Source organism: Copadichromis virginalis, linkage group LG5, assembly GCF_057382275.1.
Source record: "Copadichromis virginalis isolate Kocher_CV1m ecotype Utaka linkage group LG5, C_Virginalis_male_GT1.1, whole genome shotgun sequence".
Classification (NCBI taxonomy): domain Eukaryota; kingdom Metazoa; phylum Chordata; class Actinopteri; order Cichliformes; family Cichlidae; genus Copadichromis; species Copadichromis virginalis.
This window is the reverse complement of record NC_140622.1, coordinates 9,430,137-9,574,315: the sequence shown is the minus strand read 5'-3', so window position 1 is coordinate 9,574,315 and position 144,179 is coordinate 9,430,137. Positions and strand designations below refer to the sequence as shown.

The 144,179-nt window shown below is 40.6% G+C and overlaps 1 protein-coding gene across 1 annotated transcript; it reads right to left on the bottom strand.

The window, feature by feature from the left end:
- Positions 1-60,245: 60,245 nt before the first annotated feature.
- On the bottom strand, positions 60,246-114,215 carry cntn3b (contactin 3b). Its single transcript, XM_085455772.1, has 23 exons — positions 113,832-114,215; positions 105,096-105,231; positions 102,843-102,978; positions 91,410-91,585; positions 87,144-87,242; positions 84,449-84,652; positions 83,243-83,345; positions 82,749-82,933; positions 82,179-82,315; positions 81,459-81,588; positions 80,682-80,832; positions 79,015-79,142; positions 77,179-77,354; positions 74,517-74,634; positions 73,527-73,685; positions 73,249-73,398; positions 69,221-69,291; positions 68,602-68,833; positions 68,062-68,171; positions 66,707-66,893; positions 65,097-65,209; positions 64,831-64,996; positions 60,246-64,316 (listed from the first exon to the last, which is right to left on the bottom strand). Exons 2-23 carry the CDS (start codon positions 105,148-105,150, stop codon positions 64,072-64,074), a joined length of 3,231 nt encoding a protein of 1,076 aa, XP_085311898.1. The 5' UTR covers positions 105,151-105,231; positions 113,832-114,215; the 3' UTR covers positions 60,246-64,071.
- Positions 114,216-144,179: the final 29,964 nt, after the last annotated feature.

Here is a 144,179-nt window from a genome sequence, read left to right as displayed (position 1 = left end):
TTGACTGCAAGATATTATTTGAAATTGGGAAAATTAATATCCCTCTTGGTATAAAATACACATCAGAGATAGCCTGGTGAAATCTTCACAAGTTTAGCAGCCACACGCTGCCTGTCAGCTATGCAACCACGACGAACTGATGAAAATAATGAAACATTTTTGGCAGTTGCCTCCACGGAAACCCAAAAGCGTTTTGTTCTCCCAAGGCAGAGATGCCTCAGGAGCAAGTGTGCACAGCAAGATAGTGACTGCAGTTCCTCCAAGGCCCCGTAGCTATATTTTTAAGAGGAGCTTTCTATTTTAAGCAAACCACCACTGTGCTAGGCTGCAAGCAAGTCGGGGCTGGATGTCAGAAAATGCTCAGGTATAGCTTTACTGTGGGCTTTACCGCCACACTTTGCTGCTGACAAGAAAATATTTTGTAGTATTTAGAGAAGCAAACAGGTTGATCATTTAACAGATTGGGGTAAAAAAAAAAGATTCACACTATTGCTCAGTGATGAAAGTACTGCAGTGTGCTGTCTTATAAACTTCTGATTAATTCCTAGAAAAAAAACTAATACTAAATAAACCACGTCCTAATGCTGCAACAATTAAACCACTTATTCATTGATAAAACTTTTCAATTCAATGCAGTTTTATTTATATAGCACCAAATCACAACAACAGTTGCCTCAAGGCGCTTTGTTGAACATGTTGTGACTTTTATTATGAAGTAATCACGGCTAATGTGAGTCTCGTTTTTACCAATATTGTTTCTCAAAAATGTGGCGCAATGGAACAAGAATTAGAATCCCCCTGAGCTGCTAGATGAAGAGCTGTGTGGCATGCAGCACACCTCCAAACTTCATTTTCACTTCTGTTCACAGACTCACACACTTGGCAGCTTGGCAGGTACTCACAGAATGATGGAAAATGGACAAGTACTGTCTGATTCTTAAAAAAATTATAACAATGATGGATTGTTTTGTGGCCCACATAACACTGTAAACTGTAGCTTTAAACCCCATTTGTTGTCGATACCTAAAGGTGTCATATGTTCCAGTCAACTTTAGAAAAACATTATTTGGCAATTACTGACATCAAAACTGATTAAGAAGCACTTGGTAGTTCATTGCAATTACATCAGTAGAAGACAGCTACTACACTATCAAAGCTAGTGAGCCAGAATCAGAACAACAGTGAGCAGGAATGATTTAATGAACCCACCTGGGTAGAAGGGAGCAGTGTAACTGAAATTAGTTACACTGCTCTTTTTGTGATGCCCATCCACCTGCTATGACAGATGACTGTGACCAGACTCAAGGTAGACATCCAGCTGAGAGCATGACTCCTTCTCTCACTCACAAAATCCCATTAGAGGAGAGGCTTACAGATGTGAACACAAGTGCACACCATCTCCACTACCAGTACCACTAGAACCAGCGAGCTCACATGAGCCACTCTGACAGTAACCCTAGAAGCAATGGGCATAAAGTCAAGGATGCACAGTCTTCTTTCCCCCCATGGACAAAAAGACAGGAAGCCAAAATCAGAAAAACCAAGTTGGTTAGCTGAGGTTTAATAGGATGTCAAGACAGACAGGTTTTGGATGTACAAGAAGTATGACAAGATGTGCATAACTGAGAGTCAAGAACCGAGGGTCAAGCCAAATGAAGACTCACAGCTCTAGCCACTGAAGAGATATACCAGAGAAGCAGAGGCCAGGAGAATAAGTGTCCTGTTCTCCAAAGACCCATCAGTGGTATATTCTCAACTACAAGAGAACAATAATACAAGGGAGGACCAACTAAGAGCTAAAACTGAGCAATACTGGAAGAAGATTTGAGAGAAAGAGACATCACACAAGAAGGTAATGACATGCTATGGATGCCTGGAACCACAAATAAGAAGGCTGCTAACAGCAGGCACTCATCCAGACTGGCTAACACAAGGCAGAACAATCCTGATCATTAATGTGACCCACAATGGGACCATACCATCAAACCATCACCCGATTACATGCCTCTTCAAAGAAATTCCTCTCTCAGGCACATGAGCCACAGCTCAGCAACGCACAAGCTCCTGGTTGATAAAGAAATACACCAGGACTTTAAGACCTGGCAGACCAACATAAGCACTGGATGGACTGCAAGAAAATCTTTGACACAGTACCGCACACATGGATACTGCAGTGACTGGCACTGCTCAAGACAAATAGTGTGCCAGTAACATTAATCAGGAACTTAATGGGATTATGGAAGAAAACACTAGAATCCAACTCCGAGGAAATCACACAAGTTCAAGTCAATCAAGTGTGGAATATACCAAGAGCAAGCATCAGAGCATAGAGTAGGAGTCTACCAGAGCTTACAGGAACCAAGTTGTATACTGTGCAAAGAAACTATCCAACACATAGCAGCATTGTATAAGATGCAAGCTAGGACAACATGCACTGAGGAGCACAAGTGTCAATGGAAAACAATGAATAGAGGGCTAAGGTCCTGTAGGACTGTGAGTTCCATTTAGACAGAAAGCTGCTGGCCAACAAACCAGACATAGTTGTGGCTAGAGCATTAAAATGCAGTCGTTATTGATGCGGCAATCCCAGCAGATGGCAAAATCTTAAAGAGCAAGCACAAGAAATACCAGGGGATGAAGGACAGCTGAAGCAGATGTGGAAGTTAAAGTCCGAAGTCATCCCAGTGGTAACAGGAACTTCAGGATTCCGGGCACAACATCAGAAGTATCTGTCCACAAGAGCGCAGTCCTAGGAACAGCTAAGATACTGCACAAAGCCCTCTAACTCCTAGGTCTCCAGACTTTGAGGATCACACATACTGCCCCCCAGGAGCTGAGAGGGAGGTTTTAATATACACAATTTTTTCTGTTTGTTTTTCGGGGGAATGAAATGAAGCCAACTGCTTTAGGGCGCCTGCTGAAACAACTGATGCTGCTGTTCTTGAAATACTTTGTGGCTGCCATTTCACTCAATAATTAATGACTTATTTACACAACACCAATGTGCTGCCATGCACAAGTGTTGCTATGGTCACCAATTGAGCTTGCATGATCAAGTTGCTTGTGAGATTGCTGTCTTCGCATTTCACAATTCAGATGAATAAATAATGGCTTCTGAAATTCAGTGCTTTGTTTTGCTTTCCCAGCACCCATTAGTCACACCAGAATTAACTTAGCGTCCGCATGTTTTCATGTTTAGGAATTCTGAAATGACATGTTTTCACACGATAAAAAAGGAGACAAGCAAGAGCACCAGAGTTAATTTACAGTGAAGCACACCAAAGAAGTTAAGTGTGAAAGTACCCTTTGGCTTTTTGCCTGCACTAATTGACAGTGGCACAACTGTGAAAACATACATGCTCATGGGGTGCAATATGTGACTTTCATTATTGGAAGAACACAACATGGCAGAAAAAAACGGATAAAATAGTAAAAAAAACAACAACAAGAAAAAAAACAAAACCTTGACATACTTCAGAATATTCCAGTTTTTTCCCCTTTGAATGCTGAAGAGGTTAAACTGAAAATTTCTTTAACTAAACAATCTGAAAAGGAAACATCCTTGAATGATTTTCAGCTCAAACAAAAGTGACAAGAGGTCATAATTAAACTGTAAAAATATCACATGCTGCAAAGTGGATGCAGTATTTTGAAAAAAACCCTCAGCGTGCACATTTCAAGCGGCAAAATTTGAGAGTTTCTTAGCTAGCAAACTTTAAAATACCTTTATATAGCACACAGCTTGGAGTCATACTCTGTCTTATGAAGGAAAAATCGGAGACAGCGATAGCAGACTGTATCAGAACTAGGACAGCTTCGATGTTTTCAGCCAACTTGGATAACGCAGCCAACCTTTGAGCCCTCTGCCAGCCTTTTATACTCCTTTTAACTCTACCCGTTTATGGCAGCGCCTAAGAAAGCAATGTTTTGGCCACCCTTTAGAAAAAAATACCCCCCCACCATTAAAGAATATTGAATGTCTTTTTAAATTTTAACCAGATAACTAATCGTTTGTATTAAGATCCAGTTGGGATTTTTAAGCTTCCTCCTTTTAGATCATTAACACAGCAACCCATGTTTCTTCTTTTTTATTCAAAGCTCTGGTCACACTACTGAGATATATCCCAGCTACATATGATAAGATTATCCAAATTAAGAAACCATCTGGTGTGCTGTGCTGTGTTGCTGAGAGTTATTTTTAAACCATTTAACAATACAAATGAAAAAAAAAAACATCAGGAAGAGAAGTTCAATTTGCATCCTACTTACAAAAAATATATACTATTAGCTGTGAAAAGATTGAATGTTTTCTACCTAAAGTCTAGCCAGTGCATTATGTGTTTGACATTAAAGTGGTGCTTAGGGAGCCCAAACCCAATCAATTTCACTGAGGCTGTAACAGAGAAGCCAATTGCTTAAGTGTTCAGATATTCTGATTGGAGTCCCAGGTGACCGGTGCTGTCAGTAATGAGATATAATAAGTGCAGCCCTGGGAGACTTCTGTTCACATAATGCCTGGGGAGCCAAGAGTTGCGATGGCATTTGAAATCTAATTGGAAATACTTTTGTAGTGAATAAAGGGGGACACAAGGCGCTCTTTCCTTGCATGGCATAATGAAGTGTAACAAAACTATTTAAAACAGCAGCGGCGTGGCAGGTATAAGTCATCAGCGAGGCTGCTTTTTAAAACCTCGCTGTTTAAAAAACGAGTTTGGACATTTTTCGACACTCTCGGGCGTCGTGATTAATTTTAATTCCAATTTACACGAGGAGTTAATTGGGGTTAAGGAATGACATTTACCTTATTTCTGTCATGAACAGTATGCAATGAGAAAGCAATCAGCGCTGACCTCTGACAGGCATCCACGTATCGACATTAATGTGAGCAATGAACATGAAGCTGTGGGATTTTTGGGAGCAAAGCCAGATCCTTTTGTTGTTGTTGTTTTTTTTTGTTTTTTTTTTTATACTGAGCCAAGCAGAGGGACTGATCGTCTCTCTCAGAAGCAGGAAACTTTCCAAAATCTTCAGTGATTTCTTTTCACATAATAAAGGGTTCTGTTCCAGGAAGACAGCTTATGTCTTTTTAAGTGATTAAGTATTTATTTGTACCTTTAGACCTCTATCCACAGCACATACACAAATGCAGCTGGTCGGTGCTTCTTATCCATAGCCTATAAGCAGATCCCATCACCCCAAAATGGGTTATTGCAGGTTGCGGCCCCTCCCTGTGACTGGTTTTGTAAAAGAGACTTTTTGTTCCTCACCACTGCCAAGTGCTTGCTCGTGTGATCATTAAGCTTCTTTCTCTAAAGAAGCACCTTGAGGACTGCTGTAAACCGGTGCTATATATAAACAGCACTGAATTAGACTAAATGTTATATAAACACTTAATATGCAGATGCATTTGTGCATCTTTGCAGATTAATGCTGAATAACTCAAGCTTCAGATGTGCTACTAGCAGGCTAAAATAGGCTGCACATACAGACCGACGTGGATCAAGTAGCATGATTGCAAAACTACACAAAAACCCATTGTTTGACAGCGAGAGTTTAATTATTTCATTGTATTTCTTTTATTATTTGTATACTGCTTCTCATTTCTGTTAGTTCTTCGTCTGCTTTTCTGCCAGACCTGCGTCCAATCAGCTAATTACCAGAGGTGTGGACTCGAGTCACATGACTTGGTCCCACCTCTGCTAATTACCCACCCAGCATTTTGTTCTTGTGCTATTTTGTCTCTAATGTATGATCCGTGACTACGGTCATTGTGTACGAGCACTGCTTTTGCCTGTTCTGTGGATTGATTGGATTTAATATTTTGGAGATTATGTGCTTTGTGACTGCCTACCTGTGTATGACCCCTGCTTCTGCCATTAAAACAAGCAATTTGGGGCTTTTGTCCCACGTCCAGCACGATTCCCGCTTCTGAGACTCCCCTTGATTAAAGCCCATTACCGTTATATTATGAAAGTATAACATTTCATTATCGGTCAACATTTTCAGTGAACTTTGCAGTGGACATTTTACAGTGCACTGTCAAAGAGCTGGCCTTACCTACCACTGCAAGCTGTTTACTATTTCAGATACTTGTGGTTCTGTTGAAAGTGACAGGCCATTGCCACTTTGATTCTTTTTTTATTGTTCTATAAGGAGGCAATCCAAAGCACTGCTGAATGGTTCCTCTCTTGAGTTTCTGTGTTACTGTGTGGAGAACCTCTTTTCTCTAATGCCCACAGCACTTTACTCTGCATCTCCACCTGCCTATAAACACTGTGGCACGTTGCACCGTGGGAGTTCACTTCCAATCAATTTATATTTATCAGCCTCTGTTGAGCTACGAGCATTTCTCAGATGCTACAGCTCCGGCAGCATTTCTAAAGCCCGCCCTTCTCCGTTGCATCTCATTCTATCTATGGCTCGTTTCTTTTTCATCCACTCCTCAGCAGCCTCGCTCTCTGCGTTTATATTCATAGCATGCATATAGGCATAACTGTCACACACCTGATTTAAATGCATCTCAGTGGGGAAAAAAAAGAGCCCGGAAAGTACTTTAGGTCTGCTCTGTGGGGATGGACCTGAGCGCATGTTTGTGGCTCGCGGTGCTGGGGGGGAGGCAGAGCTGCTTAGCATGATGAGACTGGAGGTGGTGACACACGAGGCGAGGCCATGTCAGTGTACAGGCGGCACATTTTTAGATCCAGAGTCATGCTCCAGATGAAGCATTAGCCTGAAAGAACATAAATCTTTCGTCCAAAGGCCTCGACATCCAATTAACTCACAGACAAAGAGACAAGTGCCGAGACTCTGGACACCAAAACTATAGCTTCTTTCCCCTTCTTCCTTTCTTTTTCCGCTAGATTTTAAGGTCATGCTGGTTCATAGCAACCCTGTCATTTTTACAACATGTCATCCTCTGGTCTTAAAAAAGCCACCTCCTGCGAGAGCAAATTTATGCTTAATATTCTGCTGTCATACAACACGCATTAACCAAACCTAGCATTTAAATGACCTTGAAAAGTGTTGTTTTTTCCATGATTTGCATAGCACACAATTTTAAGATTACAGCACAGCCCTAGAAAGAATGAAGATCATTAACCATGAATTTTCATATCCCTAATGCTCCGATTTATACTGGTGAGGCATGTTTGTATGAACACTTATGAGAGGATAATTGATAAAATCCCAGGCACTCTAAGTAGACAGCACACTAGATAAATTGATGGTCAAGTAAAACTTTATTTTAAATGGACTGAGGTCAGAGCAGGATTTTTTTTTTTTTTTAACCTTGAGCCAGAAGATCTTCCTCTTTTTTTTTTTTTTTCCTGAGAAGTGCACTTTGCACGAGGGTGAATTGATACAATAACAGATGTGTGGCGAATGCAAATGTTTGCGTAAGAGGAGGTACGTCGATCCTTGAGAGCAGCGTTTTGGCAGGCTTTCATATCTCAAAGGCATCTCTGGTTGGAAATACCATCCAGAAGTCTCCACTGATCACACCATATGACATCTACAAAATGAGATGCTTTATCTGAGATCCCCGTGAAAGCCATTATTCCTGACAAATCCGCACTTTAAGATCAGATTTTTCTTCCTGCTCAGTGCCACAGAACAGATAGCACTGTCTTTGGTTATCACATCATATTTTTTCCTCCATATTTCACAAACGGTTGAATGCCACATCACATCATTTTTGACAGCCGCACTCAAGCGTTTATTAACTTATCCATATACTGCTAACGACATACACAGCTCTCTGCTACCCCTGTATTTGCTATACTACTATGGCCTGTTGCCCCTGTAGCCATGTTCAACCCCATGCTCCTATTTAGCCGTTGTTATTTCCATGGCTTACAGAAGATCCTTTTGGACACTGAATTGCCTCAACAGCAAGGGCTAGAAATGACAATGATGCCACTGTTGACTGGACAAGAAGAGCTGCTGGTCTGGGAAGCACTCTTGGTGCGGTGTAATCTGATTTGACAACGGGACATTCACATCGGTGTACAAGAACACATGCGTGCCTTTGCAAGATTACAACAGACTAAGGGTGTACTCACACCAGGCAAGGTTGCCTCGTACTGTGTCCGAGCGTGATTATCCTCCCCCCCTCCCTATGCCCCTGCTGGCCTGCACTTAACGATACACATCAGTTTGCCTCAGCATCTCCACTCCTTTCTTATGCTCTATCTCACTCCCTTTTACAGATGTGCTGTACAAAAACATGTACAAGCACAATGAGGTTCATGATTTTCTGCATTCTGCAGCCTTATTAGGATTTCTTGACGCCATATAGATTTGTTATTAACACAGCAAAGCCCACAGAGGCCACCATAATTGAGGACACGTTGGAGTGACATGCGTGGGCATTATTGGCAGTCACACTACATGCGTGCTCAATTTAATTCAGTTCAATTTCATTTTAGTTATTTAGCACCAAATCACAACAATGTCAAGGCACTTTAAATTTTAAGGTAACGACTACAATAATAGTCCTGAGTACTGAGCCACGCCCAGGCCAGCCTCTTCAGGCAGTCCATGGCAGACAGCACTAGTACTTGAAATGATTTCTACTTTGGGACCCAAATGTTCACAGGCATGGTGAGGCATATTTGCATGCTAACATGCTTATACTTATGATAACACATTGCTACGCAGCAAGATATGTTGGCAAACAATTGTATTAGCAGGCTAATTGGCAAATAATTAGCCTGCTAATAGTTTCTAATTGAATATAAAAACAATGAATACAGCAGAGGCGTATGTGTTTCGTTAGCTTTTTTTGGTTCTGCTTCACAGTAATGGGCAAAATCTGACCTGGAAAAATAAACACGGTTTAGCTTAAAAAGCTTTCTAACCCAACTTGTAGATCAGCGGTCTCCAACCCCCGGGCCGTTTGGTAAAGTTGAGGCTCGGGTGTGAAATTTATGGTTTTCAGGGTTTTTATCGTTTTTTATTGTTGTTGTTTTTTTATCGTTAACTCGGTTTCCCTGGGTCTTTTCCCGTGTGTTATGAATATATCTTCTTTTTTTGGTACCGATACTGATTTTATTTTGTTGTATTTATCCGCAACACCTTGAAGGCCGGTCTATGAAAATATTGTGGGACATAAACTGGTCCGTGGTGCAAAAAAGGTTTGGGACCGCTGTTGTAGATCTTATTTTACTAGATGAGTGAAAACTGTGACAAGTAAGACATAAAATACTGGTTAACATGCATATGTGTAAGAGTTAATGGTATACTATTCAACAGCTACTGAAAAAAAGGCAAAAAACCCACCCAAAACAAAATCACTGTCCAAATCACTGCAGTAATGAAAATCTTTTGAGATTGCGCTTACAACCAAAGCTTTGTGTCAAACGAAGGTTTTATGTCATTGTCTGGACATCTGCCGGCCAATCAGTCCTAATGAGCATGGATGGCTTACCTGGACTTTTGAGCAAAGGCTTGGTCACTATACATTTATCATTTAAAAGAAAACAAGTCAGATGAATCAGATTCTAGCAGTAATTAAACACTAGTGATCCAATAATGTGGGTCAGTCTGACATTTCACTAGCATGCCAACATTGTCATCCAAATGACAAAGTTAAAGGACTGATTAGAGCAAAGTCTTTGAGCAGAAACACTGTAACTGCAGCATGGAAATAAAGTGCCAACTATTGAGTTTTTCTGGGAGCAACATGCTAAAAATACTGGGCATTAGAGTGACTCTTGTAGAAATGTCAGCCAGAATGAGTCTAAAGAAACAAGAACATGCAATGATGTAGAATATGCATATGGAGAGAAAGTTCAAACAGTGCTAAAGGCCATTGCAAGGAGCTGTAAGGAGTCCAATGGGATGATATCTGACAGTATGCTAAATATACAGCTTCTGCAGCTGATGCCACAACTCTAATGGCCTGTTCTAGCACAGCTTACAATGGAACCGCTGTAATTTAGGGGTTTAACATATGCTCTTTAAACCTCAGCGCTCTCTTCTTGTCATGAATATAGGAAAGTTTTTTAGTTGATTGCTTTTAGTTACGTCAAAAGATTTGGACATGTAATATATAATCTTTGTAACAACCTCATTAATAGTAGTGACTTTTTTAAACGTGAAAATGATTATTGTGTTACAGATCTCCACACACACTCCAGAAACATAACACATGCAAAACAACAAATGCATAAAACTGGTGGCAAAAAATGGGTTTCATTAGAGTTTAATTAGATCATGAAACTGCAAATTATTCACCAAGTTAAAGTCTTGTAACGTACTGTAACATCATTTATGCTTTTCTTTGCTCGTAATGAACAGAAATGCTAAACGATGACTAAAATATTAATTGTTCGTCGTGTTTGTTTTCAGCACACTCTTGTTTATTCTTTATTAAATTAAAAAAACAACAACTACTAAGCCCAGCTGACACTTAGGGTTTTAATTAGAAAACAAGGTGCTGCACCATAACTTGGGGAGAGGGTGAGCTATTGTTTGAAGTAATGGACTGATTTTGGCCGAGGAGATCAAGATAAGATCAGCATGGCAGTCACCCATCTCTCCCACAGGAACACAGTGAAAAACACAAAGTGTCTTCTAATTTTCTTGCTTGCTGATGCCTCAGGGGTAGAACAACATTTGCGAAGCCTACCCTGGAAGTGTGACCTTGGGCCCCGGCCTAGTACTTAGACGGGAAAGGCTAAACAGGTTTTGCATACCAAGAGAGGTGGCTCCTTGTTTTCAGTCCAGCAGGGAGCCACATAATAGCAGGCTGGAGCAGGTCGAATGAACCCTCCCACCAACTTCCCCTCTGTTTACTTTGTCCTGAACACCTGCTGTCTCTCAGCCTGTAAATTAGAGGGTGAAACACAGGAGTAGTGTACTGTATATGTGGGAGTGCGGCACACAAGGATTAATTGCCAGCCCAGCGATAAGAGCCCTCCTTTGCTCCGTTTCTCTCTATAGTCTCTCATCAGACTCTAGAACTCCTGCTTCCAAAGCCCTGCGAGCTCTGCATCCGTGCTGCCAAAATAGATCCCCGTGCATGAATGAGGATACATCTGCCATGACAGAACCAAAGCACAGCCTTCACACCTCCCTTTCATTTATATATTTATCTATCAGACATCTGCTAGTGAATTTCAGTTGACTAAGAAGAAGGCAGGCTGCAGGTAGTTGGAAAATTAGGAGAATTCTGTCATTTCTCTCACATATGGACCTTGGTGCCTGTTTTAAGGAACGCAAGCCCTAAATGTGTTTTACATTTTTCAGCAAGTGGCTACATTTGTAAATAGAAGTGTAACACCCTGGGTTACATTGTTTTCATTCAGCACTCCATTCAGTCTTGTACTAGCTTGTTCCTTACAAGACTAATTAGGGGCTTTTACTTGTAAATGCCCATTATAACACTTCACCACTGATTTGTTCACATACAAAACATTTAGAATCTTGAACTTACATATTTTCATTGTACTTTATTCAGGGAGACTTAATCTAAGTGGTGTTTTACTCTAATTTTAATCCAGTTAAATCAATACCAGTACCACTGGTGTGAAAAAAGTAATCAGTAACTAATTACTGATTACTTCCCCCCCAAAAGTAATCCCGTTACTTTACTGATTACTTATTTTCAAAAGTAATTAATTATTAGTTACTTTTTAAAAACATGATTTAGAACCTGAATAGGTAATAAAGCGATAGATCTTTCAGCCCAATTCTACTTTTTCTGCATAATCCATCATACAAAATGTAATCAAATGGAATAGTGTCTTTTTAAAACGTTTTTTTTAGTTTTAATCTTAACTTTATGCATCAAGCAAAAACAAATAATAATTATATGCAACATTCTCTGACTGGAAGAAATTTGTTTAATATTTAAACCTATTTTCTGCACATTCCAGCACATAAAATATTTTTTTTGTGTGTGTTTACACTCACTCTTTCAAATAGATGCAAGTAAAACACAGCAGAAAATAAATAAAGTCAAAGACTAGCGGTCCTGTTGCTCTATTTTCACCTGCAAAGCAGGAGTAGGGTAGGCGGAGGTTTGCCCTGGTGCAGGTGTGCCGCAGCGGTCAGTTGAAGAATCTGCCAGCTTCTCTGTGAATTTCCCATTACGTCGTAGCGCACTCGGTGCTTGGTTGGAAAAAGAAGTTTTCTTCCCACGCACGACGGACACTAATGTTTTCGTCACTTTTTACGGAATCAAACTCAAAGTAAGGTCAGTACTTCCACGCTTTAAACGCTGCACGCTCATACTCTCTCCCGCACTGGATATATGATCCATTGTTGATCTGCACACAGCTGTTGTCACGACCGGCGCACTCGCTTACATCACAGTCGTGAGACATTCTCACAAAAAAAAAAAAAAAATCACGGTTTTAGTAACGCAGTAACGCAGCGTTCCTAAGGGAAAGTAACGGTAATCTAATTACCGTTTTTGCAATAGTAATCCCTTACTTTACTCGTTACTTACAAGTGACGCATTACTGCCCATCTCTGCTGGTGCCACAGTGGGAGAAATGTTTCATCACTCATCCAAGTGGCTTCTTCAGTGTCATTTGACTGCAGGTTTCCCCAACCTTGTTAACAGTACCACTACGTAACAATGAATCATGACCTCGGTGTCGTGGTTGTTAAGATGCCAATTGTGATGACCATTAGTCAACGGCCATGAGTACTCTTCACTCAGAGTTTGGGAATGCCTGCAATCAGAGCACTGTAAGATGGTTAAAGGTGTACTCTTAGGCCCTCTCCTCTTTTCAGTGATGGTCAGTTGACCTCCTTGACTCCAAACTCCAATCCTTACTGTCCAGAATGTGCACATCCTGAATTGAAAAAGTGTCCATTAGCCTCTAGGTGTAAATAGATGACAGAGTCCTGGTCTGATGAGGAAGCTCTTTTGTGTTGTGCCATCCACTTATTCAGGCTGTTTGGTACATACATTCCCAATGTATGATTCAGTGCAATCCTCTGAATCTTAACTGTGTACAGTGTATTGCTGTCTTGTCCTGGGTACCAGATCCTTGGGACGGACCAAGTTTTGTCATAGTCGAAAGGTTGGAGAAATCTGCTGAGAAACATTTCTCCCAAAGAAAACTTTGTGTCCAGATGAACAGAATCAACTTCCTGGGATTTCCTTACTTGGATTGTTGAGCATGCATCAAGATGAAGGATTTACTAGTTTTTCCAGTCCAGTGAAAAACTTTCTTCACATGAGTATACATGCCACATTGGCTACAGCTATGTGGCAAAGAACCTAGCATATTGGTAAGGAAGTCTGGACTTCCTGATGCATATGTATCAAGTTTCCTGTTTGGTCCATGTAAAATGTCAGATATGTATCACTGATATTTAGAATATTACTTTAATAACCACACGATACATTGTATTTCTGATAATTACATTAACTCAGCATGGTGCTGTCTATAGCTAAAGAGGGATCTTTTGATGCATTGTATAAAATTCTGCATATTTAGAACCTTCTCATCTTAGTTTTCTCAGTTTCTTTGTTTTGGCACGTCTTTGTTTAGACACCCAGAGGCAGCACAAAAGTCTGGCACGAATCTTCAAGCAACAGCATGTCACAAGCCATGACTGAGGTATCTACAAGCAGTGTACAGGTAACACTAAATTTTTTAAAGATTTTCTGAAAATGACCAAAATTATAATATAATATTTAATCTGACTTGTCTATGATCGTCCGTTGCACTTTGAACAGCTCATTGTAACGTTTATTACAAACTTTATTACTTGAATAAACCAGAACGAGTGCAGTTTTAATATAATTTAATTCAACCCTTCTATACTCATTGCAAGTGAAATATTTCAACTCTTTTTTGGGTTTAATTTTAATTGCTTTGATAGTGGCTTTCTGTTTGTCTTCTGATTTCCAAATTTGTTTAGAAGGGTCAGCAAACCATTTGATAGTAGGCATGTTGAAAACGACAACTAGTTCTTGTCAGCAGACTGATGCATGAAGTGCTCTGAAATCTTCTGCAGGATGGCTGCGTTGACTTTGGACTTGATAAAACACAGTGGACTAATACAAAGTACCTCAAATCATCCTCACTGAACAGTCCATGCAGTCCAGTTCTTTTTCTCCTTAGCCCAGGCACTTTTGTCTCATCATGGCTTCCTGAGTTATTAGTGCATCCACATCCCCACACAAGCATGTGTTCAGCCAAGGATCTGCGACTGTCGCATTACTGACACCGTCAGGTCCCCGTAAAGCTCTCTGTTGTAAATGTCTCCCTTCTTGAATTGGCTTTTCAATTCCTGTCAAGGCTGCGGTCATCCCTGTTGCATGTGCATCCTTTCCTCCCACACATTATCCTTCCAGTCAACTGTCCGTAATATTCTTCATTACTGCACTCTGTGAACAGCTAGCCTTTTCAGCAATGACCTTCTGTGGCTTGCCCTTCTTGTGGAGGGTATCAGTAACAGTGGTCAGTAACATGTTGCCAGCCCGATGATGTATGTGTGTGTGAGTGTAGCAGACAGAGATATCCAGCATTTATGCACCTCGAATGGTAATTACCTCAAATTTGGCATGAAAAATTCTAATAATTTGAAAAACTGTAGCAATTGCAAAGGGAATATCTCTCACAGTACTGAAGCTCAGGTGGTGATTTTTTTTTTAACTGTCACAAAGCCAACTCTAGTCTTACATCCAATTACAAGTTAGAATCAGAGGAATGCATATGTCTAATTTTCTGGAAGACCCACGTGCTAAATAATTATTTCTAAACCTCAAAGGGTGCAAAAACAAACCTCAGCAGACGTTAGTTGCATTTTTGTAAGTTGGTTATACTTCTTTCAACATGACTCACAGCGCAGGCTTTTATATCCTATCATCTACTTAACTGCATTCACCTGGGGTCCCAGGTGCACAATAGTTGCTGATTAGAGGTTTCCAATTAAAATCTGCAAGGCTTGAGTGCAGAGGATCACAGTTGAACAGTTGGTCTACTTATAATTATAGTTTTTTTTTACAATTGAAATGATGATGCAAATCCGTGAAATCTCAGTTTACTGCTAAGTACTGAGCAAGCTACTGTGTTTCTGTTTATAAATGGGTGAAGGAGGATGGAAGCACAGCTATTTACCTATTTGCCCTAAGATACTGTGATGTCTCACAGCAGGGGAAGCAAAAATAATGAAGTGAGCATTCTGTGTGTGCTACAGCTTTGTGGAATAGACAATCTTAGCTGAATTTTTGGTAGTCTGTATAAGATATAATATATATGATTGTGTGTATGTGTCTCATAGATGTATTATATATAATACTACTAATTAAGTTGGTTTTAGCAGTTTGCTGTTCAGGGGCATGCAGGTGTGTGTTACCAATGCCAAGAAGGGAAGACATGAGTAATGATGGTGGAAAAAAGAGGATTGTTATTGCCCATTAACCTGAGAAGGTCCATCATTCAACAGTCAGAAAGATTTTTGTTGTTGTTAAACTCACATTGTTTTATTTTTAGACTGGTTAAAGAATACATTTTTATCTTGTAACAACTTCCAACCAACCAATCAATGTTTTCATTCTGAAAAAAGCTGGTCTGCTGGTTTAATTCATATTCTGGTTAAAGTTGAGAAGCACTGAGTTTTTCTACATTTGCCTTTCTGTCTAATGGCTGCTTTGTTGTCGCTTTACAGTTTAATCATCTTGTCACATCCATGTGTTGGTTTTGCTTTTACTACTTTCATTATTGGTTTTTTTCATTGCCTTTTCTTTGTATTTGAAGTTGTTTTGTCTTCTTTTGTGCCTCAAAAAATAAAATAATAAAAATAAATAAACCCTACGGTACTTCACAATTTGCAGCTGTGCTTAATTTCCTCTGCTCCCTGTTTAAAAAAATAAATGCAGCCATTATTATTATCATTACTACTTGTATTATTGTCATCACTTGGAACTCGAGTTGTCATAGTTATAAAATTGCACATCCTTAAGAATGGAACTATCAGAAGTCATTTTCATGCTGATACACTTACTTTGGCAATTTTGAATTGCGGGTTGAAAGAAATTCAATTTAAATTATCTAACACAGTTTGTTTATTGTTGATAATAAGGAGATTATTAAACAGTGTGGCTTCTCCTCCGATGCTCTAAGCAGAAAAGATGGAGCTGCATCACTCCTTCTATTTGATTAAGGGATCGTTTAGAGTAGGCTGCAGCATTACAACTTCTCCCAGACTTGATTTGACAGCCTTAAGCCTGTCTGTTTCTGCAGCTCGCACATCCCATCTGTTTGTCACCTCTTAATATGAACAGAGTCACTCAAGCTGAAAATGTGTTGCGAGACTAATATTTACGGAATACCAGTTATCCTAATGCATGCTAGAGCTAGCAGCGTAAAGCCTAAACATTGGGCTCATGCTGCAGCCTGCATGACAAATATGTGCGGGTGTTGGTAATGGGAATGATTAGAAAAAGCAATCCCTGGAGAATTATGCAGTCTTAATAGAGATGCAGCATTTGGGATGAAACGAGGGGAAAAAAAGATTGACCATGTTTGACAGTTATCATTTAAAGCAGCAGTGATGAATATTACTTTAACATTGACAGTCATTTCCACTGACTAACATCATTAGTAGGTCACAGCCGCATAACAGCTGCACTCTGCCCTGTTAACCCCTTCTTTGCTCAGCATTTGATCCCACCAGCCATCATTCTGTTGATTCATCCTTTAACGAGGGTAAATGTTCACACGATGCTTAAACAGTATGAATCGACATTTGCATACAATTTTAAAAAAAAAGTGCACATTACTTGGTTCACTGCAGCTGAAAATGGTTAGTAGTTAATCATCTGAAGATTGATTTTTGCTGTTTTTATCTAGCTTTAAAATCTCAGTGAGCATTTTAATGGGATGGGAAATGTGTCATACTGCACTGGGCCAAGCCGAGTCTTTCAGTGGGCCAAGGGGAGCGCGAGACCTGGCAGAGGCAAGCTTCAAACCCAGAAGCTTATCTCACATTAAATTATTTACAAGCAAAAAGAAATGTAGTTTTCAACGGTAATGGAGAATCTCTTTTTCTGCCCTCTGAAGTACAGCCCCGTCTTGTGTTTTTGGCACGCTGTCAGAACCTTTTCAAAATCACATAAATATAAATCAGTACCAATTTAAAAAAAAAAAAAAATGGAGCTCATGTGCAGAGATCAGGGACAAAATGGTAGCACTCTGATTTTCTCTGTCAAAGTCAAATTCTTCTCTTTTACCATGACTTCATGGTATCATAACATAATGATGTAACATCATATTTAAATGTATTCTGCTTGGATTTGGTATTTGATTTTCTTTTCTTGGGTGGTTAAAAAAAAGGCTTCTTCAGTTCTAAAACAATGGAGATTGTTGGAGGATGATGGAGAGTCTCATGTATTTAACCCCTAGTGGTAGTTAAATTAATGGGACACAAATGGTGTGAGGAAATGGGTGGCTCATTTGCATCTCTGGAAGAAATTGCCTCACCCCACCATCATTTGAGCTATTGGGGTTACCTGAGGCAGGGGTGTGAGTCCTGAGAATGGACCTGAGGGAATGTACAAAGATGTGGAAAAAACTCAAGGGGTAAATATGGGAAAAACTGACCACAACAAAGGAAAAAAAGTCACAGCATTTTATTTGCTCCCATTATGGCTGGGACTGCATTTAAAACACTGGGACACGACAGAAATTAATACATAATGCGTGCCAGAACTCTTAATGCTGGCAACGACATCGACTCTAAGTAAGGCACATTGTAGGCTCAATTCTAGACTCAGTGCAGAAGACGAAATCAACTGAACATCATCATCATCATCAAATTTTATTCGCCACATGCAGTAAACTGCAGTGCAATGAACCCGCCCCCCGACCTTACACACACAACACAGACATCACATGGGGATACAAGTCAGAGAACGGTTGCATTACAGAAAAACCACTGAAATGTACACTACAATGGGAAAAGTACAAGATTGCTTTTCCCATGTATGTGTGTGCGTGTCCATAGTTCAGCTGAGACAGTGTCCTTCACCCTATCAGGCTAAGTAAACAGTCTGCTAGCCAACCCAGGTGGCCTTGCATGGGATGGGAAGAATAGTCATCACACAGTCCTTATCAGGGAGCTTTTGTTCGGCTCCAGCCTTGGGCCCGTGCAGCTGGCGCCGTGGTGTCCGCATGTTGATGTTGTTGATTTTTCTTTTATGTGAGCAGCTCAGGAGAATTTCAAAGCTGTTCTTTAACACTCCGACACTGGTCTCTCAATTTCCCATTGGAGAACCGCGAGCCTCCCCATGATGGTATCAAACTTCTGGTCCGTGGTGTTGTCATTCTTGTGATTCTGAGACCCCACAACTGCAGTGAGCCGTTCTGCGATGTGATCCAACTTTCGCTCAAGGGTCTCATTTTGAGCAGGCCTCTCTTTGATGTATCCCAATATACGCTCAATGGTGTTATTTTGAGTCTTCATGGCAGCTGTAAGCGCTTCAATTCCAGCGGGCAGCCTTGGGGGGGTTTGAACAGCCGGTTCCGCTCTCTTAATTCTCCGATAAGCCAGGGCCAAGCCAACTCCGATCAGCAAGAACCCTGTTATCATGGTTCCGAATAGGTAGATATCTTCAGCGTCCTCGATCGATAGTCCCGCCAGGCACATGATCCTCCAGTTCTGCCACCCGTCCATCGTGTATCCGGCAGGGAAAGTCCCTCCAGGGCACTCGGGCTCTCCCGAACCCAGACTTCTCGTTGAAAAAAGGGTGTCAATAGCATTCAGAGACCAGTTGATCAAATCCATAATTCTCTTTCAGGTTTTAGAGAACGACAGTGAGAGACTGGTGTTAGCTGGTGTAAGCCATAATTCTAGATGCACCCCTCCATACTCCTCTCAAACCCAATGTTCAAATGTTCTTACAATGTGTTGTGTCATGCGTTTGTTGTGTGGTTTGGTTTTTCCCAGTTTGGGGTCATCACCCTCCTCACTGACCCGCACAGCATATACTGTGTTGTTAAGCTTGTATTAGGGTGTTTTATCCTTCAGATAAACCATATTTTTCCGAGGGTATCGCTCGGTCTGAAGTACAGTGGGATATTATGCTTGCTCTTGGAGTTTCCCTAAAAATCTTGAAGATAACTTTAGAGCTTCTGGGCTTTTTCTTATTATGTCTTCAAGGTCAGTTTTAGTTCTTTTTACTTTTGCATTTTGTCTTTTTTAGTTGTTGATTCCTTGAGTTTCACTTTATCCGTGTGTTCCCTGAGTTTCCTGTTAAGTCTTCTCTCCGTGGTAGTTACTTCCTGTTTTATTTTGATAGTCTCTTATCTTGTGTGCCTTGTACTGAGTTTAATTTCCTTTGTTTCATTATCCCTGATTTATTCCCGCTGAGATTTTCAGCTGTTTTCCCAGTCTGATTCCTCCCTTTGCCCTTTGTTGTGTCCATCAATGCTGTGTGTTTCACTCTTTTCTGTAGTCACTGGTACAATGCTCCATCACACGCGTCCAAGTACTCCACAGCGTGGCTGGCAAGAAAGGGTATAAAAGAAGAAAAACTAATGACATGGCCTCCTTGTTCACCTGATCTGAACCCCATTGAGAACCTGTGGTCCATCATCAAATGTGAGATTTACAAGGAGGGAAAACAGTACACCTCTCTGAACAGTGTCTGGGAGGCTGTGGTTGCTGCTGCACGCAATGTTGATGGTGAACAGATCAAAACACTGACAGTGTCACGGTTTGCCGGGGCAAGCCGTGTGGAATATGAAATAGGACCCAAAATGCAGACTGCTTAAGTGGAGGATGAGCTTTATTTACAACCGGATAAGGACAACAAAAGGGGTGGCGAGAAACAGAACGGTAATAACTCTAAACTGGGAAAACTAAACTAAACACGAAACCAGAACACTAACGAGGGTACCTTGCAGGGAGAATGACCAGGAAGCTGGAGGAATAAACACAGAATGGCGGCGAGGAAAATAACGCAGACGAACCAGCAACTACCATGACAGAAGACACAACTTAAATACACCCAGAGAACACAGGGAGATTACACGCAGGTGGGGAACACAGCTGGGAGTGACGAGACTAGGGAGGCAAACTGAAAACACTCACATAAGACGCAGACCTTCACAATAAAACAGGAAACACATACACGCAATGACATAACACACCAACTTAACACAGACTGGGGGACACAGAACATAGGAACATGAACAGAAGAATACAAACACCCAAGGTAACCAAAACCACAGAATACTAATAGACTAAACATAAACACGGAGTCACAGACTCCGGACCATGACAGGCAGAATCCATGGATGGCAGGCTTTTGAGTGTCCTTGCAAAGAAAGGTGGCTATATTGGTTGCTGATTTGTTTTTGTTTTGTTTTTGAATGTCAGAAATGTATATTTGTGAATGTGGAGATGTTATATTGGTTTCACTGGTAAAAATAAATAATTGAAATGGGTATATATTTGTTTTTTGTTAAGTTGCCTAATAATTATGCACAGTAATAGTCACCTGCACACACAGATATCCCCCTAAAATAGCTCAAACTAAAAACTACTTCCAAAAACATTCAGCTTTGATATTAATGAGTTTTTTGGGTTCATTGAGAACATGGTTGTTGTTCAATAATAAAATTATTCCTCAAAAATACAACTTGCCTAATAATTCTGCACTCCCTGTATGCAGGGTGTATCATCTCCAGGGTACAGGCTCACTGACTGAGGATTTATTACTGAGTAGCATTTTCATATGAGAGGATGACAGGCAAGCATACAAATGTTAATGAGTTATTCAAGTATTTTTGGACCTGATTTCAGAATATTTGTATCACTCTTTTGAATTGTTGTACACGGTTACAAGGATATCGCTGTGTATTATCTCAAGCTCTCGACTTCCCTGATCTGGAGGCCTGAGAACCTATACAGCCATTATTACAGGGCCTTCAAATACCTTTAACATACATAGATGTGAGAATATCATCCAACAGCCACAACAGTGAATGAATAGAATCAGGATATTTTAATAGTAAAGAGCATCATTTTATCCTTGGCGTTGGACATTTTTATTGGGCTAAAACCAGTGTTCTGTTTTAGTTATGAATGTCTCAAGGAAGTGTTGATCTAATTTATCATTTTAGAGGCTGCAGTTTATATTGCAGTACCTAGAGAGATGTATTTTCTTGAACATGAATATAAATAGAGTGGGCTAAATAACAAACTGCATTCAGTATAACACTGTGGGACCCTCCTGCGACCACAAAATAAATAAAAAGAAGGAAATGGATGAATTTTGGAATTATTTATTATTCTGTTTTTCTGTCTTCTTGTTCCTCTCATCCCCCAACCAGTCGTGGAATATAACTGCCGTTACCTCAGTCTGGTTGTGTCAGAGATCTTTCTGTGGAAAAGGAGTTTTTCCTCCCCACTGTCACCAAGTTCACGGGAGCATCTGGGTTCACTGGGGTTTTCTCTGGGACTGTGTTGTTACTGTTATTTAATAATGCACATGAGCTTTTTTTGCACAAGAGCTGAAAACATCATCAAAGTAATGGTGTACTTCTTGACACTGTTAATTTCTCAAATGGAAAAATGACGTCAACATATCCCATTTTCTACAGATTCTTTTCAGTGTCTTGTGGATAGACAGGTGCTCTTTGAATGACTCATCACACTCATTGTTTTCCTCTTCAGCGACACCAGTATGGACTGATGGTCCCACCAGCTGTTTATAGAGTTGTGCAACTGTTCATTAATTTCATTTACGGGGTAACGCTTAACAAGGTAAGTCATTAAAGTACTCAGGTTACTGTTTTGTTGTCATGGATAACACAATGTATTAAATTTGCTGCTCAATAATATTTAGTTACCTTTTCAAATAGTCATCATCAACATTTAGATTTTTTTAATGCAAGGTTACTCCAGGTTAATGCTGTAGTACTTTGAAATACTCTTAAATGGCATGATGGCTACCTGCAACATGTTATATAAAATGTTAATTTTGATGGTCATCATCAGACACTCAGTTTGGTTAAAATTTGTGTCCTATTTGGACTGAAGTGTGAGTTATGTAGGTCAGAATTTCAATGTAAAGCTCAGGGGGTCAGCTCGGTGACTGAGGATTAATAATGGAGTAGTATTTTTTGCAGTATCTCTTCATCTTTTTTCATATGAGGGGAAGGCAAGCAGTTACAGCACTTTTCTGGTGAGCATTCATAAACATTTTAATTTTTACATTTAAGGAAAAGTCTATTGGGCCCATGGTTCTGTAATACTAACTGTGTTCTCACAGTCCAGCACAGTTCCTGGGAGTTTGGCAACAACATGCAAGTCAAGTGACACAGGCACAGCATGGCATCCTTGGGATATTTTTGGTGACCTTGCTAATTGTACTAACAATATTCACACTACCAAGAATAACCGCCCAGCTGTGATTGTCACATCACATTTAGATTTTTCTCCCAGCTACATTTGCATTTGCACATGAATTCCATTCCATTTATCATCTGCACATATAGCACGGATCACATGCTGTTACCGGGTGCGGCCAGGGTCATTACATGAGGCAGATTTCATGGCTAGATTGCTGCGTTAAGCAGTCTAGCCATGAAGATGCAGTTTAGCATTAAACTTTAATTATAACCCTGTTTCAGCTGGTTCTTAACATGACTTATTTTACTTGTCAAGATCAAATATGATCTTCAGTCTAAGACACTGCAACTCGTCTGAATAAACGTTATCACTTTTGGGACAAGCAGAAAATTTTTCACTTTTGCCTCTGAATTATAAATGGAGGAACGTGCTGCAGATTTTATCTACATGTGAGGCATCCAAGTGTTAATTAATTAAACAGCCCTGTCTCTTTACTCGGCTCCTTAATTACAAGTGAATTAAACAATGCCCAATGTGAATTATGTCTAATCAGAGGAATAGATTTCACCAATTAAAGTGCCCTCCAGACTCGAGGTGAGAGTAAAAATATGTCGCAGACTTGCTCATAAATCCAAGTATTGATTTGAGTCAGAGTGATGCAATTATTATACAGCGGCCCTCCATCTCCATTGCAATGTCAATTTCCATACACAGAAAAAGACAATGATTGGGAATCGTTAAGCTGACCCTTATATAAATTGCTTTACAAGTCAAAGGATCTACTGTGTTTTGTGTGTGTGTCCTAGAGAGCCAGATTTGTGATGGGAGTCCTTGGAAAGCGTCCATACGTTTTGATTTCTTGCACAGGCTACACTGTGATATTGTTTTATTAGGAAAACTGTTTTTTTTTTCCAGAATACAATCCTCCTTTTTTTCCATTGTCTTTGGTCAGAAATTCAGCCAAAGTCAGAACAGTAATGAACCATGGAGGTAATTTATCACTCTCATTTCTTGTTTAATGATGTGGAAATACTGAAAACCTGTTGAGACTATCTTTGTAATTAAAGGTTACAAGGGAAAAGAATATTATCTTTAAATTGTGTTTCAGCGCACTCTGTTTAAATAACCTTCAGTATGTGCAGAATTTACATGTGACTTCATTGTAAGTCATTTTTACAGTGATTTCATCTTTCTTAAACAGGCATACAGTGGGGGACATAATAATTTGATCCCCTGCCAAATTTGCAGGTTTGCTCACTTCCAAAGAAATTAAGTCTCTAATTGTAATGAACAGATATCAACACAAAAAACACATAAAATGTATAAATTGATTTGCATTTATTGAGTGAAATCCCCTCTGTGAATTGCTACCTTATTGTGATGGAGAGGTTTGTATATATTGGGTGGGGGGGTTGCCCCTGGTATTGTCTCCCATGGTCCTGGGTGAGGGACCAGACAGAGAGCAATTCAAAAACCCATATGAGTACAGTTCACCTTGCCCGGGATAGGGCTGCCAAGGCCCCCCCTCTTCCAAGAGATTCTGTCCAAGGTCAGGGACGAGTATCTTCCTCAAGTGGAAGAGTATTTCGGGGTGTTGTTCGCGAGTGAGGGTGGAAGGGAGCGACAGGTCGCCAGACGGATTTGCGCTACGGCTGCAGTGATGCGGACGCTGTACTGGTCTGTCATGGTGAAGAAAGAGCTGAGCGTAAAAGCGAAGCTCTCGATTAACCAGTTGATCTATGTCACTATGCTTATCTATGGTCATGAGCTTTGGGTAGGTGTTCCGGGCATGCCCCACCAGGTGGAGGCCTCGGGGCAGATCCAGGACATGCTGGAGAGATTATATCTCTCAGCTGACAGCATACAATCAATCATTCACTCTGTCGATCACAGATACTCCTGATCTCACCTCATCATGTCCACAGAATCAGTTTCTTTCATTCCAACCTCTTCACTATCATCAGCAAGACCAAAGAGCTGTCAAAGGACGTCAGGAACAAGACTGTATACCTGTTGAGTCTAGAATGGGCTACAAGACAGTCAGAAAGAAGCTTGGTGCTGTTGGTGCGATTATTTGGAAATGAGAGAAGGATAAATCACTCTCAGTCAGGAGCACCATAAAAAATCTTGCCTCAGGGGGTGAGAATTATCAATGGAAAGGTGATGGATCAGCTTAAAAATGAAAGGAGGAGCTTGTAATTGATCTGATGGCAGTCGGAAGTATCGTTACCAAGAACAGCATTGACACTGAGATTGGAATTCTGCCTGGTCTTCTTTGTCATATTTTGTATTTCATCAAATTCAGATGTTTTCGGTTGGAGAAAGGTCTGGACTGCAAAAAGACCAGTTCAGCACTTCTACCATAAAGCTATGCATATGTAACTGATGCAGGCATTTGGATGTGAGCGTATGTTGCTGTATAACCTATATATTCCTATCACCACAGTCTTTTCAGATGTGCAAGCTTCCAACTCCATAGGCATCAGAGCCGCAGATGTTTAAACTGAGCCCGATAACAAGCAGAATGGTCTCTCCCCTCTTTGGTCTGGAGAACACAGTAACCATGTTTTCCAGAAAGAATTAAAGTTATAAATTGGTCTGGGCCCAGAACAGTTTCTAACTTTGCCTCAGTCCATTTCAAATGAGCTTTAGCCCATGGAAAATGGCATTTCTGGATCCTGTTCACACTTAGCTGCTTCTTTTTTCATGACAGAGCTTTAACCTGCATTTGAGGAAGGACATGGTGAGCGGTGTCCACAAACAGTACGTCCCTTTGTTCCTGAGAACATGCAACGATTTCCACGACAGAGCCATGTCTATTTTTGCATAGTGCTACATTAGGACCAAACCTAGATGATGAGATATTCAAAGTCTTCAGAATTTTACATGAGAAATCTGAATTTGCAATGATTCTGAATTTCACAAGTCAGTGACAGACTCTGCCTCTCGAAGATGCTCTTTTTATACCCAGTGACTTATTGTCTATTAAGCTAATTAGCTCTAAAATTAGCTCTCTTTTTAGTACCACTTACTTTTCCAGCCTTTTGTTAAACCTGTCCCAATTTTTTGAGATCTGTTGATGTCATCAAATTCAATCAATTAATTGTCTAAATTTACACCTTTGTGCCTTCTACTGTGAACATATAAAATATGTGTTTATAAGATTTCCAATATGGACAAATTTTTAAGTATTGACATACACGATCCAGCAAGATGCGGTTGAGCCGTACATTTCAGTTATCACAGTTATCCTGTGATAAGGTTTTAACTAAATACTTTATTTTATAAATTTATATTTCATATCTCTTTCAACAAAAGATTGACAGCATTTTGATTCAATGCTAATACAGATGCTTGCAAATAGCCACAGCTATGCATAATAGGAGTTTATAATGAGATCTGAAATAAGCCACATCAACACCTAAGTGAAAAACTGGAATGATGCACAAGTCTCATTCCCACAATGATTGAGATTTATAAAAATGCAGCCAAACATACCCATATCGTTATCTTTCTAAAGCTCATAAAAGAAAAGTGCCTGTGCTTATTTATCTCTTTGTGTAAACACAAATGTATTATGCATCTGCCTCCAGCAGTGTGCTGTCTGAGAATATCATTGCCAAAAGTAGGTAAAATCATTGAGATATGGCGAGCTGCCAGTCAAATGTACAATGCATTTTAATACTTCAAAGTCCAGTCAAAGTGCAGTGAAGTAAGATTAAAATGGGGCTTCTCTTATCTTTGTGTGTATTTGTAGATGTTTAGCGAGGTAAAATGGTCAAGATGGACTACAGTCTAATTATTCAGGGAGTCCATAACAATGAAATCATTCTCTCTCAAAACAGCCTTTATACACACAAACAAAACCACTGTAATTAAAACAGTCTCTCTCTCTTTCTTCTCTCTCTCACTAGAAATGAGCACACAAGTCTCTTGGAGCAATGAATGCCTCTAATACAAAGCGCTGGAAACCATTTTTCTCCCATATTCACTGTTGCCGAAAGGGAGTTTTCAAAGCTAGGCTATCCTGTGATGTTATGATTATAAGCTCTGGACTAAACTAAAGACATCTTAGAAACGTGGACAGCAAAGGCTGAAAAATGACGACATGCCGATGCCTTCAAGAGGCAAGTGATGACCATCCAACCTTTTCATATCACTCACAGGGGTGAGTCTGAGAGCTGTCCCGTGTAATGAATCGAACGGCACTTTAAAGGTAACAAAAGCAGCATAAGTACAGATATCGTCTTAATGGTCTGTGGACAGTCTGGGAGATTGAACAATGATTTCTTTTCTGTTTTCAAAGGGAGTAAGTACTTTTTCTATGTAAGACATCTAGCATGAAGTTTGTCAGTCCAGGTCTGAAGCATTTTAATGCTGAACTATACTGGTTACTTTTCCATTGTAGTCCAGGACTCAAAATGGGAACATCAATGATGTAAAACGCACATCTTTTCTTCATATCTAGTCTTGGCTGAAAAATATTTCCAAAAAAAAAGTTGCACTGATTTTGGATGCATAACTTCAACATCTGTTGCCTGGATGTCCTTGTTGGACTTGGAACATACCATCATTGTTTTAGATTGAAATGAAATAAAGAAAACAGAATCATGATGAGTAAGAAAGGGAAGAAAAAAATCGATTTTTGATTTCTCAATCTGTATGCCATTTCTTATTTTACTGATCCATACACCGATTCAACTGCATCATTTGGTACCAAGAGGTTGTGTTTTTGGCGTGCGTGCATGTCATCATTCTGTTTGCAATCACAGAATGATGCAACCATGCATCATGCAACCAATTATACGGATTTTATGCACGGTCGTTGTTTAAATAAAAACATGTATTGTATGTGATAGTCGGATTGGACCACTGTCTGTACATCTACAGCGCGATTGCAATATCCCAACCAGTTTTAAGTGGTTTGAGCCATGTCTAAATGATACAAGGATGCCTTCAGCCATCTCCCTTGTTACACCAGGAAATTACAACTCTTTAAATTAATAATTTTGTTTGCTGGCCAAGGTAGGCAGCAACTCAATTAGCAATAGTTACACATCCTTATAACAAACCCACAAATTCACATTTTCAAGAAAACAAAAAGACAACATGTTTGTTTGAGTGGAGAGCGGTGTCAGTACACACTGCTTCTTCTTTCATACCATGTGACCTAAAGTAAGTGTGGAGTATATATCGGGAAAATAGCTGACCCAAGAATGGACCCATGGAGGAAACCACAGAGCTGACCTGAACTCTTCAACTGCATCAGATAAAGTTCTGTGCGGCAGATGGAAAGCAGCCTAAAGCAGTGGCACTGATGCACTGGCCCAGAGAGTAGGAGTGAATGATCGTCTGTGTCAAAACCTGCACCAAGATCTAGGGGAACTAAAACAGGATTTTCCACCTTAGTTACTAAAAGCAAGTCATTCATCACCTTGAGCGGAACTGCCTCGCTGCTATGAGGTACGAGGAAGGCAGATTGAAATTCCTATAGAGACTATTATTGCCAAAAGGGTAACTAATCAGTTGCTTTTCCCCCCAAGAACCTTGTTCAGAAATGGAGTAGGGAGCAGTCATGAATACTTAATTGGAGTGGGTGGATTCTAAAAATAAATGTAAAAATGTGTAGATTAAGTTTCAAGATTTATTTATTTTTGGGTGGGGCAGTTTGAGTTCTGCTTGTTAGGGCGGTCGACATATATTAAGCCATATATAGTTTATTAGTTAAACTATTGCACATCTAAGCAGTGTAGCTGGAGCTTCTTGTACCTCAAAGAGCCAAATGCACCCATACACAGCACTACGCAGTATTTTAGGTTCTAACTTTGAAATATAAGGGATTATATAAGCTACACTACTCTAATTTAGTGCCAAGCGGTAGATAAAAGGTAAAAAAGATTTGCTTTTCTTCTCTCTGCTCTTTTACAGGGTTGTCAAGCTCCATTACAGCAGGAGACAACCTTCCAGCCTCACCTCTCGGAGCACTCGTGCTGCTCTACAGCACACCAGTCACCAGCCATGCTTTTGCTATCTAATGCATAATTTGGTGCCTAATTTGACAGTCTTCACTTCAGCCTGTTTTGCCTGTAGCTCCTCAGTCAGCAGAACAAGCGCCGGCTGTACCGCGTGCTATTTTTATCTGAGTGCACATCTCTTGTTGATAGGTAATTGTTGAAAACCCTTGTCTCATCAGAGTCTGGGAGCCTGGCATTGTGCGGTAAAATAAAACAAGGTCACAGCAATGGGCTTTATTTACTGTATTATGAGTTTGACTGTGGTAGGGAATGGTGTTTCAAGACATGGAGAAAATTGAAACAGAAGCGAGGCCGCACATCAAACCGTTACTCCCCATACTGGATTTCTGCACGTTATTTGGGAAGCCAGTCCAATTACTACACCCGAGGCCTTCACCAGCAACTCTTGCAGAAGTCATCCGATTATCCTTTTATAGTTATGAACCCAAATCCCCACCTCCAACCCCCCCTCCCTAAAATCCTATTTGTTGATAACCCTGGCTGTGCCGGCTTAAGAAATCTGAAATGAAACCTGGGGAATACTATCCAGTGAAGTTGCCGTTCTCTCAAGTAAACACAATGCCATTATATCTGCCTGTAATGAAATCGACCAGCACAGGCCACTCGGTCTCATCTGCAGTCATTGCTGGCACTCTGGAGATGGACTCCCTGTACGCATTCACTGTGTTGAGTGTTTTATCAGCAAACAATGATTCAATGCTTTGTGGTCTACCACAAGCTGTGCTTCTCACACATCAAGTGGAGTGCTATTAGGGAATACTTGGGGTGAGGTGCGGTGGGGGCTGGTGTCTAAGGACGAGGTCTCTTTGCACTGCAGGAATAATGCTGACTGAGCCATTCTGATAGACAGGCCACATCTGTATTCAGAGCTCAGTGAGGTTCGGGAGTCCTGTGCGACAATAGCAGTATTTGCCAAAAGGGGGGAAAGCCATGACAAAATAAATGCTGATTGACTTTTGGGGAAAAGTCTGTTTCGGTTCAGTTTGCCAAAGTCCTCAGCTCGGTCTCAAAAAAACTGTAGATATGCTTTTTGGAAATGTATTGTTGTAAAGTAAACCTTATTTGGAATGTCTGCAGGCACAATTATTGACTTTTGACACTCCTAACATATAGGAGAAAACTAAGTGGTACCAAATCACTCAGACGGCAGTACAATATAGTTTGGAACAATCTTTTGTGTCTATTTTGCTTGACCTTTGAATTTCTTCAGTGAAAAAGGCAATTGATCGGCGAGTGTAAGAACACAAACTGTACCGCAGCTCAGTTCCCAATACTGACCTGCTGATGAACTGTTTACTTTCTCAGCAAGACGCTTCCACATTATGTTGTACTTTTTTAATAGTTACAAAAAAAATTGCATATGCCAGGAAGCAAGTTTCACACAGTGTTGTGCATGCTCTCTGTGGGGGTTTTATCAACTAACAGTTCAAAGAGAAAGGTAAGACTCTCATCCAGCATGAATATTATACAATACAAGTTTCTGCAACGTTTTCATGCTGAGATATTCAGAGTTCCTGTTGCATTGAGCAAAGAAATGTGGCGATGATACTGCTGATTTTACCAGCACTTACTATGCAGATAAAAATCTGTTTGGCTTACACACTTTGAGAAGAAAAAATGCATTGGGGTTTTAGAATATTTTGGATAGCATTCAGATGCATACAGTACAGTGCAAATGTCTTGAGTCACCCCTCATTTCTTAATATTTTGCTGGGAAAATGGGAAATGGATGAATCGATTTCTAGAAATGTTGAAATATACGTGGAAATACAGTGTATAGATTAAAAGCAGAGCTTAACAGTCAATATGTGGTTTGACCCCCTTTATTCCTCAGCACCGCTTAAAGAAATTACAAGTTCAGAGTTGAATTCAGGCTTCTTCAGGATTATTTCGCAAGGCTTCTTAAAGGATATTCCAAAGCTCTTCTTTGGATGTTGGCTGCCCTTTGTTCTGTTCTCTGCCAACATGATCCCACACTGCTTCAATAATGTTGATGTCTGAGCTCTGGGGAGGCCGATCCATGACTGATAGTGTTCCACTGTGCGTTTTTCTATCCATGTGATCTTTTTCTGCAAAGCAGTACATTTGGGATCATTGCCACTCTGAAACATGAATCCAGTGCCAATTAGATGCTTCCCAGATGGTATTGCACTGTGGAAAAAATGGGTATGCAACTTTCTTTGTTCATAACTCCATCAGTTTTGACAAAATCCTCAACACAGCTGCCTGAAATGCAGCCCCAAACCATTACAGAGCCTCAGACACTTTTTTTTTTTTGCAGATTGTCATTGCTTGTGCTGATCATATTTATGACAATTTTAACTAAAAGTTTCATATTTGCATTCATTTCATCAGGTCTGATGTCACTGATTTTCAGTCCAGTTCACATGTTAACAAATCGCAGCCTTTTCTCCTCCCTGATGAGGCTTCAATGAACAGTAGTTGGATGAGCTGAAGGGCCACATGCATCTCTTTTTGCCATTTCTTAAGGATATGACTGTCACCTACACTTCATCTCCTATGGATTAGTTTTAAAGCCTGCTGCTTCTTCTTCTGTTCACCTCTTGTTGAGTGTCCTCATTTTTTAGGACACATTACACACTAAGTTTTTGGCGTGTAATGCGTTGCAGTTTTATGTCTGTCAAATTGTGTTATCTTTAGCTTTTTACATAGAGCCAGCTAAAGAAATTGGAACAAGTTATGTGTTTTTGTGTCAGGCTGCTAATACACTGATGACCGTAATCCTGGCTCACAGTCTACGGACTAAATCATCCCAAAGGCGTGCAAGCAGGTTGAGGTCAGGACTCTGTGCAGGCCAGTCAAGTTCTTCCTCAGTAAACTCACCCATCCATGTCTTTATGGACCTTGCTTTGTGAACTGGTGCACAGTCATGTTGTAACAGGAAGGAGCCATCTCCAAACTGTTCCCACAAAGTTGGGAGGACGAAATTGTTCAAAGGCTTGGATGCAGCTGCTCACCCATGAAACCCATTCCCTGAAGATCTCTACGCACTGTTCTTAAATTAATCTGAAGGCCACAAGAGGTTTGGAAGCCTTCAACGACTGACTGCAGAAAGTTGGAAACCTCTGCACACTATGTGACTCATCATCTGCTGATCCCGCTCTGTGATTTTACATGGCCTAGCACTAACAGCCGACTGTGAAATACTTAGTAGTGAGGAAATTTCACGTCTGGTCACACAGGTGGCATCCTATCACGGTACCACTGAGCTCCTGAGGGCGACCCATTCTTTCACAAATGTTTGTAGAAGCAGTCTGCATGCCTAGGTGCAAGAAAGCTCCTTGGAAGCAAATATAAAGAAATGAGGGATGCTGCAAGACTTTTGCACAGTACTGTACACTGGTTTTAGGTGTTTACACTGCAAGCTTTGCATCATCATGGCATGTACTAGTAATGCTGTTTGATCGTATTTGCCTTCTAGGTGAAAATGTGCTTGGAAAAAATACTCAGCGGGACAGAATGTGAGTAAGTAAAAGTTTTATTCTCTTGGGTTCATCATCAAACATATTCTGGCAATTCCTTTTTCTTTTTTTTTACTTACTGTACCAAAGCACACCAAAGCACTCACTGTTAAGCATCTTCTTTTTTTTTAAGGGTGAGCTTGGTTGAAAATTCAGCGAGTTATGTTGTGAACAGACCTCCTGCCTCCTTAAATATGCATTCCAAGACACGGCCACCCCGTAACAATATGGCAGCTGCACTGAAGCACAAGATTCAGCAGCGAGGTAATGGAGCTAACAAAATGCAGTCTGGTTACAATCGTAAATATGTTTTGTTCTTTTGTGTGGTTGAAGTAAAGAACAATGTATCGCACATTATTTGTTTTAAGTTTGCAAAGTAAAAAAGTTGGGATGGTAGAAAGTGAGGCAAAAAGAAATATGGTTTAGCGTCTGTAATTTGCATGTAAGCTTCTGGTGGATGTTGAGATTTGTCATTTTATGGCTATATTTGCAATGATGCGTTGAGGAGGACAACACTTTTTTGTCTCTGGAAAAAAAAGGCGATATCTGGACCTCTTTGTCTTTGGTCTTCACTTGATTACACAGCTTCCATTTGGGGCACCAGAGAGAGGCAACTGCACTGCATTTGGCCCTCACTTGAATTAATTTGGGCACAACATTTAAATGTGTCAGCATTAACATTCACACACCTTGCCATGTTTTCAGTGTGGAATCGTGACATTGAGGAGTGAGGAGTGCTGTCTTTCACACTAGGAAAGTTACTTGCTACCTAAATGCTAATCAAGTCCCTAAGAACGGAGCTAGAATATGAAATGATTTTAGTGTAGTGGCTGTTGGGTGCTTTGGAACTTCCTTGCTCATCATGTGACTCACAGTGGACCATGCCAGAGCTGCCTGATTAAATTATTTTATCCCATTCATGGCCATGCAAAAGCCAGCAGGAGGTCAGCCAGCTAAAAGCCAGCTGGAGTGTGATTAATGATCTGCGTGCCCCAAAATGCAAAAGTGTGAGGAAGATTTTTGAGCATCCAACGAGCAACTTTCATCTCAGTGAATAGAAAGCAGTTTTCGGGCGCATTATCCAATTTTTCTGATACATTCATTGGCTGCTAAACACAACTTGAGACCCAGTCTGCTGATGTAGCTACAGCTGCCTTTCTCCATAAAATTATCTTGCATCCATACTGAATGAAAACATATAAACTGCAAAGCTTTTTAACACTTTTACACACTTCCTTCTTCCTGCCTTTCCTTTAGTTGGTGGAAATCTCAGCTTAAGTAATATAATTTATGATGACTAATTTTCAGTCTCAATCAGTCACCAGTGAATATTTTCGTGTCATATTTTGCTGCTTTTTGATGGTAATAAATGAACTTAAACAGCTTTTATGTTCTCCTTAGAGTTTCTTGCATATTCCCTAATAAAGACTGAAGTTTGGAAACACCTGCATCACAATTTTCTTACTACCACGAGTACCGTTCAAGTTGGTCATTAAGAATGCTGGTTATAAAGTATAAATATGTGTACAAGTTTAGCTAAAACCGTACTCAGCATGCCTAGGAGATGTAGAGCTAGTCTACATTTAGCTCATGGTTCTAAAGTTTGCATATGCAGCTTTGACTGCATGAAGATAAAAATCCCTATAAGATCTATGCTTTATCATGGTAGTATTGTTAAATATATGTTTTATTGCATTGCATAATTAAGTCAGTATTTGTACCAGTGAGTCTCTATGGCACAAAACCCCCACAGAGGTTTAAAGTGTTCTGCACACTCAGCTTCATTCATTCTCTTTCTACTGTTGGATCTGTGTGATCTCAGTGATGGGATCTTCCTAAAATGTATAAGGGATCTTCCTGAGATGGTAGTCCCATGCACACAGATCTTTTTGTAAGCTCTCCTCCTCAACCACCAGAGCTGATCACACGCATTTAAGGAAATGCTGGCAATTCCAACAAATCCATTACAGCCCTTTTAGAAGTGCACCTGAAGAAGCTCTCTGCCCCATGTCACTTAATACAGCATCAGTCCTGTTTCCTATAGAAGCCGTCAAGCTCCGCATGGCTGGTAAGAAAGGCAGGAAGTCAAACATCAGAGTGAATCAGTCTACAGGGAGTGTAGACCCTCTGCAGACTACTCCCTCTGCCTCTGAACTGCTCCTGGTTTTGGTTTAACTTGAAGATATGAGAAGGATGGAACAAAACAACATCATAGGGTCACTCACCTGCTGTTTAAACCTGCTTACACTGAGCAGCCAATCAGAAGAAAGTTGGCTTAAGGGAAAGAGGTCATAAAATGGAGGGAGCTAATTTGATGTAAAGTACATGAACCAATGGGCTGCACAAATCCCAGTGTGAGAATGACAAATCAGCAAAGCCCATATGTAAAAGCATGGAGCTGGAAAGGATTATACTGGGTTGGGTTTTCTTGTGCACCACAGAAAGTATTAAATGCATGTTTCAAATTGTCTTTTATTTGCCCTATTCTGTGGGTGCGAAATAAGCCATTTATATGTAGTTTACACACAGTTTTTAAATTCAAATTCAAATTTTATTTGTCACGTACACAGTCATACACAGTACGATATGTAGTGAAATGCTTGGACAACTGCTCGTGACCTAAAGAGAACAAAAAAGGAAAAGGCTATGAATAAGATAGGAAATAAATATGAAAAATTAAAAAGGGTAAATTTAACTAGGAAGGAATAAAATATAAATTAAGGTTAAAAATGAAATAACTGTACAACACAAATTAGAATGAAGGGTAAATTTAACTGGGAAAGAATAAGATAAAGATAAATATATAAATTAAAGTTGAAAATAAAATAACTGTACAACAAAATACACAATATAGAACTATATAAGAATGTATGAAGAAATCTAAATATAAATAAATATATACACAATAACAGCAGCTGTACAAGTATTAACCGGAAATGAAGAATATAGTGACCAGTGTTGTGCAAAACCAAAGTCCAGAAAGTCCAGTGTGTGTGTAAGAACCATATGTGTGGGTCAGTACTGTGTGGTGGTGTGATTGAGAGACCGTATCGCCTGCGGGAAGAAGCTCCTCCTCAGTCTCTCTGTGTTGGTCTTCAGGGAGCGGAATCGCTTTCCTGACCTCAGCAGAGAGAACAGTCTGTTGTTGGGATGGCTGAGGTCCTTCACGATCTTCCTGGCCTTGGTCCAGCACCGCCTGCTGTAGATTGAGTGCAGGTCAGGGAGCTCAGAGCGGATGGTGCGCTCAGCTGACCGCACAACCCTCTGTAGAGCTCGTCTGTCCTGCATGGTGCTGTTCCCGAACCAGGTTAAGATGTTTCCCGCCAGGATGCTCTCTATGGTGCACGAGTAAAAGTTCCTGAGCACCTTGGAGGGCAGTTGGAAGTCTCTCAAGCGTCTGAGGTGGTAGAGACGCTGTCGGGCCTTTTTCACCACGGTGTTGATGTGACAGGACCATGACAGGTCCTGCGTGATGTGAACTCCGAGGTATTTGAAGCTGTCCACTCTCTCCACTGGGCACTCGTTGATGACGGGGGTCTGGTAGTTCCTCTCCTGCTTAGTGCTGAAGTCCACTATCAGCTCCTTTGTCTTACTGACGTTTAGAAGGAGGTTGTTCCTCTGGCACCAGTTCTCCAGATTCCTAATCTCCTTCAGGTAGGCCGTCTCGTTGTTATCAGAGATCAGGCCCACCACGACGGTGTCGTCAGCAAACTTGATGATGGTGGTGGAGCTGGTAGTGGCCACACAGTCATATGTGTACAAAGAGTACAGCAGGGGGCTCAGAACACACCCCTGGGGGGCTCCAGTGCTGAGAGTGGTGGAGGCTGAGACATGTCCGCCCATCCTTACTGCCTGTGGTCTGCCAGTTAGGAAGTTGGAGATCCACTGACACATAAATGAGCTGAGTCCCAGATGCTCCAGCTTGGTGGTGAGTGTGGAGGGAATTATGGTGTTAAATGCAGAGCTGTAGTCTATGAAGAGCATTTTAACATAATTCCCCCTTCTAGTGTCCAAGTGAGTGAGTGATGTGTGGAGGAGATGAGAGATGGCATCGTCTGTGGAACGATTTGGACGGTAAGCGAACTGTAGTGGGTCCAGTGTGTCTGGTAGTGAAGAAATGATGAAGTCTCTGACCAGGCGTTCAAAGCACTTCATCACTACTGAGGTGAGGGCTACAGGGCGATAGTCATTGAGAGAAGCAGGGTGGGGTTTCTTCGGGACAGGAACAATGATGGACTCTTTGAAGCATGTGGGGATCACCGACTGAGATAAAGAGATGTTGAATATCTCAGTGAACACAGGAGCTAGCTGGTATGCGCAGTCTCTTAGGATACGACCTGGGATGCCGTCTGGTCCTGCTGCTTTCCTGGTGTTCACTCTCTTGAAGGCTCTCCTTACTTCATGCTCGGAGATGACGAGCACGTTTCCGGTGCTGGCAGTATCTTCCTGTCTGCAGCCGTTAGCGCCGCTAACACTAGCATTGTTGGAGACCTTAGCTGCAGCCTCGAAGCGAGCATAGAAAGTGTTCAGCTCGTCTGCCAGAGTCACGGCCGCGTTCGTCATACCGGTTGTTGGTGCTTTATAGTCCGTTATTGTCCTTAGTCCCCGCCACAGGCTCCTAGAGTCACTCTGTTGGAGTTGTGACTCTAGTTTCCTCCCGTAGCGCTGCTTCGCCTCTTTCACCGCCCTCCGCACGTTATATGACGCGGCTTTGTACTGGTCCATGTCCCCCGTCATGAGTCCCGTGTTGTAGGCAGCGGTGCGGGATCTCAGAGCGTCGCGGATGGTTTTATCCACCCACGGCTTCTGGTTGGGAAACGTTGTGATAGTCTTTGTCTCCACGGTATCATCCGCTAGTTTCCCGATGAATCCCACAACCGCTTCCGTAAACACGTTGACGTCATCGTCGGAGCTGTTTCTGAACATGCCCCAGTCTGCGTCATCGAGTGCGTCCTGTAACGCGGCCACCGATTGATCCGTCCAGCGCGCGACCTTCCTCTGAACCGGAACTTCCTGTTTCAGCCTTTGTTTGTATTTTGGCATGAGGAAGATGGCGGCGTGATCAGATTTGCCAAACGGGGGGCGGGATTGTGCCTTGTAGCCGTCCTTGACCGTAGTGTAGCAGTGGTCCAGTGTCCTTTCACCTCTGGTGGGGCAGGTGATGTGTTGATAAAAGTTCGGCGCTGCGCGTTTGAGGTTGGCGCTATTAAAGTCCCCCGTCACAATAAGCGCAGCGTCCCGGTGTTGTGTCTGGTGCTGTGTGAGTGCCTCATGCAGCTCGCATAAGGCGGTGACCGTGTCCGCTTGTGGTGGAATATAAACGGCACTTACAATGACCGATGCAAATTCCCGAGGTAGATAAAAAGGACGACACATGATGGACAGTAGTTCCAGATTTGGTGTGCAGGAGCGTGTGAGAGGAACAACGTTCGCACTGTTGCACCAGTTGTTGTTCACCATTAAACACACGCCGCCTCCCCTTGACTTCCCCGAGTCCCGTGTCCTGTCCATGCGGTGAACCGAGAAGAACTCGGCCGGCTGGATGGCGTGGTCCGGCACCGCTGGGTTCAGCCATGTCTCGGTGAAGCAGAGGAGATTGCAGTCCCGAATGTCTCTCTGGAACTTTATCCTGGCCCTGAGGTCGTCAAGCTTGTTCTCCAGTGACTGGACGTTGGCGAGCAGGATGCTAGGCAGAGGTGTGCGGTGTGCACGAGCTCTCAGCCTGTTCCTGACGCCGGCTCGCTTCCCTCTAGGCCGCCGCCGCTTCCCTTTGTTCTCCCTCGAGATCTCACTCGGCCAGCTCGGATCCGGAGTTAAAAACTTCGAATTGTGAGTACATTGTATACCAATAGAAACAAGAGTGTCACTGTCATACCTAATGTACCCAATGGTGATGATTTTGCCGATTTAGAAACGCTGAAAACTAACTTAAAAAACAAAGACAAAGAAAAAGTGGTCGGAGCAGTCGTGACGGCAGCCGACCTCACTGGCGCCATCTTCACACTTTAAATGCCAGGGCTCAAGGGACACCTGTGTTGTTGCTCCTCTGTCAAACCAAACTAGCTCACTAGCCAGACCTGTTGTGACAGCACATTGCTTGTATCCCCCCTCTGCTTTTGCTAAAGTCTTAATAATTCATCCGAGTTACATGTTTAAGGCTGGTGGGTGGCATCTGTGAGACTACTGCACAGATCACCCCGGAGCAAGAGAATCCCGTGTCGGTGTATCGGGAGCCGCAGCAATCACACTCTTCCTCGCTCACAGGGAAATCCACCTGAGATTCTGAGCACTCCCTCTGAATCGTGTGACCCTGTGCTGTAGTGGCAGTATATTTATAAGGCAGCGGACGGACTGACAGCAATTGAATACTCGGCAGTATTTATGAGTCGGGTGGAGGACCTCCAAGTAGTGGTGGATAATGAAAAATGATGCTGATGTTGTGTGAAAACACTGAGTGGAAGATATGTGAGTGATATTAAAGTAATGAAATTTTGTTGGAATCAAATGCATATAATGGTGTATAAAAGTAGGAAGTTTGGCTGGAAGTGATGCAGAGCTGTCAATTCAATAACGTGTCCATCCTGGTGCAGAAACTTATTCGATTGAGCAGAGGTTAAACCCGATGATATGACTACACAATTCTCCTGCAGGAAATTTATTGTGCCCGACACTAAGCAAATACTGCCTCGGAACAACACACAACAAAACAATGAGAGGATGAGAGGAAAAAAGGAGATATGCATATTTGTAATGTTTGGGGGGGTTAAAAAGCTTCACTCCAACTTTTAAACTAACATGTAGCCAGTGTGAAAGCCAGCGTAAGAAAATCCACAGACTTTACAAATTCCAGTCAGCTTGCAATTGTTCACACAAAATTGTTGTTGCTCTGATTAGTGCAACAATATCCATTTTAATGCTGGAACATCCTGATCTGACATCTTGGAAAACACAGCATGCCCGGAATATAAAATCAATGGCAGCCTTCATTAGAGTCGAGCAAAGATCGCTATCGACACGTACAAATGTACTGAAAGTGAAATGGATATATTCAACAGTAACACATTCTGTGTGTGCTCCGAGGAGGAGGAGGAGGAGGATGAAGAAGAGGAGGGAGGGGGTAACCTTAGACAACATGCCAACAGTGGAGACTGCTCTTTCTAAGTAATAAGATTAGCCGCCAGCATGTGTGCAACAGGATAGTCTCAGTTGCAGCGCTGGTCAGATTTACTGTTGCAAGCTGCTTAAGGGTTCCCAGTATTGTAATACAGCATCCATTAACTTTCACATTATCTTTCAATTAACTTTCATTTCAATATATACAATGGATCTATTTTATATCCGATAAGAGCAAACATCATCTTGGCCACAATTACTCACCGCCTCACTCAGCAGTTCCCGAGTGCAAGATGCTTCCTATAAGTTTTGTTTGTTTTCTATATGTTCTTACCAATACCTCCCAGCATCGAAATCTATCATATAACAGTTATTTGCAATGGTGGGTGGGTTGTGAGGGCCGGGGGCGGGGGAAGGGATGCAGTTGGCAACAGAGAGTGTGTGTGTGTGTGTGTGTGTGTGTGTGTGTGTGTGTGTGTGTGTGTGTGTGTGGGTATGTGAACTTGGCAGAGACATGAGATGAGAAAACACACTCACCAGTTCCATTGTCTCCTGGAGATTGTACATCACGGTTCAGCCTGGGTGGTGTTTTTCTAAGCTCTATGGTGCATTTACAGTCCAAAGGGAGGATTAGCACTGAACACGCAACAGGATTTGAGCTTTTCTCTCAAATGGCTCAATTTTCATATCTCCTTCAACAGAGGCTCAATTTAGGGTTCTGGGAATGGACAGAACCACGAGACTGCTGCTTTAATGGATTTTGAAATAAACTGAAACACATGATGTACACTGTTAAATAAGACTAGGCTACAGATACTGTACCATCAATTTCTGTGGTGAGTTTGTGAGATTGATGTTAAAATCTGGTGGAAGGAGCTGGGCTTCTCAACATCCACCATGTCACCAGTGAAACATCTAAGAGTGGCATTAGTGTGGAGTTAGTATCCACCCCAACAGCCAAATAGAAAAGCTGTTAAAACAAAATGCCAGGAAGAGTGTGTAGGCCTTCATTTGAAAGGCAATATGTTTTAGTTTCTGACAGTTTTCCATTTCAGCATGTGTCTTAAAGAAAACGCTGATGTGAGAGTTTGAGAGTTGCTCCAAGTATCAATAAGCTTCAAGTATGAAGACTTTACACTTAGACCCCCGGAGAGCAGTCATTTTGGTTTTCTACCTTAGACCCCCGCGGAGTCATCATTTTGCGTTTCTACCTTTAAAAGCCGGAGAGCAGTCAGTCAAATGCTGGAGTCATTCATATGTATATTAGGTCGTTACCTAGGAATTCTGGAGGGAGGGGAGTGGGGGTGAGTGATTGAGGGGGTTTGGGAGTGGAGTGTTTCAGTTTGCCATCTTAGGGAGAAATCAACACATGTCCTTTGTATGTCCTTTGTTGCTGACATTTATTGATGAAAACAGTACAAAAAACCAACCATTTGTACACATATTTACAAATAATGATAAAAAGTGAGTGAGTACATTTCAACATTTTCAGCAATCACTCACAATCCTGGCACTGCCACGGTATCTGTCGTCTGCATTTACCACATGTGTACCTGTAGCAGTGAACACATCGCACAGTGGCCTGATTTTTCTTGCATTTGTGTTTGACCTGACACGTGGCTCTTTTTCCAGGGCTCGGTGTGGAGGGTTCTGCCCGAAGCAACTGATCTTTTCTTGCCTTCTTCGCAGCTACATGAGAGTGAGCCAACTCTGTTGCAAGCGCCACCAGGAAGTCCACCCGTCTTTCCTTCGTCCCGGTGCATGCTTGATACAGCACATGTGCATTCAGTGCTGCCATGTCAATCATGTTATAAAACACGGCGACTGGCCAGCGCCGTGTTCCTTTGCGGACAGTGTACTCCCGAACCATCTGGTCCATCACATCCACGCCACACTTTGTTTTGTTGTAAAGGGTGACAGTGTTTGGCTTCCTTTTGGTGGTGTTATCAGTCTGAACCACGCTGTGCATGCTGCTAAGAATATAGACTGTCTTCTTCCGTTTGGCTGCATACGCCGTCAGCGTGGCAGCAGAGGTTGAAAACACCTAAGAAATAAGATAAATTGTTATTTTCATAGCCCTTTTACACACAATGAAACACATAAACAGAACCACAAAAGACCTGCAACATACCTGAGTGGTGAATACATTGCGATCTGTCTGTCTAGTGGATTGAGGAATTTCCCTGTGAATCCTGTTGACTGTGCCGAGGATGGTGGTTTTCCGTCTAAGAAGTTTTTGTGCCAGTGAAAGCGATGTGAAAAAATTGTCCGTGGTAACATTTCTGCCCTTGTCTAGGAATGGTTCCATCAGCCTCATTACTACATTTTCAGAAAGTCTCTCCCCAGTGGGACGACTGGGGTCCTTGCCAAGATATGGGAAGACATTGCAAATGTACTTGGATTTTAGGTCGCAAGCCACCCAAAACTTGATCCCAAACTTGTCCGGTTTACTTGCAATATACTGCAGGAAACAGCAACGAGTCTTTGATGGGAAAAGCTGTTCATCAACGGTGATATGTAGACCAGGGTTGTAGCACGTGATGCAGTTGGTGACAAATGATCCCCACACACTGGAAATTGCAGCGAACTTATCAGTCTTTGCTCGATCACAGCGGGTGGACTTGTCATCAAAGCGTAGGTGTTGCATGATGTTTTGGAAGCGGTTTCGTGCCCTAGTTCCAATTATCTGTGGGTTTCCCAGGTTTGCTGACCAGCAGTCATTTAGAGATGGAACCCTGTTAACCCCCCGCAAGATGACAATTGCAATAAATGCCATTAGTTCAGGGAGGTCCATGAACCAATGAACATGCTCCATGCACCACTCAGCAGGCCATTTGTAAATATGTGTACAAATGGTTGGTTTTTTGTACTGTTTTTATCAATAAATCTCAGCAACAAAGGACATACACCCATGTGTGTTGATTTCTCCCTAAGATGGCAAACTGAAACACTCCAAGTTGGTGACTTTTGGAGATTTATTTCCCTGGATGATTGAGAATGCATCAAGATGAAACACAAAAGGAAGTTCACAGCTTTTAGCAGCTCCCCCACCCCCTCAATCACTCACCCCCACTCCCCTCCCTCCAGAATTCCTAGGTAACGACCTAATATACATATGAATGACTAGCCAATTTAGCTTCCACTTCCACCATTTGACTGCTCTCGGGTTTTATAGGTAGAAAGGTAGAAGCCTGGGGATGCTAGTTTAAGAAAAGTCACTGGGTTTAATTCCACTGTAAAAGAAAAGCTAACTCAAAATATGAGTTCGACCCACTTCTTAAATCCACGAACATGTGTAGATTGATTCATGTTTCCTCATTTTTTTCGATCTCGTCATTTGTGTTGAGTGCCCGGAAGCGTAACATGCTGACGATTTGTCACCTAGCGCAGCGGTCCCCAACCCCCGGGCCTCGGACCGGTACGGGTCCGTGAGTCGTTTGGTACCGGGCCGCGAGAGTTGAGGCTCAGGTGTGAAATGTATAGTTTTCAGGGTTTTTATCGGTTTTCAGCGTTATTTTGTTATCGTTTTTATCGTTAACTCGGTTTTCCTGGGTCTTTTCACGTGTGTTATGAATAAATCTTCTTTTTTTCGGTACCGGTACTGGTTTTATTTTGTTGTATTTATCCGCGACACCTTAAAGGCCGGTCCGTGAAAATATTGTCGGGCATAAACCGGTCCGTGGCGCAACAAAGGTTGGGGATGGCTGACCTAGCGTACGCCTCGAGAGTGAGAACGTGTTGCGTTACAGTACTTGAGTCGCTCCTTATTTCTTTATGTTTTGCTAAGAAAATGGGAAAAAGGAGCAGATTTATTGAAACATGAAACAAGCAAAAACACAATTGTAATGAGCATTGAGGCAACTGTTGTTGTGATTTAGTGTTATATAAATTAAGCTGAATATGAGCAACTTGAATTGCCTTAACTGAAGCTCAATTATGACTATGATTGGGATACTAGTCATCTGCTGTACTGGTTTTTAGGCCTGCCACATATTTTATGCTCCACTTGTTCAGTTTCCTCAGATTTTTTAAGGACACACTGCACACCATGCTAACATTTGCTGTGATTTCAGCCTGTAGCTCTTTGGGAATTAGCTGATTGGTTAAAAAAAAAAAAGCTAATTTTTGCTAGGCAAACTGTGTTATGTTGGCTTTTTTCATACATCCAATTAATTTATAAAAACAAATAAAATAATGAATAATAATAATAAATATGTGTTATACCTGATGAAGTTCAGTTAGAGAAAACACGGTGACTGAGTAAAATAGGATTAAGCAAGAAGTTACAAAGTGTGTGGAGACTTCACATTTTCTTCTTCTTTCTCATATGTACCTGTCATTCATTCAGGTGTGCAGAGATTTTGAACCAATGGATACAACTAATAAAATTATGCAAGTTTTGCAACAGGCTGCAAAAGTAACTAAATATGCAGTTTGAAACAGCTTCTTTGTCAATTTATATGTTTGATTTTTGAGTCAGGTGAAGTTATGAAATGTTATGAAACATTCGTGTACGTAGCTAAAAAACAACATTTTTCTGAAAATGCTCAGGTGCAAGGACAGAAGTGAAAATGAGTGAAAAAGCAGCAACGACCAAAGAAGAACTTTGAAAGGTTTTCAGAAAACCTGGATAATTGTTGCTCTAGACCACTTTAAAATTGTAAACATTTTTGGCTCCTTGGAAGCAAAACATCTAGAAGTACATGGTGGCTCAAGACTTCTGCACAGTACTCTTTATAGATTCCTGTTAGAAAATGGCCCTCAGCTCTGCTGGGTTGTGACCTGAGCAAACCATTCATGGTCTTAGTCAATAGTTTCAGTCTTACTGAATACAATATGATGGTAATTCTGGTAAGTCTAGTCTCATGATTCAGTCAGAAAGACCCATTTATATACTTACGTTGACAGGACAGTAGCATACAGTATGAGCTACTGTGCCACTGATTTTCTCAGTCAGGTCTGCCTTGTCACATCCAGCTTCAAAACTACAAGACGCCGATGGTGAAAACGTTCAGTTCGAGGCTTCAGTAGCACTTCACTAACGAGTGGATTACATCTTTTATATGTAGTCCATGATTGCCTGCTTACATATTTCTATTGCAAATAAGACATAAATAAACATAAATAAAAACATAGAATCTATTAAAAAATGCATAGGAGGTGGTGTTGGCGGGGGGGATTTAAAATGCACTCGTACCTATTGTGTATGTGTGTGTGCGATATTTCTGGGGTCTCTGCAGCGAAACCTTTGGGAGAAGGATTAATAGGAGTGGGGGTCTGCTGATGCATGCTCTTGCTCCTTTGGGTCTCCATAATTCACATTGTCAGCTGAAGAGCCGGTGCAAAGCACCAACCGGAGCTGTCTCTCATCATCACACACAGTCAAGAGCCTGTCAGAACAGATGAAGCCACCGGCTCAGCACTGTCGAGGAACATTGAGCCGTAATTCACATTCTCCTGCCCCGACAGGCCTCACTAAATCCAGGTCCTGCCACGAAGCACTCGCATCTGATCAAGGAAGCCCCGCAGAGGAGCCCCCTTGTGATGAACTAGATTAGCTATGATCGACTCACCCTTGCCTCCCCGTCGCATGATATCGGCACCAATAATTGGTATGTTGCTTTCCACAGCGGCTCAGTATGTGCCTGCGCATGAATTCTCACACTGTGCAAAAGAAAATTAAGACATATCTTTTCAGTTCATGCTTTATTTAGATAAGATAAGATAAGATAGAACTTTATTAATCCCTCGGGTGGGTTCCTCTGGGAAATTCGACTTCCAAAAAAAGCACAGCAACGACCAAAGTTACAGTTACAGAACTGTTATATATATATATACACACACACACACACACACACACACACACACACACACATATATAAATACAGAGACAAATATAAATAAAATATACAAAGGGGATAAATAGAATAAATAGGAATAAAAAATAAAAATACAAGTGAATTGCACATTTCAAGTATTGAGTCTATTGCACTGTTGACTATTTACAAAAAGTATTGCACAAGGTATTGTACAGTGAGGTAAAGAGGCACTACAGCTTAGTTGTTCCCCCCTCCTTTGTCCTCCTGTTTCCCCTCCCTCTCCCCTCCAGAGAGGAGTTAAACAGTTTGATGGCGTGTGGGACAAAGGAGTTTTTAAGTCTGTTAGTTCTTGTCTTGGGGAGAAGCAACCTGTCACTGAACAGACTCTTCTGGTTGTTTATGGCCGTGTGCAGAGGATGCCCAGCATTGTCCATAATGTCCATCAGTTTCTTTAATGTCCTTTTCTCTGCCACTGTCACCAGAGTGTCCAGCTTCATGCCGACCACAGAGCTAGCCCTCCTGATCAGTTTCTCCAGCCTGGATGAGTCCCTCTTTGCTGTGCTGCTCCCCCAGCACACCACAGCATAGAAAAGTACTCCAGCAACCACCGACTGGTAAAACATCCTCAGGAGCTTCCTGCAGATGTTAAAAGACCTCAGCCTCCTGAGGAAGTACAGTCGGCTTTGGGCTTTTAGGATGCATTAGATGTGTGGGACACATATAATAACCTCTTTTCTTCTTCTTCTTTTTTTTTTTTTTTGCACAAATTATATTTCAGCTGGGGATTAGATTAGTGTAATGATACGCAACATCACACTGCGGCGTCCTTTTGCCACAACCTAGAGACGTGAGAGAACATCAGACCCGGTGTAGCTGAATCTCACAATTATCAGCTGCAGCAGCCTTCTATTTGTTCTGATATACACGTTTTGGCAGATGCATACAAAAGGGACAAAGCCACCGTGTCCCTCTTACAGCGAAATAATTCCTCTGAGTATATTTAACAGAGCATTTTCACAGCATCAGCCCACAGAGCCCACATCTGTGTTTGAGTGTCTTAATTAAGCTGTAATGAAGAAGTGTGTATGAGCTACACGGAGCTCAGGCATTTTTGGTGCCCAGTGTCAGACCTCATTTATACCATCAGGCTCTGTGATTGACATCCCGCTCTTTAGCAAACCAGAGGGCAGTATGAACGCCGGAAACACACTGAAGATATTATCTGCAACACCACTCCAAGTTATAGACAAAATCATGAGACACTGGAGACTGAGATCCAGTGACCTAAAACAAGACTATTGCACTAAGACGTGGGAGTTTCCCTGGAAGATATTTATTATCATGATCATTCAAGAGTATCTAAATGAAGCTGATTCAACATAACACTAGTTTAGGAATGGTAATCCCCACACCATCCATTGCTTTAGCGTTCCGCAGATACAAATGTATAATTCAAATAATTCAAATACATATTTAATTTGCTCCGGGCTTGTGTGCAAGAGAACAAATGACAAAGCAGAAAAACAACTGACATATTAACATATGTCATCTGCCAAATTCTGCTTTTATGCTAGCTGCTCAATTAAATGCCTTTTCACATTTTCCGTGCGCATTTCTGAGAGCTGACATCCACATACGTTATACAGTAACAGGCTGTGCAAAGGGCTTCCTATGATGCATGCAGCATCATAGCGCCACACTGTATGTGCTGCATAAATTCATGAACACGCATGAACACGTGTTGCGCTGACTCATAATTCATATTCCCGCATATTTGCCGAGCTGATCCATCAGCAGTGAATATGAGTCATTAGTGACAGGAGAGCATTCTGAACTATTTTTCTTCAACATGTTTTATTATTATTATCATTATTATTTTTCAATGAGGACATCACTCACTTCATCACAGAGAGCAATGCTCTAATGTCAGACATCACTTCTCGGTGATGTTGCGGTCTTGCTGTTCCAATGCCTGAATCCAGATACAGTGATAGTGAAGTGTGTCTGTTTGGCTTATTGTCACAGTGACATGATGGAGATGCAGGTTTATTTGTTTATTTATTTCGATTTTACGAGGGTTTGGATGATAAGTGATCTGCAAATACAGAAGTTACCGATGTTGAGGATCAGTTATTTTAAAGCACACCCGGAGCACTGAAAATTCAGTCAGTGCATCAGAATATGTATAAATATAAATAAACAAGTCACATTTCTTATTAATGAATCAACGTTCTTGTTTTTGTCTTGTGTACATTGTGAGGCATTTAATAGTGCCGCAAACTAGCATGTACTCACTGTAATCTGCTGTTTTACTGCAGCTCCTCAAGAATGTAATAGCATGTGAAGACTGCTCTCTACAACGTTAGCAGTGATAACAGACAGTGACAGAAGAAGAAAGGCATTGTTAATCTAATCATGTACACATGATCACTTCAGCTGTCAGTTATTGCCATTCGCTCACAGTTCCACAGCGTGTACGAATATTACAGCTGTAACCACTGTGTAAATGTTTGACTCTCATGATCTACATCAGATCTATGTAGATACAGGTCACATTTCAGTGTCTTTTAGCTTCTTGGTTTTTGTTTAGCTTCTTTACTTTCCTTCGCTTTTACATAATTGATGATTCTCATTGCTTTTCTTTGATTTTTGATTTCTTTAAATGTAGCTGAGGCTGTAAATGTGGCCACAGGCGCCAAATGTTATATCCTTCTGGAGTTATTAATTGGACAAATTGTGCAGCCAAATTTTGACCATTTCAGTTATTATTATTATTATTTTCTAGTTTGACCACCATCTTTATCTTTTTATTAAAAAATTTAAATCCCAGGATACGTTTAAGAGGTTTTACTTTAGTCTTAAATACTTTTGGTCATTCATTTATAACAAAAAACCTCAAAACAACTGCATCGAAACATAGTGTGTGTTTCATGTGCACCAAAGGCCTGATGACAATTCCAGCTGAATAGTGGTTGAGAGACTATCCTTTTACAGCACTATGATACATATACCAAGGTTCAAACATGTAACATTCATGCACAGTCATATTTCTTCCAGTTCAATTAAATTAATTTCAGGTGCTTGGTGTATTTAATGAATTTGATGCAATGATTACTCTCTCAGATTCACCACTCTGTTATTTGTTAAACTTGTTAACTGAGTTTGTAAAGTTAGTTAGCGTTCTCTGTGTTCCGCCCTCTCTCAGTTCAGTGCAATGAGAAACAGACTCTAATTTACATAGCACCTCTTTTATTCTTGCCTAGCACTGATAGTACTTCTTATCCGGCAAGCTGCATCCACAGATATATTTTTAAAAATGTATGCACATTTGCAAATTCCAGATGGGAGCATCAGGGGTATTTGTGGTTCAGTATCTTGCTAAGAAGACTTCAGCATAGGAACGCAAGTGCTGGGGATGAAACCACTTCTGAATAATAGGCATGCTATTCTAAGATTGTATTGTTGTATTATATATATATATAAAAAGATTCTTCATTCTCAGTAAGCACAAAGCAATAATTTTGAATAAAATGCAGCTGAAATATATGAGATTGCCAAAAGTATTCACTCATCCATCCAAATCATTGATTTCAGGTGTTCCAGTCACTTCCACACTCGCAGATGTATAAAATCAAACAGCTGGGCATGTAGACTTCTACAAACATTTGTGAAAGAATGGATCGCTCTCAGGAGGTCGGTGAATTTCAGCCTAGTATGGTGGTAAGATGCCACCTGTGCAACAAGTCCAGGTGTTAAATTTACTCACTACTAAATATTCCACTGTTAGCTGTTAGTGGTATTATAACAATTGAAAGTGATTCTACAAAAAAATGTCCATCACGCCACTCTTGTGTTAATCTATGCACGGTCTGAAGCATGTGTGTGGGAATGTATGTGAATGTTTTACTGTTATATCTTATTAGTATTTTAAGTATTCTATCTATTTTATTTATTGAATTTTATTGTTTTATTTATATTTTGATATTGCTAGGGATGATGCAATGATCGGGGACCATTCTTAATTTCGTTGTTCTCATGACAATGACAATAAAGTTTCTGATTCTGATTCTGATTCTGATTCTGGACAACAGAAACTCAGATGTGGCCTTCAGATTACAGAGCTTCATAGAATTGGTTTCCATGGCCAACCAGCTGCATCGAAGCCTTATATCACCAAGTGCAACGCAAAGTGTCAACGCTGTAAAGCACACTACCTCTCGACTCTAGAGCAGTGGAGATGTGCTCTCTGGCAACCCGATGGATGAGTCTGGTTTGATGGTTGCCAGGAGAACAGCACTTTTCTAACTGCAGTTTGCAAAGTTTAAAGTTTGGTGGAGAGGGGCTTATGTATGGGGTTGTTTTTGAGGAGTTCAACCCCTTAGTTCCAGTGCGAGAAACTATTAATGCTTCAGCATTTTGCGGGAACAGTTTGGGAATGTCCTCTCCTGTTCTAACATGACTACACACCAGTGCAAAACAAAGTCGATAAAGACATGGTTGAGCGAGTTTGATGTGAAAGAACTTACACTACCCTGCACAGAATTGTGACCTCAACCTTAGAACACCTTTGGGATTTCATGGGTTTTTTGAGTGTAAGGAATCCATAGAAGAGACGTGACTAAAGCAAAATGTAGATATTTTTTAAATGACATGTTTTCCTGCACCCCACAACCCCCCTTTGCAAATTATTAAACAAAATGAAAAAAAAAAAAGTACTTTCAGACTGAACGTGTATTATTTAACACTAAGATCATTCAGCATGGTAACTACTACTTCATCTTTACTCTATGTGAAGAAACTCTATTTTGTTGCCTTTGTCTACAGCCATGTGAAAATGGCTACCACCTTGAGTTTTCAAATGACTAATGGGCTTCATCAGAAAAGTCATTATAGAAAGGTATTTGTGCCAATTTTATACTTGTATCCACCTGTAAATGAGATATAACAGTTACAGTACATTTCCAACAGTAAGCAGATTGAAAGCTCAAAAGCAGATCAAAGCTTTTAGACTAATTATACATTTCCAAGCACTAAGCAGCAGACAAGGACTGTCACCTGCCACCTTACCTAATTTATAATTCTAGATGAGGTGTTACTGTTATTATCACTTGCAAAAGAAAAAAGGAAGCTAAACCTAGAGGATGTGGCTTTGCAAGTTTTCTTCAAATAAAACACCAGTAATCCCTTTAGGACAGACATGACGAAAGTGAAAAGTTGCTTATAACGTTTTCTGCTGAAGATTGTGCAGAGGAGCTGCTATTCCAACATATTCTAATACATCACAATACATCAATTTAAAAATGATTGTGAAAAGTACTTTCTTTGTAAAAGGGTAGGGCAGTAATGTAGGATGGATGTTATATTCAAGTGGAAAAGAGAAATTTGTATACATTTGTCCTGCTTTCGTGTAATAAACTTACATGTTTGCTTTGGAAATTCCACTTAAATATACAGAAAAAAGCATAACGTGTCTTCTGTATGTCAAGTCTATTTGTAATTTAGTTTCAGGATCCAGAGGAAGATCTCTAATTAAGGTTTATTATTTGAACTTTGACATAGTCCTTTCTTTAAAAGCTGTTTTAGCAGGAAATAATTCACGCTACCGGAAAAAAACTTATAAAGCATGAAAAAAAAATCATCTATCACTGTCTTGATCACCAAGGTGTGCGCACTGGTAATAATTTGTTGCCATGCAGTGCGCTGCAATAAAGCCGGCAGTGGAAACAATAATGAAAAAAGATTTACCAAGATGTCATTAAACAAGTTCAGAAATAAAAGCCGTGGGTATATATTTAATAAATATCCAATACTTTAGTTCAAACCTTTCCTTTTTTCAGATGCACACATTTACTTCTACACTGATATTATGTTCAAAAGACTGAAGTTTCCCACAGAAGAGCAAAAAGTGTTCTCCCACTAACCTATAACATATAATCTGAGAGAATCCAGGCATATGGCTGCTTGTTACATATTAAATATCATGTTTAATTAAGCTGTTTGAACAGTCATTAATGACAGCTGCCTCTGTTCATCCACTGCAGGCTAATGATGAATCCAGGCTCAACACATACGGCAGCTATGGCTGATTACTTATAAGTTTCCTCAGGTAGCTACTGATTGGAAATACTTGGAAACAATGAACTCTGATGAAACACATTAAATTACAGACAGGCCCAGTGTATATCCTGGATATTATTTGTGATATTTATTTCACAGATAGTGTTTGGTTTTCACGTTATATCCCAAATTGCAGATTTACCTCTTAAGCGCCAATGCAAAAGACGGCGTCCCCATCCATGGATGCCCAGTCACAGGAAACACCTTTAAACAGCAAAAGATAAAAAGGAGCAAGAGAAGGCTGGTCTATGTACAGACAGAGACAAATGACACAAAGGAGAACCAATGTAATAAACTAAGAAATAATGCATATTAACAACATGAAACAGATATGTCTTAGTTACACACACGCTTCCTCAAAGCAAACCTGAAAATCCAACAGACTGCAAATGAAAGGAAAGACTTGACACCATCGCAGCGAGAAAGGACAAGGATGCCTTTCAAACAGACGCAGAGGAGACAAGAGATGAAGAGATGTTCGCTCAGGATGAAGCAGGTAATTGCAGACAAGTCGTGATGTGAGAACAGTTTCGAACAAAGGCAGGACAAGGACTGTTTACATTTCCTGACAAGGATCTCTTGTGGGTGTGCAAGTAGCGTGAAGCTGTTATAGACTGCAAAAGCTCTGAAAGAAGAGGCTGGAGAGTGATTAGGTTGAATTCTTGGGCCTTAAAGACCACAGTTTGCATCATGTCTCACACTGTGCAAAACTCTTCTAATTTAAATCTTTCTATATTTCTGAGTCAAGTTCAAAAAAAGAAAAAGGTTTGTGAACCCTTTAGAATTACCAGAATATCTCATACACTGTTGCTGAGCTTCATCTTAGTCATTACAAACACAATCTGACTAAGAAAACAGAACCGTTGTACTTGACTACGCATGAGCAAGCTGAGCAATCAGACTACAAAAAGCCCACCATGTTAACTCTTCCCCAGAAGTTAAAATTAGGGAAATGAGACTGCAAGTGTGGTTTGTAGAGGTGCCCTCTGTAAGTAAAGGCATACAAAGTGTGTGGTTAGTGTTAAAGTTTGCTTTTCTCCCAAAGACTGATTGGGGGTGAACCCATACCTCACAACAACTTTCGTAGGACCTTGAGGAGAAGGACTTTAGAGATGCATGAAGCTGGTAATGGCAACAGAAGCATTTCCAAAGGTATTTATTGATTCTCTCATTTGTTTTGTTGACAGAATGTCCACAAGCTGATCAAACTCAGAACTACTGCTGCTTGCCCTAGGAGTGGGTGTCCTGCAGAAATCGCACAAAAAAGCACACCTCAGTCGGAAAGAGAAAGAAGAACCCAAGGGTAACTCCCTGGACTTTGATTATATCTGTCCACACTACTAGCAGAAAACTGATGGTGTTAATGGAACAAAACAACAAATTACACCATTGCTCTCCTAAAAAAGAGAATGAACACCTGGATGTTCTGCAGAAAAAAATTTATTAATTAGAAAAACAAACAAACCTCCACAAGTAATGCAAAACTCTATCCAAACCTCAGGAGGTGAGTTATTATCCACTCCATAATCTGAACTGGATAAAGTCTGGCTAAACCAAACTGATGTAAACTGAAAGGCACATCTTAAAAATGTAAAGATTGTGTTGGGTCGACACATAACAGATAGAAAATGTATGTTTGGGTGCTTTCCAGCTAGGAGCCTGCCACAAATACACATCATTGCTCCCATTTCTTTGGCTGAATCTACTAAAGACACGTGAACAAATTTCTCTAGCTAAAAGATAACAGTTTGATAAAATAGTATTTTATATCAATAAGGTAATTCCCAAACAACTAAACTGCATATCCCTGCATGGTGTACAGCATGTCTTTGAAACTTTTGAGGAAACTGGACAAGTGCAGTGAGATGAAACAATGGCCTTTCTGCATCTGGCAGAAAAGGTTTCAATAGAAGGTCTTCTATCAAACTGTTCTTATAGGAGCACACCAAGAAGAAAAGGCCGAGGTGTGCTAAATTATAGATGTTTTTTAAATGGACTGAAAATCAGTGGCAACAGGTCTGATCAGGTGATGTTTTCAAATTTAAAATGTAATCCAACAATTTAAAATGTTTGTTTCAAATTGTTGTCAGTATGTATAGAGGAGGTAAGAAAAGAGGTACAACAGTCACAGGTCGGCCTTCCCAGAGTCTGGACCTCAACATTAATGAAACAGTCTAAGATCTTGACTGCACAGAACAAAAGACAGTGAAAGTCTAACTGTTAGACTAATTAAACAAAATGACAAGAAAGCTTTCCCAGGACAGCACAGGCTGTGTTAAAGAACAAAGGTGGCCATACCAGACACTGACTGTCCAGCTCCTTAGAACTGTACAAACTCTGATTTGGCCTTATATGCTCTTTCCTTTTATATTTGCACATTTCAGTAAGTTGCTGCACCTTTCCCCCCCATTTTCCTTTTTGCACCAAATTGCCCAACATTTCTCCCCATTGCAATTCAATTCAATTCTATTCAAGTCTTATTTATACAGCGCATTATCACAACAGCAGTCGCCTCAAGGCGCTTTATATTGTAAGGTAGACCCTACAATAATACATACACGAATGATCTTCACTAATACAAGAAGAAAGTGCTAGAAACTTCTTTGAATCAAATCGTTTCCACTTTGCACTGCAAGTGGTTATTGAATGAGACATGCAATTTTTTAAAGGTTGAAGTTTTTCACTTTACAAAACGAGTCAGGACATGTTGCACTACTTTATTATCTTTGCATGAAAATATGTTTTTTTAAGACCCACAAGTCCCAATGATTTAAAATGTACAATCGGCACATTTCATTTTGATAAAGCTGTTGGACAACTTCACTTGAAGTAAACTGTTCACAACTGTATGGTTAGATTGCCATTGTTGACTACTATTTCCAGCTCAAGTATCAGCTTTTCTCTCACAAGACCTGCTTCACAAAAAGTTGAATTATGCTCTAAAATGAAAGTAGAGGTTAAATGTCAGATTCTCTATCTGATTTTGAATTCTCTTGATATTGCTATTCCTTTTTTTTTTCATCCTTTGAAAGTCCAAGTCCTTGCTCAGTCCCATTTTGAGCTTATAAAAACCCATCTAGGGTGATCTAGGTCACCCTTTGAAAACAGAACGTGGTTAGCATTCAGAGGCATCTGCTAACCTTGTTTTCTAATTTGTTGTACCTTATCTATGGAGAGAGGCTACATGCCCACTCATTCGACAGCTTTCACAGCTGGGAGCAGCCCGGCATAGTCACAGTCCTCTGCTGTTGGCCACAGGGCTGCATCACAGGGACAAACTGGGGTTAAGTGTCTATGTAAAGGCCAGTTTGAGGGTAGTCACTGGGGGAGGGAGGAAAAACATCCACTTTCCCTGCTAAGATTGTTCCTGTTGGTCAGGGGTTTGGAATGGAAGCCTTCCAGCTAGAAATCTGCTTGTCCAATCTGACCTTGAAAAATCAGAAATACCAGTGTTGGCCCGTTCCACAGCTCAACTATAAAATATAAAAATGTTTTTTAAAAAAAGATTTGTCACAGTTTTTGCTACACAGCCCTAAGATTAGTGCTGTAAAACCTTCGTGCTAACATAATAACCAGTGACCTATTTGGCCCTGTGAGCATCATGCAGGACTTGCCAGTGCTGATGACTGTATCCACAGACACCTCCAACACACAACCACTGTCTCCTGGTTTTGCTGGCTGCTTCCTGGAAGGAGGCTTGACTTTATCCTCTGAGTAAAATCTGGGAGCTGGTCAAGGCGGTTTGGCTGAAGCCCACTCTGAGTCATCGTTCCCATGTTGGGTTCGCTTGACCTCACTGGAAGGGGACTGTGTTCCACTTTTTCCTTTTCCCCCCTATTTGGAACATTTTCCATTACTAGTAATCTGCAGCTAAGCTGCTTTTAAGAACTTAAATACAATCCAAAACTTTAAATTTGCATTTATACCATCTTTCTTCCCTAATGGCTTTATTTTTTTTAAAGTGGTCACACTGGTTTTAGTGCTGTCACCGTCCTTCTATCCTTTCTGAATTGTGGAATTACACACTGAGCTAATTCAGTGGCTTTTAAATCCCAGGAGGATAATCAAACTTACCAAAATGCTGATGTTGACCAATAATAATTAGAGTGGGAATTTACAGTTGGCACACATGCCTGACTGGGATGAATTTAAGTGTAATTCTAAATCATCGTGCATCACCTATAAAAATCCACAACAACTGGGACTTATGTTTAAGTCACATTATACTGCAGTGTGCAGAAAAACCATGTATCGTGAAGGATACTCATAGAATGCTTTCTTGCTCTAACTGAGTACTCAAAACACTCTACAAGCATCATTCACCCATTCACACACGTATAAGCACTCTTTCTATACCTTCGTGTAAGGTTTGCTTGTACTCTGATGGATGCATCAAAGGCAACTCAGGGTTCAGTATCAACGGCCCAAGGATATTTTGAAATGCTGACTGGAGAAGCTTGGGAACAAATCACTGACATGCTGATTTGTAGACAGCCCACTCTACCTCTTGAGCAACAGTCCCCCTGACAGTAGCAAAATTTCTATTGCCCATCCCTTCAATTGTTTCTTTCTCTAAATTGCAGTAATTTACACAACCTTCTCTTAGAAAAACACCTGAAAATAAAGTGCAGTGCTATTGGAAAGAGCTACAAACAATGAAATAGAAGTGAGATCTGTGCACGCACCTTTAGCTGAAACTTTTTACCTTGTTAAACAAAAGCAGGCGGAACAGATCCATATAGCAAAACAAATGTCAGGCACCTTCATCATTTTCCAGTATGTTTATAAATTCAACAGATAACTGAATAATAACCCTGCTGAAAACCTTCCATTGGGTGTTCCTGTCATGGTCCTGGGCCATGTGGGCCCAGTATTCTTAGTTTTCATGTATTTTTGTATTTTGTTCTTTATTTAGGCCATGCTTCCTGGGTTGATCTGTTACGTTGTTCCTTATGTGTTTTCCCTTCGTGACTCTGACCCCCTGTGTGCCCCTCTGTGTATTTATGAGCCCTCGTGTCTCTTTGTGTTTTATTCTATGTTTTCCCCAGCCCGTTATGTCTGCGTTCTCCCCGTGCTCTCTCTCCTCCTGTTTGAACCTCTGTGTACTTCCTGTTTTACTTTGCCCATCTCCCATCAGTGTTACGTTCACTCCTGCCGTGTCTTGTTATGATTATCAGTGTCACCTGTGTTCCCCGTGTGCATCCACTTCCCCTGATCATCCCTCATGTGTATTTAGTCTCTGTGTTTCATACAGTCTGTGTCGCGTCGTCTGTGTTCCCACCCCCTGTGTTCCGTATTTCCAGCCATAGCCTTTCCTTAGTTTGTCCAGTTTAGGTTTCTGTTGAGCTACTACTCATATGCTGCCTTCACTCTGTTTTGTTCCTTTCATCAGCCATAATAAAAGGCTCGCTTTTGTTTAAATCCACTCCTGCATCCTCGCTTGTGTTCGCACCTGGGTCCACCATACACATTCCCGCACGGTCTGCCTCCGCAGACCGTGACAGTTCCTGGTCGATCGGTGAATCTCTCCTTAATTTGCTAGTCGAAGTAAAGCAGCGCCATCAAATTTGTAGGAAGCGGTGATGAAAAGCCGGAGCTTTCAAACAGAAACAATAGCAAATGTTAATATTGGATCAGGTCCAGCTAATATGCTATTTCAGTTAATGATTTTCCTTTCTTCACTTGTGCCCGCATTAAAGATTGCCTCTGAAAGCCTCTGAAAGCTTTACTCTGCTGGTGGCTTCCACGCACTTCCCAGAGTGATGGATGGAGCTAGCCTCTGATCGCTCCTTTTCATATTGTTCTTGGGCCACACAGGGCCGATACCCCCTCATTAATAAACCTCAATGATTAATTTCCAAACCTCCCTCTTGTGTCCCTTCCCTTGTCGTCTGTAAAGAAAGGCGCCCTCCTAATTAGTGAACACTGATGGAGCGTCTATAATGACCAGGGACAAAGCAGTGCTGGTGCTAAAAAGAAATCCATAAATACTCACTGTGGCTGAAGTCTTTATCTGCAAATGCATGGGATCATTTTAGAATCTTTTATGCTAATAGCCATTTAGCCTTAACAATGTCCGCTGTGTTAATTGCCATAAGAAAAACATATATATGATTAGCACTTCCCTCAAAAACCTGTTTGATGAATATGTGATCAAGTTGACATTTCGCTTTGTTTAATTAATAAGATACCCATTGGCACTCACAGCCTTGAATACGTGGCAGGTATGGATGGATAGATCTGTCTGTCTCTCTATGAAACGAATCTCATTTAGCAACTTTTGTCTCCTGTCAAAAAAAGGACGCCTGAGACTCTTTGCAGCTTGCGTCAAAGCGCAGTTGTTTTATTTTTATTTTTAACCAATCAGTCGCTCTGATTCTTTGAAATAAAGCAGAGGTCACGTGGGAGGAAGGTCGGACTCTTTTAATTTTCAGAAACATGAAGCATTTTTGGGGAAGAGAAGAGATAACATACCACTGAAAATTGCTGTCTTTCTGTCACTTGAAAGCACACTTATATTGAATTTTGTAATCATTTGCCATGAATAACACATGAGTGATTCTGTGTGAAAGACCAGAGCACTTTAATTATAAAATCCCGATGCACACACACTGAATCGGGGATAGATTTGAAAGTATGAAGTGACCTTAAGTTATTCATAAACATCTCAGCTCGAATAAATGCGTTCTGCCAAAACTAACAATGCTTATAGTGCAATGGTGTTACTGCTGGGGCTAATTTAGGAAAAAAGTTAAGCGAACTTTAATTTTGTTTTAAAAACCCTTTGCTTTAATAATATTTTTTATGAATCTGAAACAGCCCTCTGGTTGATGCTGTGTCACGTGTACAAAAAACAGAAAGAAAGAAATTTGGAGGAAATAGTAAAGGGAGCCATGAGAGCGCGAGCGGTGTTGCTCTAAAGAAGCATTCATATATATCTCATTACAACTGGATTTTCAGTGGCGATCATTTATATGCATAATAATTTGCAGTTCCTCATAAATAGTGTAAAACTCAAACATGGAGGTCAACAAAGGGTGAAAGCAAATGAGGCACCTTTTCTGAAGAAAAAGCACGAGTTCAAATCCCACAGCTTGTCTATTACTTAGAGACAACCCCAGGTCAAAAATAAAGGAACTTCTATTCTTCACAGATACTGTGCCTGTGCCGGGCTAATGATGGGGAAAATGCACAGCGGAGAAGGCAGTGCAAAGCTGGGCTTTGATGAATCGGGTGATTATGTTCTGAAACACTCCTTTGCTCTACAAACTGCTGTAGCACAAAGTAATCCTGTTTAGATCTCACTGACTAAAAAGACCTGCTTGCCAGCGATGTGTGAATCCCAAAAGTAGAAGCTCTCTCCTCGTCTTGCTTTGGATTATGTAAGGAGTTTTTTTTAGTTTAATCAAGCACTACTATGATGTTGCCATTTATGTAAAGTTAAAACGCCTTATTACTCATTACATTGTGCTTGATATTTGCAAAGTCCCTCTGTGAATTATCAACAGCAGCATCTATATGTTTTTTTGTGCTACAAATGTAGGGCCTGGGATTAAAACTGGGTCATAAAATTTTATTTTATTTTATGACTAGAAAGATTCCTAATGTGTAACTCTCTTTAATTTCCTTGCATTTAATAACATATCTTTAGTTTTAGAGTAAATTTAGTTGGAGTTCTTGTGTTTTAGAAAGTGAACCATTTTTTCATTGTATTTCCAAATGTCTGTTTTGCATGGCACTAAATCATTAGCCTTTTAGCTGAAATGCTGTTATCAAGGATTCATTTGCCATATTGTGATAAGTATTGATTAGGGCCGACCCCTGTAAGTCAAAGTCTTGACGCCTCAATCGAACGCCTCGGAGTCTTCATGGCGAGCTTGTCGCTTTGTCTCGACAAGTCTTCAACTAAGTGATCATATTAGCCATTCAGTCTGAACTGACCCATGGAAGAGTTCCTGAAACAACTTATACGAGTCTGACGCCAGAGATGCACTCCATCACACGACAGTGAGAAGTCGATTAACTTCAGAATGTGACTGTAGCTCATAATAACAGCTTTGACCTATGGGAGAGTGCAGGCTTGTTTATGGATATCACAACTGATGATTGAAGAGTAAAGCTCAAATGTGGTTTGTTCTGACAGCCTGTTCTTGTTATCAGCTGACCCTTTCCCCCTAAGGAACCTGCGTGATGTAGGTCCAGTGTTGTAGCAACCTGAGCATATAAGAACATTACAAGCAGCTGAAGGCAATGTGAAGTGCACGGTGATAGCAATGATCAAGCTACTTTAATCAGCTATAAAGCATCTGGACACAATTTAGTTTCAGTGTAACAGGTGTCCAAACGTGTACGGTTTGCTGGAAGGAAAAAAAAGAAAAACTTTACCACACACCACTTATCAGTACGCACTTGGGCTGAACAGTAAAACTTACCATCGGCAAAATAAATGCTTTAGCAACCAAAAAGAAATATAACTACAAACTGTCAGCACAAACTACAGAATGTTTTACAAACAGCAAATATCGCTATAACATTAGAAACTGCCAAGTCTCGCTCAGATGAGGTGCGAGTTATTTCATAACTGCTGTAAATTTAATCTTTTTCTTTAATATGCACACACTGTTTAAAGTGAAGCTAAATGAGTTTGATTTGAACAGCCAACGGCAACACACGTGCTCCCTGGCTCATTAATCCAACAAAGCTTTACGGCAGCCTGACATTATATGTGGCCTCCTTCAATTCTACTGACAAAATCCCAATTCTGTGGGGAGGCCTATTTTTGATATAGAAAAATATCCCTTTTTCCACAGTTAAAAGGATTTCTTACATATCATTTAACCTAGCTGGATTAACCTGGTAGGATGCTTGGGGCAAATATTTGCACAGTGGTCCCCGTTGACCCCCTTCTGCGCTTCCTTTTTTTGCAGTGTTTACAGCACCCTGTTGTGCAAAATTCCACATTGCACATAGTGACAACTGCAACTGCATAATTTGCCCTGAGATTCAGAAACTAAGCAATATCCCAGCTGGAATAAACACATCCCGGCTCCATGCAGGTTTTATTGGTGTTAGTCAGTTTGTGGTAATTCTGTTAAAACTTAATTTAGCTGAGAACAATTTAAACAACAATAATAACACTCAGGAATAGCTCAGCTAATAACATAGACCTTTTAGTTGTTATTGTACTTTGTTGTAGCAAATTCTCATACAAATATGCAATCAATCAAATTACCAAACATTCACTAGCACTTTAGGGCTCGGGGGCCCCCTGGGGTCCTTGTTTTGGATTCCAAATTAAAGAAAGCTCCTTGTATGTTAGTAACTGGCTAAAAGCAAGAGAAAACACCAGCAGCTGGAATAAACATTTTTATTAACTTATAGTTTTAGAAAAAAACTCAACACAAATTCACAAACAATGATTAACATGCACAATTTTAGTATACAAGACAGTACAGTTACTTTTCAATATGAAAATGCCATTCTACATGTCAGTATCTCACAGAGATCAATGATTAATACACCAGTATTAAGGTCAGAGAACACACTATAGAAAAGCAGTAAGGTTGTCTTTGATGGCCATATTTAAAAAAGAAATATATGCAAGCTATATACACTGGACCTGGTGCACTTCTAGCAACAACCACAAAAAACCAAACTGACTGAAATGACTGAATGGATATAAATAGATACGTTGTTGCTCTGTGTTCAATACATTTCAGCCACTCCAATAATCCCTTTATTTCTTCAGATTGTACTTTGTAGTATTTTTTATAGCACAAGGTCAGAAACAATACTTTAATTTTCTTATGTGAACATGAGCAGACGTTACACATTAGGCTCAACTACGTCTATGTAAATAAAAGGCAGTTTGAGAAACTGCCACATAATTACGTACTGTAAATTAATAACCTTTTAGCCTGCAATCTGGCAATGAGGTTACCTTATTTGGATATTAATGGAAATATTAACACCACTCAGAAACACGCAAGCTGCTTTGAGGCCCGGTCACACCAGAAAACTGCACACCAAATTCATAAAACAGGCATCACAGCTTGACTGGCCAGTTTGTGAATTACTTGATATACTGTGGAGTTAGGACCACGCTCGAGCTAGGGCTCTTAAATCCTTCTGCTTTCTGTCTACTGGGTTATTTATTCCACGCTGTTATCTTGTTCCGAGGATTCACTCAGTGAAGACTTACCAAATGGTAGAAAAGGTTTGGCACTAGATTGGCTCCAGAGGGAGACATATATGATTAAAGACTTGCCTGACAATCAAAGCAGACTAGTGAAGAGCTATGAAAAAAAAGGTCAGCACCTCAAAAGTAAAAATCATGTGATATACATGTAAAGTTTATGCAGCAAAATGCATAATATGCAAAAACACGAAATGTGCAAAGGAAAATGCCACGACTCTCACTTTCTTCTTGTACGTGAACTATAATTTCAGATACTTTGGTCCAACTCATTTTCATAGGAGAATATTTTAAATTTTACTTTAGTACATAGCTGCAAACTGTCCATCATATTTAAGTATTGGAATACAGATAGATGTATCTGTATACTGTACAGCACTTATAGATTAAACAGTATAGATTAAACAGGCATGTGCACCCACCTTGCCTTGGTGGGTGCACATGCCTGCTGAATCCATTTATGCTTTAAATCAGATAAAATCACAAACGTATTTAGCTGGCTCATCCAATTTAGCTCCAACCCGGGGAAAAAAATAGCTAGCTAGATTGCAAACTGCCAGGTCATTAGTACTGTCATAATGGGACATTAAGGACACACAGTTTATGCAAGAGAGAGGATTCGCACCACTGAAGCTCACAGAAACAGATCTTTTGTTGAGCAGGATACACTTAAACATACTGCAGTTAAATAAAAGTTGATAGTGCAGCAGAGTAAATTAGCCAGGCTAGCTCCCCCTATTTGGATTCTTATGCTGTAAGCAATGTCAGCGCCACCAAAAATTCACCCGTGTTTAACTCAAGGCAAGAAAAGTGACTGCACTGATCAAAGCAAGCCTGAACTGCTCTGGAACTGAAATTTCACCGTTTTAAATGCTGGTGTGACCGGGCCTTTCTGCTCTTGGAAAGAAAGATACGGTAGTACTGCTGCTGGAGCACGACAGGGTTTGTTTTGATGTGCAACTCAAAAGAATAAACCAGCTAATCAATTTCAGGTCACTGCTCCAATTCAAAGTCACAATCTACAAGTACACTACAAGCGGAGCAAATACAGTGATTTCTAGTCAAAGCAAAAACACAACAACAACAGAAAATAAAAAGAATGTCTTTGAAGTCTTCCGATAGGGAGAAAAGTAGTGGAGGACATCTGAAACATCACTGACTGTAACACAACAAGTGCAATAAGAACACGGCCATCAGTCAATCAAGCAGCTGAATTGTGACAGCTGTAATAATGGGGCAGGAAAATCAATATCCCATTGACTGGTCTGCAGCAGTCTAATCAACAAGCGCGGCGCTTTATGAAACCAGTCAAGGAGCGGATAGGACAGCCTGATTATGTCGGACTTTTTTTACGAGGCCGCTGGGGTCCGCACACCTGCTCAGACATTTAAGTGAGGACATCCAGTCACCTTGCATCAATTCCTTGTGCTTTCATTCGACTTTGAGGTGGGGACTTTAGGGAGGGAGGGGGAGTAAAGAGTGCAAAATGCAGACGATGACAGTCTCTAGCTAATAACCGTACGCAGCCCCGTGTTCGGCAAAGGCACAGTAATGTGTAGCAGTTGGGTTGACTGTATCCTTCCACGTGAACATTGTCAGGACCCCAGCAATCACACCTCTGCTTTTACTTGGGTGGCTTTTGACACACTCATCCACATGATAAAAAGGCGTGAAAAGTAGCTCCCTCAGCAGAGCAGCAATGTTCCTTTGTTAATGTTCAGCTTGGTATGTGTCCAACCGACAGCGATGAGGTGGGGGTAAAATGACAGCCATGCCTTTTGCTCCATTTCCAGTCAGGGCTCTTTCACCACGGTATTCGCATCAATTATTCTGATACCTTAATAGCCCATAAATTATGCTACGGATGGAGTCATACATTTATTATACCACAGACCATAAATACTGAGACCAGAATTTCCGTCATATATCTCAATCCATTGCGGCTTTCCTAAAGCTTCCAATCCCCTTTTGTCGTAGGTGCTCCGGTGTGTCAATGAAAATTTAATCAACATACCATTTCCGATAATGGGTTCTTCTACATGCCGAGGTTCCTATCCTTTCTAACTAATTTCTGCAGAAAAGAAAAGCAAACAATACCTCTGCTGCAACACGAATCTCTCTTCTAAGCTCTCTGAAGAGGAAAGAAAGAGGAAAAAAAAATTAATATACCTCTACCGAAGGCACTGTTATCCCAAAGTCCACTGTGCACCGGGCCAGCTGGTCATCTGGGGTGTAGATGGTACATGTTCTCGATACGATGAACTGATCTAGTATACAGGTCGTCTAAATGTAGAGGAGGAACAGTACACATGGGATCTGCTCGACATTGAAATACCAAACGTTTCTATTCTCTGGAATCTGGGCTTTTTTTTTCTGCTAGGCTGAAAATGTGGATAGGTATTTATTATTTAGAGGAGCATGAAACACAGCAAAATGCCACGATCTATCAGAGTACTGGGAGGGGGAACTTAGCTCAGGAGCCTATGGCTCTTGAACAGTCTTAAGTTTATTTGAGTGCACAGGTTAAGTGGGATTTGGACACAGTTGATCAGTTGGCTATTCATCTTTCACACATTTGACAAAACCTTGTAGAACTTTAAGCCTGCAATGGATGTTTTTGTTCGAAAAGGCTGCACAAATACTGGATAAGTGTGGTTTTAATGACTTGTGAGATGATCAAGTATGGATGCAATCTATCGTTATATTATATCAATTTGCTGAGACAATAACTTATTTTTTTCTTATAGGGTAAAACAAGCAGCCTCTGTTACCTACTTTGGTATGGACTATATATGTAAAGTCGGTTTTAAGGCATTAGTATCTCCAAAGATACTAAGATAAGTCATGTAGACATCAGAACTTCTAAAATGAAACCTAAAGCACGGTGGCACTTATGACACTGGAAAAAATACCAAAAGATTTCATGCACGCAAATCATCACATCTCTATCTGATGGTCCTTTAAGAAGAAGTGGCACGGTCTCTTTAAGAGTTTGGCGCAGTCCGGTCTTTTCCAGCCTTCCCCAGTCCAGCCGCTGAAACCTGGGCCTTGTGCCAGTCCAGTGGAGGGTTAACATAGGACAGGCTGACTGAAGGGATGGAGGGGGAGAGAGGGAGAGCACTCCATCGGCTGTGATTAAAGATCACCAGATGGAGCAGAGCAACGATGAGGACTGCAGAGTGACACAGCGGGCTGAGGTGACTCGCGCCCGAGCCCCGCGCTCCCATACCTGCAACCGAAAACCCACAGAGCAGCTCGTTAAGAACCAGAACTACCTCTCAACTCAAAGGAAGAAAACCCGCACTCTGCTGTGCTATCCTCTAAATTTCTGACAAGTCATCGTAAATCAAAAACCGAGCGTGACACTTTCCTATATCTACATTATTAGTGCCTTTCAACAGGAGAGGCTATCTAAGTATCCCGAGAAGATAAAATTGGTATCATATCAAAAGAGGAGAGCGCCAAATTGAGCTGCCTCACAATTTTGCACAGCAGCGGGATGGGAGCACAGAACTGCTTTATATGCTGCTGCGCTGAGCAGCCAGTCAACAAGGAATAATAACCCAATGGCAGAGATGGATGACACCGTGCACGCATTTCTAAAAAGGTCGCTTTTCTCGCACTGTCTATTACACCTGGTTGGAAAAGGATGCAATGAAGAAAAATTGAATGCTCTCTCTAAATTATGAATTCACCTGTAAGATTTATCAGTGGTTAAAAAAATGAAAAAACAAGAAACTCACTTAATTTATGGATGTGGATAGGCTCACTTCCCACACCTTCGCCGCCCTCGCTCACGGCTTTGATCTGGATGAGATAGTTGTCGTTGGCTGAGAGGCTGAGCTCAGCAGTGGTTCGGTTGGTCAACACAGTAAGGATGTCATTGTAGCGATGTCTCTTCAGCATCACCTGAGGCAAGGGGGAGTGACTCCGGAAAATGAGCTAATGCAAACACCAACATTATTGTTTCTGGAGATAAATCACAGCTTTGCAAAATAGTGGGACTTACCAAATACCCAGTGACCTTTGACTCTGTCTCCATGGCTACTACAGGGTTCCAGTGCAGCGTAAGTGTGGAGCCAATCATGTTCCATTGTATGTTGAGCGGAGGCCGATCTGGAGCTACAAAAGAAATCAGAAGTAAGTATACAGAGGATATGCTGGTTGCCTTTTTTTTAAAAGCATCTTTCTGGAGAAACATTCAAATTCTTGGTTTTTGTTGAATTTCCAACAAAGTCAATAAACTGCACTGTAGACAACACTTAGTGATAATATGAGAAAACTGTTGGTGTCCCAAAACTAATGCTAGTGGAAGGCCAGACTGTACCTATCTCAGAGGCAGTGAGTCATTTAGCTGGAGTCAGGTTAGCCCTAACAAAGGAGAAAATGTTGTTGGAAACTCCTACTGGCAAGCTCTACCTCATCCTGACTGTTCATCCCGTTTTATTTTATCTTTTTCTTTTTTTTTTTTTTTTCTCAGACACTCTGGGGATTCCTCACATGAGACACAAGGACCGTGTCACAAACTTAACAGAGATTTCGCTGGGTTTAAGTTTAATGCCATTATTTCTAATATTTCTTGGTGCTCGACAGCTTAGCTAGCTGGCTAATAACCCGAGCCATGCAGTAGCAGGACCCTGAGAGAAGTGAGCGTTGTCATAATGTGATATGGCACAGTCGTATCAGGGGCCCAAAGATAAAGTAAAAAGAATATTGGACACACTGCACTTCTTTTACTGACATAAATGTTCCTTATATATTACATTTATCTTTATATTTGAACTGACTTTTCAATTGACTATGAATCGCTGACTCGGGATCCAAGTTTGAATACCACGAGTTAGTTTCATATCCATGGTAGTGGCTAACAATCCTCTCGACTTGCTTGAGGGTAAAAAGAATAAAACAAAATTGCCCAACCCATCAGAAAGTGATTCTTAAAGGAAATCTGCTTGATTTTTCAAATTTGATGTCCTAATGCAAACTGGAAAACTACTCTTTTGTATACTGCTCATCTGATGAGGAGAATACAAATTTCTTTTCTGTTATTTTTATCCCCATGTTATCGATATTTGTGTACTGAATAGAGTTTTTCCTGCTCTTTCCATTCTGAGATTTCCAAAATACATTCACATATTTTTATATATTGTTATAATGCCAGTTCATCTCAGAGGAGCTTATTTATAATAGAAGAGAACCCCAAAGATCAGACAAAGATCTCCTATAAGCAAGCTCTTGGCGAGAGTGGGGACTCCCTACTGTCCACAAGCAGAGACCACCAGCAGAGCCAAGCTCAGAGGGGGACAGCTTTTGGCTATGACCAGTTTCAGAGGTGTAAGGAAAAAACATAAGAGCATACAAAGATAGGAAAAAATAAGCACAAATGTGGTCTAAACCTGCAGGGGCTGTTTAAACAGATTTGCCAAACTAAAGACGACTTCCTGGATTTGTTGCAGGCGTGACGCAGTTAGGGCTACTTCTGTTTGGAAAAAGGAACAGTCTGAGCACTAACAGTAAAGCTGAACAAATGCAACACCCAGCATGGTGAGGACAGTCCAATGCCAAACTGAAGGTTACCATGTAAAGATACTTTCAATGTGCGTCTGGGGATGGACTCACGTGGTTTCTTTGTGGTGCTGTTGATGGGCACGGACTGTGGCCCAGGGCCAGCCGTATTGAAAGCAGCCACAGACAGGTAGTACGCCGTATTTGCTTTCAGCCCTGTGATATTAACCAGCGTGTAGTTTCCAGATAAGCGCACTTTGCCAATAGTGTCAGGCTTGGTGTCATCTTCCCAGTACATGACCTGGTAGGAGAAGAAGGGTAAAAAAAATGTCAGGCTCCCAGGTGCAAAGATTCAAGTGGTGCATTTCATTGCATTATTAAAATTCATAATCCATCGTGAAATCTGAAATGCTGTTTGTATTACAGAAAGGGAGGGGGAGGAGGTGGTGAATAATACATTTTTCACTAGTTGAGTCTCAGCCGCCCTACTTATATACAGAGGGCACTAGAGAGCCATATGATCACTGACCCAGGATCAAAAATTCTGCCTTAAGTCTTTCTAAGTCTAAGGAAAGTGGATCTTAAAGAAAAGAGGTTATGGATAAATCTTGAGAATATTGTTTTTAAAAGAATACTTTAGTTTAGCAAAGCATCAGGTCTGTAAAACTAGATGCTGAGCTAACTTTCCCTCAGGCTTTTAGCCAACACTTAGAGGTGCAGGTGACGCGATATTTGATAAAGCAAACTTGCCGCTTGCTGTGGGTCATCTTTAATGACCCTCATTTAATTGAAATGTGAAGCCTGTCCTACGGGATACCCCTGTTTTTCAATTGCCCATAAATTGTTGTATTTCCAATTTGTTTAATAAAGATCAGAAATCAAATCTTTTCAGCAGGATTATTAAATCTGAACGTCGACTGAATTTACAAGCCCAACAACATCTCCTTAAAAGCTGAGTGCCTCACACGTGTAGTCCTTGCTTTCCATACTGTTGGTGGCCTATTGAGATTCAGCAGCCCAAATCCACTTCAGAACCACATTTGGAGAATTGAGCTCTGTTCTGAAAGCACAATGTGGCCAGCACTATGGCAACTGCAGAGCTTTGTGCAAGGGGCCAGAGGTGACAGATACTGAAAGAGCACAGGAGGAGGGAGACTAAAAACAGCAAAGCCTTCTTTGCATTCTTGAAGCGATGAGGGATTTTTATTTTCCTCTCATGGGTTCAGTGTTGGGGTGCCAAAGTATTGCGATCACTTTGTGATGGTAACGCATTAAACAAAATCTCTTCTGAGATATATGCAAAGATACCGGAGAATATCATAAGCTAAAGAGAGAGACTCATTTAAAAAAAACAAACAAATAATGGATAAGACGGATAAACAAGGCACCGGGAAAGACCCACTTATCATGTTATTTGAAAGGGAAATAAAAAAAGAGAGAAAAGAATATGATTTTGTAGCAGTTCGTACCTCATATCCAAGCACTCTTTCAGGGATGGTGGGAAGAGCTTCCCAGCTCACTTCAATTTGTGCTGCAGACACACTTCTAGCCCTAACCCTCTTAGGAGCCACACTGGGGACTGCAGAAATAGAGCAGAAATGTGGTAAGAATCCCACAGACTCATCCAACACCATCACACACACTAATAGCAATAAGAGGTAAGGCACAAAATAGACCTGTAGTTTCACTGAAAAGCTATTTCCCCCGCTCTCTTTTAATGGGATCTGTGACTGACATAAGGGAAGACTATCTGCCCGGCAAATTCAATTAACAGGATACCTCCCTGACAGTGCGGTGTGGTAAGAGTCTGCTAGGATTTCCTGTAATCTACCAGCACGATAACTAATATCAAGTTGGCATTCCCAGCTTGAGAGTGGAAGGAAATAACAGCACTGGAAAAAAAGCAGCTCATTTCATGATTACTATTCAAGGTCATGGTTATAAGGAGGGAGATTATAGCTTATTTAAGCGTCACTCTCTGCCGCCAGGCTGAGAAGTCTGTACCCTACCTTCCTCTGCCGAGTACACGACGGCGATCGAGCTGAAGGGCCCCTCGCCTCGGTTGTTGTATGCCCCCACTTTGACGTCAAAAGGCGAGAAGGGTGGGATGGTGTCATTTCGGAAGACGTAACGCGCCGCGGGTGTGGAGATAACCGCTCGCGTCCACGTGACCGTGCCCACAGGCCTGAAGGCGATGATGTAGCCGAAGCCCTCTCCGTTCTGCAGTTCCTCGGGCACAGGCTGGGAGCAAAACACAAAACTATAGTGATATTAAAACGCATACAGACAAAAAAACAGACAGGCCCGTCTCTGCACTGTGCCTCGACTAAGGGATATTGTGAACAGACACAGCCCCTTTCTCAGCTGCCACCACCTAGAAGCCTCCACAAATGCCTTTTACCTTATCTTTTCTTTTCATATGTGATTGTGGCTAAAGAGCACAGTTCTTTCTAAAGAAAGTGTCCCCATCCCTGCTTTTGGAGGAATAAATGGCACTTGGGGGCTGAGCCAGATGAATGGTGTCTCCTTCTAATGGGGGTCATAAAATTGCTCCTTTCAATTCTGCACAATTAAGCAAAACCATTACCCGGCAATGGAGAGAACAGTAAAATGTGACAGATGACTTACCTCCCATGTTATCACTAATTCAGACTTTGTGCCGCCTCCACCTCCAACATCAGTGGGAGCTGTATCGGGAACTGAGAGGTAAAGCCCAAAGGGGAGCAATTAGAACACAGTTTACAAAGCTCAACGACAAGCCTCGACTTGTAACCTTATGACGAGTATGCCAGCTGCAGATACTTCGCCTTCCATTTTACACCCCACAAATCCCCCACTTTGTGCAAACACAAGCATTGCAGAGAATAGTGACTTACAGACTTTGCCCAAATGTCAGCGTGCATACACCACAAGCCAAGATTTGTAATATTTTGCAAATGACATTTGACTCAACCCACTCCTTTTCAATTCCCACTAGGCTGTTTGTGCACTGCAGCGTGCTGGAAAAAACGACAGTGTAGGTGGAGGAGCACTCAAGCACGTCCTCATAGTATCCTTTCGTAAGTGGAGCCCTGATTTAGTAAGCAGCGTTTGTGTTTGAAGCCCAGGAGTGGTTGAATGCTTGGAATTGAGATTCCTTTTTTTTCCTACCCAGACTTGATATCCTTCTTTTTTTTGCCATACCTACAACTTTAACTACAATAAAACAATCATTATATGTAAACAAAGTTATATGAAAAATATAACTGAAAAATATAAAATGTTATGATTTAGAAAATATTTGAGAGTTTCTGTAACACTTTAAGGCTTTGCATGCTGCTCTACTGAAGCAGAAGATGCATGTTTTAAGCTACGTACGCCAGGTCTGCAAAGGGGCTAAAAAGGGGCTATTTTCAAGAGACGGGGCAACATAGGATAGAGTAAAATGACAGGCTCATCAAAGAAGCCTTAAAATTGTTAAAGCGTACCCGTTATGCTTATTTGATGCTCTATATTCTTTGACTCTACTAGAGTAGCTTTCCATGATTCCCAGTTCAGACTAGTCCTCCGTTCTTGGTGCCTCAGTTCATCCTCTGTCTGAAATAAGCTGTTTTAGTTCCTTCTACAAAGTGAACTTCTAAAGCGAGTGATTTAGCCTATAAATGCTTCATTTTTAGTAAAGTGACAGAGCAAGAGTGTGAAGGATCCGTTTCCAGTTGACACAAAATCTAAGGTCCATAGCCAGATAGTTCTTCTCTATTCTGACCAGGGGCAAACACACAGGACAAGGTCAGACTTTACTCCAATCAGTAGCAAAAATGCAAAATAATATTTAGAAAAAGTATAAACCTTACAGTTTACCCCATAATAACAAAGTGATAATGTGCTTGAAATTCTTGCAATTTTTTTTTAAATAAAAGCCCAAACTATAACATGTACATAAGTATTCACAGCCTTTAACACATAAAACTGAGCTCAAGAATTGTCTGCAGACCTCCAAGACAGGACTGCACTGAGGCACAGAAACAGTTCTGCAGCACTTTAGGTCCCAATGAGCACAGTGGTCTCCATCATCTGTAAACAGAAAAAGTTTTGAACTAACAGGAGTCTTCCCTGAGTTATCAGGGAGAATGGCCTCAGTCAGGGAGGTGACCAAGAACCTGATAAAGTTCCAGCGTTGTACTGTGGAGAGAAGAGAAGCTTCCAGAAGGCCACCTATTTCTGCAGCATTCCACCGATCAGGCCTGTATGGTAGAGTTGCCAGATAGAAGCAACTCCTCGGCAAAGGGCACATCACAGCCTGCCTGGAGTTTGCCAAAAAGCACCTGAAGGACAAAATCCTCTGGTCTGATGAAATGAAGATTGAACTGCTGGTCTGAATGTCAAGCCTCCATGTCTGGGGAAACCAGGGACTGCTCATCACCAGGCCAATGCCAACCCTACAGTGAAGCATGGTGGTGGCAGCATTACTGTGGTCATGTTTTTTTATTATGGGGTATTTTGTGTGGATTTAACCAGTGTTGGAATAAGGCGATAACACAACAAAATGTGGAACCACTATAAATACTTGTAAATCGCAAACCTTATGTTCATTTTTACTTGTGTATCTCTCTAAATTTCAAAACATTTCAAATGGAAACACCATGGAGTTTCTTGGTTTTTCAAGCTACTTCATTATTTACACCCTGCTAGTACTGGTTTGGAACCCTTTCTGCCTTCAGAACTGCCTTAAGTCTTTGCCTTAATTCATTTGTCAGAGATTTTGGTTCATGTTGACACGATAGCATCACATAGTTGCTCCGGATTTGCTGGCAGCACATTCATGAATGTGAATCTCCTGTTTCACCACATCCCAAAGTATTGGATTGAGATCTGATGACATTTGAGTACTGTGAACTTCCTGTCATGTTCAAGAAATCAGTTTGAGGTAAACAAGGACATGGTCAACAAAAAAACTGATGCTGAAACGATGCTCAGTTGTTACTAATGAGATCAGGATCTGCCAGAACAACTGTCCCACACCCTATTTTACCAACATCGCCTACACCATTGATGCAAGGAGGGCTGGCTGTTATTTACACCAAACTGACCATACCACTGGAATGCTGCAGCTGAAACTCGGACTCCTCAGACCAGGTAACGCGTTTCCAAACTCCTGTCCAGTTTGGTGGGCCGACAAATTTACAGACGAGCGAATACTATTGGTAGTATTACCTATTTGCTTATCTGTTGGTATCATCATTCGCAATAAATTCCCACAAATGAAAATGTAAAAAGTAAAGAAGAGGGGGGTTGAAACACAGTTCATTCTTACTACATACTTTGTCCACTAGAGGGCATTCTGCAACGTCCCTGTTGGCAACACAGCTTTGAAGTGCCACAAAAACATTAACCAGCTGATCCGAGCACTGCAGGGTAATGAGTAAATAAATGACTAACCATAACCAATTAGAGCAGGGCGATATGACCAAAAATATTTATCACGATATACATTTGAAAATTTGCGATAACGATATAACTGACAATATAATTGATACTAGACAAAATACTTTAAAACTCCACAACTTTATTAGTGCAAAAAAAAAACAAACATCAATGTATTTTCACTTAAACAAGCAGCTGTTTTTTATGTGCATTAAAGTTATATAAAAATGTAACAGTGCAAATGCAAATTCCTTGCTGACAGTTTAACCAAAGGTGTTTAAGTGTGCCGTATTTTCCAAAAAACACGGTAATAACAACGGCCCGCTAGCATGCTCTACCAAAAATAGTGCTTTGTTGTGTATCTGACGGACGAAAGCTAAACCAGTTCCACACCACTGAAGTTGCAGCATTTTTACAAACCAATTCTGGCACATCCGTTTCATTCAACGATCCGCTTTCACCCTTCTCATTCTCCGTCACCGACATGCTTTTTCCGCCATGTCTGTATGAAAACAAAGGCACTGCGCATATTCTATCGCGATATTTCATTTTCTTATCGTTGCCCAACCTTAACGGTATGATATGACCCAGCCCTATAACCAATGCTGGTGAAATCTGTTATATATCGAATATATTGGAATATCAGATTTTTTAAATGACCAAATATCGGTATTGATATCCTAAAAAAAAACAACAACCCTATATTGGTTGGGATCTACTACAGATGGATGTGTGGGGAAACCCAGCAGATCAGCAGTTTCACCTTTCTTCTCCATCCTGATACTTGGGTTAATCTTCAGCAGGTAATCTTTCCCATATCTAAAATGCTATAATGCACTGAGTTGCTACTATGTGATTGGGTGATTTGAAGTTTAATTATCAAGCAATTTATCGTTTCTACCTAATGAAGTATGTGGTATTCATTCCTGTGAAATCATCTGTAGCATAGCAGTCACTTTCTTGGACATATTAACTTTAGCTCACTATCACACCATTGCAAGTGTTTTTGTAAAAAAAAAAAGCACTCCGCCGTCAAGCAAACTGGCAATAACATCAAAAACCGCCAACACAAATAAAATAAGCGTCACTTTTAGAATTGATTTTCCACAGTTCTGTGGTTGTGCTATAATCTCAACTCATTTTTTGCCAAGGAAGACATAGAGTCCCAGAAAGTGAACATTTTAAAGTAAAGCTGATCCATCGGTGCTTATATCTGTTAATGTGTGTAGCTTTAATTTTTTTGATGTACATACTTGCATCCTCCGTCCTGGTCTTGGCTGAGGCTGGGCTAGGCTCGCCAAGCCCTACAGCATTGCGTGCCACCACCCTGAACTCGTGCTCCACCCACGCATTCAGACCCACCACCGTGGCTGTCAGCATGTTACCATTGACCACCTCTGGCACTGCAAAGTGGAAATTCAGTTCTTTAATAGAAAAATAATTGAACGCTAAACAACTGGACTCCAACTGAATGATGAGCAAATAAATATCCAGGCAAAATAAATACTACAGAAGCCTCTTTTCAGCGTACCTGTGTCTACAGCCTGCCAGCCCACGGTAAAAGGAGTTCGAGCCTGGATGATGTAGCCGGTGATGGGGCTGCCGTTGTCCCTTCCGGGAGTCCAGGATAACTGTGCTGTACTGTCTGTGATTTCCTCCACTGATACCTTGTCCGGAGGACCTGGGGGACCTGCATCAATCAGGCAGTGACGAGGGTGAACCCAAGGTGAGCACCCATTTAAAAAAGCCTCCTCTCATCAAGCTCATAAAGACTTGTACACATTGTTACATATCAAGGCCATCACACTCGCTTTAATTAAGGGCTGCGCCCTTGGTGTGTACACGCTTTATGTGTGTGTATGTGTGCGAGTGTGGGATTCTTAAGTGATGAGTTCACCGGCTGTGGAAAGATAAAGTGAATGGGATCGTTTATTAGAAAAGGAAATAGGTGCTTCATGAGGAGGAGACATCAGTAAGTAGAAAAAGGAAAGAATAGAAAAGCGAGTGTTTGCGACTACAACATGCTCAGTCTTTACCATGTTATAGCCGTTTGCTTTGCTGCTCCATTATTCAAATGCTTTCCATGATATTTTGCTGGTGTGTAAATGAGCCAATTACGGTCATTTTCTGTGATAAACATTGCCTTCTCAAAGCACCTGGGACAGCTATTAGAGTTTGTTTAGGGCAGGAATACCAATGTAAATCACCAGAGATACGCTTGTACACGGAGCCAGATACACCAGGCACATATCAACAAAGCTACTTCAGCTACCTCAGAGCGAGCGTGTACACCATTACTGCATTTCAGTAACAAGTGCAGTATATATTGTAAACAGGAGCTGACGTTACAGACTGAGACAGACATTTTTGCTTCCCCATCGTGTATCTTTAGCGAGAGCCTCGGGGATGTTTCGCACCCTTCTGTCAAACTTTTTTTGCTTTGAATACTTTTACACACGCTCTGTGGTAGCCGTGCTACGGCGCTCACACAAAAGCAACCGAAATCTGGCCCTTCTCTTACCTTTGACGACCAAAATGGCAGAGGTGGACAGGTTTTCCACATCAGTGTCAATAACACAGACATATTTCCCACCGTGGTTCAGCTGGATGTTACGAATCATCAGATCCCCTGATATGCTCTGAAAGAGAGAAATAAGGTTAAGTAAGAGATGTAGCGTTAATTAATCTTCCAGCCTGTGGCTCTGGGATGCTTTTACATTTCATAACATCCAATACAATCACAGCGACTCCGGGCCGCTGATTTTTGCATCTTTCAAACACAAACAACTGACATGGCAGATGTACTCAGAGCAAATAACCCTATTGGCCGTCCTTCAGGCACTATCTAACCAACCGGCCTCCAAACCCCCTGTAAACAACTACCCGCTACACACAGGACACACAAAACAAACACAGTCGAGCTAATTGGCAAAGCAATCCTAATTATTCTCTAATTACACAAGCTCAAGCAAGATATGAGTCTAACTCCCAGTGTAAAGAGTAAATATTATTTTACATGGGCTGCATGCATGTGATGGCCGTGAGGAACATGCAGCGAAACACAGCAGCAAATGTTAATTTTCTTATCTGGAAAAGGGGAGTTACTGTGTGTGGCTACATAAAGCAGAATTACCTTAAAAATGAGGTTGTAATTCTGCATTTTTCTTTGTTTTCAAAAAGAATGAAAATCATTCTTTATTCCTAACATCTTCTAGTGCTTTCGACTACAAAGACACCTCTCCTAAAAACAGCTAGCAAGTACGGTGCATAGCTCATTTCTCTGTACTGACAGAATATGTTAGCGATCAGAATAGTTTTTTTTCCAGCATCCGTGAAAGTATTTGTTCATTTTAAAATTCATGTGGGAAAACGCGGCACAAAATTACTCATCAGTCGTACGCGGCGAATCTAAACTGTGCAGCTGATTTAGCTCTTCATAGCTCGCTTAAATATTCTTTCAGTGCATTCCAATTAGCCGAGCATTCATCACATCGCAATGAAACAACCTAACCTAAAAGCTATCATGCTACACTTCAGCATGTCTGCGTCATTCAATCATCTTGTAAAGCGAGATTATTAGAGCCCTCTTGCACAGCGTGACACGCACTTGCTACTGTACGGCATCAGATGGGTCTTTGGGGGGGATCAACTGATTGATTGTTTGGGGGTTTTCTGATGGGTGCTCAAAGGCAATAAGAAAAGTATTGAAAGTCAGCAGACTTAATACGCTTTATCCAGGCAACATTACTGCGCTCTCATTTGGACTGCTGATGGGAGTCGGGCCTTTTGAAAGTCACCTCTTGAAGTGGCCTGTCACAAAGCATGTCAGCCAGAGAAAAAGAGTGTGCTGCTTTAGAAACTAGTCACCTGGGGGAGAGCCAGGTAAGACTCACTGCAGTCACAGTAGATCTCATCACCTCCAAAGGCTAGTGATCATAGTTCCACTGTGCCGCGACTGGGCATGATCACCCATGGATCTTCACCTCTCTAAGGCAACTGACAAAGCAGAGCTGAGCCGAATGGCACTTCTATGCGCCCAAGGGATAAAGTGACTATATTTCTTGCTCTTTTTTTCTCTTTTACCCTTCCTTTCATCTTCTCTCCTCTTCCCTGACAGTTTTGAAGCGCCATGCCTGATTCTCCTTCCAATGTCAGCCGCCACCTGGCCGACCCGAGAGCTTGCGATGCGTCGCGGGCTTCCTGCCTTGGCAGGAAGGAAGTGATGAGGCAGATTTGCTTTAATTATGTTAATTAATTCATCAGAAGCTGTTGAGCAGGGGGTTGGTAATCTCTCTGGACAGGGGAAACAGACTCTGTGAAAACTATCTCTCATTAAATGCCTATGCACAGTTCAATGTCATTAGTAATTGCCATTTGCTTTCATGAAGAAACGAGTGCGCCGTGTCCACAAAACCGTGAGCGTATTGAGATACGATGTCAACTATTACCACATGAATGGCAGTGATCAGACTCTAAAACCTTGGATGATAAGCGGCGGTATGTGAAGCAAAAAGAGTGTCATAGCAATTTGAAACTGACAAGCTTTGAACAATTAACTTTGCCCTTCATCAAAAGGAACAAATATTCAACAAAAAAAATAATAAAAAGGCGTCACTTATCAATATTTCAAGGCATATGGATTTCAAATGAACATTTACTGGTGCCAGGCCTGCCCTTGGTGAATGCCAGCCAGCTCATTACTTAATTATTTCGGGACTCTAGATTCATAAATAGGTATGCAAATTCAATTACAGCGCAGGGAGATGATAAGAAAATGTTCTCCCTTGAGGTACAGGAATTAGAAGTTGAAGGGATGAAAAGTATAAAGACTTTATTAACGAGGGCCCTCTGTAAGACTAAAATGGCATTTCACTGATATATTTTTAGAGGTGTAACACATGGCAGCTCGCACAGGCAATTCAAAAGGTAAGGATCCCAATTACAGAGCTGATACCGCCATTCAGGTATCTGTAACTGATATCGCTACCTTTTTGAAATTCTGTCCACAACTGACCACAGAGAAACCTTCAAATCTTCGCCTAAATCTCTTCGTTTGAGTATTATTAGGGTTTATGAAGCCCTCAGCCGGGCTGTGGAGCATACCCTTGCACGTTACACACTGTGTCCCAATTAATCCCAAAGTAGCCAGAAAATATCTGAGTTTAATGCTCGACATGACTCACCCCACCCACTCTTTCAAAATGATCGCTGTCTCGCTGGAAGTCGATGAGCTGGCCGTTGAATGCCCACGAGAAAGAGACATCCAGAGCTGGATCGGAGGCAATCTGGCAGGGTAACACGATGCTCTCGCCAACAATAATCTCCATGTTAGTAGGCCTCATGGTGATTCTGGTGGGCTCTGGCCAGACAACAGATGACAGCACAAGCATGATAATATCTCTGCCACTGAAACCTCTAACACCACCATGACCCCTGCAACTGCCATTTCACTCCAATTCGCAGCTAAACCGAGCAACAGTCATTAAATTACCCATGAATGTGGCTTTTTTTCTGATTTTAATAAGCACTTAAATTCCAAGCTTGTCCATTAGTAACATTTAATGACTCTGCGGGTTCACATTTTATCTCCCTAGATCAATTTGGACGAAAAAAAAAAAGTTGTTTGAAACAGGATTACTGAGATGGGAGCACATTCTTACTGGTGACTGTGGTGGATTGGGGGCCTCAGAATATGTTGACAAAAGGTCAGAGTAATTAAATTTCATGACATTAAATGGTTCAGCTGTCAGCGTATGAGAAGAATAGAAAGTAATGAGAAAAAAAAAGTTGCACACACAACAGATTAAAAATAGGGGACTACATGAACGTTTTATGTCATTGCACTCATAAATAATGACCTTTAACTAAATCAATGATAAGCATTTGTTGCTTACTTAACTGTTATTTTAGCTGCTATTTACCAGGCCCATTAATTTTACAATATCCTTGCTTGATAACACACGCAATAAGCTGAAAGAAACAAATACATAAAAATAAGGACAAGAAAAAGCTGACTTTTATTTTGGAAATACTTCAAGGAAAGTCTTATCAACTATACGCTATTTGAAGTTATTTTAACATAAACAATCAAATCAAATTTAGCATATAAGAGCAGAAAACTCGCCATAGTACAGGATAACATCAGCCCTGGATTCTGCCCTGCCTGGTTTTGTTGTGGTCTTACCAAACTCACTGATTCACCATTCAGTCCTTCTCTGAATAGAAATCTTGACAATGCCTGCTGCCTTAAAAATATCAATGAGTGCATATTTCATAGAATTTCAGTTAGAAGATCTGAAAGACGAGACTGATCGTCACAACTTCTGCCAGCAGTTACAGGATTTTTTGGCTCAGCACTTCATGGCATGTGTTTGAGTACACGTGTGTGGCAAGATCATGACCCATCAAAATCCAACAGTTAAAGTTTTTAGCCATGTTCTTGGTCCAAACAAGTGTCCAGATGGTTGCTGTAACTCAATCTTTCCTAGCACAATGCTGCATTGCAGCATTGTTGTGGCTGGTAAAGGACAACTGTATTTGTCATCTAATTTTGGATGTTTGCAGCGATTTAAACATGGCCACCAGCACGCTCAATAACCACCATAATCATATTCAGCACTTGTTAAAGTGAAACAGCATGAGCTTTATTATTAGTGTACACACATATGACTGATAATAGCCTCTTATCTTATTTAACTCTCACCAAGAAAGCTTGTATTTCCTAAGGTTTCAGAGTTTGTCTTGTTCCTTTATTCCATTTAAAAACCGAGAGTTAATTTTCCGAGTTAAAATCTTTAACAGGAATGAATGAAATGCTGATTTTTTACGGGTTTTTTTTGGTTTCTTTTCTTCTCTTTTAAATCAAGAACCCATTGTTTGCAAAAATTAGCACAAGCCTTGAGAGGCAAATCAAAGTTCTTGAATGGGAAGCGTGTCAGGTGTGATGACAAAGAAGGGATGGAGCAGACAGTGAAAAGGTTAATTAACTGAGAGCGATTCGACTTTTAGGCCAGACTTACCAGTGACAATCAGTCTTCCTGTTGTGCTTGCCGTCCCAAACCGATTCTTAGCGATACACGTGTAGCTAGCTGCATCCCGTTTGGTTACATTGGCAATCTTTAATGTTCCATCTGGAAGCAAAGCAATCCTGAGAAGAGAGCGGCTTTTTACTGTATTGGGTAAGATAGCGATTGTAAAGTAGGACTACAGTGTTCAGCTCTGTTTTGGATTTGTATATAGTAATGACGTTTCCATCTATCGCCATGTATATAATAAAATTCTCAAAGATTTGTCAAATAACTCAGATTTAAAGACTTTAAATCGATGAGGTCAGTGTGAAACCCCTATCATGCTGAAAGGTCACCGACTGGCTAGATATTAAAAAAATAACATGCAAAGCCCCCCACTTTAAACAGTTTTATTATATTATTTCCACTAGCTGGGTCATTAGAAATCTGTAGTTATTTAGAAGATGTCTATCTCCAAACATGTATAAATCAAGGCATGAGCTAAACATAAGCTTATATAGAAATCAGATGGTTGTAACAATTTTTCAACTGATGTGGTATTCAGTGAGAAAATGTGTGCAAAATTCATTTTCTAAACACTGCTCCAATTTACAGCGTGACTGCATATGTGAGTAAACATTTCCCTTCCAGTGTCTGCATACATCCAGTCTTGAAAGAGTACGTGGGCTTCACATATGCTAAATGTCAGTCAGCTTGGGAATTCTACCAATTTTCCGCCGCTATACATGCAGCTTCCCATCTGGAGCCGACTAAAGAGGCTCTGTGCTGTTTTGACAAGACGCCTTGCTCGTATTGTTCTTTTTCAGACCTCCTCTTCAATAGGCAGCATGGGAGCGATTCAAACGGCATTTCTTTCCTGTACTGGGATGCCTGCGTTTGACTTTGTATTGAGTTTGTATTCAGTCTGTCTGTTGTGTGTGAGCGTGTGTTCCAAAGTCTTGATGTACGTACGATAACTTACAGGAGGTTTTAGAAACTATCTGAGCTTTTTGATTCTTTTGCCTATCGAGATGACAAAAAGCCTGAAACGTGACATGCTTTTGGAATTCTCTACCTTTAAATGCTTCTTTATTGTGAAACGTTCCGGTTTATCCAATAAAAAATCCAACAGAGAAGGGCACCAAACTAAATGAAGCACCACTTTATACCACTGAAAGCGACACTTGATGTTGGCTCATTGTCTTTGTGCCTGTGTTCTGAGTTATTTCTTGTCTATTGAGACTGCTCTCCGATCTGCATCAAAGCTTTCGTCTCTGCTGTTTGGTGATTGCATCAATCAAGCCCTTGTAACTCTTTGTCTGTCATGATAAAACAGATAATTACAGGTGCAGTAGCTTCATTCTTACTTTAGAGTTCCTTCCTCAGTTTACAAGATGAGCGGGAACTCCATTTACTACTCTTTTATCTTCTTAAATATTTAACACAGTGTTGATATGACCACCTAGCATCTTCAGTCTTCACACCGAGCTATTTGCACACAAGGGGGCACGCAGTATATGAGCTATCTGCAATTTTCCTGGTGGGTGCCCTCTCGTTCTTCTCATTAGCCTTTCCTTCTATGCATCTCCGCAAATGCCAAATGCACTATTGAAACAAGTCAGCTTGCAGTGAATGCGAATGAAAGCTGCCAGTAATATACACTTGGATTTTTATCCTACCTTTCAGTTCTCTGCAGGATTTCATTCCCTTTCTTCCACAAGCTAATTGCTGGGGGTGAGGCCTGAGGCTTGCATTCAAGAGTGACTTCGCTGCCTGAGCGAGCTTTTAGCAAGGCCCTTAGCGGACTTTTGGAGAACGTAGGAGGTGAAGCTGCATGTAGGGGAACAGAGAAAGGTGTGAGATTAAAAAATATATATATGGGCAACCTGAACCTTTGCAGATCAACCGTGCTGTACTGAGATAAACTCTCCTTCAGCTTTCAGAGAAAGCAGCCTGAAATCTCAGCACAAAAGCCTACTGGTCTCAAAGCTCGCCATAGTCATCCCACCCTTCAGCTGCACATCCTTGAATACAACATTCACCTCAAGCATGTCATAAACTATTGTCTGCACTCATCAGTTTTTTGTTAGCCATTGTTAGGACACTCAAGTGTCATCACATGTATCAAGAGAGTTGAATTTCTTATTGAGCCAGTCAGATGGAAGTCATCAAAGCTTTGCAAATAAATCAATACCCTGTCTACATGAGAAGGCATGCACAATGCCACAAAACAATGCATTTGTAGTATCCAAATCAATACGTGAAATGACTGAAAGTAAAACGAGACACTCTATCAGATTCACATTTTTGCTGGCAAAGCCCATGGTGACATCAAATGCGTGCACAGACTGATTGCAGAGGTACGTTATAGCAGGCTGCTGGTTTTTATCTTAGGAGATGATCAAACGCATAGACAGATAAGCAGGATAAAAGCAGGAGGAGGGAGGCGATCTTACCTAACACCATTAGCTGGGCACTGGAATAAATAATTCCATGTTTGTTTTCAGCCACACACTGATACATCCCAGAATCGGAACGGTTTAACGAAGATATAGAAAGGGCCCCGTTTTCAATTTGTCCACGGCCCTGTGGAGGAAAGAGAAAGAGTCCTGCATATCCATCGCAAGGCCAGCCTATTATATCCAAAGGCACAACAGCAATTACTGCAACTCTGCATTTTATTAATCCTTTATTTATCCAGGTAAAAAATCTCATTGAGATTAAAAATCTCATTTCCAAGAGAGACCTGGCACCTGCATATGGTAAGCTTGACATAGATGAGGAAGTGCAGTGGTGAAAACTATTTATCTGCTTCTTAAACACACCGAACAGAAAAATTGTTAACATAACTTATATTTCATGACCTTTCAGGATGATCATGATGATGATGACAGATCACATCATTTTTAACAGATAAAGTTGTCTCGGTGCTGCGTGGGGAGGGGATCGATGCTTTCTAAAGCATAGTCTGGCTTTAGAATAGCTAACGTCTGCATTAGCATACATTAGCTAACGTACCCATTAGCATACATTACTTATATACACACAGCATATTAACATTATTGCATTTACAATTTCTGGTACAGACCAGCTCAATTTTTTGTTATTAATTGGAAACTATTTAGAAACTAAGAAATTTTAGCCAGAAAGGAAAGAAATGTAACATATCTCCATACATCAGCCATCACTTGCTCCCCATTCTTCAGCCAGCTGTAGGATGGTTTAGGCTTTCCATTGGCCTTACATTCCCAGAAGAGGTTTCCCTCTATGGAAAGAGCTGTGTCCGCCATCGTCTGGAGCCAGTGAGGTTTAGCTTGGAATAAATGAAAAGGTTACCTATTCAAACATGCGTTTTAATTATAGAAGCACTGGATTAGTAAAGAATTGCATCAGGAATCATACAACCATAAAAGCAGCCTGGCATTAAAGCTTAAATTTAAATCAAATTTTAAACTTTACAAGTGGATTACCAGCATAATGAGAAACACGGGATGGTAAACAGATCTGAATATTAACTGGAAATGAATTTAAAGCCCCTGGAATAATAGCCATTTGTCATTTCTACCCTTAGCTTGTTCTGAAATTTCAACAACATTAAGCCTCAAACGTCCGCAGAAAAAGGTTTTATGTCGAGCAAATGGGATTCAAGCTGCTGGCCATCTGCATGTTTTCTGGACAACTGTGGATATATATGTTCCATTTGTCCCTCCACCTCACTGTCATTCGATTTGAAACGGCTCACTTACCGTGGAATGAAATACGGCCCCGTGCAGCATTTTTGCCTCTGCGATTCTCCGCCATGCACTCGTACGTCCCCGCATCCTCCTGCTGGAAATTGGGGATTTCCAGGACGGCATTTGAATTCTTCATTTTGACTTTGCTGGGGAAAGGGACGCCGCTCGTTCTCCTCCAGCTTATTTCTGGGACGGGGCTGTAAAAGAGAAACAAGAAGTTCCCAGGATTGTAACTGTCACTCGCTCTGATCAAAGTGTGATTAAGGACAGAAGGAAAAGTAGTTGTTAGAAAAAGTAAAAGCTTTGTGAATTCTCGTTCCCTGCAAATCAATCCGTGATTGCCAAGCTGTCGGATGCTCTTAAAAGAACTCTTACTTCTGCTCCCTTGTCTTTTTCATACGTTCCTATGGATTGATGAATCTGAGGATGAGTAATGCTAACGCTTGTGCATTCTTAAATCGTCTTGAGTAGCGGTACGTTTGTGTCACAGGCATACAGTGACTTACTTTCCCAAAGCGAAGCATTCCAGTTTCACCGCTGATTCTTTCGCTGCTGGAACTGAATCGGGAAAATGGACTTCTATTTTGGGTTCATATTCACCCATTACTCCTACAAAAGGGAGACAATAGATGACAAGCTTTTTACATCAGTGATTAACAGCAGACTCACACGCACCGTGAATCAGGCAGAGAGAGAGCAATAACACAGCGGGGCAGCTAATGCAAAAGTTATGCATATGAATACAAAGTGACCAGTGAAGGCATTGTAAAAGAGGGGGGAGGGGGGGGGATTAAGAGGGGGGCTATAAAAGGACTTATTTAGCAGAGATTGATAACATTTGGCTATGTGACTTCATTCAGGAGTTTATTTACATTCACATCACCGGGACAGGTCAGTGACTTCCTTGCAGAGAGAGTAGCCTGCCCTTTATTATTAGCAATCACAACCTGGCAGTCTCTAAGTAAAAGCTGATTTGGGGTCCTCTTCATGTTTTCAGATTAAAAGTCAGAAAAGACTGTGATAAAGCTGACACACTCTCAGGAAAACATGCAAAATACGCAACTGCATCTTCCTTTGTACTTAGAATATATTTGTGGCATTTTGATAATAACACAACCTAAGAAGCCAGCTCATAAAAGCTTTGTGCTGCAGCTGGACTACAAAATGAAATTAGTGGCTTTTATGTAACTCTGTGCCACATTGTAAAAAGACAAGCTTTGGAATTCGTGTCTTTACTAATGGTTAACAACTCATCTGTTGCTGTCTTACGGCTCAGTTTTAGGCTGGTAATAATCCCGTTTGCTGTCCTTTCGATTTTTCTTGTTTGTAATAATGCACTTGTAATTGTTTGACAGTCACAGCTTTCTCATTTTATGTCATCAAAGCTTGTAAACAAATATTAATAGCATTAATAATTCATAAATGTTCCACATTCTTCAGCTGGAGGAGGATAAACACCAGCCAAATGGACTTTTCACAACCCAGCTATTATCTGTTGAGTGCGAAGCAGGTCCTACCACCTTGCTGGAGTACGATCAATTACCTGCTTTTATAATGAAATTAAAATGTGGAACTTAAATTATAACCTAGATCTTAACGAGCTGAAATCATGATGAATCCGGGAATGCAGCCTTCAGGCAGAGAAGTCTGACAACAGATTAAAGCTGCATGGCATATGAGCATAAAGATGAAAGCCTGATTTTAGTGTTTACCATCGCTTCTGAGGACCAGTGGTGTGGGAGAGCTGAGGATCTTCTCCCTTGTGACAGTGTTGTTAACCACACAGGTGTAGTTGCCCACATCTGAGCGCTCCACTTTGGCGATGTACAGGCTTCCTGTCTCTTGAGAGATGAATCTCCGACTGTCTTGTTGGACAAAGTGAGGGTATTCATTGAAGATCCACGCAAATGTCAGCTCTAGAAGAGAAAGGAAGACAGTTGAACTATGCAGCAGCGGTCCACTTTCACACCTCGGCTGATTTCACACGTGTTAGTCGCATTGGCCCCCGCTGGAACAGCTGTATCAAAAGAACTCGGCTACGGCCTTAAAATGTGAGCGTATCATGTCATTTTCCTTCCCTTATCTCAGTTTCCTTGGGAGGAGATACCAAGACTGGGTGACTGTAGCAGCTATCAGTGCAGAAAAAAAAAGGGAGAGCTAAGGAAAGGGAGCGAAACAAAATGGATTACAGCGCGTCAGTGACCCTCCCCTGGCACATGGCCTCCATTCCCTGGGTCCCTGAGCGCCTTAGTTCAGGGGTGGCACAGGCAAGTCAATGGTTGGATTGAGGGATGGATGGATTGGCACAAATATATGTTGTCATGCCCCTTTTCAAATGGTAGGTCTACCATAAGAAAGGAGAGACTTTCTGTGATGAATTACTGTGGCATTTTCTCAAAGAAAACACTGCAAAGACGTTCAAGAGTTAGGAGATGCTCTGTGTAATCAGCCACTTCAAAGGTAGTGGGCTCAGAGTCAAAAGGTGTACACAGTGACTGTCAATCGCCCTGAGGGGGGAGCCCATAGATGGGATTGAGCGTCCGAGCTGGGTGCAGCGATGCAGATACAAAGCTGCCTCTGATTAGGCAAAAGCGGCAGCATAGTCAGCATAACCTGGAGCTGAACTATGTGTCTATAACGGGCAGTAATATCATTTTGCCAAGCAATTCTTTGTTAAGCGACAAAGAAAATACAACACAAGTGGTTTTACAGTACATGGAAGATAAAAGTGCCAAAAAAAAAGCCCTTGGAGTAAACAAATGTGGAGTACAATAACATCTGCTTGCAATGGTACTGTATTTAATTTTTCATAAATGGGTGTTGGGATAATGCATACGGAGGGGGAGGAAAAAGCTTGTGCAGAATTCAAAGCCAATGAAGTGTAATGAAAACTAAAGGGAATGCCTCTTACTGTAGGCATCAGATAAAGTTCAAGGTTATGTGGCACATCATCGCTTTCAAATTTTAAAAAGGAAAAGAGGGTGGAGAGAGGGGACAGCAGCGAGAGAGGGAGCCAGGAAGAGAGCAAAAGGGGAAAGAGGTAAGGAAGAAAAACAGGGACAACAGCCTTGCGCAGCTTTACTTTCATTCACTTCGGAAAATGCAGGAAAACACAGCTGTGATACGGTTACAACAGCCAACTGCATATAAACCTGTGTCAAAGAGAAAAGCTGTCAAACTGTATTTCACAGAGTACTTTGACCCATTATCCCAAAGACCAGCTGTACAATGCTGTGCTACAAACTGCTCGCTTGTGAAGGAAATTGGTTGTTCCACTGTGCAAGCTATTGTATCAAGAGGGTGACAAGCTAGGCAGCAGCCATTGTGTTTTTTTTTTTTTTAGTTTTCCGCAGACACTCAGAGCAGTCGGGCTGAGCAGCCCGTGTCTTTATCTCGTCTATTTGTAGCCTCTGCTTTATCAAATGCAATTTTAGACTCTCACTTGAACAATTAAAGCATCTTTTTTCTTGAATGTGTGGAGGTGCTTGAATATAAGGCTAACAGCCAACAGTGCTATGTTCGTTATTTTAGCCTAAATACTGTAAATAAAGCCTAAATTATATGTTATTATGTTCTTAACATATCTGTTAATTCACTCGAAGTTGGCTTTTATTTTGAAATCCGGTTTCCACATCCATTCCCGTAATACTTTGAATACACAGGGAACGTAAAACAAACTGGAGGCTGGCTTGACTGCAAGTCTCGAATTGGAGGCTGGCTTGACACCAGTGTAAAAAGTGTGAAGACAGAAGCCTGGCTCTGTGCGAAAACAAAACAAAGCAAACACCTCTTAGCTCCTCTGAAGCTCACTAATTAGCATATTTATTTCTGTAAAGCTCAAGTGCAAAAAAAAAAAAAAGAGAAATTGTGGTTTTATGGAGGTTATCATTCTGGCACCCTACCTCCTTTATAACCACAACATTTTATACAGACTAAGCAAATCATTATACTGTGGTAATGAGCTGCTTCAGAGGTGCCGTGGCCCAAATATTGTCATTTTTAGCCATCACCAAGCTAATTTCTTTCCTGTTTCCAGCTTTGTTTGAAGCTAGGCTAGCTAATTGCTGGCTTTAGCCTCACACAAGCAAGAAAAAGTATATTTATTTCCTAATTTAACTCTCAATGAAAGTAAATAAATATCTTTCTAATTTGAGAAACATGGCTTTAATTAAAAAAAAGAATCTGAATGAAGTGGAAAGAAAAGCACCCAAGTGCGGATGGCTTATAGGTGTTCTCAATAAACAACATTAAAATGATTACTAAGAGCATGTGCACACATTAATGGGTGTAAAACTGGATTACGTTTAAGAAAAGGCAGTAATTATTCATCAATGTTTGCAGTTTGCACTCAGTGGAGGTAATTCTTATGAGCTGTGTTTAAATAACAACAACATATAGCAAACTTACCTCCAGAATGTGGCGGTGGTCCACATAAAAGAACCACTCCTTGGCCTTCACGCACATTGACAGCACTCCTCACTGATTGAGTTTTGAAGTTATCCAGGTCTGATGAGACAGAAAACATTGAAACAGAAGTGGGTGGCGGTTTAAAAGAATACGACTGACAGTCAGATTGACCAAAAAGTGTGATTCAAAGATTTTCTATATCCATGAGGGTTACTTTTAAAGAGATAGTTTTGAAAACGGAGGGCATAATTCTCCCCAAACTCCCTTCACAGAATCACTGAGCCATGTTTTTGATGCTACATTTTGAAGATTGGGACTTTATAGGGCATCATTGATTGCCCTGGGACACCTCATGACAGCCTCCAATACTTTCAAAGGCATCTGGTGTGCTGATGAAATAGACGGACCTGACTCTGTGACGTTTACCCTGCAACGCTGCACTTTAGGAAGAGATTAGGCTGAAATAAGATCAAACGAGCAGGGGAAAGAAGAAAATACTGTGCACAGACTGAACAAACACTGGTGAGCGCGCATGACAAATGACAGTTTGCAGTGCCAGCAGCAATAAGTAACATCATTATTAAATGTGGTGTAATCTTGCACTTAAAAGCATTAGCTTCCCCATCAATACTCTCAGCACAATCTATCCCCTTGCAAATGAATGAGCAGTTGCTGGCAGACAAAAACTAAACCTGGGATGATAAACCACCCCTGGCTTCATGACTGATGGAGGGAAGCTGCTGCAGTCCGCTCTGTACTCTGTCTGCACCCTCTGGCTAACAGCCTGGAGTAAGCCTTCCAAACACAAACAAAAGAAAGTCAGTGTGACCGATAAGGGAAATTAGGAGAAGGAAGATTATGGAGAGAAGTGGGACAGAGTGTTGGTAAGATTAATGAGCGGCTCTCTGATGACCGCAGTGAAATCAAACAGAGCCAAGTCACGGCAGGACACTTAGAAGGCCACAGGAGGAGATGGCTGACTTGAAATACAGACAGAGGCATCCTGATCTCACTAGGTTGTCTTTAGAAGAAATGTCAATAAGAGAGTCGATCTTCAAATGACATTTAGGATTCTCAGGAACCGTGTTGGAGCAAGAAACGTACAGTGGTACGTACTGATCAAATCTTTGGTAGATGTGCACTAAAACATTTATATAATGAATACGGACCTAGAATGTTTAATTCAACAAACGCATGGATTTTTTTTTCCCACAGTTGTGGCCAATTTCTGGATTATTTCTTCACAAATTAAGCAGGTAAAAGGACTAGAGCTGATTCCAAATGTGGCAATTACATTTGGAAGCTTTTTCTGTGAAACCGCATGTGGTCAAAGGAGCATGCAATTGGAAAAAAAAGGACCATCCTCAGGCTTTACAAACAAAGTGAATACATCAGAGAGATAGTGGGAACATTAGGGGGAGGCCAAATTAACAGTTTGGGACATTCCGAGAGAAAAGAATGAGTTCATCAACATAAAAAGGCCTGGATGTCTGCTGAAAACAACCGCAGGATCCTTTCCATGGCGAAAAGCCCCTTCACTATTCAGCTCAGGAGGTTGGTGTTTCTCTTCCAATTCAATCATAAAACCAAGACTTTGTGAGAGAAAACACAAAAGTGATGAGTAAAATACTGATCGGTCTCAAAAATTGAAAGGCCTGATTGGATCTTACCAAATCAGCTGAAACTAAGATCAGCCTTTATCAAAATAAGGTAGGTAAAAACTGTGAAGACCATCCCGAGCACACAACATCCTGTGTAAAACACAGCGAGGGCAGTGTGATGCAAAGACACTGTTCTCACTGACAGAAGACAGAAGCAGCTGGATTCATTCTGAAGTGAACAGTTCTGCTCTTACGGCTCAGATTCACATAAATGCAGCAAAATATTTAGAGACTCAAAACCAACTCAGGAGTGTCTGAAGCCAAATAAGTGCAGTTATGCAATGTCTGAGCCAATCACCTGTCCCCAGTCTTATTGAGTTGCTTATCACTTGCTGAAGATGAAATTTTAAGTTAGACCCACAAAGTAGCATCTGAAGATGTGTGAAAAAAGTGAAAAGCATTAATCAGAAATTCATTCTTCCTTAGCTACTGGTGAGAGGCACGTACCCTGCCTCTTACCAGTAGCAAAGTATTACAAATGAGCATCAACTACAACTACATTAGACACCTGAAAATATGCACATATTGGAAAGTGCAACTGTAACCACTAAACAAAAAGAACAAAAATTGTGGCAAGGTTCAGACATTTATGGATGCAACTGCTCAACAAGCCTGGCAACAGCTGTTTATAATAATAATGGCAGGACCTTTAGAAGCAGGGGAAGGTGAATCAGAGGTTTACTAATAATTACTTAGTGAAAGAGAAACAGATGGCGCCTCTTCTTACAAAACTGCACAGAGACGGGTGAAGATGAAGCTGGACTCGGTGCTGGAGGGGATGTGCTTCTTTCTTTGTTGGGAAAAAGAATAATGGGCTTCACTGGAGTGAACTGACCACACACTGTAACTCTGAAAGCTAAAGGCCAAACTCACTGTAGCTTCAGTGATTCCTTTGTAAGCAGAATCAGTCTTTGCCATACGAGAATGGCTTGCCTAGAGATTACAGAGTGACCATTACAGCTCGACGATGATTGGTCTGGGCAACGGCGGCGCCATAGAGACATTCCCTGTTATATATTGTGTCCTACTGAGCTCTTGAGTAAGCTCCTTTACCTGCTACTCAGGCACTACAGCACTGGTCTCTAAGCATATGACGTACTATTTTTCCAAAGCTTCTGGTAAAATTGTACCCAGTGACACAATTTCTATCTCTGTCTGCACCAGCATTGCTTTAAAAAACGTCTGACAAGGAAAGAAACATGACAATGTGACAAGTTGTAAAGAAGCCAGCAGTTTATTCTGACTGTTTAAATAATAGGAACAGCTGTGTCACATTCTGACTGTCAGGAGAGAATCAAGCAATGGTCAGTGAGTCTTGTATGCCAATTTTCACAGCGTGACTCTTTCTTAGCCCCTGTGAATGTATGTAATGCGTAAAAAATCAACTCTGCAGAAAAATAAAATCTATCCTATCATCAAACGTAAGGAGCTTGTATTATTTTTTAAGCCACAGCTCTTCCAAAGACTGAAACAGGAAAATAACTGCTGCAGATCCCCTTCTGCTAATATGTAATTCATGAAATACAGATATAAAGAGACAATGGTAATTCAAACCACTGGGTTTGAGACCTGTGTGATCATATAAGTGGCCTTTTTTTTTCTGAATTCCCAGATCTCATAAATGAGTTTGACCTTGGTTGTATGAAAGCAGACTTTTTAAATCACAGTATTTTAAATTAATTTGGAACATTTTTTTACATTGTAAAAATGAGCTGTGGGAGGATATGCTTACAGTGGTTGCAGCTGAATTGTGAAGGCTAAGCAAAGCAAAAGAAAGCACGACATTTCTATCTTAGGGCAGTAGCCTCATTACATGGAAAAACTGAATATCAGCCTTGCTGATCTTCTAGACCTCCCTCACTGTGCATTAGGCAAGACAATAAATGTCAAGCAGTTCTCCTCTTCACCCAGTCCCCACGAGTGAGATTCATTACTGAGCTGTAGGGATAATGGCAGTCCATCTCCTGAGAGGAAGTGAAAGGCTCTCTATCCTTGGGACATGATCAATAGTCAGGAGGCCTGATCAAGAGAGGAGAGGTGCCTCTACACTGCCTGTCTGGAAGGTGGGACCACAACCAACAGCATCACTTCTCAGCCCCTTTTGTCTTTGCAGGCTGCTATAGCAGCAGTCCTGCTACTGTCTGATCCACTTACAGTCTTCTGCGCATATTACACATAAAGAAGTAGCTGGTGATTGCATAGACACAAAGACCTCTTAAGCGTTAGTTGTGTTTGTCCGCTTTAAAGTCTGTATCACAGAGGCTTGCACTTGGTGAAATATGAGGCAGTTTGGATGGAGCATTGATGCTGTCAGAGCTGGAACCGCTAATGAGAATCAATGGAGTTCAGAAGCAGTCAGAAGCTTCCTCACCCACTGTGTTTGTTGTATCTGACATTTCATTCGATTACCATTTCCCCTCTTGAAAATCTATTCCCAGGCAATCTAAATGAGAAATCGTAATAGTAAATGAAAAAAAAAGAAGGAAGGCCTGGGCTGCAAGCATATTACCCTCATGTCAGGCTGTCAGACAGCAGATACAAAGAGATGCTAGAATGTCATAAGTGTGTCAGAACCATGTGTGTTAGCAATTGTAGGATCACTTACATGCAAATTGAAGGCTGGCTCTGCGGCTGAGTATGGACCCCCACGTGTTGAAAGCTGTGCACTGGTACACCCCGGTGTCTTGGTCCTTGTCCAGGTTGCTAATGATCAGGCTGCCCCCAGACATGTGACGCCGGTAGTCATTCCCAAGATCAATGAGTGTTCCGTTTAGTGACCATCTGGAAAAACGCAAACACAATCAGTAGCTGAGCCCCCTGGAGATGAACACTCGCAGCGTTTATCGATTTGATCAGTCCGCCCACATCATGCTGCGAGGATAAAAGGTGAGCAATAAGACCAGGGCCCTGTATTATTAATGCAGAAATGCGAACAGCTTTTGCAGCGAGTTAGGAACAAAGAAAGCATTTCTTGTCACTTTAGACTTCAGTAGACTTCAGTTTGACTTCATTTAAGGATTCTGAATATTGATTTTCTCCTAGTTGCATGAAGAAGTGGATTTTATTTCATCTCATTTTTAATTACCTCCACAGAGGAGGATTGGTATGCTTTAAAAGTCTGCGAGCCAGATGTCTGGAAAGAAAAAAGGTTTGCTTTTCTGATGTTTGCTTAAAATCTTATCTGGACATGTGAAAAAGGTGAACAAAACAAAAACAAACATACTGACGTCCTCACCTTGGCATGCAGTATAAAGTACTGGTCATGTGATATTTGGTCAAATCAGATTACCCTGACAAAGCACTGACATAAATACCTGCACTTAGACTGCGTTCCTTGTTTAAGATTTAGTTTCCATAATTTAAAGATGCAATGAAACATTATCAAGTAATCAATGGCAAAGTAACTGTAAAATAATATAATTAAATACTTTTCTCACATGTCATCTGGATTTACAGCTACTTTTTATGGTATTAAATGATCCTGATTACAGGTAAGTCATACCTTTCCCACTGTGAAGATATCTATGTATCTATACTGCTACATTTACTTCTGTTCAAAGTATATGCACAACTTCATAAAGCAGCCATCGTGGCTGTAGACATTGGAGTTTTTGTAGCGTAGATGTAAATGAAAAAGAAATACTACGACTGTATGCCTACAATGTGTGCAATCTGATGCAAATTGAAATATAAATGGAAAATAAAATGTGTAAACATTTTGTGGTTGGAGAATTACAAATGTAAAGGTCTGTGCGGCTCTGGCAGATTTATGCATTCTTTGAGTGCTTTCTAATTAGTTTTCTGTTTGTGCTTTTGTGTTTCTGACTTATTGCTTTCTGACACTTTCATATGCATTGTCTACAGACCATTTCCTTCAAAGAAAGGTCACGAGACACTCTGTCATGCAAACAGAATTCAGGAAGTGACAGCTATTAATCACAGCTACCATCAGAGAGGAAACACTCACGCTGAATAATAAAAACACTTCATATGTATTTCACTGGATTTCAAGGAGATGCAAAACTCCTATACGGTACAGAGCATCACAGAGCGTTAACACTGATAAAAAATCAGAGTTCCTCAAACTATTTTAGAAGTAAAGAAATATTTTAATGCCATGTGTAATGCTGCCTTTGCAACAGGACTGTAAAATGACAATTCCAGTGACATGGGGGGAAAAAAAATCAATATACATCTGTTCCTTCCTAGGCAAACTAGCAGGCAGTTAGGATGATGCCTCATATATTCCTAAAGCCATTCGTGGTTCTCCCCAGTTTCCTCCCTGACAGATTACAAAAGACGAAGCTGTCTTTCATCTCGTAGCCTGTATTATCATCTAACAGTCTGTGCCCGTCACTTAATCTGACTGATTTTGTCACTGTTCCAACAATATTACTTTTAAATGTCCTGAACTTGAAAAAGCTCAGGTTTCCAAGAATATATCTGACAGCACAGGCGTTCAAAATAAAACACTACCATTTCACTATTTGCTCATGATGTCCCTTTATGCCTCCATTTGAATTCTCCACTGTCCAATTCTTCCTCTGTTTGTGCCAAAGGGAGGATTATTGTATGTGCGAGAGGAGGTTAAATGGCAAAGGATGAGAAGCTAGTCAGACTTGCAGCAACCCAGCATGATTGAACTTAATGGGAAAGGAAGGTGGGTAGCCTGGACAGATCACACACCCATGGAGCAGACAGCGATGGTGCCTCTGCTCCACCAACACAATCAGTAGGCCACCCACCCACTTGTGCTGCACAAACATCTGAGACAAGCTTTGATATTAGCAGACCTGGGGAACCCTATTTTTTGTATGGGATTCATAGATAAGGAAATATCAACAAGGGCAAAAGGGATGCTGACTTCTTGTAAGCACAGTCTTGTGTAACATGCGCTGTCCTTTAGTCATTGCAGGATGCAGCTATGCCAGTGTTTGCCATTACCGTCCAATTTTGAGCTAAATAATGAGCCCGCTCTTGCAACTTTTCCCATGGTGACAGTGTAAGCTCTGAAAACATATGAAAGAACATCCACATAACACGCTGTGCAAAACATCTCTATAGACCCAACCAGTCTGCACTGCTTTACATCAAAGGGACAAGAAAGTAGAAATGTACCTATCTCTTAATGGAGTGCTCTGTCACAGCTTTGTGGGCCTCGGATGTGCACATAGTGAGATTTTCCACTTTCACCTGTTAAATTTATTTTACAGTTTATTTGAATTTTATTTCATTTGAGAAAATGTGACAGACGTCTCAGTCTCACCTGCTTTCTGCAGAATTCCTGCATGTAGTACCTGATAATCAATGCGTGCATTTCCCTCATCACTTACTTATTTACATACATTCATTCAGTCACCATTCAAAATCAGTGATCACTCTATTTTATAGACAATTCAGATCATGCCCATCAAAAATGTGTCTGTATAATATACAATCATTTTTAGAAAGTCTGAATTTTATTAGTGATTAATAAATTTACTGATGCTTTGTATATTCGATATTTTTAACTACCGACTATTTAAATGTAGACTGTGTTACACTGCATTTTGTTATTGACAATGGCTTTTACAGATGTTTTTGTACTTTACCTTATTGAACTCTTCCAAATGATGACATCAAGTTGTCAGGAAAGATCAAAATTGCATCACTTACATAAATAAATGTTCTAATTTGTACATTAACAAATCTATAGTTTCTAACTTATAAAAGCATAAGAAAAATGAATGTTTCAGCTTTTTAAAATTAAAGGCAGTTAGTCTTTAACACATAAAAGAACACATAAACTAGGACCAAGAGTTTTTAATGTTATTAACTCAATAATGACAGTTAAATTATGAGTCTTACTTTCCATATGTGTGAATGAACCGTCATCACATGTATAATAAACGTGTCTGCAGTTTCCAATAATCAATCAGATTGACAATTTTAGATTATTAATAAAAGCTTTTACACATATTAGCTGTCATAAATGTAAGGTGTTTGTAAAAGCTCAACATTTTGCAAAGGTGTTGCGTTTTATCACAAAATGTATCCATTAATAAACGGTTTTAAATAAAAAAATACATCATTCATATGGATGTTATTAAGTATCAATATAAGAGATAATATAATATAAGTGAACTATGGGTTCATGCTGTCAAATAAACTGGGAGCAAAAGTTCTCTCAGAGTAAGTCACTGAAAAAGACAAAAAAATGTTCAAGTCTTCAGTTTCAAATTCTAGTAAGTGATTTGTTATGGGTTCTTACAGTAATCTGTATCTGTCAGTGATAATAGGTTGTTATAAATGGATTTAAAGGAGAAGATGAATTACAGAGAGTCATGCTGAAAGAGGGTTTTTTTTCTTCCCAACCTGGCAACTCAATAAAACACTTAAACTCTTTTACTGCATCAGTAAAAGAGTTTGGCAAGCCAGAGTTCTTAATGTTAGTGCGCTGAGTGAAACACACTGAATCCAACACCACATCAGGCAGAGAGGAGCTTACAGTAAGTCACAGAGAGAGAGTCCAGGAGAACAGTCCTATTTGCTGCGGTGTGCTGCAGGCACAGACTGAGCTGAGCATGCTCTGAATGAACTCCTCGTGACCTTGAGGTTCACATCAATTTTGCATGAGGTCTCCTCGTCAAATAGACCGGGGACGATACTGCACCACTGGCTCACCTGGCTTTCCTTGAGGCCAGACACCCACAGAGACAGCAGTGACCACCGAGACCACATGCAGTTCACACATACACAATTGCAGGGCTTAGGAGCTGATAATGGAAATTCAACTGCTGACCAGGGTACTCTCTGCTATTATATTTAGCAGGCTATTGCTGCTGCCTTTTAATAAAATGGTGTTCATTTTGCTGTCGAGCCAAACGTAAGAACGTAACACCACAGACAGACTTAAAATCGCCCTGTATCAGTGTCGCTTTGCTGTGCAAAATCCTGTGAGCTTAGCGATATATTAGTAGATACAGATAATATAGCATGAATACTCGTGCAGCGCGATCAAAGTCCACATATGCAGAATTAACCTGCGCCTAAGACCACATCGCTGCACTCTCTCTCAGTTCATCCATTTGTTTTTGAAATGATTTTGCAAGCCCGAGGCTCAGAGAATTTTCTCAGCCTATAAAAGAGCATGTAACTCTCTAAAAGATAAAAATCGATTCTATTTGTTACAGTTTCTCGATTCGGTGCCGTTATCTGTGACTGAATTCTAATCACACCCTCCCAGTTCTACGCGTGTCCCTGTTACCCCGTTCCAACTGGTAAACAAAGGTAGAGTCGTGCATCTGCCCGAAGTCGCATTACATGATAGCAGACCCCAACCGAAGCACTTTTTTTATTCCCCTTTTCCAATCACTACTGTGCCCTTGATTCTGTGTTACGGCAGATTCATAGTAAACACAGTGACAGGTGTATTCATAAAGCAGCGCCCTGAGCCCCGGAGTGTGCTCTGGCGCTACGCTGGACTATTTGTCAACTGAAAAACTGTCAGGGTTCCCATTCATATATTCACCGTGTAGGCGAGGTGAAGGTGGAACGGCGCGCTGAAAACAAAATCAGGCGTTATGAAGCCAGCTAGCGACAATAACTCACTGGGATTATGAGCATAAACACAAATGACAACGAGGCATTCTCATTTTATCATATCTGCCACATATGTGTAAGTTCTATTTAAATCAACCACACAGATTTTTTTTCCAACTCATTCAGTCCTGTGTTAGAAGAATAATCCACCTCTACATGACTGCTAAATTTCACCAATCTGTCTGTTTTCAGTATATTACAGGAGAAAATATGTCAGGAAGTGTTTATTTTTAGATTTTGTCATCCTTGCCTTCCTCACTTAGTGGTTTCCTTCCATTTTCTGTAATGCCAGTCCGCATTCTGCTCTGCTGGGTCTTTTCTGTGATGGATTTTTCCATGTGTGACTGTTGAGCATCCGTGCAAACTGACAACAGCACGAAGGCTCAAAAGCACTTTCTCTCATGACTGACACTACAACACTGAGAGTTGCTGCTAATGATTTACCCCAAATTACAGGAGTGAGCCGGGTGACACCAAACATTTTCTTCTTTCTGTCAGTTTTGTGTGTTACGAGTATTTTGTGTCCATCCAACGACAGATGGATCTTATTCCTCCGTGCAGCAGAGCTCCTCTGTTGTCAGACATCTATTAAAAACGCATCAGTGACCCACATCGATGCACTGAGTGACACGTTCCTTTATGACTGGGAACATGGGTACTGCTGTTTACTTTGAATCGATCCACAATCCCGCTGCCATAAATGCACAGGTGCTCGCCAAAGCTGTACTCATCCCCTGCTGAAAATGGTCTTGAACAAATGAGGTGTTTACTCTTGTTTAGTCAACCTTTCCGGTGCCCAGCTGTTTCGGGAAATTACTGAGCTATTCTTAAAAACTATAACTGTAAATTTGAGAGCCTTTTTATTTAACATTTACAGACTCAGCAAGAGCCACTGGGCTTTGGTTGAGAGGTGCATAAGAAAGGAAAATCAGATTGTATTCAGAGATGGACAAACGGAGTGCTTGTTTTGGTCTCTTCAGAATTTCTAGACTCTGAAGAAAAAATACAAGTTCTTGTTCTAAGTTGCTGTGGCATACTGGTCTTTTACCAGCATAGTGCCTTATGTAAATATGGTCTACACCAGCGGTCCCCAACCCCTGGGACACTGGTCTGTGAGTCGTTTGGTACTGGGCCGCGAGAGTTGAGGCTCAGGTGTGACATTTATGGTTCTCGGGGTTTTTATCGGGTTTAACTCGGTTTCCCCCGTATTGTAGCTGTGTGTCTTATTTTGAAAGAAATATTTACGTGTTACCATAGCGACCAGAGAGTATTAAGGGGCAGAGAGGAGGATGTTACTCTCAATGTTGTTGGCGCATTTCAGGAGGACGCTGCTAATAAAGTTACACAATTACACAGTGAATTCGCATTTATTATTATTATTATTATTATTATTATTATTATTATATTTACAGAATACCACAGTTTTTGTCTTGGTCGTATCATTTTATTTTGTTGTATTTATCCGCAACACCTTAAAGGCCGGTCTGTGAAAATATTGTCTGACATTAAACCGGTCTGTGGCGCAAAAAAGGTTGGGGACCGCTGGTCTACGCCACTGGTTCCAATATACTGTACCGAGCCACACAAGTGTCAGCGGAGGTCAGTTGGGTGGGACCTTTTGACTATATTCTGTAATTGCAATATAAAACTGTAGAAAATATAATTTATTAATATCAACTTCAAGCAGTTATTGGAGGATGTGAAAAAAAAAAGTGACACATCAAAGGCCCCGACTAACTAACAGTGAGGAGGTTAATGAGGAGGAAATTGGAAACCACCAATAACCGCCAGTGAAGAGGACCCATGACCTAAAGAAACCAGGGGGGGAAGAAGTGTCAGTATGACACTCTGGTGAAAGCTGCCTGTCTTACGGGGTCAACAATAGCCCTCAGCCTGACTGTGTCATGTGTCAAGAGAAGTTGGCTAATGTTAAGATGGTGCCAAGTAAGTCCCTTCTAACAGAAACTTGGCCTATTTTAAGAGAGCGCTAGATCAGAAGAGAAGCAGAAAGAAGATTCGTCGGATTGTGTGAAAGTGTCTGATAAGGTGATGAAGGCGAGGTACATCCTTGCATAGAAACTGCAGGTGACACGCGAAGCTGCCAAAGGTGTCTCATCTGATAATACAATAAAGAAAACACAAACAACAACAGATGACATGTCAGATGACGCAGAGGCTACTTTTTGGCTTGGACTGTTCACTCTATATTAAACCTGCTATAGATTTCTACCACATTGTGCACATCTGGCCTCCGCGAATAAAGTGAAAGTGAAATTGATTCGGGTAATATCTGATTCATAATTGATCATTTTAAAAGCGCTAAATGTCCTCAGGTGTTTTCCAGCGCCATGCGAGATGCTGAAAAGCCGAAATACCTAATACTAATCGAAAAGACAAACTCACTGCTACAAACACATTCGAGGCTCGCTCATGAGGGTTAACAACATCATCATTTCTGGCAAATTCAATACTGTGTGGCCCAATTTTCTGTATGGATATTAGACCAAATTGATGGAATTTCCTTAATAGCTAGAGTAACTGAGGAAATTAAGTGCTCTGAATGTAATACCCTCTCTCGCTTGGCATATCTAATTATATAAATACAATTCATTGGCAGTGTGTAGGCTTGTGCATATAGTTTATGCCCAGTCTGCTGAAAGTCACAGCATGACCACTTCCTAAAGGCATTTCTTTCAGCTTACATTTAGGACGTTTTGAGCTTCTAATTTCAGTGTTGGTGAAATAAATTGCAAAGAATTTACGCTTTCTATTTTATCACCAGGACAAAAAGAAAAAAAAGTCCTCTCCTTGCCCGAAGGGAAACAAGTCAAGGACAATCAGTGTCACAAAAACTGATGCAACCCAAATAAAGCTCAAAAATGACTCTTTCTTCAAAGTAACATTAAGGGCAAAAATCTAGTGTCTTTAAAAGCATTATCAAAAATGTCAATCCACAGTGGTCAGAGTATGCTTACTCAAACATCAATTTTTCCTTTTAAACCTCGTTTCACATTATTTATTAATACGCGATGGCAGTGACTCCAAGAGCTACTGACCTAGATGAAACTGGACAACGTGAGATATCTGTGTTGTTTTTGTTCTACAAACAGAAGTGGAGTGGTTTGAAACACAGAAAAATTAGCGAACGACAGATACTGCAGAAAATGAGAAGCCACACAAGGCCTCGCCAGCGAGGTAGGGTAGAGTTAAGCAGGAAATGCATTTGAAATCAGAGAAATAATAAAAACAAAAGGGCAATAAAAATGACTTTTTATCAGCAAAACTCCTGAACATGTGGGCGGTGTATATCTTCAATATCGTAGGGTGATATTACCCACCAAGCACCAACTGTCCACGGCTGTTGTTTTGTGGGCTTAAATTGATCAACCAGTCATAGCTGTATTGAGTCATAGTTCCTGAAAACTGGGCTGCCTTTCATGCAGTGTAATTTTGCCCAAATTAAGAACTACATTAAAAAGAACAGAACCCCATGTAATTTGGTTGAAAAGTGAAAGGGGGAAAAAAGAAGTTGTTTCAACTGCCTGAAAACAGAGCTTTGCACCTATCAATGTCTTTTCAGGGACTGTTCACCAAGATTTTGCTGGTGCAGGTAATAACTGATATTAGCATATTACAGACAGCAGTACAATTCATTAGTTACATCTTTCTGGTACTGGGACCCCTTTTTGCATTCAGAACTACCTTAATTCTTCATGGGATACATTGAACAAAGTGCTGGAAACTCTTCTTAGAGATTTTGCTTCATGCTGACAGGATACCATCACATAGTCGATGCAGATTTGTAGACTGCACAGCCATGTTGGACATGATGTCATCTTTGTGACATGACACGTTATTTCGTTGGAAGCAGCGTTCATAACATTGGTACACTGTGGTCATAAAAGGATCTATATGGTAAGCAACAGCACTCAGGTAAGCTGTGGTGTTTAAACAATACTCAGTTGATACTGAAGGGCTGGGGAAATATATCCCCATGTTATCACAAAACCACAACCAGCCTGAACCACTCATGCACAGCAGGAAGGCCATGCCTTCATCTTTTTTAAATCACAATTCCAACCCTGCCATCCAAATGTTGCAGCAGAAATCTAGACTCATCAGACCAGGCAATGTTTTTCCAGTCTTCTGTTGTTCAGCTGTAGCCTTAAATGTCCTGTTCTTAGCTGACAGCAGTGACATCCAATATGGTCTTCTCCTGCTGCAGCCCATCTGCTTCATGTTTCAATGTACTGTGCTCTTATGCATACCTTGTAACAAGTGGTGATCAACTCATCCCTTCCTATCAACTCACAGCAGATCTGAGTAGTTTCTTCTGACCTCTGGCATCAACAAGGTATTTTTTCACAGAGAACTGCCGCTCACTATATATTTTCTCTTTATTGGACCATTCTCTGTAAATCCTAGATATGGCTGTGTGGAAAAACCCCACTAGTGCAGCAGTTTATGAAATACTTAGACCTGCCCATCCGGCACCAACAACCATGCCACGTTCAAAGTCACTTAAATCACCTTCCTTGCCCATTCTCATGTTTAGATTGAACTTCAGTGTGTCTACCTGCCTGAGCACATGTTGTTGCTATGTGATTGGGTAGTTAGATACTTGCATTAAGAAACAGTTAAAGTAAGCAGTGAGTGTTTGCTCTTCAGTATTTGCTGATAGGAAAACTTACATAACAAAAATGTTGCTTGGAGTAATTAAGACATTGTGTCATCACATTGTCTGCACTACGCTCTGTACTCTCGCCACTTCTGAGAAGGCGGTTCATTTGCTTAGTAGTTTGTTAAATACTTTCCTTCAAAGTTTATAACCAAAGATGCCATAACTTTCCCTTTTCAGTATACTAAAATACTAATCCTGTACAAGTTTTTATTTTTTTTAGAAATATATAAAGAATGTTGACATACTGATATTACAATTGATATTACCCATAAAAAATCAGTATTAGAAAACACACCTGTATCAATCAGGCTTAAACATTATGAATGACCACTGTATCACAGACACACACACAGTTACTTCATAAACACTGTTACTACCCGTTTGGCCCAGTTGGGTCAGAACAACCTAAAAGTTACATGAATAACAAAATATTACCTTGCGACAAAGCTATCGCTAACCTGTTAGCAAACTTGCCACACTAGCAGCTACATTAGCATTCTTTTGTAGTTGTATTACTATGATTCCCGAGAAATTAAACTCCTAACCCTGTTTTAGTCCTCTTAGCCTTTGTTTTATATCTATGACAAATAGATCTGGCATGTTGCTAAATGTTAAAGGCTATGTCCATTGACTGTGGTGCTAGCTAGTAGCGTAAACCTAAGTTGTGGGTGTCTGCCACTACAAATGAGTCCTTTCACATAACACACTGTCATATGAGCCACTGTTCACTTAAAATATTGATTAGAGCAGCTTTAAAATGAGGATACACTCTTGCAGTGAGAATCTGTGTATATCCACTCCTCTAATATTACATGATACCTCTGCTTGCTCAGCTAGAGAACAAACTGCGGATCATCCTGACAACAATGGCATTTCCTACTGCTGCAAAGAGCCCCAAAGAGAAAACCTCTCAAACAACACAAGTGAATGTCAGAAAGTTGCGGGTGAGATAATGCAAGTGATGGTTTTGCCTTCATCCCAGCTCAGGTTGCACAACATGTACAGTGATACCCCCCCCGCTGCTCTGCCTGAACCATGTTTTCAGTGCACGCACATTATAGGAAATGTAAGCGTTTAACAGAATGTCACTCACAAGGTTACTGCCTCTATCCTCTGCTTGCTGTGCATCTACATGGTGCTGACCAAGCTCTGAAACACAATCTACCACAAAAAAAAAACAACACAGCCAGCTGCCATTTTCAAGCCGGGCTCCCTGCACCACCAGGGAATAGCCACAGAGATATCAAAGGATCTGCAGTGCAAATGAGTCGCTCAAATCTCCTTTTCTCTCCTAATGATTTCTTAAGCCGTGCACCATATTATAAATCGCCAGCTTCATTTCGCACCATGCCTTAAATCTTATCATTAATAAGGTTAACCTCACTCGTATCTTAGGTGTTAGCATATTCATCAACCACAGTGGCGGCTCCATGACTCCAACTCCACATCATAGCTCAGGCCAAAAACAGATGAGCTTTTTTTTTTTCAATTAGAAAAATTAGATGCTCAATTAAGCAGTTGCTCTTTGAAGCTTGTCTCCTTGTTGGATGGCACCTTATCTCTCTCTCGAGCATTTATGTCCAGAAAACGTTGTTCTCTAACAAATCGATAGCATCCAACACTATTGGGACTGTCTTTGATTTCTGTGGAAGCAGCAATGAAGGTTCACAAGCAATTAAGCCGGATTGGATTTTCAGCACGCGACGCAGACGTGGAGCACGGAGCAGGTAGACAGCTGAGGCTTGTGGGGAATGGCACTTTGATGTGGTAATTTACCTGTACTGTGGAGGAGGGCTCCCCTCTGCCTCACACGTAATGGTAGCCTGGTGGTCTGGGGAGTTGATTGGTAAAATGAGGTCACTTGGCTCCGTCCTCCATCTTGGCCCTTGAAATATGACATCCTCTGTACAGGCTGTAGAAAGGGGAGAAAGTCTATGGTTGTACAAGCTAGAAAATTTGTCTCTTTGACCTTAAGAGAAAATACTGGAAGAAGCACAATCTCTGTGAGGGCAAATAGTTAATCTTGCAGAAATACAGGAACCTTCTGACACTCAGTGTATATTACTTTTTCAATATACTCTATGCAGTATACTACCTCCTATTCTCTGAGCAGTACCTCACTTTACAAAGAAGAATGCATTAGGACACTCCTCGTGATGTGTTGTGTACATTATTTGCTTATCTTGCTGCAAGGAGAGTAAATCCTACTTACCCATGTTAGGCATTAACAGCTAATGCTGACATATTTGTTATCTGTTCCTCTGTGTGCTACTGCATTTTTCAGATGAGTGTGACACTTGGAATAATGAGGAAAAGAGCAATGGCCGAGGCACTTATGCGAATTCACTCAAGTTCTACACACTAGGCCAGTTTTCCATAAGGCCCTGCTTCATTCTGTCATTTTATCCTTGTGACAAATCATTATATTGTAGCCGGATGTGATTATGCGAGTAAATAAAAATCCTGGAAAATATGTCACCTACTGCTTTGATTGCAATATTTAGCTGGCTAAGAGATTTGTGAGTTCTAGCGAGTCAAACAGAGCTCGCTGACTGATATAACTAAAGTGAGGTGGTTGTTAATTACTTGCCAGGAACAGCTGAATACAGTGCAGGGACTTAAGTTAAGCGCCTAAGTCAACAACAGTTAATGCAGAGAGCCCGTTTTCACATATTCCCCCAGTAATTAACGATGGCTTGGGTATGACTGGGTTGATAAATAAAGCGAGGCGTTGTATTTTCGGAACATCTACGCCATGTTACTCATGCATGTTAATTGAGGCCATAAGGATGCGCTCATCTGCCAGCAGCCAAAAATGAAAGGATGTTGAACACAATCTGGTGCTAAAGCAGAGTCAACAGACGGCCAGTGTAGGCCTAATTAATATCCTACTGGTAACAGATTGTGGCACGTGGCTAGCAGTTCTACATGTGGTTTTAATCGGCGAAAATGTGTCAAGGAATCAAAACAGGTTGAGTAACGAGGCAGGGCGGTGAGTCACGGCTGCTCTCGGCAGTGCTTTGGGAACACAGGGAAGAAGGACTTGGAGAAATCCGGAGGTGAAATTAGGGATGAAAAGCATCACGTTTCAAAACAATTGCTGCCGAATGATCTATCAACAAATGATGGTAGCGTGAGCGAATGCAGGAGTGAATTCATTCATCCCACAGGCTAACAACACAGGTGTGAGTTTATTCCGTGTGGCTGCTTCATTGTCCCAGAACGGAGAACCAAGACAGCACCTCGCTTCACATGTCATTAATGATTGTTATCGGCCGCAGCGACTGCCGAGACGCTCCCGGTGCGTGATGACAACACCGAATAAGAACTAGCACCTACAGGCCCTGTTAAAAAAACTCGTCCGCTAGCAAGGTGAGGCTGCTTGGATTTCGCTCCTTTGGGTGCAGGGCTGTGAATTACCCATGAGCCAATTTGAATAACATTCATTGGGATTTACAATGTCATTTGAACAAGGGTTGACATTCTGAGTCTCTGTGCTTCTGCTGTAGAATCCCAGGTGGCTGCACAAGGGCAGAATGAGGCGCGGTGGCAAGTAGATTGTGCTAAAATGTGAGTCTGGATTCACTGTATTGGATCCTGATAATGATCGGGACAGGCCATAAACAGGAATAGGATTGGACTCCCAGATGTCCCTGACGGGGTAGTGAAAACGTGCAGTGGGCACACCGCTCTAGGGAATGGTGAAGGACATCATGCTGGAACACTGTACATATAATGACTGTGGTTTAATTAGTGTAACCTTTTTTTGGTCAGAAGATTTTTCTAAGGTTACTTGCAAATGCTCAGCTATTTCCTCTTAGTGAGACTAAAGTATATCCACATTTTATTTAAAAAAAAAACACTGCTGTGAGAATGTAAAAAAAAAAAAATGCAAAAAGAACATAAGAAGACTGTACTTTAATGCACACACATTAAAAATGAGTCTTTCTCAGGAGAGGTTTTGTGGTGACATAAACCATAACAACATGTGCAGTGAGACTCAGATACAATACGTGTAAAATACCTTACCTGCAAGGCATCCGGTGATTGATAGCAGAACAATTTGTTTCCATGGTAGCATCATCTTTAGTTGCCGAGGGCTAAGTAGACTCTCATCCAATTACTTGTGAATGGAATGCTCTCGCTTGAATACAAGAGTTTTAATCTGAAGGGAAAGTAATAATGGATGTGATTAAAATATGACATTTTGATCCAAATACGACAAGCATTCAACAGCAAAAAAACCAAAAAGAAAACACGATTACATCACTGCTAACTTCCATAATTGGTTCCTATTATTTTTGAGTTACTGTAAAGTGCATGTTGAGGAAGTGAGGAAATGCAGCAGCAGACAAAAACCTGAGGATACAACCCAGCTGTGAGAGGGTTTTTTTTTCTCTCTCAGGTGGCGCAGAAGAAGAGGAGGAAGAAGAAGAGAAACAGCTGCTAAATGGGCATGTTTTCTTTTACTGTGTGTGTTTCTCATCCCGCCTAACAAGCTCAATTCTGCTGCTTTAAAGAGAAGTGAGGAAGGAAATGATTGACCTCAAAAGACACATCTCTCTCCCAATTTGACTATTAATAGGAGCTGGCAGACTGTGTACCAGCACTCCACAAAATGCTATTTCGTACTTTAACAAAGACTTTGGTGGCCGACTGAATGTAAGCAAAGTGACTGTTTTCATTTCTGTATACATAAATCAAATTTCCTTCGATCAACAAGAAAAACATGAGAAATACATGAGTGCCACACACTGAAACTGTGAAAACAAGACTGACAGTAGAGGACAGACGTGTGCCATCCTATTGCCTTACCCTAACTAGATGCTTAATAATTGATAAGTCTGTGAAGGTTCTCAGTCATCCAGGTCATCGTAGTCAAAGGAGCTTGCAAAGAAAAGCGTCTGGACTTCTTTAAGTTGCTTGAAGACGTTTCACCTCTCATCTGAGAAGCTTCTTCAGTTCTAAGGTCAAATGGTGGAGAGTCCCAGATATAAACCTAGTGGGAGTAACCCCCCACAGAGGGACAACAGGACCCCCTGATGATCCTCTAATCGCCTGAGCCAAGGTGTGAAACTGGGTGTGGGTCCCAATCAGCCAGAGTTTCGGGTGTGTTCATTGTGAAACCTGGCCCCACCTTATCATGCGAATTCCTGAGGTCAGATGGCCCAGGATGTGAGTGGGCGTTAAGGCGTCTGGGAAGGGATCTCAAAACTGGATTATAGATGGCAGACAGTTGGTGTCGTAAACCACCGCCTCTGTTCAAAGATGGTCGCTCACAGTGGACATAGATGGCTTCTTTCACTCCTCTTTCAAACCATCTGTCCTCTCTGTCCAAAATGTGAACATTGGCATCCTCGAAAGAGTGTCCTTTATCCTTAAGATGCAGATGGACTGCTGAGTCTTGTCCTGTGGAGGTGGCTCTTCTGTGTTGTGCCATGCGCTTGTGAAGTGGCTGTTTGGTCTCTCTAATGTAGAGGTCTGGGCATTCCTCGCTGCACTGTACAGCATACACCACATTGTTAAGTTTGTGTTTTGGCGTTTTGTCTTTCGGGTGAACCAGTTTTTGTCTGAGCGTGTTGCTGGGTCTGAAATGCACTGGGATGTCATGCTTGGAGAAAACTCTCCTGAGTTTCTCTGATACACCGGCTACATAGGGGATGACAATGTTGTTGCGTCTGTCCTTCTTATCCTCCCTCGCTGGTGTCTGGTCTTCTTTTCTGTGCCTCTTTGCTGACTTTAAGAACGCCCATTTAGGATAGCCGCACGTTTTGAGTGCTTCCTTTACATGTGTGTGTTCCTTCTTTTTTCCTTCAGGCTTAGAGGGAACATGTTCTGCCCGGTGGTGTAGGGTCCTAATTACTCCAACTCAGCAGTCCATCTGCATCTTAAGGATAAAGGACACTCTTTCGAGGATGCCAATGTTCACATTTTGGACAGAGAGGACAGATGGTTTGAAAGAGGAGTGAAAGAAGCCATCTATGTCCACTGTGAGCGACCATCTTTGAACAGAGGCGGTGGTTTACGACACCAAATGTCTGCCATCTATAATCCAGTTTTGAGTTCCCTCCCCAGACGCCTTAACGCCCACTCACATCCTGGGCCATCTGACCTCAGGAATTTGCATGATAAGGTGGGGCCAGGTTTCACAATGAGCTCACCCAAAACCCTGGCTGATTGGGACCCACACCCAGTTTCACACCTTGGCTCAGGCGATTAGAGGATCATCAGGGGGTCCTTTTGTCCCTCTGTGGGGGGTTACTCCCACTAGGTTTATATCTGGGACTCTCCACCATTTGACCTTAGAACTGAAGAAGCTTCTCGGATGAGAGGTGAAACGTCTTCAAGCAACTTAAAGAAGTCCAGACGCTTTTCTTTGCAAGCTCCTTTGAATAATTGATAAGCCAACATTTTGTCTTGTAGATGTGTGATGTCTGGAGTTACTATGGAATAGCAATTAATAACATTAGTTAGTTAGGTAGACTTAATTAGTTAGTCAGTAAGGCTTGTTCATTTCTTGGGCTTGTATTGATTTTTAATGGTATTCACACTTCGGTTTACCTTTTAGTTGCCTGCTTAGCAACTCTACTTGTGATGTTCAGTTTTTAGGGGCTTAAAAAAATCTATGGGCAGGACATAATGATATTAAACTCAGTAAGGTACACTTCTCTCTACAGCGAGTGAGCTTTTTGTCACAGCTATGTGCTGTTTAGATGAGAGGAGAGAAACACCCTTCAACCATGTTATTTGTTGATGTTGTGTAATTTGTCCACCAGAGGGCAGTCTGCAACTTCCATATTGGCAACTTGCTTGTTTGTTGAAAATGCTCATAAAAAATAAATAAATACAAAAAGAGCAATCGGTGACTTCTTGTAACAATAAAATAAGTTGTTTTTTTTATAACCCTCAAATAGCTACACATATTAAATGTTAAATAAATCTGTTCAGGTTCTGTGCCCCTGAGCAAAAAAAAGTTATCAGCCAATTTTTCAGATTTTTACTTTTATATCACCAATATCTGTAGCAATATCTGTCTTTAGAATCCTGTATGGTAGGGCTCAAGAAATCACAGCAGAGGCATTTTATTAAACTTGTTTGTGTTCTGATTTTGTTAACGTTACAATTCTCTATAATCCAGTGACGATCTCAGCCCTGAAATCAAAGCTTTTAATAACTGCTGTAATAAAAATGTGGAGCCCCTCAAAAAGGCATTAAGGACAGTCCTTGTGTATTTTAAGGAGTAACAGGCACAAGGAAATTATTCACAAAAAAAAAAAAAGTTTAAAGAGAGCCTGATGCTTGTTTGGTGTTAAAAGTGTGTATTTTTCTCCATTATGGGGAATGCAGGATCCTTCTGGAGAGTGACCCATACGAGGGACTAAAATATCTCAGCCTCTCATGCACCAGTTGTGACCATTCTTTTTTAAAACCTTCCCCTTCCGAGACCGCCAACTTTGTGGAAGCATGAAACAGATTTACTAAGCAGGGCAAATTAGCGTGAGGCCACAGTTGGAAAAAAACTGCCCACGTGAGCGGAAAGCTCTGCAGGTGATCTACTAACAATGCGTCCTTTTATGGATACACGCGTAGCCCGTTCTTTACAATAATGCAATCTAGAGCAAAGGGCCCGCAAACAAGCAGAGCGGAGGTGGGTGTGAGCAAACTAGTAACTACACAGGCCCAGCTTGTTACTTGTAATCTGAAAACATAATATAGGGTTTGCGTTTTTCCCCAGAAAAAAGCAAGACAGTGAAGCAGTGGGAGGTTGGAGGTGTTGTTGAAGAAATGAAAGAATTTCACTAAAATGCTTCACTCTGCATTGTCCAGCTTGGTTGCAAAAAGGACTGGAAATGGCATTGGGGGCGAGGAAAAGGACGCACGGGGAAAGACGTGTTCAACTGCAAAAGTACATGGAAGGACCTCGCTAAATCTTGATTATCAGGGGGTCTTTTTTCCAGAAGCAACATGATTGATCTGGGAGAAACATCCTGCTCCGTCCATGGTGCTGAAGTGTGAAAAATACAGTCTGAATGTGACTAAGTTGAGGATTTTGCATTTTTACAGTGTGTGGCATGACATTAAAAGCTCAACACTTAGGAGAAACTAAGACTTCACTGCCTGACTTTTTCTAAAGAAGATTTGACGCAGTGGGTACAGCACAACTTCTTCTAGCTGGAGGTTCCAGGTCATCTTTGATTTACTCCAGCAGATGAATAATAACGTGCCCTACTGGAATCGATATGCTCCGATAACACCTCTTCTGGCGTTCAGCTTTGTTTTCAGTGGCTTTCAGTTTCCTCCAAGCATAATGCAGATATGTCCAGCACAAAATGAGGCAAGACATGGGATTTTTTTTCAGTGTGAAATAATGCAGCAATTAGCAATAAACTTCAAACTCCAACAAATAGACAGAAAATAAGGACAGAAAAAAAATGAAAAGGCTGCTTTTTTCCATTTATTGCCCTCTTTTATTAACTCTCCATGGTTGTTTTTTGTAATGCCAGAAGAGAGCTTTCACTGGAACAAACAGTATATCTGGCCCTTTATTGCTTATTTCCCCTTCTTAATATCGCTGGATGGATTAGGTCATTGCTGGTAACTCACTCAGTGGGACTGCTTTATGGACTTTTCATCAGATTCACATTTAACTCTCTTAATTAGCCAAAAGTGGAAATTCCAGTCTTTATATCACAGCATCTACCGTGATAAGAAGCCGTTCTGTGGTGGAACATTTTATTCGCCTCCTTTGCTTTACGTGGTGCTGAAGTGACGTTCTGCCTTATCTAGTAATCGATGATGTTAGGGGCCATTAAAACTTTTCATATGTGCTGGTGGAATGGAGAGCTGTAATTGTAGTATCAGTGACACGGGAGGGGCTTTGCTCAAGCGCTGACCTACATCACAGTGAGAGGAAAGTGATACGCCTCTCAGGATTAAGAATTCAACCCAACCCCTCTTCCTTATAACACAACCCTGTTGTGTGGATTAACCCTAGGCTATCTTTGGAAATTTTTTGAAACAGACCTAAATACTAACCGCTCACTTGATCTATCAGCTACAGGCTTGTGGCTGGGGTTTGATGTGAAAGGCATGGCAACATAATCTTATAGAGGAGTGTGCTGCACAGTCAAATTTACAGACAGGACAAAATAATGCCATTTGCCTGATCACAACTTTATGTCCAGAGCTGGCTTAGCTCGACTGTGCCGGTGCCAGTAATTGTTCGCGGTTTGCTGTAATTGCAAGCGCAGCCAGATCCAGAGTGGATTTCCTTGGTGTCTTTCAAAATTTAAGGGGGCGTTTTGCCACTCTAAAACCCCATCACATTGGATTATACGCTTCGAGATTCTACTGGAGCAAAAAAAAAAAAAGAAAAGAAAAGAATGTGTTCTGCATTTTTCAGTTCGAGTGTAGTATTAGCAGCCAGTTGAGGATTCAAGCTCATCATCCCAGCAAACTTCAACATCCTGAGAGAAAAATCTCCCAGTAAAGATGTTCTGGTTTGTGATCAGCACATGGCAGAGTGTCTGCTCAAGTACAGGATAGCTGTCCTTGAGCGGCTTCATTCTGAAACCTTTATAAACCTGCAATAACATTCTCATCCTGGAGTATTTTGTGAATTTGATTCACAAAAACTTTAAAAAAAAATGTAAAACAGCAAACAGAAGCATGTGTTTCCACAATACCCAGTTTTTCAGTGGCTCTCAGTGCAAAGCTTAAGTGTCTCCCGATGCTCCAATCCTTTGAGTCCTACTAGATTAAAATTGCATAATACCATCCAACGGTTTTCTTATATAAAGGCGATTTTTTAACTCTTTTGACCTTCAGAAAGCGGCACCTGTGTCATTCCTTGCAGAGCTGAATATCATCTAAAGCTTTAGTAAATCTAGGAGAGAAAGAACACAATAGCGAGGATGCCAAGCAAAGTAAAAATGACTTCTTTGCTTTTGTGGCGGCGAGGTGGCATTTTCTTTCTTCAGCTTTCTCAGCCGAAATGATGGCCAAACGATTGCTCTGCCAAATGTAATGAGGCATCACACTTTCACCTCCACAGAAGCTAAACCTAATGGAAGTCATTGGCTAAACGCATTCCAGAGTAAATGAGATGACTTCTTGGTTAGTGGGGCTGTTGTTTGGCGCATAATTGATAGGAGAGGTGGTTAAAGGCATCCATTTCCCCCCCTGAGGGCAGCATAATTGCAAAAGAATCTAATAAGGGAGGGAAGAAAGGAGAGTTTCTATCACAGCTCAAGGTCTGCATTTAGATCACATGCGATACACAGGAAACGCACAGCAGAGCTATATCAGAACATGCAAAACACCAGCAGCGCAGTGGGGATAGATTCACTACATTATATGATCTATTCATTGTAGTTCTTGTCTTCAGGGCTATCTGCTGCCATCTCCATTAAATCCACTCAGCAGAAGAACCCGGGAAACAAGGATGTGCCACCGGGGGCAGACTCAATCTAAATCCACAGCTGCTCGCCTCTTTTTGCCAGTGAATGAAGAATTCACAATCGACTCTGAATTTACTCTGACTGACTGAGGACCCGAGTAGGCTGAGGGTGGTTTTCTTTTAGAAATTATAGTTCCTCAAAACAAAGAAAAACGAGATGATGTAGAAATAAAAGCAAAGCACAACATCTGCATTTCACAACTTTGCAGCCTGCAGTGAAATACTTGGAAGAAAAATGAAAGAAAACAGAAGCAAAGAAGGGGTAATTGTTTGGTATTGATTGCGCCATAACTCAGCATTAGGCTCTTGGGTGAGTGAGCAGTGCTTCCCATAGCAAATTATGCATTAAAGGTTTCAAATAAAAAGGCATTTTGTGTAATTGCCCCCCCCCAAACCCAAGCCTCAAAAGCTACATTAGCATTCATGAAAGAAGCCCCCCCCCCACACACACACACACACCCCTCCCGCTCCTCCATACACACACGCTCAGATGTTTCCTTGCAGGATAGAAAGAAAAAGCAGCAGCTTCACACATGTGATTGACATGTCACACTGCGAGCGTGTGAATAAAACGCAGCGGTTAGAACTGTGGCTAAGGTCAGGGTTGAATGCTGGAGGACAGCAAAGAGCAAAGCTGGAGGCAGGAGTTCTACTCACGAAAGATCACTTAAGTGAAAAGCAGAGGCATGAAAGCACTTCACATTCAGTGTTGACTTGTTCACACACAAAAAACAACAAAAAAATTCACATTCAGTTATGACCTCCCCTGACTTTTTCTGTCCTTTACGTGTTTACATATTTGTTAAAATACACATCTGGACAGGATATTTTACAGCTGTGTATTTCCAAGTGAAAAATCACTATCCCCCCCCCCCCCCCCCCCCCCCCACACACACACACATCCCCTCCAATGTTAAACACGGCTGCATGCCTCAGCTGCTGCCTAACACACGGTTGGGGGGGGGGGGGGGGGGGGTGTAAGAGAGTAAGTGCACTTAGAAGAAAGGGGAGCGGCGATCCATTTCTCAGCCAGGCACATCCCCAGACCCTCATCCTAGATACAGCAGCAACCCCCCCCCCCCCCCCCCCCCCCCCTTAAAAAAAAAAAGCAAAGAAAAAAAAACCTGACTGGAGGTCAAGGAAGAGGAGCAGGAGACACTCAAGTAGGCTCTTTACATTTTTTCTTATACTATTCAACTCGTTTCACAGCCTTTCCAGAGGTAAAGGAGCTGGCTGTAGAATGTAATTGCCACTCTGGTTCAATCAAAAGGGTTTTTGAAAGCAAACGGTGCTACAGCACAAGCTCATCTTTGCACTGCTATCCTGCTATGTGTTATAGAACAATTCGCTGCATGCCTTTCAAAGACACGTCTCACCTCTCATTTGCCTTCTGCTTGTTATTCTCAAAGTTATGCGAAAAGCAGCCATAAATAAACATGAATAGAGGGGAGAACGATTCCAATCCCTGCTGAATGGTAGGATACTTTGAAGATGCAGAGCCGGCTGCATTTTCTGTTCACTATTCTGTCCGATTGCAGTCTGAGTGGGAAGAAAGGGAATACTTGTGTGCAGACCACCGATGGGCAAATATTTGGATTTGCATGAAAAAAAAAGAAGAAAACAAGATTAAAAGAGAGAGGATGGAGTCGCGTTATTAAAGATCATTTCTCTAATAACTATCCCCCGTGTGGCACAACTATCATGAGTATGCAAAATTTTAGAGAAAAGGGTAAAAATCATCGAAATGTTATAATTTAAGAGGGCATGGAGGCACAACTCAGCAGCACAGAAAAATAAAAAAGCAACTATTTTAAATAATAGGTCAATGCTCTTTCCCCCCTTCCTCCGCCTGGAGATGGATATCATCGCCTTTAACAAGTTCGAAAGAGGCTTTTCTCCAGGCGGACGGTCCTGATGCTGTTTCTCTCTGTGTGACTGAGCAGAGCGGCACCATATGGACTTTGTCTAAAGATGAGGGAAATGAGCCCCAGCGGTACAAATCCCAGTAGGACCATCCAACCCATTTGAGGCTCATCTAGAAACGCAATCATCAGCATCGTGCACGTGTGCCTACTATCAGCACGCACACATTTGGCGTCTGTGCCCTTTGCACAAATTTAGACAACGGCATCTCGCCAGAGGAAAGAGAGCTTTTAAGCTCTATCCTTCCAACTTATGTTTGTTTCTATTTTTGTCATGTTTGCAAAACCAAAACTTAGCAGAACACAGTTCACGGTATGTGCATGCACATAAATTTAGGGCGACAACACGCACGTATGCAGTGATGCTCTCCAAGGATCACTTACTTGTCCTAGGATGCAGATTTTTTCCTCTTCATTAAACTGCTGTGATTGTAATCCCACTATCCGTCAGACGCGTTGTTTCACACACGTTATTTCATTTTCTTTATTTTCCTTTTTTTCACAGTAACTCCTGTCCTCTTAAAAAGCAAGAACAAAAAAGAGAGGATGCCCTCTGCTCCAGCAGTGTTTGCGCTCTGCACTTAATTCTGCTCGCTTGGAAGGGACTAACAGTAAGCTGTGCTCTCGGTAAATTCCCACAATCATAAGTACATTTGCCGGCCGAGGACGATACGCGCCGAGCCGAGAGTGTTCCGCGACCTCCTCCAACTGCACTTCCACAAGATGCTGCCAAGAAGCACAGAGGACAGCGCTGCCTCTGAGCGGAGACTCTCACATTGTGCGCATACACGGCTTCTGCTCTCTTTGTGCGCAGGAAGAAGCGCCCACTGGTGACGCGTGAAAACACCCATCGATGCACGGTAATGCGCCACCAACCTATGGGCAGCTGACATAAATGCACGTTTTATATGTTTATTGTTCAAATTAAGGTAATTTAAGTGCAAAAATAAAATAAATACATTGAAAAAAGAAAAAGATCGAAACCACAGGGTTGGTCGGTTTTAAAAAGAAGAAGCACTCAGAAACAAACGCCGCGTAAAACATCTAAATATGTTTTTAGTAACGTAATGTCTAGAATGTAGCGTGCAAAAAACTTTTATGATAAACCCATGCCTGGGCTTGAAGGCGGGTAAATGTGATCTTCTGATTAACGGAAAGTAGGAAAGAATCGATGTGTTTCTGGTCACTGAACTCACCACCAGAAACCTCGATGTGTTTACGAGGAAAATGCATCAAGTAAAAAATACACTTTTTGTGCGTTTGTTTTTTGTGCCCATGTATCACCATAAAACCTTATAAAGATTCTAGCTCACTGTACTGAGAAGCACAGCAACAACAAACGTGTGTGTGTGTGTGTGTGTTTGTGTGTGTATGCAGGACCACACACACAGGTGCTTTAGAGGCTCTTGGTTTATAAATATGATGTTGCCTACTTTGTGTTTCATTGTTTTCATGATGCAACCATCCGAAATCACTGTGTTTTTGGTGGAGTTTTATTTCCCACAGCTCTTTTTAAAGTGTTTGCAGAAAAAATTCAATCACATGCTCGTTATAAACACACAGGCTAATAATAAAGGCTCATTTTCCCCACTTACTCTGCGCCTGGCGTATGAACACAGTTAGGTCATCAGTCTGAAAGCTGCACTAATCACTATGTAAAAGCCATCCAATTGCTGTGCGCATGTAAGGGAACCAATGTAGTCACAATAAAAAAAAAAACATAAATAAATACAAATTAAAAATTAATTATAACCCAGAAGTGTAGGTGCTTTGTTATTGTTCAGCATTTTTGTCCTCTACGCATTTGTCCTGTCTATTTTCAGCCAAAATATTAGGATAAATCTGCCGTCCACTTCTTGTCCAGCAGCAGGAAGTGGACATTAGCTGATGAGCATAAGAGAAAGAGTGCTAATGGGCAACTGTTTGCAAATATGTGCAGCTTTATAAGACGATTACATACCAGTGCTGTGTCTGTGTTGCTATTATATCTTTGTGCTGGGTCCAGAATACTGTTTTAAGCAATATTTGGAGGTTAAGTGCAAATAAATAGCAGTAGGATGTCTTGAAAAATTATCACTTATGTTAATCGTTTAATCTATAATGCATATACTTTAAATGGTCCTTTTAATGGGACTAGCTGTTATTAAATATAATGCCACATACTGCATAGACTCTGTAGCACAGACATGTAGGTAGCGTTCACAGGAGTATGCTGAAAGTAGAGGTTAACTACTTGGGTTTACCTGTTGCACAGGATCTGTGGTTGACAAGTTACAAAGATTGTTGGCAATATTTCTCTTGCAATGCCAACTCCTGGATTTGATGTGACTCCAAACACGTTTCAGATTACTTCAGTTGCTTCCCAGCCACACTGTTTTGTTTTGGCATCATTTTTAATGTACCCGAGCTTCTTGGGCCTGTGTTCTCTTCGGGAATGATAACCTCAAAAATACACTCAGGTCACTTCATTAGTTACACAGTGTTACCAGGTTTACTCCCCTTTTTTGTTCAGAATTGCCTTAATTCTTTGTAGAATATATACTAATAGCCCAAAAGGCCACCAGCAAGCATGACACAATCACCAGCAACCTGAACCACTAATATCTCTGGCTCTCTTCCACAGCATGTCTTTTATCCTGTCTTCCTTCTCTCTCTCCAACTGGTCACAGCAGATGGCCCCGCCCCTCCCTGAGCCTGGTTCTGCCGGAGGTTTCTTCCTGTTAAAAGGGAGTTTTTCCTTCCCACTATCACCAAAGTGCTTGATCATAGGGGGTCGTGTGATTGTTGGGTTTTTCTTTGTATGTATTAATGTAGGGTCTACCTCACAATATAAAGTGCCTTGAGGTCACTGTTGTTGTGATTTGGGGTGTATAAATAAAACTGAATTGAATTGAATATACAACAGGAGGGATCCATTCATCCGTTCTCTTCCTCTTCCTTATCAGGGTCGTGGGGGGCTGAAGCTTATCCCAGCTACCGCTGGGTAGGGTACGCCCTGGACAAGTCTTCAGTCTGACACAGGACTATAACAGAGAGACAGACAACCATTTGCACTCAGCTTAACCTAACCCCACTAACTGCATGTCTTTGGACATTGGGAAGAAGCCAGTGTACCCAGAGAGAACCCACACAAACACGGAGAAAACATGCAAACTCATCAGACCAGGCAATGCTTGCTTCTGCCATCCAGTTCTGATGAGCCATGCAAATCATAGCCTGAGTTTCCTGTTCTTAGCTGACAGGACTGGCACCTGGTATGTTCTTCTGCTACTGTAGCTCATGTGCTTCAAGGTACCTTGGCATCTTGGTTGTAACAAGTAGTTATATGAGTTACTGCTGCATTTCTATTAGCTCAAAGCAGTCTGACCTTTTCTCCCCCCTTACATCAACAAAGCATTTCCACCCATGCAACTGCAGCTCACTGGATATCTTCTTGTTGTTGAACGATTTTCTGTAAATTCTAAAGATGATCGTGTGGAGAAATTCCAGTAGATCAGCAGTTTCTGAAATAAACCATCATACGGAATGAAAGTGACTAGCAGATTAGATATTTGCGCTCACAAGCGGTACTTGTGACAGCTGCACCTAAATAAGTGGCTGCTGAGTATATACATGGGTTACATAGGTTTGTGTGAGGTTGGTTAATGAGATTATAACTGGAAACTGCTTAGATCTGCCACCATCTTTAAATTATGGATTAGGAGAGAAGGCATTTACATTCTACTTTTCAATTTCGCGCTAGGCTGCAATATACTCCAACACCAAGCCTTAAGTGAGGCTGTTTTTCCACCAACCAGAATGTGTTTTAGTGCTGCTGAGCTGGGATCTGCCAACAGGACGTCATAGGGAGTCAGATGGTGATGGCCTTTGCACACCTGGATACCTCCATTTGCTTACATATCTCCTCCTCCTATAGTCAGTATTTCCAGAGCAAGAAACCTTGTTCCAGGCTGCTATGGTGGCCCCTCCCTTGCTGCACTCAGTCCACAGTGTCCTTGTCCTTGAGTGGAGGCTTTGACTGCTTGGTTGCCTCTCCAAGTACTTGGCATGAGGGACAGCTTAAGTAAAATCAAATCACTTGCTTCTGTTAGCTTCAGCTCTAGTCTTACTCAGGCAAATTTGAACTCCACTGAGAGTTAAAATTTGGAAGTGTGTATCTTTTGAACTTAGGTGCCTGACCAGCAAACACTTCTTTAATATGAACCAATTAGTCTCTCGGTTTTCATCTGTGAAATCAGAGCTTCACAATGCTCGTGATGGTTTAGTGGCCACGAGGTCACTTGTGTTGCAAATTACAAACAATAGAGCCTCATCTTGCCAGGGTTACTGCTCGTGTTTTTTTAACCAATGCACTAATTTCAAACTGAAGTTCTTCACGGGCTTCTCAGACAGTACGAATTATGTTGTTGTCGGTGTCAGAGTACAAGTGCACACAAATTAGCAGTCTGCCACTGATTTCTGCTTACACTGAGACACTGACTGAAAATGAAGCATTACAGCAGCGATTCAGGCTTTTAATGCAACAGGGCTGAAAACAGTCAGTGAAATTAAAAATGCAAGGCTCATCATTGTGAAATATCGATAAACTTTAATCGTATAAGCCACTTTAACCAATAGATTTTATGTCTTTCATCAGCAGCTGTGGAATGGATATCTCATTTACTTTATAAGCTGTGCTAGTGATTCACTTTTAAGTGAAGGATGCCTTGAAGATGCAGTTGCTTAAAATAAATAAAAATAGGTAAAAACCTGCAGACATTCAGCTTCATGTTTTATCAACTGTCACTCACACTAAATACATTTTCCTGTCCCTGCATGGGTAATTGCTGTTAGTTTTATCTGATGCAAACCATTTGATTGACTTAAATATTAAAATGATGGAGATATGAATTTTTAATGTTTATGGTCATAGGAGAAATCCAGGGGCTTCGGGGAGACTAATGGAAAAAACAGAGGTGGGGAGATTCCATTAATTAAGGTCATTTGGGGTCTGATTGGTTGAGGAGAGGTGTACCGTAGTGGGGGTTTGTGTTTGGGAAAATGACAGATCAAGGTCTGCAGAGATATGAGGCTATCACATACACTCCATCCACCTTCATCTACAAGTAAGTGAGGTGGCAAAATGAGTGATGACACCATTCTGTATTCTGCATGCACAAGCATCTGTTTCAGAGAGCACAAGTCCTGCTCGATTGCCTGTAGACCAACCATGGCTGGAGACCCTTTGAAGCTTCGCATCTCCAACCATCTCTTGAAAGAAGTCAAAAGAAATTTTTGGTGGCACTTCATGATATAGGCTGAAAATTAAAGTGCAATTTCACAACTTTTATCGTGAAATTTTCTAAAACTAGGCCAAAATTTTCAGTATCTACCCCGACATTCAGTAGAACAAAGGAGAAACAGATGCAAGTTTGAATAATAAGAACAAAAAAATTCTACTCTCAGTAATTTTAGTTGATGAGTAAATTTTGGGTAGTTTAGAGAAAATAACTTCTGCTCTATGTAATGTTGTAAGTGCACAGTAATTTTAAGAGTGTGCTCTGTGCACACATTGTTATTACAAATTATTTTGGTGCACATGGTAAAATATACACTGTTCAACGGCATTCATATTTTGGTTTACAAGAAAAAAAAATACTATCAAAAATTGATGGAACCAAGTCAAATTTTTCCTGTTTAGATGAAGACAAAAGCAGGAATAAGGAAGGAAGAGGAAGATTCTTCTCCCTTCAATTTTCTGCTTTTGCAGTAATTTCTTTAAAAAATTGATGTGAGTTTCCAAATACAGTTATTATTGCATCTTTCTGCAAGATTAGATATAGAGAGTTATTTAAAACAAAGAGCCAAGCATCAAAGTTTGCAGTGTTGCTGTGCTGTATAAGCAGTGCTTTTTACTTGATAAAGAATGTTGACTGCGATGAGCTTGTGGTTAGAATGGGTCAAAACTGGGAGTTGGTTTAAAAAATACAGATAAGTAGAAAATCATACTACTTCTTCTTCTTCTTCTTCTTCTTTTTTAGCAAATTCAAATATTATAAATTTAAAAGTACAACAATATTAGGTTGATCATGCATGTTGTCTGAACATGTGGGAAACTACAAACTCTTGAAGGTAAAAGGCAAAGCCAGTTTGCCGACTCTAAAGCAAGAGTGCAACCTTAACATACCTCAAAGGTTTTATTTGTATGGCATTGAGAATGACAATGGATTGGGAAAACTGGTCAGGTAGCTCAGGAGTACGACTCTGGGAGGGAAGAGTCGAGGATTAGTCCATGGCAGAAACTGATTGTTTGAAGAGCAAGTGTTGTTACTTGATGAGAATGAGATGAACAGCAGGAGGAGCCAACGGTCAGGTACCCCCGGAGAGTTGGTACCATTGGCGAGTGGACAGACAGGAGTGACTAACAAACAGGAGTTCTCTCAGGAGTTAGCATAGCAAAAACGCAGGAAAATACAGGTGGCAAGAAGGAATTTGATTATTGCTTTACTACTGATGACAATCCAGTCCAGACCGGATGTTGGTGTCACGGACCCGGTTCCGGGGACTCGGGGTTCGTGAACAGTGTGGACCTTTATTGTTATTAGTGTATTGGATGTATGTTTGCTGCACTGTGCTCTTGTGTTCCATGCTGGTGTGTGTGTGTGTGTGTGTGTGTGTGTGTGTGTGTGTGAGGCTGGAGGATGAAGGACAGCCACCTGCAGGCCTGATGGGTGTGGCCCTGCCAGCTGCTGGCCACCCTTTGTCAAGAAATCCACACAGCCGTGTCTGTTTAAAGTTTTTTTCTTTTAATTAAAGGTAACTGAAAACAAACCATCTTGCTTCCATTACTGTAAAACCATATTGGCTTGTGCTCTGTAATGTCACCTTACAAAGGGGGAAAAGGAGAACAGCATTTGTCTTTTTTATATAAGAGTGCAGTTGAACAGTGGATATTCTGCCACACACACCAAAATAATGTGTAATTACAACATGAAATGGGAGGTGATACAGCCTTTGCCCCTAAAATCACTATAATTACAAAGTGAGATGGGGAAACATTGTGCATTCTTCTAAAATAGCCTGAGGCTGCTCACTACTTAAAATTACTTACAATATAATTAGTGTCGTTGCTCGTTTTAAAAGTCTGAAGTTACTGACTACTTGAAAATAACCTTGTCTTTCTTTTAAAACCTCCAGTTATTTCCCAACCCTGACACCCCGATGTGCTGTATTTTTGAACCTAAGAAAGAAATGGTGTCAGGAAATATTAAGAAATAGTATTTTATTCTAGAATTTATCATTTTAGAAATGTATAGAAATGTTTTGCTTATTCCTGGTTATATGGTTTGCACTTCTTTTATATATGTGCTCTTAACATTGTTAGGTGTCTCTCTCTTATTTTATTTTATTTTTTACAGAAAATGTACAACCATGAAGTTTCTAAAAAAGATTTCATTCATTGGACAATAGAATTATACATAAAATATGACTCAGTGAGAATATCACATTTTCACATTCAGTTGAAAGCACATTGCATAACTGTACTGTTTGGAGTGTGATTAAAGCAATTACCAAGTTACATTTGAAATCTTTTTAATACCTTGTGAAATGTCATTTAAATCCTGATGGTGTGATGCAAAAACTACAGTCTGCAGTTATTTTTTATTATGCCTTTTCAGTTCCTGACATCCCTCCCACTGTCTCCAAGGGAGTTTTGGCCTCTGCTCACTGATAAGGCAGGTTGTCAGTTAATGCTGTACGCCTGCGCCTTTGCCAGGTAACGTTCAGTTTTTGGTTAGGATAGTTCAGTCAGCTCCGAGTATGGTCAGCCTGAGTTAGGCATGTGCACGAGTAGAGAAAGACGGCCATCATCAGTGGAGCGCTGATACTCTGATTCGCCATGGCAACAGGTAAATAAAGAGAAGAGCCTTCATTTTGGACTGAGGAATATGCATATATGTCATCATGGACCATGATATTTATCTTAAAATATTAAAAGAAAGAAGATATTTATTATTGTTCAAGTAGAGCCATTCTGTCATCATCAAATACAGGGTAAAAAAAATCAATACTTAAAAAAATGTTTTTATTGCTACAGTTTTTTATTTTGTTTGTTTCAGTAATTGTTCAGTAAAAATGTAATCTATTTATGTAGAAACATGACTGTTTCACAGAGAATTTTATTATTTGTCATTACTAGACAAATTATTTTTAATGAGATTCACATGCTTAATAATATTTTAAAAAACAAAACAAACAGGGACCTTTTCAAAGTCTTTAACGAATATAAAGTTTTATTAGCAAAAGCAAACATGTCATAACAAATATCTGGGATTTTGTATATTTTTTTAAATGTTTCAATAAAGCTTTTGGGGGATAGGCCATTTGAAATAAGGAAAACAGATTGTGTTGGAAAAAATAACTACAAAGAGATCCAAACTGATCCAGACAGGAGTTGGGACATGACCAGAGTTGAATTTGATCTGTTTTTTATTTAGTTTAGTTTAGTTTTTTTATTGAATGAATGCCAGGGCAGTAACTGAATAAGATTCAGACCAGTCCAACATATATAAACCTATTGCTACTGTGCATTGCCTAAACTGCCACAGTTCATTCTCGGTTTTATAGTTCACTTTGAAGTTTCTGTTGCAGTGTGATGATGCAGGTATTTGACACATAGTCAGATGCGGGTAACTAACAGGAGTTATCCTAAAAATATAGACCTTCAGAACCCCAAACAGCATCACCTGACACAACATTATTATCTTTATTTATTACACAAAATTTACATTGTTAGTTAAGTAACATTACTAGCTGCATTTTTATATAGATTTCAGTGTCTTCTTTTAATTTGTGAAAATAAGAACGAACTAAAACACAAAAGCTGACAGCATGCTGTTACAGTATGCTGCACACTACAGAGACAGACTGGGGCTTTGGTATGCTCTACAGTTTTCATTTCGGCATTTTGTAAAAGTCTTTATAGAAAAATGTAGGGGGAGCAGAAAGTACTGGTTAATGCTCCACTCACTGCAAAAACTAACTCCGCTGTTGCCTTGTGTCTTTTAATGAATAACTCTTCTCAATCATCCCTCCAATGCTCCAAATTGAGTTCCGGCATGTAATTTTAAAGCACACTATTAGTAATAACAAAAAAAAAAAAACAACTTTCCAAAAAAAAAGAGATAACCAAGGAAATATCTCTTCTATCAGGCTTTCTGCTTTCACCACCTAACAGTGACTACTGCAGCCATGCCAGGCCCCAAAATGGCGATTAATATGGGCTTTTTCATATGTAAACTTTGAACCTTTGAACCAGTGAGCCTTCACAGTTTTTCATTTGAATTGTCATTATTCTATATTAGCTTTTGTGTGACAGACATAATGTTTATTAATTCAGAATGTTGGACCATGTTCTGATGAATCTGCAGGCGCTGCTGCTAGTAAGGAGAAATGCTGCATGTCACACAGTACACACGTCACTAGCATATAATATCTGTGTGCACTATAGGCAAGTCCAAAAAATAACTGAAGGTTACACTACGGGAAAATAAATGTTTTAAATTACTCCAATTGAGGATTCTTCTAAAAACTGGGGTCGACTGAGGCTGATGCACTAAATTAGGGATTCTCCAAGAAGCCATATGTTGGTATAAATATATGCAAATTAGTGTTATAAAATTCTTAAAAAGAGGTCAGAAGGCTGGGAATCATCAAGCAGCTCCTCTATGAACATAACATTGAGTCTAATGCTGCTGTGCTCCCCTGACCCCCGAGCAGGGAGTGCACATGGAAAGAAAATGTATAATTTTGAAGGTCTCCTGGTGCTTTGCACATTCTCGCTGTTTTGATACTTAACAATGACCTTCTGAATGGGCACCACGAGGAAAGAAACTGGAAAGATAAAAAACAAGGGAAAAGTTATGAGAAAGATGAAAATTACCTGAAGGTGTCCACTTCTTCCCAGAGACATATACAGCTTTGACTGAGAGAAGGCTTTTTTTTCTTTCAAGCTCCAGGCTTGGCAGCATAGAGTATACTGCTCCCATTGTTGTTTCTGCCAGTTCTCTAAAGTTGGAGGTATAACAACATCCACTGGCGAGAATAACACTTTGTTTCATTGGTGCACTTTGGATCTGTGCTGTGAAGAAAAAAAAAACACTAAGAGATGTGGGCAACACCTCAGCGTGAAAATGTCAAAGGTGGTCTAAGTGGAAAAAAGTAGGAAAATCAAAAAACACAAAGTAAAAAGAAATCAGCGTTGTTACGTAATGTACAGTCCAGTGGGTAAGCATTTGGACAGTTACACAGTTTTTGTTCTCCAGGCTCTGAGTTTCAGAAAATTCAGTTTAAAATAAAATGTAAGCTGCTCAAGGAACATTTAGCAGATGAACATCCATTACTGCAAATGCTTTGCAAACTGTTGCATAAAAGTTTACTGTAAATTTATATTACAATACTATCTATCGATTCTTTAAATGAAAGTATAGGAATTGTGGTAATGAACAGTATGGATTCAGCTTCATGCTGGAAGCAGTTATTATGAACATTGGCTATGTTTGAAAATTGTTTGAAAATTATTCCTTATCAATGGCAGCCAAATCGGTAAGGTAACACCTTCTAAGTAAGTAAAACTGCAATTTGAGTATATTCTAAAGGACAGTGAGTATGTTAAGATCCAGCAATAAAAATAAATATAAAGTTTAAAAAGGGCACAAAAATTAGGCAATGGTATTAGGGGGAGGTAATGAGGTGCATATTAGAGATGGACCGATCAGATATTACGTATTGGTATCGGTCCGATACTGACCTAAATTACTAGATCGGATATTGGAGAGAAATAAAAAATGTAATCCGATCCATTAAATATCAAACAAGCACCTCACAAAACTTGCGACATGGCCTAACTCGGCTCATAACCGAGCAGTATGCACCACGTGATAGAGCGGCTGTGGTGTGTGAGACCTGTCAGTGGTCTGGTTGAGTATTTGTAGCCTCGCAACCAAACCGGCATTTCATCTCCGAGGAAGTGATCCCAGAGAGAAGTAAAGCAAGTGTGTAAGTTCATCTCTGAATGTTTGTAAAGCGTTCCCGCGTTAAGCTTAACAACCGATATATGGAGCGACTGCCTCTTCTCTCTCCCTCCCTCTCCTGTTGCTACTTCAGTCATGAAACTGCTCAATGATCAGCTGATCGCCTTTTCTGTCGCGAGTCCGTCTCTCTTGTTTGTTTATTGCCCACTTCAGGCCAGAAAGAGGAAACCAGCGGCTGAACAACAGCAGCACGTTTAAGCTTGATAAGCTGTTGTTAGAATTTATTTGATATTACTTTCTACTCGAGGATCTTTTTCTATGTAGCTGACGGCTGGTAACTGTGCAGGGGCGGATCTAGCAAGTTTAGCCAGGGGGGCCGATAGGGCATTAACAGGGAAAAGGGGGGCACAAAGATATACTTTTCTTTCTTATTCTCATTTAAAATATCTAGCGTTTAATAAATAATTATCTGAATCTTACACCCAAAGTTTTAATCTGATGTAAAATGTATAGAAGTCCATTACTGTATATAGTAACTGTTAAGTCTAATATACCCTAGTAAGCTATAGTACTTTTTTCCTTTGGGAAGATACCATCTGTGCAGTTCTGTTGAAAAAAGATGTTGAATCTTTTTAATTATTCTTGAAAAAGAATTGATTTCTGTGCATTTTTTTTTCACACTACATCAAATTAAAGTTGATTACATCGATTAAGCATCATGAGGTGGGGGGGTGGTTCCCTTTTTTTTTTTTTTTTTTGCTGGGAATTTGCAACCCTATTAGTTAGGTTGCTTAATATTTCTGCTAAGTACTCTGTAAAATACCAGAATAGGGAGGATGGAGTAGGTTTAAGTTTATTAGATTGATCAGTTTTGCTGAACTATGAAATATTTTGGGTGCAGTGTATTTTTTGCATACAGGTATAACAGAATAGCTTTAGTGTTTTGTTTTGTTTTTTAAACTTGAGTATGAACTTATACAAAATGCAGCAAGATATTTAAAAAACAGTTTTATTGATTAAAAACACACTATAGATTCATATCGGTATCGGCCGATATCCAAATTTATGATATCGGTATCGGACATAAAAAAGTGGTATCATGCCATCTCTAGTGCATATTTTAAATAATATTTTATTTGGTAGAATAAACCCTGTTTACAAATCATATCAAGGCTACAATGAACATACTTGTAAGCATTCGTGTCACTTTAGCTTTCCTGCAGCACCTCTGCAGTCACATGGTGCTGCTGTAACTTCCTGCTCAGCAGGCATACAGTCATGCCTTCAAGTTTTCTTGGTGTTCCAGATTTCGTTTCAACTTCCATAAATCCCCTAAACTGCCATTTCTTAATGACGGGTTAGTCAGTGGAAATTGCAAGCTGGAAGCTTTGATTTCTTTTTATAGACTTCCTCTGCTTTGCAGGCTTCAATTAGCTTTCATATCCAGTCAGCTGCCGTAAAGAGCCCTTAGTTGCTGAGTATCACCACAAAGTTTGAAGAGTAAAAGCATTCATCAGCTCACGAGTTGTCATCAGTTTAACAATTTCAATGAGCGACTTAATCAACCTCATATTTCATCAAGGCCCAAACAACAAGAACAACAACAACGATAAGAAAAAGAAGACTGATTTTAGTAACATTTTTTAATGAAAAAAATATTATTTTAAGAACTTGTATTTAGTATTTAGTAAGTCAACAAAATGCATAATTTGTACAAACTGTTGTATACAACCTGTACATAGCTGTACATAAAGAAACAAAGTAAATAAAGGCAGCTGATGTTCTGTCTAAGATCAGTTTTTATACACCGTATATAAAGCCTTGATGACTTTATAGACTTGATTCACCTAAACAAATTATTAAATGCTTCATTTTCTGAATCCAAGTGAGAAAAAGAAGGAAAACTTCTACAATACCAAATTTTTTGGAAAATTGCTTTGATGCTATAGAGTTACTAGTCACATGGAAGTGCTTTTTGTGTTACCTAATGTAACAAACATGGCCACCATGACAACATCCAGAGGTTTTTGTGCTGTCATTTGAAATCACTGACTAAAACTTTAAACACATCTAAATGTGGCCATATTTAGATTGTGGGTGGAGTGCTAAGCTCAGTAACACTGATAAGTGTGGTTACCAAGGTGCACCCATATGGAAAAGAAATAGTAAAAACATATATGATTTACTCATGAAAGTGGCCACTTTCTCATTACTTTCATATATTTTTTTAGTAAGTATACAAAACATACAAATTTCATTATATAATTTTTCAAGGGATCTTATATCTGTTTTCACTCTTGTATGCTTTTCATACAAGTTTCACACAAGACAGATACAAACTTTATAAGATTTATATATATCTTTTCCATATGGGCATGCACAGATACAGTATTAATATTGTGTTAAATTGTATAAGCACTGGCGCACAACTGAAGCACAGTTATTGCAGTTGTATTTCGTAATCAGCTTTTAAAAATGTGATTAAGTTATTGTGTTAAATTAAAGTACATTTGCTGATTTCCACTGAATTTTTGACTGGAAATACTTCATTTTAGCTTAGTTTTTATGAGTTTCACAGTCAGTTTGCAGACTACAGGTATTTCCAGTCTTAAAAAGTTTAGAAATATTTAAAAATACTAACACAGCACTTTGACTGACATTCATTAGCCGCTTTTGGAGCTAGCCTCAAGTTAACACAGTTTTTTTTTTTTTAACTTTCCATGTTTTTAATGATGAGACTGTTTGTATTTGAATTCAAATAAATGACTTTTACTTTAATGCTAACAGTTTTAAAATGTGTTCTAGTTTTTATTATTATTATTATTTTTAGTGTGAAAAAATCAGGACAACGAGACAAGAAGACATATGCAGGACATTCTACGTCCTTCTCAAGTAATCATTTCAAGAACTGCTGCCATTGGCTATTCCACACTGGCTGTTTTAGTATGGAGGTTGCTGCTTGCTCAGTGGTGTATTTCTCATGACATTGGTTGTAACTAGAGGCAATATTAGGCCTTCTAAAAGAAAATCTCACCACAAGCCATAAGATTATTTTCAGTGGGTATGTAGAATATAAATTAAATACAAGAGTAAAACTGATTAAACTTACTTTTCTTAAGAAAAGTTTCTTTCATGGTCTTGGGTTTTTATCTCGTTTTGGTTTTATATTCAGTTAACATAGCAAAGTGTGAGTGTGTCTTTCTGAGGTTTATTGTTTAGATTTTTGTGTCAGCACATTCCTGTTCTGTTATTGTACAGTGAGCTATAGTATGGAGGACGTTCAATATAGCCAGGCTTTCTTTGCAACAAAACCTAAAATCCCAGTCAGAGGTTACAAGTATCAAGACAGTGTTTATCAAATTTGCCTCAAAGCCTCAGGTTTTATTTGCATTCACATAAAAAGGGGGATTTCACACATCATTTGACTCTTCTTCTGCATAAAAGGATCCCTGTGAGTGCCACCTACTTCAATCAGATGATGAAAAGATAAATAGTGTTTAAAAATAATAATAATTCATGATTAAGATAGTTAACTTTAGGTTTTTCCTCACAGATCAAAAGAATACATTTTTCATTTGCGTTAATTATGTTAAAACTGTTGTTTATTTCTTAAGTGATGGCTTCACGTTAGGCTGCTGACAGTTCACATCTTATATGTTTGAACATTAAAGATTTTGTCCTATAGGCAGTTAAAGGAGATGTATGTATGTCATACATACCGCTCTTTAATGTTGTCAATACTGTGCTCTTCTCATGACCATTGTATTATTATTAATCATGGAAACCACTCCATTAACAGGTGCTACTTAAGAGGCTAAATACATTTAGCAATTAGCATTTAACTATAGTAAAACCGTAAGTTTAAAAGAAGAAGGGAATGCCATTTCATTGACACTGAAATAATCCAATCTCAGCTCAAAATGTGTGGAATTATAAGTAGACTCTGGTGTCCTGCCATCTGTATCATGCCCTACTCTTAATGTGTTAGCATGCTTTTCTGAGAAATATATGAGTACAAAGCTCAGCCAGCTCAGACTCATAGTAGGAAATTCCAGTAGAAAGTTTGCCAGGAATTAGTAAATGCCAAGTCATGGTTCCTGCACATATACAAGACTGCTTGTGTTATTTTCAGGGTACTACAACTTGTTTTTTGCTTCACTACTCAGGTTTTTTTTTGTCTCGTTTGTTGTTAGACATGCATTTTCATGAATAAAACTGAGTGCATTTAAACTTAATTGTTAAGCATTTCCTTTGCTGTACTGAAGTGGTGTTGTAAATACAGGATACAAGAGCAAAATACAGAGCTGGGCCTGTTTTGAGAGATACTAGTGTTTTAACTGGCACAGTCTGGAAAAGAACAGCATCTCAAAGGTCTTCTTGAGGATTAAACCACATCTGAATTTTGTCGACTAAAAATAATTCCTTAAAATTATTTTGATCCATTTTTGTTTTGTAATTTTGTGGGTATCTGATCATATGTACATTTCTTTTTTCTTTTTTTTTCTTTTTTTTTTTCTTTTTTTTTTTTTTTTTGCCTGTCCCGTTTGGCTCTTTTGCCATCAGAATTGTTGTCTAAAGGCAAAGAAAGATGCCCAACGGATTTACTTTACCAAATTGACCATCCCAGCCTTGCCGTAATGGTCCATTTGATTCACCTTTTATTGTTTATTTTATTTTCACTTACTGAATACGGGACAGACTTGACTGGGGGAAAGAAGGGGAGAAAGAAAGAGGGAAAGAGAAACAGCTGAGAAGAGGGACGGGGGAGAAGGGCAAAAAACAAAAACCAACAGAACGGGCAGGAAAAAAAAAGAAAAAGAAAATGCATATATCAATCACCTGGCTCACCTGCTGAGAAAGAAAAAAGAAAACAAGCAGAAGAGAACAAGAGTAATAGAATAAACAACATCACAATGATATATGGGAATATGACAGTAAATACTAAATATTAAACATTATTGTGCAGCACATAAGATCAACAGAACACAGTGTGCTTTGAGGTAGGAGCCAAAAAGGGTGTAGTTTGTGGGTGTGATCACCCGTGTGTACACCTGTGAGCATGGACGCGCTTGTTTTTTTTAAAAGGTTCCTTCATGTAATGATCTGCTAGAGGGTGTGGGGGGGGCCACAGCCCCGTCCTCCAGGGCATGAAGCAGGTATGGAGGAGATCAAAACTCCAGACATCCAGAGGCCCCCAGAACACAAGAGACCAAGGAAGACCAACAGAGGGGCAGCTGCGCCACTGTCCCGGAAAGAGCTGAGGAGAGTCCCAGATGAGGGCTCACTCGGAGCAGAAGCCAGGGGGGGTTGCAGTGACGCGCCCGTGAGCTCCGCCGGCAGCCAGCCGAGCCTGAGTGACCGAGCCCCAGGCCGAGAGGCCGAGTGGACCCCACCTCCGAAGTGGCCCGAGGGAGCCCCAGGCTCCAGGCCCCGATAAGCGGCACCAAGGAGTGAGCCGGTGTGTACCTGGACGCCCATCCCCGGACACAAAGAACCACCAACGCACCGATGTCTGAGGGAGTCCGCCACTGGCAGGGGAAGTGGTGGTAGGGGGAGATAGGCCTCCAAACCTTGGAGGGCCTGAGATGTCCCCAGAGAGGTGGCGCCTGACACCCAACCTGACATATAGACACAGAAATACAGGCACACACAGATACAAACATCCATTCCCACCCTCATGCTCTCATCATATGTACATTTCTATTCCTGAGCTGGAGAGGAAAAGCCAGTGTTTGGTTTCTAAATCAGGAGGTTCTCGAGCCTCACAGCACATATTAATCCTTGTTGGAAAGGTGTTGTTGTAGCATAATGAGTTATGGTCAACACCAGCAATTATCTTCACTTCACCTGTCCTCTGTTTCACCGTGACACACAATGAACAGAGCAGAGGACACACATACACACACACACACACACACACACAAGCAGAACCAGTTTTCAGCCTGGGAGTTTTATATTTGAGGCCAGCCGTTTTTCGTTGGTGAAAATAAGATAAAAGAAGCAACACTTCAGTTCTTACTATCCTGTATTATATTTATTGTTGATGTTTTTTGTCAGTCTCCTCAGCAACACTATCCTCTGTTTGTTACTCAGGAATCTTCTGCTAGGCTGCTGTATCACAGCTTATTGTCTGTGTCACTTTCCTTTTCCCCTTCTCGCAACATCAGACTCATCTGTACTGAATCACATTAGGAAAGTCACAAGGCCACAGGAGCTGCAATTTAATCCTCAGACAGTCAGTTGCCCATCAATGTTAAGTTAAATGTTAAGTTATTATCCATTCATTCGATTCAGTTTGTTATTTTTTATATGTACCACACAAATATATTCATCATTCACATCCTGACCTGCTTGATATATGTTTTCTTCTGGTAACTCTACATCTTACTATAATGATTGTAGTGTAAGTATGTTTGCTCCCTCACTTCTCCTAGATGCATTAACCAATCTGGATGAAACTTTCAATATAAAAAGCCTGTGGTACCAGGATTATTAACATCTATACCTTATATCGTTTGGGATTTTTATAACACTCACTTAGCTGACAATATGTACACATTATGCATACATTGTTTGTTGCATGTGTACATTTTAATATCTTTGGGGGAACAGGTATGTGTTTTTATACACATATCTATAAATGACTTTTCATTTGGCAGTAATAGAGCCTATCATGGATTATTGTGTCCTATTTAATGAAGGAAAAAACAAAAGGACATAAAATTTATATTTTTTCAGTCATTTGTTTGGTGTTTTGAGCAGCAATTTTTGCAAATATGTAAAGTGATACAATGAAGATAAAAAGAATAAAATGATGAATTAACATGTCTGTGTTTTTATGCAACAGCAAGGTGAACAAGTGTCACAGGCTTAAAAAACACCCACAGGGTGGCATTTGCTAGTTTTCCTAAGCTGAAGTAGTGAGGTGAGGACCAAATGCAGAATGAAGGAGGCAGAATGTTCAGACAGAAATCGATTGTTAAAGGAAACAAAAAAAAGTCCAATACAAACAAAGCAAGAAAGATGGAACACGGAACCGAAAACACAAGAACACACGGGAATCCAGAAAGATAAACATCAGGAGCCGAAAGTGAACAGGGCAGCACGAGAGAGAACATGAAAACACAACTTGACAAAGAGGAACACACAGGTGAAGACAAGTAGGTCAAGACTGACAATCACAAAGGAAGGAGAAACAGTAAGGAAACTAGAAGCAGATACACACCAGAAAACAAACCTTCAATGGAAACAGGAAGTGCCCAAAAAACAAATACTGAACACAGAGCCAAGAAGACTCAGAGAACAGAGCAAAAGAACGACCACACTGAGGGAGGAACAGACAGGAAATCATTGAGTCTGAAGATTCAAACACACAAAAATAAAAATAAAGAACAGAAAGCGAAACTCCAAATCCAAAACTCAAAGTATCCCAATGCTTGGGACTATGGTTCATATAGAATTCATTTACCCCCTGCGCTCCTTCTGGTTTGCTTTTTTTGTAGTAAACTGCCTTAATTTCATATTTTATAAGTTGTACTTCAATACATATGTACTGCATATGACTTATATGTATTTTCTCACATTGTATTTTCCTCTGAACTATATGGCCAGCTGTGTTGGTGAATTTCTAATCTTTATACACTGTCAAGCAAAAACTGAAGACCCTAATGAAAAAATACATGATGCAATACCTACATGATGCATGTGCTGCTCTTTTTAGTATAGTGACTATTCCACAGTATGCAGCTGCTGATTGCGAGCACAGCTGCAGCTGCTCTCCCTGCTGTGACGGGGAAGCTGTGGCGGGATTTGTGGTTATTTTTCTGACTTCTCCTTCTGATCTGGATGCGGTTCACTCTATGATACTATGGATATGTTCAGCTGTGTTAAGCCTCGTACTTTTGGAAATGATGCCGGTTCTGTGACGATGTGTTGCAAACATACAGTAGCTACAGGGCAATGCTCAGTGAGCAAAAGCATCACAGCAACAACCACTGCATGTAGACAGCGTTATAACCATGAGCAGCAACCATGTCACAGCCATATTTTTAACAACCAAAGCCACCAACACTGACAGCTGTGCCACTCCAGTGTCTGCAGTCGTAATGCCAGATTCTCTTTCTTGGCAGCAGTAAGTGAGACAGGACGTGACGCTTGCGTTTTTCATTCGTGAAGTACATCTGCAACACATCACAAATTTAATCAAATTTTCCTTCTTGAAAGAACAGGAGAAACCACAAACAAAGTAATTTGTTTGATTTATTAAAAAAAAAAGGCATACACCAAATAACGCTTTTACTTCTTGCATTTTTATTTATGTTTTAAATGCTTTCAACTCTATAAACAGAAGCAGCAATTTTACGTCTATGCTAAATTGATGTTGACAGGTTAAATGAGCTGCTGATGCTGTAGCTGTGTGGCAGTGGTTCTCTCATCGTGAGATATAGTATAAGCAGATGTTATACATTTATCTGATCTTACAGCATTTTTTTTTTACTGATGATTGGTTTGTTTTAATTACACTGAAAAACATGTAGCAGCATTAGAATTAAATATAACTACAGTGGAGGAAATAATTATTTAGTCCTGGCTAAATTTGTAAGTTTGCTCACTTACAAATAAATGAACAGTTTATATTTTTTTTTTATGGTAGTTTCATTTTAATTTTAATTTCCATCTCACTGAGTGAAATAAGTATTTGATCCCTTAGCAAACATGTTTAATAGAGGAGAACTCGTTGATGGCTTGCACAGCGGTAAGATGTCTTAAAGTTAGATTTGCACACATCTCAGGATGGATTTTGGACAACTCCACTTTACAAAAACTCTCTAAATTGGCAACTCCAAGCTTCAGCTCCTCCACAGATTTTCTATAGGACTGAGGTCTGGAGCCTGACTCTATAACCTTAATGTGCTTCTTCTTTACCCACTCCTTTGATGCCAGGGTAGTATGCTTTGGATGTTGCTGGAAGACACATCCATGACCCATCTTCAGTGCTGTAGTTGAGGGAAGCAGGTTCTTGTCCAAGATTTTACTCTACATCCCACATAGCAAAATTGGTATGGCCCACACAATGTGCTTACACATGGCCGACATACCGCAAAGAATGACGGCCCTTTGGTGGCCCAGATCTGGTTTGCCAGAGGTGGCTCGCACATGGGCTCACACAAGGCCAGTTGCAGACACACTGTTGGTCCTGTGCTGGCCCATGTGTGGATTACCTCTGGCAAACCTGATCTGGGCCACCAAAGGGCCGTCATTCTTTGCGGTATGTGGGCCATGTGTAAGTTGTATGCAACCACGGGCTGCAAGCCATGTAATAACAACATGTGCTGGAACATAATAGTGCAAAACTGCTTTTCTATGGTCCCAGATTACTCAATGTGCATTATATAATGTGCCAAATTCATCCAATCACAGACTTTCTCTAAACTGAGTGCTTCCTAATTACATTCATACACATTCACACTCTTGACATGCAGACTGGAGGAGCCAGGGATCAAACCTCTAACCTTCCGATCAGTAGGTGACCTGCGCTACCACCTGAGCTACAGCCACCCACTGGCAAAGACGAGTAAACCGTCACCAGGTTTTGGATAAAGTGTACACACACAAACCTGAAACACTGGCTACCATAGCAGTATAGTATTGCAACATGGCATTTGGGTCTTCTAACTAAAATAGTAAAATAGGAACATAAATAGTGCCATCATTGCCAGACCTGGCGTACACCCTGCCATGACACCAGTCAGTCAGAAGTGACAGCTTGATGCCAGATCCAGGCCAGGCCTGTTTTCTATGAGCCTGGGCCACATAACCCAAACCACAATCGAGCCAGATATGGCATGCCATCACATGGACAGTGCCATCTATGCCAGACCTGGCCCATATCTGGGTGACATACATCTTATCATGCCAGAAGTCAGCCAGCAGTGCCGGCTTGATGCCAGATCTGGGCCAGACCTGCTTGCTATGTGGCATAGTCCCCCAATGTGGTGAAGTTGTCCTGTACCGTTGACAGAAAAACAGCCCCAAAGTATAATGTTTCCACCTCCATGCTTGAATGTAGGGATGGTGTTCTTTGGGTCATACTGAGCATTTCGCTTCCTCCAAACATCTGACCACTGAACTTTCTCCCAAGCCTACTCTGAATCATTCAGATGCTCACTGGCAGACTTAAGATTGCCTTCTTGAGGTTTGCAGGTCCTGCAAAATTTTAATTGATTACATCATAGAATGGTGTTCTTTGTGACTGTGGTCCCAAATGCCTTCAGATCATTACCTATCTTTTTCAGTGATGTTTGGGCTGATCCACTATCCTTATTCTCACTTCATGAGGCAAGCTCTTGCATGGAGCTCCAGCCCAAGGGTGACTTGACAGTCATTTTATATTTCTTCTGTCTCTGAAATTTGGTACCAGCCACTGTCACCTTCTCACAAAGTGTCTTGTTGTCCTTGTAGCTCATCCCAACAGCAAGATCACTCAAGCTTCAAAGATGTTGTCTCTCACTTCACCTGTGCTTACAGTGTTTATTCCCTGACTTTGTCACATTGGGGTTGCGCTTGTATTTCAGGTGGAAAAAGATCATGTTGTTCAAGTTTTTCAGTGTTGTAATTATTAAAATTCTTTTTATTCACTTATTTGTATCTAGATACAATTTACATTTCACGTGCTTCTTTTGTAGTTGCAAACACTTGCAAAATACTGGCAATGCTGAGTCCTGTGAGAGTTGGTGAACCACCGTGTGGTTCTAATTTGTACATTCTAATTTGCTTGAGCTCAAGCATGCAGTACTTTCACATGATTCTCATGTGAGTCATAACCAAGCTCAGAAATTCAATCTAAAAAGTGCAGCCAACCCAAAAGTTTCAGATTCACCTCAGAGTCGATAAACTGGACCTCTTGATCATGTCTGTGTTGTCCCAGAAGTTTTGATTAGTAAAATTCCAGTAATTTTTAGGGAGCTACTTATCGCTAATTAGCAGATATGTTTATGTCTTTGATGCACTGGGACTGTTTATAGATGCAGCCTTTTAATCAAGCTAGTGTTACCTGATGACTAAGCACACTCCCCTTTTTCCAAATATTGTTAATTGTTGTGCCGAAAAACACAACAGAGGCTTAAAAAGAAGAAAGTTAGCATTAGGCCTCAAAATGTAGATTTCAGGATCCAACATTGTTACATTGTTTTAGACAGTCTTGATGGATGCTCAATCATCCAGGTAAGTAAATCCCAAAAGGCTGATTCTGTAGCGTTTTCAGTGGGAGAAACGTTTCTTCACTCATCCAGGTGACTTCTTCATGCTCAGCTGACTGCAGGTTTTCCCCAACCTTATGGCCACTGATCAATGGTCTTTGATCAGTGGTTGTTAATCAATGGTCATGACAATTTGCATGATAATGATCAAGGAACTGACCGCACGGCCCATTGTTCATTCAGTGGGCTAGTTTCAGTCACTGTGCAAATGTACTGTTTATAAGGTTGGGGAAACCTGCCGTCAGCTGAGACTGAAGAAGTCACTTGTACGAGTGATGAAATGTTTCTCCCAATGAAAACGCTACGTCCAGATGAACACAATCAACCTTTTGGTTTTAGACTAAACATTCACATATAAACATGAAGCATATTGCATCTTCACTACTGTTGACAAGAGATAAGGGAATGCGATTAAAAAAAACTTGTTGTTAAAAACACCAAAATGGTGCCTGACATGGTTGCATCCACACTTTAGGTTTAGCTATAAATATATATTTATACAGTAGTATATAGATACATATGCTGTAGTATCATAAATACTGTAGTTGATGGAGCATTCCATATTATTGCTGTTTAGTAGTAATAAAAACATTTATCTTTAGCATCGCATGATTCTAATGAACTATTTGTGTCGTGTCATCAAATTCATTATATCCTTGGCAGAATCAAAAACAACAAAAAAAAATGCTTAAAATATTGAACTAGTTGTTGTTGTTAGTGAAGCAGAGACTCTGGATTGCAAAACAACAATTTGACAGCTGTTTCGTCATGTTCTGCAATGCTTCTCATTTGGACATGCCCTTAGAAGAAAACCCAGTCCCTGTTTACTCTAAGCTTGATGCTTGCACTGTGTTGTTTCCACATATCCCTGACCACCACTGATGATTAATATGCAGATTTCAGAATATGTGAATGTTTGTGTTGAATTATTTTGGTACACTGGCATTTAGAGCTTGAGGTAGTGCTCCACTTTCAGCAAATTCCCCCAGATACACATATCTTATACCTCTGTTAGAACTGTTAGTTTTCACAGCGGTGTAACGTGGATATTTGCTCTTGATAACAAGTGAGTCATTCCATCTTTCTATAAATTGCACCTTTTTTTTAAATTAATGAATGGAAAGCTTTATTTTTCATTGCCTTCTGATGAACCACAAATCTATTCTGGAGAAAGAGTATTGAGATTAATCAGTTTAAATGACGTGTGTAATTAATTGTTTGACCGTCTTTGGAATACTTTCCTCAGGCTTAATAAAAAGAAATGACAACAGTATGCAAGCATATACTGAAGATTGCATGCAGAAAACAGCTCGCAGCCACTTAATGTGCTGTATCTTGCCTGTTTTATCCATATGTTCAGTTAAAAGTAAGTTGTGGTTTAAACTGAGGATCTATATTTGAAATCGTGCAAATCACAACCTTTTTAAGTTGCAGTGTGCCACATTTATCTTATTGCTCAAAAGTTCTATCCCTACAGCTCTTTTAATAAGCAAGTGCCTAAAATCTCAATTTTCTGCTCTGTGTTTAGTAAACAATTTAGTGTCTATTACGGAGAAGTGAAAAAGTAAACATGAGAGAGATCTGGGGCACAGCCCTGGTGTCTTGCCTTGCAGTTACTAGTCAACAATAGTCATTTGAGGGATTCACATCAATCCTCGCCCAAGAAGTATTCCCCAAATATAAAATATATAAAACAAACTGAGCTACTTGTGTTTGAGCAAAATGGATTTACTGTATGTTTGTCCAAACATGAGTAAATCCAAACATCCTAAATGATGTATTAATAGAGTCATGTGACCTGTAGAGCAGAAGCAGCCAGGATACAATATCTGGGACACTATAGTCCTGTGATTATTGCCTCTTCATTGTTGTTTTGTTATGTTATGTCCCCTGTAACAAGGTAAGGAAAGGTGTGGTGAGGAACCTTGTCATCTTCTTTTAAAAACACACAACACAACACACAGTGATTTGAATTATTCATCCCTACTAAGCCCAAAATAAATGCTGGAACATGTTCCAGTCATGTAAAATTAATTTAGTAACACGTGTAATATTTTGTAGTCTCCTACCAAAGCTTAGTTAACAACTCCTAAAATTAGTTTCATTATTCTTAACAAAGACCAAGACAGTCTATGCAGCGAGATGCAATTACTGAAGAGGAAACATGCACATTTATTGACCAATTTACTCTCTATGTGGAGCTAAACAGCGTGCCCGTGGGCTGCTGACCACCTGTGGTTTATTAGTGATACTTTGTTCTGCACTAAAAAGGCAGCATTAACTAGGGCTGCTCGATTATGGCAAAAATGATAATCACGATTATTTTCACTGAAATTGAGATCACGATTATTTGACGATATTTATTTAACCCTTTAAGACCTACTATAGAACCAAGTCCGCCAGAGCTTATATTATTTTTTTACATGTTGTAGTGCCATTTGTGGGAGCATTTCAAGTTGCTATACAACTGTTATAGCCCATATTTTAATAATATGTATGCATTAAGTCCATAGTAACTACATTAATTGCAAAAAAGTGCAATAAACTACAAAAAAATTGAAAATCGTTTTTGTTTTGTTTTTACATATATTTCTACTTGGAGAAATTTAAGAGGTTTATCCCTCAAAACTTTAAATACAAAAAAGTTGCAAAAAATAGTTTACAACAACAGGAAATTTATTTTGAGTGTCTTCATAGTTTTATTTTGGAGATATAGCAATTTTTATATACTGCAGGAAAAACAAAAAAACAATTCTATGATGCAAATTTTCAAAGAAAACAGCAGGTGCATCAAAATAAACTATTTCCAGCAGTGCAATTCGAGTTCTAAGCATCCCAGCAACTATTCAGAAAAGTCAAACATGACTTATAAAAACACCAGTATAGGCTTTTAAGGCCTACAAGTAAAAAACTACATTTTCCGCGAAAATGACATCACTTCCGGTTTCGGGCAGGAAATGGCGGACATGCGATAGTTCGCGCTGGCCAATGTGGGAAGTGTTACGAACAGCTGATCGGATCGGTAAAGCGTGTTTCTGGAATATTATGTTTTTGTTCCTGCAAGCGCTTTTTATGCAATTTTTGCAAAGCTTTATGTGGAACTAAACTGTGACCGAGGACAAGCTGATGGCATCAGATGTAAGTACAACTCCTCTGGTTTCATATGCAAAACAAATTATTGCGCTAGCTTACATGGTTGCAGAGCTACCGGGATTTAAAAATAGTTACACAAAACGGTGCATGCTGCTCTGACCGGCTTTAAAGGGTTAACAATAACAATGTATTGAATAATGACTTTAAAAAATTATATAAAATAGTGCGCAAATACTGATAACAGTGCAAATGTTTGCAATATAAGAAAATAAATGAAAAATATATGTTTAGTGAACTTTGCAGTGTTGCTCTGTGGTGCAGCTATGACAACGTAGCAAAGTTTACACACTGTGTCTACTTGATCCACGTCTGACTCCGTGAACCCATAATGTTTCCACACCACTGAAGTTTGTTTTTTTTACCTCTCTTTTCAGCCAACGGCAGTCACTCTCCTCTCCAAATAATTCTGCTTAGCTTTCCCAGCTTCCCTCGGGTCCTCTTAATTGTTGTGACACGTGTTCGAAATGCCGAGAGGTGCGCTCGATTTGCCACACAGAGCAGTGCGAGAGTAAATCATGAGGGAGGGGCTAATAATCAGCTCAGTCATTTTTAATGATGATTAATTGAGCAGCCCTAGCATTAACTACTGAAGTCTATAAGTTAATGCATTTTTTAAATGCCATAATTGCTCTACTAAGTGCTTATCCCCTTAACAATCGAATTCACTACAAAGGAAAGTTTGCCCTTTGTGAAAAATTTAATTAATAAATAAAAAGCCTAAAAAATAATTTGTCAAGCTGCTAGCTTACCTTTGACACAGGTATAGTGCACTGATTGAACCAACTTGCATGCCATGCATAGATAGGATAGCTTATAGTAGGGCTGCTCAATTAATCGAATTTTAATCTCGATTACGATCTGGGCTTTCAACGATCATTAAAAATGACTGAGCCATTATTAGCCCCTCCCTCGTGCGCTACTCTCGCGCTGCTCCGTGTGGCAAATCGAGCGCACCTCTCTGCATTTCGAACACGTGTCACAACAATTAAGAGCAGCGGTCCCCAACCTTTTTTGCGCCACGGACCGGTTTATGCCCGACAATATTTTCATGGACTGGCCTTTAAGGTGTCGCGGATAAATACAACAAAATAAAACTAGTACCGGTACCGAAAAAAAAAAAATTTATTCATAACACACGTGAAAAGACCCAGGAAAACCGAGTAAATGATAAAAATGATAACAAAATAACGCTGAAAACTGATAAAAACCCTGAAAACTATACATTTCACACCTGAGCCTCAGCTCTCGCGGCCCGGTACCAAATGACTCACGGACCGGTACTGGTCTGAGGCCCGGGGGTTGGGGACCGCTGATTAAGAGGACCCGAGGGAAGCTCGGAAAGCTAAGCAGAAGTTATTTGGAGAGGAGAGTGACTGCTGTTGGTTGAAAAGAGAGGTAAAAAAAACTTCAGTGGTGGGTTCGTTGAGTCAGACGTGGATCAAGTAGACATAGTGTGTAAACTTTGCTAAAGTGTCGTAGCTGCACCACAGAGCAACACTGCAAAGTTCACTAAACATAGATGTTTACATTTTTCATTTATTTTTTGTATTGCAAACATTTGCACTGTTATCAGTATTTGCACACTATTTTATATTATTTTTTGACAATCTTTAAAGTCATTATTCAATACATTGTTATTGTTAAATAAATATCGTCAAATAATTGAGATCTCAATTTCAGTGAAAATAATCGTGATTATCATTTTTGCCATAATCGAGCAGCCCTAGCTCATAGTGTTCTTGGGTCCTACCTGAGACCTTGGCTGTGCTGTAAGCTCTCACAGGCCCACGCTCTCATTTCCCTAATGACATCCAAGGAGATGGATGTCATCTCCTTGCATCTTAGTCCCTCCCACCACAGATGCTAATGGAGGAGACAAGGAAGAGAATCAAAGACAGAAGAGCGGAGAAACAAAATCAGACATCCCTGCCTTAGAGCCTGATTTTAAAGCAACGTAAATTAAACATGATGTTTGACATTAATGCATTATAAATAGCTCATTATATTAGCTCAACTACTGCTGATTCTTATGAAAAATATGAATAAAATATTGACTAAAAATACTGTAAAAATGTAAATAAAAGGGACAAGTCGCTTGTATAGTCCTCCCACCATGGTTTGTATGTTGTAGCTGCGTGCCACGCCTTGTCTGACACTTTCACACACCTGTGCATCCATGATCATAGTTTCTGCCTCCTTTCTTCTCTGTCCTCCAAATGCATTTTGGGAATTGAGACATCCTTCACCATGGTGTACTGAGTTTGATTACTGAATCACAGGCAGGAGGATGGAGGATGGAAGACACGTGAGTCACAAATTAGTGAAATGAGAAAAGCCCAGTGTTGCTGCCCTCTCCATACGGGGAACCCAATTTGCTGAAGGCATTTGCAGAGCAATTCATCGTTTCTGTCACTGCTGCAATTTAAAAGGATTTTCTTGTTTTCTTATCAGTGTTGGAATAAAATGACTGCACTTACCTGACATCTGCCAATATAAATATCAGTGTTATACAGAACTGTAAGCTATATAATTGCGTTCCCTTTTCTGTAAAGGTCTTTGTGTCATCAGTTGTAAAAGCTGATTGTGCTATTGTGTGTTTGCTGCTCTTAAAGCCTGAAAAGCTCAAACATTAGTGAAAAAAAATCTTTAATATCATATAAAAGCAAAAATATGATTTGACTTAAATCCGAGAACCAAACATAACATGCTGCAGCTCCTCCTGTCAGCTGTTTTATTCAGTTGCTTACCTTGAAGAGCTTTTTCTCCTGGAGGAGTACAGCAATCACACACAAACACACTGTCACTGGTCACACTGTGCATGTGTTAAGGGGAAGGAAGAAGGCCTTTTTGCACATGTGTAGAACAAAAGGGGGCCGTTACAGACAGCATTAAAGATGGACGTAGCCTCTGGGTCTGAAAAGTGAAGCTAACATAACACTGACGTGGAGTCTCTGAGCAGAACCTCTCTGCTGCGGTGACGTCTTTTGGAGCATTTCTGATGCGACTATCTCAGAAATATGGCTAGCTTTGTAATACAGACCATCCAAGAAGTTGGTGCTCTAGCTGAGTGAAATTAGACTGTAATATTTGACAGACTGGGTGATGTCACAGATGTCCAGTCTATAAACAGTTACACACACATAACAGAGTAAGATGATTTCATTTTTGTTAATTTAAAGTCTTAAAATGACAGATTTGTTCATACTAATTATTTTTTCCTTAAAAGTTAGAAATGTTCTTATTTTAAGCTTTAGGGTAAAATGCAGCCATGTTTGGCTCTATCTGACCTGTGGAGGAACTGCAGTAACATTTTATGACCGGTAATGTAGATAAAGTGCATCCCTATTAAGTGCAAAAAGGGGGGACGGGGGACGCAGGAGGTTAGGGAGGTATAAAAATGGAGATAAAATGCAACCAAATGAGACTGGCTGGAAAACATTAGCCATTACACACCTCCAAGCAGCCTCCGATGAGCTGATTCACTGCAGGCACACACTGGAATTAGGGGAGAGTGACTGTAAAGACGGAATGCAGAGAAAAAATAAATTTCAGTGAAGTTTGTAAAAGAGCTTTCAGTCCAGAAAGTAGGAGACGTGAGCAGACTTTATGCAGGGCTGAGAAACTCTGAGACATAAAAAAAAAGAAGCATTTTTAAGTTACAGAAATGTGACAGCTGTCACATAATACATCGAACTATAAATCAGATACACGTCAAATTGGATGTAATCATTATGAGATGCGTGTCCGGCCTGACTTACTGACAGATTTCAGGGTATCTGGGTCAGCGGTGTCCCCTCACAGCCTTTCATCTCTCACTCTGCCTCGGGTTGTGCTCCTTTCACATGCTTGTGTGATATGTAGACACTGAATCTTGCCACCTGATGTTATTTTGATCAATAATTGTTTTCACTCGTGTTTTGGCTAATAAAGGCAGGTGAGAAACACACAGTTCTGATGGTTTACTGGTGTAAGTCTTCAAGGAGCATGAAGGTGGTGCAGGAAAACTAATGTTATTTTCTCCTCCACCAATTTAGTTGTTAATACAGGGCTGAAAGTTGCTTTTGGACAGCTTCCCTTTGGTGTGCATGTATGTGAAACCCTTTCAATCCTTTCTTTGTAAAAGTGCAGTTTTACATATCTGATGATGTCTGTTTTTATTCATGTTAAATGCTGACCTTTCTTTTTCGTTTGCACAGGCTGGATTTGAAGTTTTAATAAAACTGTATACATGAATGCGTCAAGTCACGACTTCAGCGAAGAAAAACTATGAATACTGTGAAAGGCATGTTTATATCTGTGAATGGTAAGCAAGAGCAAAGACCTCTTTAGGGTGATATAAATAGTGCATGAAGCTGAGAGCTTCTCAGTTAGCACACATGGCCTTTTCTGCAGATGTTGATATACTGATATTCAGAGATGTAAAGCGAGCGATTCAAATAGAGAACCAATGGCGGCATTCATCAGAACTTGCCAGGAAGGAAGGACATTAATTGGTGCGATTAAGCAGTGAGCACAATAAGCAGCTGTGTTTTCCCATCGGATCGAGAGCTCGATGAACGGTGACTGTGCACAGGCTCTTTTTTCTTTACCTGCACGAGTTTGGAGGTTGAGCTGGAGCTATGAAGATGTTTCTGCTTCTCCGTCACATGTGGCCCTGCCAAGCAGGGGCCTTTGTTCTTTGGCAGCATGCCAGCCCGCAAACTACTGCCAGAAGAACTGTGTCATGTTCCTATTCAGCTGGGTTTGTAGACGGGGAACACAGGGATAATCCATTCTATTTGATAGCTCTGTGGCAGGAATTGGAGTGGCTGTCACAGCAACTTTACAACAGATTTGCTGTCAAAACTGAAATATTATGTATATCACCACCCATCTATTAAAGCACATGCTCAGCCCCAGGGCCTTGGTGCTCTCTGTAAGCTGAGAATAGCTGTTTATCCACAATCTCGGCACACGTAACTTCAGTGAGAAACTTAGGAGAAAATTTAATTCATAGAGAAACTTGCGTCACTCTTGTGCAGAAATAGTCATGTTTCTAATTAGATGCTGAAAAAACTTTAGAATTCCAAGTACAATTTCCTCAGCTCAGAAGGAGAGAAATCTTATAATTCATTACATTTTCCTGTAGCAAACCTGAGTAATCTAGGGCAAAGGCACCTAAGACAATATTGCACAGCAGGACAAAAAGAAATCGAACTAATTAGTCCTTGTGCCACTGGGTATGTCAGTGTTGTGGAAGTGTACAAACTGCAAGTGCCTGGTGGAACAACACTAAGCTTCAGTTGAATTATACTTTACAACATGTGCTG

Bases quoted from the DNA above. Each gene is read 5' to 3' on its own strand.
- cntn3b (XM_085455772.1), bottom strand. From the start codon at position 105,150: ATGATGCTACCATGGAAACAAATTGTTCTGCTATCAATCACCGGATGC. The intron at 82,934-83,242 runs GTAAGTCACTGT...TCTCTTTTACAG, and splicing joins GAATGCTTCGCTTTGGGAAA to CCCCGTCCCAGAAATAAGCT. The intron at 66,894-68,061 runs GTACGAACTGCT...TTCTCCTACCAG, and splicing joins AAAGAGTGCTTGGATATGAG to GTCATGTACTGGGAAGATGA.